We start from the raw sequence: 144,179 nt of genomic DNA, 5'->3' as shown, positions 1-144,179 counted from the left end.
GTCCTGGCTTGATCATGTATTACCCATATGGTATTGAAGAAGTTGTCTGCTTTCTAAATCTCAGTTTCCTTATCTGTAAATGGGGATAATAAATGTTTCCACCTTGTTAAATTGTTGCAAAAATTAAAAGAGATAATCCACTTAAAGCAATTAGTGTTTGTAATTCATTAAGGCATTCTACAAAAGCTAATCAAAACCACTGTGACAACCTTGCCTCTACTTACAACTCAGTTGTAAGCAATTTGAAGACAGAGATGGAATCTTATATCATTAAACACTTCTCCCATTCCAGAATGTGACACAGGATAGTACCATTCAAGGGATGTCTGTGGACAGACATTTATGACACTCTAAAATAAACATAAGTGAGTATAGCAGAAATTAATCTTAATATACATACGGGTATTTCAGAATGATCACATGCCCACATTTTCTTTAAATCACTCAAAATGTGACTTCAGCTTCATTCTGCTATACTGAAGAAAATTCAGCGTCAGCCATGATTACTTGTCCAAAGAGGAAAAGTCCCAGAGTTTCACTTATTAGCAGAACGTTGGGGGATTTTCACACTGCTCCACACTGGGTGCGACTGAAATACCCAGCGATACAGCCCACAGCATTCTGTAGGTCACAAGCAGTTAGCTGCTTCCTTTCTTTGTATGGAATGTGGACAACTGGACTAGGTTTGGAATTCCTGAACTCAGGGTACAGTTCCCAGTGCTTTAGTTGGCCATCACTTCTGAGATTTTGTCATCTCCCCACAACTTTGCCAAAAATGAGATACGAGCCCCACTCCAGGATGACCAAATCATTCCCTTTTCCCTTCTCAGCCAAAGGGGTTAACTCCCTGAACTCCTTGCATTGGAAGACAATTCCTTCTCTTATTCTCTGGGGCACCAAATAATGACTTTAATGGGGTGCCTACATAATGACTTTAATAAGTTTAGGATTTTTCTCTCAGTTCTGAGGCAGGAAATTATTAAGGGTCTGACTAACAATGTAAAGTAAGGAAGAAAAAATAAATGAAACCATGACAAACACAAATTAATATTTTAATACACTATATCTTCCCAATAAATCAAGAGGAATTGAATTGCCCAAGCACAGAAGGATCAAAGTACAAAATAAAGGGATGCTGGACTATTGGCAGCATATTTTTTTTCTGGAATCAAACAAGCTTTCTATAGTTTTGGAATTCGGAAAAAGAATGGCCCTTTGGTCAAAGTTAGTATTCACTCTGTCTCCTTTCTAAATTTTGAAAATTTTCTAATTGTTACAATGAGAGTATCATCCATGCAAGCAAAGCACAGCTTGCCTCTTGAAAGAACAAAGACTCAGAGAGGTCATAAAAATTGCTCATAAGTCTTCTTCGACATCAAAGGACTCTTACCAACAACATACAGATGACTTAGTGAAAGTAAATCAGGAACATATGGATTAAGATTCTCTTGAAAAACACATGGGTTTAGAAACTAGGTGAGGAGGGAACTGCTTAGGGCCAAATGCATTTTGGATTTTCTAAACACATGTGTGTGGCTATCAGCACTAACACCCCCCCCCTCACCGACCCCAACATACACACATAAAAACATTCGCTCATTGCATGACCTAGAGACCTAAAGATGGTAAAACTCCTAGAGACCACACACCCACACCATGGGAGATTTGTAGCTATTTACCTAAGGTTAGATTAATTCAACAAATGATTTTCTAATGTTCCCAGAAAATGGAAAAAAAAAAAAAAAGGAAAAGTCAATTGGTGGTTCAAAATAAATAATAACAGACTTTTGATTTTGATTTCTGATTTCAAGAATAAACATATCTACTTTGTTGGCCTCAGATGTCTCATCTATAAAATGGATTGATTGATCTCAGAAATGCTCAAAACTGCCTTTACATGTTGACCCATTTTTTTGATCTGCTACCCCTGCTCCTTCTTTCCCTTTCTAATTCAGTAATATGCAAATTTTTACAGCAATAATAACAAGACCTGAAAGTTGAGCTTTAAAACATCCCACATGCAAGCCTGGCCCCAGGGAAAATACAAAGCAGATGAAAACAAGTGTCCAGTATCCACCCACTCACTTTTCCTGCCCCTCCTTTCCCCCCCGGATACACCACCACAAAGCACCTTTGCCCTGTTGCTCACCTAGGTATCTTAAAGCAGCCTGTTAGAGAACTTAACACTAAGGTTTAACTTACAGCATATGATAATCTCTTTCATAAATAGGAAGTAGTGTTTCTTTTAACAAATACTGATTAATCACAACCAGAAAACCTCAAGAGTTAAGTCTAAAATTACAAGACTAGAAATCATAAGACGTGAAGTAAGACATTTTATTACATATTTAAATCCTTATTAATAACATGTGAGAAAAGTTACTTTCAGTATTGTCAATATCAGGCCGGTTAAATATCTACTAAAGATTTCTTTCCAAAGCAGTTTTCTCATTCACAATATCCCTGCTATCCTGAACCTGAAACTCATTCTTTGAAAGCCAAGTTGTCTTCTAATAGAAGTAGATATTTACGTGATAAAACTATTATTCAGTTGCTCATTATCTCTATTTGACTACTGTGGTATGGTCACAGTTATTTCACAATCATTGTTTCCAGTGTGTGAAGTAGATAAATGATTGGGATCTGCATTTGAAATAGATGTCTAAGTTCTCTCTGAGAGCCACTGATACCACGGGTCCTTAATGTAGGATTTTGTTTCGAATAAGTAACAAATGAACCCAGACACAGTGCTGACATCAAAACCATGGACTCCATCAATATGCATGGCCTATAATGATTCTTCCCTTACACCTGAGAAAATCGCTTCTAACATATGGATCCCAATTGCTGTGGATGAAATTTAATGGTATAAATATCCTAATGTGCTTGAAATAAGCTCTGTCACCTTGACCAGCAGGACCATGTTAGTTTCTCCCACTATATGCTCCCTTATTACCTGGTACTTGCTCATCATAACATTGAAGATTGTAGTATATTAAAGGGGAGAAAGTTTAACTATCTCGTTCTCAATTTTCAGGGCCTATAAAGTGCATGACATAAATAATTATTTGCTAAATACACACATAAATTAATTAATTTTATTTCAGAACTCTGTTACCTAAATCAGTACTGAATAACTTTTGCTGGTTCTCTACTCAACTTACCCATATCTGTCCTCCTAGTTTAAAAACATCATAGTTGTGCCTCTTATGGCTTCAAAGGGCATTTTAAGGCATATATTTGTTCCTCTCTATATTTTATTTGAGAGTAGCATCAATTTGATTTCACAAATGAAAAGCATGAGGCAAATCTTCGATATCTGGCCCCCCAAAACAAACTTAATTCCTGAATAATGAGTGAAGATGAACACTCAGGAAATCCCCACTTTTATTCCATTTGTAATTCCTTATAAGTAAAAGATCTGAAAATGATCCTAAGAAACCAAGGACTTTATAGGTGTATTTTGTAGAGGTGCCTTTGTAGGCACACAAGCAAAATTAAAATCTAACAATGAAAACGAATTTAAAGAATCACTCAAAGTAAGAAACCACATTGTACATGAAGAAGCATGCAGCAGTGAGGTGATTCAGGTGGAGTTTATTAAAACCTGCTCTGTTGGCATTCCAATGCATGTGATGTCAGGGGCATAAAGCTGAATAATAAAACTAGTATGCTTATGTGAAAAATGTAATCCAGATAAAAATTCCAAAATGTACATCAAGAATTATTTTGAAGTACCTATTAACATACTTCTTTACAAATCAATTGGCTAAGTATAAAGATATTGCATAGCTATTCTTGTTCTTTTTTTTTTTAAGTATGTTCATAGAGGAAGAAACAAGACAGGCTTGTTACTTTGCCAAAAAATTGCACAGAGACACAATAGGAAAAGAAAAATTTAAGCATTAGACCCATTTTTGCCATTGCATCAAGATGAAAAATAATGTAACATCTACACTGAGAGTGCAAAAGAAATGCACAAACAAAACACACAGGAGCTAAGGTTTCTACCAAAAAAGTTGCTAAAATATGTTCAAATGCGTATTGTATAAATGAGCCCCAATGCTGAAAATTTGCCAGAGTATTTCAAAACAGACTTGGACAAGCCACACAAATTGGTATGTGCTCTATATTTACAGTTAGGGAATTATTTGTAATTAATAGTAGCAGAGAGTAGCATAATTTACTTTCATACCTAACTTTATTAACAATTTTGATCCACAACAAGAATATTTATTGTATGAATATTTCAAATGAGAATACATATTTGTTTACAAAATAAACCTCACTAAATATATTTCAAACATAATATGATTCCACTACTTTACAGCTTTTAAAAGTGGAACATGTTTGGATGTTAAGGTTACAGTGTCACAGTGCTTACAGCTATAGATATACTGCCATTAATGAAACAAACAAAAGCTTTGAACTTAATATGCTAAGCAAAATAAACTTGTAAATTGGAATGATGAAAATTTTGTGAATTTCTGGCAGACACTGGAACTGAATTACGTAAAATGTGTTAAATTATAATTGTAAACATCTTTTGATGACATAAAAAACATTGAAAATGTATTTTCCTATTAAAAAAGTGAATACTTAGGTTCATGGATATGAACGTCCTCTTAATTTGGATGTTTACCAATGATGGTGTGTGAGTTTTATACATTGGCATTGATTTGCTCCGTGAAGTTGGAAGGCCTGGAAATACATGCAATATACCAGGTGTAGCTACTACAAGAACATAGTGTTTCCCAAACATATTTGACCACAGAACTTCTTTTTTTATGGAGCATTAAAATAACTTCCAGTAGAATTTTATTGTTTGGGAAACACACAGTCATATAGTGCTCTAATAAATACCATAACATAAACAGTGCTTTCATATACATTATCTAATTTCAGTCAAAAAACTATATATTATCTGCATTGTACAGATGACGAAAAACTGAGATCTGTATAGGTTAATGATTACTTGAGGACCCAGAAAGCAAACTCAAGCTTCTGGCCTTAAGACCCAAAGCTTAAGACCAAGTTTCTTAAGTATATAAAATTGCTTCTTTCAGAAAATGTATTTTCAACCAACACATAAAAATTTAGAATCTAGAGTAGCTTTCGGCTTTTCATCCATGAAGGCCCTTAGAAAGACCTTTTGTTCTATTAAAATGATCCATGCTACTTCTTCAGTTTAATGAAAAACTGGTCCATTTCTTAAAATTTTAGACAACTTTGAATTCTATGGTCTCTATAGAGATAGTGAAGCTTGCTGTCACTTTAATATACTGCACTGTCTACAGTATTACTGATAGGTACCCTAGATAGCCTAACAAATTTTAAGCTTTTATGTGCCTTCTATATTTCACAGTATAGGATCACAATTTATAATGATATGATGTATTGTTATAGAAATTGTCAACTAGCAAAGTTTAACTATATTTTAAAGATTTGCAGTTACTATACTGCAGAAAAAACAAAGAGTCTTCAAAAGCATATAGATCTATAATTTGGGCTTTTAAGCTAATATTTATTGAGTATTTACTATATACCTAGCACTACATTAAGTTAATTCAGATATTATTTTATGACTATTCATAACAGCCCTCTGAGATGAGTACCTTATTTCTTACCCTATTTGAGAAGTAGGGGCAGAAAAAATTTTAATTTACATAGCTTTTGAGGTTGTTCTTTTTTTTTTTTTTTTGGTTTTTCAATTACAGTTGTCCCCTTTTCTCCCAATTTCTCTCCCTCACCCAACCCACCCCCTCTCCCGCAATCATATCCCTCCCCGTTGTCCATGTCCATGAGTCATTTATATATGTTCTTTGACTAAACCCTTCCCTTACTTATCCCCCTTCTCTCCCTCCGCCCTCCCTCCTATTGACTGCTATTCTGCTCTTTGTTCTATTTAGTTCTTTCATTTGTGTTGCTCTTTAGTTTCCTGTATTAGGTGATACCATATGGTACTTTTCTTTCTTTGCCTGGCTTATTTCACTAATCATAATTCTCTCTAGTTCCATCCATGTTGTTGCAAATGGCAGGAGTTCCTTCTTTATTTCTGCTACATAGTATTCCATTGTGTAAATGTACCACAGTTTTTTGATCCACTCATCTACAGATGGGCACTTAGGTTGTTTCCAGCACTTAGCTATTGTAAACAGTGCTGCAATGAACATAGGGGTGCATAAGTTCTTTTGAATTGGTGTTTCAAGATTCTTCGGGTATAATCCTAGCAGTGGAGTCACTGGTTCAAAAGGCAGTTCTATTTTTAATCTTTTGAGGTAATTCCATACTGTTTTCCATAGTGGCTGCACCAGTCTGCATTCCCACCAACAGTGCAGTAGGGTTCCCGTTTCTCCACATCCTCGCCAGCACTTGTTGTTTGTTGATTTGTTGACGATGGCCATTCTGACTGGTGTAAAATGGTATCTCATTGTGGTTTTTATTTGCATCTCCCTGATGGCTAATGATGTTGAGCATTTTTTCATGTGCCTATGGACCTTCTGTATGTCCTCTTCAGAGAAGTGTTTGTTCAGGTCCTTTGCCCATTTTTTAATTGGGTTGTTTGTTTTCTTGATGTCGAGTCGTATCAGCTCTTTATATATTTTGGAAATCAGTCCCCTGTCTGTGATGTCATTAGCAAATATGTTTTCCCATATGGTTGGTTTCCTTTTCATCTTGCTGATGTTTTCTTTTGCTGAGCAGAAACTCTTTAGTTTGATGTAATCCCATTTATTTATTTTTTCCTTTATTTCTCTTGCTTTAGGAGATGTATCCGTGAAGAAATTGTTACGTGAGATATCTGATATTTTCTTGCCTATGTTTTCCTCTAGGACTTTTATGGTGTCACGGCTTACATTTAAGTCTTTGATCCATCTTGAGTTTATTCTCGTGTGTGGTGTAAGTTGGTGGTCTAGTTTCATTTTTTTGCAGGTCCCTATCCAGTTCTCCCAGCACCATTTGTTAAAGAGGCTCTTCTCACTCCATTTGATGTTCCTACCTCCTTTATCAAATATTAGTTGACCATAGAGGCCTGGGTTTATTTCTGGACTCTCTATTTTGTTCCACTGATCTATATGTCTATTCTTATGCCAGTAACAGACTGTTTTGATTACAGTCGTCGTCGTCGGCAGCCATCCGTCTCGAGAGACGATGGTGTAGCTTCTCAAGAGTCTATCTGCACCGCCGAGAATGGTTGTGCAGTCCGACTCGGGAGTGACACGGTATCTGTCTCCTCCCGTGTTGAATCGACATCTTGCGATGACGCTGGAGTGTCCTCTCCAGTGAAGCTGAAGCTACAGAGCCTGGGCGGGGTGATATGGAGGGTCTGCTGTTGCCCATGCAGCAGACCCCCCCTCTCTTCGCAGCTGAAGGGTCCAAGGGAAAGACGGAGTCAATACAGCTTGGCTTCAGGTGCGCCGCAGGAGTTGCCGGTGTTGACTACAACGTCAAACCGCCTTAGGGACTCCGGCTCCGGATTTTCTGTCGGGGTTTACTCCCTTAGCCTTTCCCCTGAAGAGGTATGCCGCAAGGCAGCGGAGGTTTTTTGGAGTCAGAGTTTTCCTTCTCTGATGTGCCCTGACTGGAAGATCGAACCAGCGACACTTAGCTCGCAGGCCGACGCTCAATCCACTGAGCCAAACCAGCCAGGACTTTGATTACAGTGGCTTTGTAGTATTGTTTGATATCTGGTGTTGTGATTCCTCCTACTGTGTTCTTCCATCTCAAGATTGCTTTTGCTATTCCGGGTCTTTTTTGGTTCCATATGAATTTATGGAGTATTTGTTCTAGGTCTGTGAAATATGTCATTGGTATTTTAAAAGGGATTGCATTGAATCTGTAAATTGCTTTGGGTAGTATGGCCATTTTGATGATGTTGATTCTTCCCATCCAAGAACATAGTATTTGCTTCCATTTATTTGTATCTTCCTTAATTTCTTTCTTCAGTGTTATGTAATTTTCAGAGTACAGGTCTTTTATCTCTTTGGTTAAGTTTACTCCTAGGTACTTTATTTTTCTTGTTGCTATAGTAAATGGTATTTTCTTTTTTGTCTCTGTCTCTGATATTTTATTGTTGGTGTACAGAAATGCCTTAGATTTCTGTATATTTATTTTGTACCCTGCGATTTTGCCAGATTCACTTATTATATCGAGTAGTCTTTTAGTGTAGTTTATAGGATTTTCTAGGTATACTATCATGTCATCTGCATATAATGAAAGTTTTACTTCCTCTTTCCCAATTTGGATGCCTTTTATTTCTTTTTCTTGTCTGATTGCTGTGGCTAGGACTTCCAACTCTATGTTGAATAGGAGTGGAGAGAGTGAACAATCTTGTCTAGTTCCTGAATTCAGGGGGAATGCTTTTAGTTTTTGTCCATTGAGTATGATGTTGGCCTCAGGCTTCTCATATATAGCCTTAATTATGTTAAGGTATGCTCCCTCTATTCCCATTTTGCTGAGTGTTTTCATCATAAATGGGTGTTGTACTTTATCAAATGCTTTTTCTGCATCTATTGATATGATCATGTGATTTTTGTCTTTCATTCTGTTTAGGTGATGTATTATATTTATTGATTTGCAAATATTAAACCATCCTTGCATCCCTGGAATGAAGCCCACTTGATTGTGATGTGTGATCTTTTTGATGTATTGCTGGATCCTGTTTGCCAATATTTTATTGAGGATTTTAGCATCTATGTTCATCAGTGATATTGGCCTATAGTTTTCTTTCTTTGTTGTGTCTTGATCTGGTTTGGGGATTAAAATAATACTGGCTTCATAGAAAGAGTTTGGGATTTTTCCCTCTTCTTGGATTTTTCGGAAGAGTTTGTGGAGGATAGGAGTTAGTTCTTCCCTGAACGTTTTGTAGAATTCGCCTGTGAAGCCATCCAGTCCAGGGCTTTTGTGTGCAGGGAGATTTTGGATTACTGTTTCAATTTCTTTCTTTGTTATTGGTCTGTTGATTTCCACTTCTTCTTGATTCAGTTCTGGAAGGTTGTATGTTTCTAGAAATTTGTCCATTTGTTCTAGATTGTCAAATTTCTTGCCATACAGTTGTCTGTAGTAATTTCTAACTATCATTTGTATTTCTGTGGTATCAGTCATGATTTCTCCTCTTTCATTTCTGATTTTGTTTATTTGGGTCTTCTCTCTTTTTTTCTTGATTAGACTGGCTAGAGGCTTGTCAATTTTGTTTATTTTTTCGAAGAACCAGCTCCTAGTTTTGTTGATCTTTTGGATTGTTTGTTTAGTCTCTGTCATTTAGTTCTGCCCTGATCTTGATGATTTCATTCCTTCTTCTTGCCCTAGGCTTTGTTTGTTGTTGTTCTAGTTCTTGTAGCTTTATGGTTAGGTTTTTTATTTGAGATTCTTCTAGTCTTTTCAGATATGCCTGTATTGCTATGAACTTCCCTCTCATGACTGCTTTTGCTGTGTCCCACAGGTTTTGGGCTGTTGTGTGCTCATTATCATTAGTTTCTAGAAATTTCTTGATTTCTTTTTTGATGTCATTGTCAATCCATTCATTATTTAATAGCATGTTATTCATTCTCCATGAGTTTGGGTGTCTTTGATTTTTTCCTCTGAGGTTGATTTCTAGTTTCAAAGCATTGTGATCTGAAAAGATGCTTGATATGATTTCAATTTTCTTGAATTTGTTGAGACTTGTTTTGTGTCGTATCATGTGGTCTATCTTTGAAAATGTCCCATGTGCCTTTGAAAAGAATGTATATTTTGCTTCTTTGGGGTGGGAAGTTCTATATATATCAGTTAGGTCCATGTGGTTTAGTGTGTTGTTCAATGCCTGTATATCCTTGGTGTTTCTTTGCTTTGATGATCTGTCTATTGTTGATAATGGAGTGTTGAAGTCCCCTACTATGAGTGTGTTGTTGTTGATATCCTTTTTGTGGTCTTCTAGTATTTGCTTTATGTATTTGGGTGCTCCTATGTTGGGTGCATATATGTTTATCAATGTCATATCTTCTTGATGGATTGTTCCTTTAAGTATTATGAAATGTCCTTCTTTGTCTCTTTTTATTGCCCTTGCTTTGAAATCCGTTTTGTCTGATATGAGGACTGCTACCCCAGCTTTCTTTTTTGGTCCGTTTGCTTGGAAGATTTTTTTATATCCCTTTACTTTCAGTCTGTGTAAATCTTTTGTTTTGAGGTGTGTTTCTTGTAGACAGCAAATATGTGGGTCCTGTTTTCTTATCCATTCCATTACCCTATGTCTTTTAATTGGAGCATTTAATCCATTTACATTTAAGGTTATTATTGACGCGTATTTATTCATTGCCCTTTGTACCTCTGTTCCTCTCCTCTCTTGTTCTTTCCTTCTTTTTTCTTAGAACACACCCTTTAGCATCTCTTGCAATGCTGGCTTGGTGGAGATGTATTCTTTCAGTCTTCCTTTGTCTGAGAAACTCCTTATTTCACCTATTTTGAATCAGAGCCTTGCTGGGTAGAGTAATCTTGGTTGTAGGCATTTGTTTTTCATTGCTTGAAATATTTTTGACCATTCCCTTCTGGCTTGTAATGTTTCTGTTGAGAAATCAGTTGATAGCCTTATCGGAACTCCCTTGTATGTTATTTGCTGTTTTTCTCTTGATGCTTTTAGGATTCTCTCTTTGTCTTGAAATGTTGCCATTTTAATTATGATATGCCTTGGAGTGGGTTTTTGGGGGTTCCTCTTCATTGGAACTCTCTGTGCTTCCTGAACTTGTATAACTTTTTCTCTCATCATGTTCGGAAAATTTTCTGTCACTATTTCTCCTATCAGTTTTTCAATTCCATGCTCCTTTTCTTCTCCCTCTCTAATTCCGATGATCCTGATATTATTTCTTATCATGCTATCCTGTAATTCCCTTACATCTTGTTCATATTTTTTTAATCTTTTTTCATTTTGCTGTATTGTCTGGGAGTTTTTCTCTACATTATCTTCTAACTCACTAATCTGATCCTCTGCTTCGTTTAGTCTGCTTTTGACTGATTCTACTGTGTTTTTCAGTTCAGAGATTGCATTGTTCATTTCTTCCTGGTTCTTGTTAACAGTTTCTATGTCTTTTTTTATGCTGGTGTAGTTCTCTGCAAGTTCCCTGTAATTTTCTTGGAGCTGCTGGTAACTTCCTTGGAGGTTGTCATAGTTGTTTTTAAGGATATAGAGTATATCGAGCTTCTTTACCACCATTGTTTTGAACTCCATGTCTGACATTTGGGCTATGTCTATTTCATCTATCTCTCTTTCTGAGGATTCCTCTTTTCTTTTCATTGAGGGATTATTTTTGCATCTTACCATGCTGGATTCTTTTTGTTTTTATTTATTTATTTGTTTTGGGGGGGTGGTCTGCTTTGACTTCCCTCCTTTGTGGTATGAGATTCTTTATGGGAGATCTGGGGGTTTCAGTGGTGCAGTCTCTTTGACATCCTGAGCCTGATGTTCTTGAGTTACCCTTTATGTCGTTTGTTTATGCTGTCTGGTTATATTTCAGATGTTCTTTGGTAGGATCTTCCTTCTGGCTAGTTGGTTGGGAGTCACTCTATCCACTTTGTCTTGAGTTCTTTTGTGGAGATGTTGTTAAAAACATAAACACACAGCCCAGGCAGGAGACCCACACCCTCAAAAAATATCCCCCACCCTCTATCCTGCTATCATTAGCCAACGAGTCCATATTAATATAAATGTAAAGAGATTAGAGCTTTTATACTATAAGAAGAATAGATAAGAGTTGTTTTTAGGGAGGAAAAATATAATTTTTGATAGAGGCGGTGATAGATTAATAATAGTTGAGACTATGCAAGCCAGTAGGTAATATTTACATTTTATGTTAATAAAAATAGAAGAAAAGGATGGAATAATGCATAATATAGTAAGAAAGTGGGATTGTATTGTATTGGGTTTATATAGTAATTATATTCTATTATTTAGAGTGATAGGGGGGCTAAACTAGACACACAAACAAACAACGACTGAAGAGAAAGGATGACAAGGAGAGGTTATATGCAACATGTTTGAGATAAAGTTTGTTTTTCTTTTGGAAGGGAAAAAAAAACAACAAAAAAAGAAGAAAGAAAAGAAGAAAGAAAGAAGAAAAAAATAAGATAAAAATTAAAAAATAAAAATAATTAAAAAAAGAATAAAATCCCAAGAGAAAAGAAGAAAGAAAGAAGAAAGAAGAAAGAAAGAAAGAAGAAAGAGAGAAAAAAAATGAAAAAAAAAAAAAGGGATGTTTTTACTCCGTTTTAGCCTTGGTGTATCGCCTTCTTTTTCTGCGTCCGCAGCTGGTCTAGTGTGGCAGTTCAGAGGTTCTTGTTTCTTGCAGCACTGGTGTGCGCCCGTGGTTGCCGGCAGGGCGCCTTCCCTTGCTGCCAGCTGGAGCCAGCTGAGGTGTCCTTGTGAGCGCGCCCGTGCACGGGCCGGGTGGCCCAAGAGTTTGCCCCGCGATTGGTGCCTATTGTTGCCAGGCCGAGGTGTTTCTGCGTTCTCGCCAAGGTGTCCCTGCGCGCGCATCCCTGTACGCGCGGGCGGCCGAGCGCTTGCCAGGCCGAGGTGTTTCTGCGTTCTCGCCAAGGTGTCCCTGCGCGCGCATCCCTGTACGCGCAGGCGGCCGAGCGCTTGCCCCGTGATTGGTGCATATTGTTGCCGGGCCGGGGTGTTTTCGAGTTCGCTCTGAGGTGTACCCACGCGCGCGTCCCTGCACACACGGGCGGCCTGATAGCTTGCCCCACAATTGGCGCCTATTGTCCCCGGGCTGAGGTGTTTTCGCGCTCTCTCGCCCGTGCCCTTAGTCCTGCTGAACCAAGCTCCGGGAGTTGGTCTCTTGCCTCTTAGGGCGGGGCCCCGGACACTTGTGCTCAGTGGAAGTGAGCATCTGTGAGTCGCTGCTGCCCGCTGTTCATGTGCTGCAGCCGCCCGCCTTCCCTCACCCGTCTAGGTGAGCACGAACAGAGCCTGCGCTAGTGGTCTGCTTTCTGGCCTGGGGCCCAGCGCCCACGGGAGCTGTCTAGAGGTGTCTGTGCACGGTCCTCTGCATGTTCAGTGGGCCCTCCCTGTGCCCTTTGGGGCACTGATCTTATGTCCGTTGGGGAGTGTCCGAGGGACGCCAGGACTCACGGCCCCGCGCACCTGGGCCAGTGAGTGAGAGCACTTCCCTATGCGCACCCCCAGGACCCAAGGGTAGGGTTGGGGAGTGGATGAGCGCGCCTCTGCGCCTGGGCTCCTCCAGAACGGCCTACCACCCCCAAACTTTCCTCCCCTCTCCACCCTCCACTAGAGAAAAATATAAAGGAGAATTATGTTCTCACTTGCCCGGCAGCACACTGTCTCCTGTCCTTCAGCGCCAATGCCACTTGGTCGAGTCCCATCTCTGCCAGCGGGCAGAGATCAGCTCTCCTCCCAACTCCTCTCCGGGGTAGCCTGTGGTCGCCAAAAAGCCTTTGTGTACTTCCAGCTGCAGCTCGGGCCGCCGCCCCTGTCAGGAATCCCGTTTCGTCCCCTTTTCCTCTGCTATCCTCACTAAGCAGGTTGTTCCCAGATGGATTTTCTCTAATCCAGCAGTGCCATGGCTCGACTCCTGCCAGTGTCCAGCTGCTCACTGAGATGTTCTGTCTGCAATTAGCCCAAACTGCAGACGGGTATCAGGAGCCTGAAAGTGCAGCTTCCCCTCACTCCTCCGTCATCTTCATTAGCTTTTGAGTTTTAATGACAAGATTTGAACCAATGGAATCTGGCTTCATTGACTATTCTCGTAGACATCATGCAGGCACACTCAAAGACAACATGTCATACTAGACTTACAACAGATTTGTTCCATGTATTAGTGCATTAAGAATTACTGAGGTTTTAATTCTAATTTAGTCATGGTTAAGAAAAGTATTTCCAAAACTTAAACAATCATTGTCAGATATAAGATCACTTAAACTTGTGCCTACATTTTGCATAATTCTTTCCAACACACCTAACCCAAACTATCTTAGGTGGAATTTTAATTTTCTGTGTTCTCTCTGACATTTTATTTTAAGGGCTTCTTAAAATTTTCATTTACTGAAATAATATCTTCATGTGAATAATTAGAGGTTGCATATGGAAAGTGAGGGGGTAAAGCAAGTAAGAGAAAGAGGGAAAAAAGGAGAGGATATAGATATCCAGACTGAAAAAAAAAATGTTAGTAAGTTGAAAGCTATTTTGCTGAACTAAAGCAATGGACATTACTCTGAACAGAGATACATCTTAATTTGTTTAACAGATATTTTCCTGAAAGAGTTGTATGTTGATTTAAGATACGTAAAACCAATATTAATTGACATCAATTTTTTGTTTTCCCATTGACCCAAACTTTAAAGGTGTTTATTTCCTTTTTTATTGATCAGTAAACCTTAAACCTGAAAATACAGTAGTAAAAACAATTTTTGTAACCAAAGCATCCTTTAAGAATAATGATAATGTCTTTAGTGGGACAGAGCAGGGAAGAAGCTAGAAACTTCTTGATGAGAATCCTATGGCCTTGTAACCCTGCATGTGAGGGAAAGGAGGCTACTAATGGAGGTGTTTAAGGAAAAAATGAAGTCTTCAAGAATGTGGAAGAAAATACAGATTGAAAGATTTTAGACACCAATGCACGAGAAAGGTCCATGACTTCAAGACCTCTCTATTAGACCATGTAAACAGAGAGGAAATATGCACAACTGCTATAGAAAAGTCACTAAAGAGGAAGGCTAGGTGGTGAGGTCAACACCTGTGCAGTGATATAATGCCAATAAATAACTTTAACTTTAGCATCAGCGATCACACTGGTGTTCTAACAACTGCCTATGTCCCATCCTACAACTGCCCATAGGGCTAATGAATTATGCACCACAATCATCAAAAGCCAAAGAGAGACTTCTGGCCAAGGTGGAGGGGTAGACAGACATGTTGCATCACCCTCCACAACTAAGAAGGAACACAACTACTTCAAAACTAGAAACAACCAGAAGTTCCAGAAAATCAAACTGCATGGAAGTCCAGCAAACAAAGATAGAAAGAAGAAATACCCGTCCAGACAGGTAGGAGGTGTGGAGCCGGGGCGGAGAGGACGCGGTGTGGTGGTGGCAGGAGCAGCGGCAGTGGCAGGCAGGCAGAAAGCTCAGCCACATGTTTTAAAAAGTCAGGAGGGACACCTGGGAAGCATTCCCAGCTCCTCACTGGACCTCACAGCACCAGGAAAAATCAGGCCTCATTGCTTCTGACTGTGCAGACCAGTGGAGGTTGGGGTGGAGAAAGAAACTGCTGGTCTCAGCAGAGTCCACTTGTTTAAAGGGCCCCATGGTCCTAAAACGTCTGCAGACCCACCCACTCTGGGAACAACAGCCAGGGCAGCAGCTAGAGGGGCGCCAGTCCTGTGTGGAAGTGGGAGAGGTGCCTGGAAAAGGGACGAGTGCTGGGAAGGCAGCATTGTTCCCTCTAGGACTCCCTCCCGCACATAAAGCACCACAACATGGTAAAACAGGTCACCCTGTACTGATGAATCCCTAAGGCTCCGCCCCTTACAACATAACAGGAGCGACAGCTCTACCTGGGCTGCAGAGGCAAACAAACACAGGAGCCTGTCAGAATGAAGAGACAGAGAAGTATGGTCCCAAAGTGGGAATTGATCAAGGTTCCAGTGGAAGAACTAAGTAACGAGGAGATAGCCAACCTAACAGGTGAGGAGATAGCCAACATAACAGATGCAGAATTCAACACACTGGTGATAAAGATGCTCACAGGCTTGACAGATATGCTTGAGTATGGCAAATGCATAGGAGAAGTGAAGTCTATGCTAAGTGAAATGAAGGAAAATCTCCACAAAACCAATTGTGAAGGGAAAGAAACTGGGGTTCAAATCAATAATTTGCGACATAAGGAACAAAAAAACAGTCAACCAGTGCAAAATGAGGAAGCAAGAATTGAAAAAAACAAAAAAAACTTCCCAAATTTTGCAAAGGAGATGGACATACAGGTCTGGGAAGCACGGAGGGTCCCAGAGGGGACCACACCAGGACGCATCATGATTGAGATGCCAAAGGTGAAAGATAAAGACAGAGTCCTGGGGGCAGCAAGAGAGATGTAGAGAGTTGCCTACGGGGGGTGAGGGTGGGGGGACCTATAGGACTATCAGCCAATTTCTCAGAGGACACTTTGTAGGCAGGAAGGGACTGGCAAACAGTATTCAATGTGATGAAAAGCAACCTACAACCAAGATTACTCTATCCAGCAAAGCTATCATTTGGAATGGAAGGGCAGATGAAGTGCTTCCCAGACCAGGTGAAGCTAAAGGAATTCATCATCACCAAGCCATTATTATATGAAATGTCAAAGGGACTTACTTAAGAAAAGGAAGATCAAAACTATGAACACTAAAATGACGACAAACTCACAACTATCAACAATTGAATCTAAAAAATAGAAACAAATCCAACTAAGCAAACCAGAATAGGAATAGAATCATAGGTATGGGGATCATTTGGAGGGTGATCAGCTGGGAGGAGGGAGGGGGAGAAATGGGGAAATGGTGCAGGGACTAAGAAGCATAATTGGTTGGTACAAAATAGACAGGGGGATGTCACGAATAATATAGGAAAGGGTGAAGCCAAAAAACTTATATGCATGACCCATGGACATGAACTAAGGGGAGTGGGATTGCTGGAGGGAAAGGGGGTACTGGGCAGGGGGGAGCAAAGGGGAAAAACATTGGAACTACTGTAATAACATAATCAATAAAATATACTTTAAAAAAAAGACAAAGAGAGACAGTTTGAGATACTATGTACTTCTGAGAATGACTGTAGAGATGAAAAAGGTAGTTCAGTGTTTACTTACATGGTTGATTTTCATTCTGCTTCTCTTTAAGCAAAAAAAAAAAAAAAAAACCAAATATTCAAATAGTCGTCTAAATATGTATTTAATAAAAAGTGATTAGAAATATGAACAATTTTTCAGTGTGTGTGTATGTCTGTGACTTAATGTGAGATGTCAAGCCTAAAAACTACTCTGTATATGAGGGCACTTGAATATCTGTCTTCTTCCCATGTGGCCACAGATGGGTATTTTTGTAGCCTTGAGAGAATTTTAAATCTTTCAACTGACATCAAGGAAACATCATTCTCTGGAAGAAGTTTTTAATCCTTTGCCAACTGTCCAAAGGAAAGCAATTTATATTTACAAATATTAATTCAAGTGCTTGTAAGCACATGGTTGTGTTTGGAAGCCATTTATTAGCTGACACTGTTTTGTTTTGTTTTTTAAATCCTTGTAATTTTTAAATTTCAACTCGCCTAATGGCAGACAAGTATCTGAAAAGTGAGATATATACATATATCGTGACTCATTTGGTTGAGGTCTCTGTGTCTGACCTTAGTCATGGAAGAAGAATGAGACAACTCATGCTCATTTTATGACATTGGTGGTACGCCTTGTATATATGTGAACAAATAAATGGTGGTTCTCAAACCTGAGGAGCTTCCACTCCATCTACAGGAATAAAAACAACTTAGGTGAATTATTTTAGGAGGCAGACCTTGACCTGGGCCTTGAAGCTTGAGTTGCAATAAGTAACTCAGAAGAAAAAAACATATTCATGCTGAGGGAACAGCATTAGCTGGTGGGAATGGACATGGCAATAAGTAAATATGAACTATTATTATTGGCCCTTTTTGAAAGTAGAAATTAAATTTGGAGCCACATTTGGAACTGTACTCATATGAGATCAAATAAAAGCAAGCTAGAAACAAAACAGGGAGGGTGAGGTCCTGCCTGAGTACCTCCACACATATGACAAATGTTCTCAGCTCACTTTTATTAACTGGTAGAAATATGGAGCAAGGGAGTTATATTGACCCAGAAACAAAAGTCAGGCCAACAATGCCCAGAAAGGATAAATGACCCATCCCATGTCACACAGGAATTCAAAGACGGCCAGAAGAATTTGAGCATCCTAATTCTCATTCTACCACATCAAAATACCTCCATGACATAACAATTACTTATATTTATGGCTTTTTATTTGACAGTTTCCAAAACATTATGACACACAATATCTCATTTTCAGCGATAATTAATGAATAAACAGATGCACTAGCCTTCAGAGAAGCAAAAAGCAGAAAACAGTTGGATTTCAAATCCACTTTAGGGTGATCCAAATTTAAAGAATGTGTTGCTTTAATACTACAGTTCAAAAACTGGTCAAGTTTAATACATATCAATGCAAATATGTTAGATGCAATGCAGATAGTTGCCATGGTAATCTCCATATGATGGATGGGTGAATAGATTAAATTTTTGTTCCGAGCTTCTGAAAACAAAAATACTACACAAAGCAAAAATTGCTTAAAATCATGTCTCAAAAGAATAATCCTTTTCCTAGTAATACTCAAGACTCATCACAAAGGGCCTTCCTTATGTAGCCATTGATTCATCAATTAAAACTTTGATTTAGTTTTCTTCTTTTATGAATGGAAAATGTAAATCAGAAAATATAGTGGTTAAAAGCTTAAACTCTGGAACCTGGCTCTATGCCCTCCTAGCTGTGGGCCCTCAGGCAATTTGCCTGACCTCCCTATGCCTCTGTTTCACTTATAAAGTGGGTATATAACAAAACAGTCTTGCTAAGGTCACTGTGAGAATTGAATGAGTTAGTACCTGTAAAAGTCTTACAAAAGTGCTTTGTGCACTTTATATCCTCAATAAATGTTCATCTTGTTATTGTATTCCTCTCTCTCTCTTGTCCCTTCTTCATGTGACTTTTAAGATAATTCTTTTTAATTTGTGTTTTGTTTTAATGCTGTAGCTATAGCAAGGGCTTTTCAGATTGGGTCCATAGATAGGAATGTGGTCATTGTCAAGTACCCAAACAAAACATGACCAGTGGTGACTTAAAGAGAAAAAAAAAAGAGGGTCCTTTTTCTCAAGTAAGAAAAACCCAGAGGTGGATGACTGTTGGCATTGATTTGTGGCTTGCTAAGGTCTAGGTCTGCATATTAGCATCTCATAATCTGTACTTGGAGCTGCTTTAGCTCCAGACATTCAAGGCAGGCAGAAGGTGGAAAACAGAAGGGTGGCTCCAGCAATGTCTTCCCCTTTTCCTAAGAAAATAAAGATATTTCCAGAAATCCCCAAAAGTCTTCCACTCATATCTTATTGGCCAGAACTCTGCCACTTGCCCCACTTCACCCTCCTCCCCAGCTATAAGGAAGGCTGAGGAAGCTAGTGTTTAGCCAGGCATTCTGCCATCCTGTTTAAAATTGAGATTCAGTTGGCAAGGAAGAGGAGGAATGGAGTGTTTGACACAGGTGCATGGGGGATCTTGCAGCAGCTGATAAAAAGAATTCATTAGATTGCACTCTTTTGAACACTTCAAGAATAAAATGAGCTGTGTAATGTCTAGGTTGTTTTAGCTGCCAGTTAAAGCACATATTTTGCCTTCTCTTCCTTTCTGAATGTATTCCCTCTGCACTGGGAGCTCTCATTCTGCCTATAATCAAAATTAGGAATTACTGAATGTGGGTTAATACAGCTGCATTGTCATGGAAGGCAATCACTACTACGTTGCTGTGGTACCTCTACAGGTGTAGGTAAAGGTATCAGGAACAAAAATCTAATACCCTCAGTCTCCCATTGCTTTGCTCCAGAATCTCCATGTACCCTCTCCCTGCCATGTACATAATCAAAAGAGTGCAGGTGCTTAGCCTACATGAACCGGGCCCACTTGCCTCCAGACTACTGCAATTCTCATTCAGAGGAGCTGCATCTCAGATATGATGGAAGAGACCTCTCCCTAACTATGGAAATTTGTCATTGGTGTTGGAGGTTATTTTTCGTATTATTTACATTATTCTGTCTGGCAATAATATATCTGTCTAATGGTGATGATTACATTGCTCATGACTGGTGCAGATCAGCAGTTTGTAAAAGCTCTGAAAAGCCAGTGTGCAGCACATGTCACCGGCAGACATATTAATGTTGGCAACGAGGAGTGCATGTGATGTAACACGATTAGATGGCGCTAAGATAAAGGACTGTCTTGAAGCCCATGAATAACCAAGAAGCAGCCAGGTGACAACTATCAATTATTTATTGCCCTTGTCCAGTGTATTATTAACAGCTCCAGGAAAGCACACAGTCTTCCTTTCCTGCTCTCTCTCCCTCATGTTAATGCTTGGCTCCTCAGCTTATGGGAGGTTATATCTTAAGGGGGACATTTCGCTCTCAGCTACCATTAGACAATCCAGAGAAAAAAGTGAAATATCCTCAAGGCAGACTACATTCAGCTTTTTTAGCTACCAGGAAAGATACATCACTCTCCATTCTCCACTGGTGATTCCTCTTATCACCTTCGGGTGCAGAGACCCCTCTTCACTCTTCCCCCAAGTCTACTGGACTGCTACCCTGACGAGTGTGGCTCAGCTGATTGGGCATCTTCCACAAACTGAAAGGTCACCAGTTTGATTCCCAGTCTGGGCGCATGCATGGGTTGCAGGTTAGGTCCCTGGCTGAGGTCATGGGAGGGGGAGCTCACTGATGTTTCTCTCACATTGATGTTTCTCTCCTGCTCTTTCTCCCTCCCTTCCCCTCTCTCTAAAAATAAATAAATAAAATCTTTATTAAAAAAGTCCAATGAGCTGCTGATTTCACAACAGTTTTTCCTTTAAGGGTAGAGGGTGATGTTCTATGATTAAATCTCATGCATGTACCTGCAAGACCCTCGTTTCCCACAGAGATGGTAATAGGTTTTTGTATTCATTTCACTGCTGAGTCAGAAAGAGACTATTTTATATCTTAGTTTATATGAAGCAAAAAAAAAAGTTACAAAGAGATTCTAGTCAGGCTGCTTTTAGTTGCAAGTAACAGGCACTCCATCTCAGAATGATTTTAACCAGGGTTCTAACATCAAGCAATACTCTTAATTCTTATTTCTGTCCCACAAGCAAGAAAGAGAGACCATCTCCTCAACCAAGGAGAAAAAGGACCTACCTCCAGACTGACTGAGCTCATTGGGTTCTTGGGTTCATCTATGATAGTCCCCAGGGAATTATCATATGCTGCTTGGCTTAAGCTTGGTTTTCAGGACCAACCACGGTAAAAAGATGTTGAGAATGCATTCACTAGTTTAGAGTCATCTGGACCTACCTTGGGAGCTAGAGATAATATCAGGGCAGGGAGCCCTGAACGACATAAGCTTATAGGGAGTGGACACCTTTAAAAAATCTGAATTATATGAAGAGGAAGGACCTAAATCAACTAACAGAAACACTTTAGAGTTCGTTCCAAAACAAATTTATTTACATAAAACATATAACCTAATCCTAAAAATAGTATTAATTCTAAAAATTTTACTGAACATACAGTTACTACCCATAACTCAAAATTTGTATAGGCATACAATTAGTATATATGTTTATTATGTCTTATGTCTAATGTTAAAGCTGCTATTACATTGATATTATGTGAATATTTTATATAAAAACAGAGTTGTGAAAACCTTGAGGGGTCATTTACATCCTGTCCTCCTTCAAGAAGTTCACAGTCCTAGGAAGAGGACCTGCAAAGAAGTGAAGGGTGCTATAGAAAAACAGAAAACTTACACCAGCCTGGTAGTAAGAAGGATGTGCTCAGGATCTTTCTAAAAGAGATGATAACTAAACTTAGCCTCAAAGAAGTAGCCAAGTATAAAGCAGGAAAAAATGGAACACAGAATGTAGAAGTTATGGGCCCTTCATAGTATTAAAATGAGTCGAAGAAGCAGAAATTAAGGTCATATTGGAAGAAGGAAGCTGAAGCCTCCAATGGGGAGCTAAGAAGCTTTGACTCTCTTATCCAATGGCAGGAAGCCATTGAAGTCGAGAAGCAGCTTGGCCTGGTTGGGACTTTAGGTAGCCCATGCTGACAATTATGTAGAAGAGGGAGTATAAGGGAGAATTTTATGAATGTTTTTAAAGTACACTCACTGTGAAAAAAAACCAAAATGTAGTATTTATTGAACAACGACAAAATCTGAGACACAGCTACTTTCACACAATAATCTTTATTATTTCACAGACAGTCTTTGCTATAAACCCTTACAACAATTTTGAGAAATCGTTTCAATAAGTTTTTAATAGGAGAAAACAGAGGATATAGAGAGAAGAATGAAAGGGGGAACACAGCTTTCCCAGGATGAAAGAGCTAGTAAATGTGATCACTAAATTGAAAAAACTCAAGCAGTTATGAAAGCTGGATCCAATTTGGAAGAACAAAGACAATATCAAGATTTGAAATGTGGTGTTCTGGGATTCTTAGTTCAGAGGTCACAAAGTATTTTCCTAGTTGCATCTTCATTATAACTAACCTAATTTACTCATATTCTAGTTAGTCTACTTTATTTATAGAAAGAATAATATAATAATAATAACAACATAGAGCACAAGTCATGTGCCAGAATGAATGCTAAGATCCTTACACACATTTATGACCTGTTTATACCTACATCAACCATATTAGGTAGATATTATTATTATCCCTCTACTTATAGACAAACATACTTAAGTCAAGGAGGTTTGGTAACTTATTTGCCAAAGATCATACAGGTACCAGTCACAGAGGTGAAATAAAAACCTTGTAAATATGACTTCAAAACTCAAGCCCTTGACAATTTCACTTTGCAGCTTCCTGATTCCAGGCATTTTTTGAGAATCTATTCTGGGTCTAATCCACACTAAGTTTGCTGGTTGTTCTAAAGGATGTGTAATTTTTAACTCTCTCACCTGAAAGATATGATTAACACATGGAAATAATTTTCAGAATAGCTGTAAACAGAATATAATACACTAACAAACAATGTAGTATGTATGAATTACCACAGCTTTAGGAGTTCAAAGACAGATGAGATTAAAGTGGTCTGATGTAGTCAGGGCAAGTTTTGAGGGAAGTGAGTATTGAATTAACTTTAAAAAATGATTAAGATTTCTCTTGGTAAGTAAAGACAAAAGGGGGAAAAGGCATTGTGTGATGAGAAGAAATCATTAAGGAAAATAAAGTTTTGTACTGCTACAAGAATAATTTCTGTAAAATCTGGTAAGAAACTTCTAGGAGATACATGAAAGTAAATCTAGGTGACCAGCTTGGCGATGACATTTTTGATACAACATCAAAAGCATGAACTATAAAAGAATAAAACTGATAAGATGGACTTTTTAAAATTAAAAACTTCTGCTCTACAAGAGACACTGTTAACCAAATGAAAAGACAAGCCACAGACTGGAAGAAAATGTTTTCAAAACACACATCTGACAAAAGACTTGTATCCAAAATATACAAAAGAAACCAAAAACAAAAAAACACCTCTTAAAACTCAACAGCCAATTTTTTAAAAAATGCAAAAGATTGGAACAGGCATCTGAATCTTATAAACACTTTACACAGGCTAACAAATTTAATCCTACAACAACATCAACATCATATCAAAGAAAACTCCATACCAAACTTTAAAGATGTTAACCATTAAACTTTCAAGATTAATAAAATAGTCATAGGATGAAGGTCACATTTAAAGTATGTGTTCTGCTTTCCTGGTTTATGTTGACTCTTGATTATTGAACAGTACCTCAAGATGTTGACATTAGCCCAGCATTGAATATCAACCTATATATACATAGTGTTAAGCAAATTAAGAGTTGCTCAAGACTCAGGGCATTATAGATATTAGGCTGAATCAGGTATTTGAAGTAACATTCAAAGAAAAATTTAAACAAAATATAAAGATCATACATTATAAAACAAGATTTTTTTTTTCATAGACTACCATCAGATGCATATTTGTCAGGATGGTAGTAAGCATCAAGAAGAGCTGGGGACATGTTCATAGCCTGGTAGCAGTATGTGATTATAGATTTATCTATAAAGTTAGATTTATCTATTTATGTATCTATAAATCTAGAGATTTATCTATCTACTTATCTGTGTGCTTAAAGAATTCCATACTATTATATATATATATATATAGAAATAAATAATACTGTATATTATATATTATATACTACTATATTAAATTTTTATATTATACTTGCTATATTTGCATGTGACATTATTTCTCTTGCATGTAAAATATCTCTGAATGGAACTAAAAACACACACAAAAAATAAAAAAACTAGTTATGCAAATACTTATATATATACACATATATAAATATATATGTAAATATATATATAGATATATATTACCTTTTCTACCAGCTCTACATTATTGTAATTTATAATCCATTGAGATTATTTGGTATTGTTTATTATCTTCAATTATGTTTTGTGTAGGTCTGTAAGCATTGCACAACTCTTCAAATTGGGGTGTCAGAGGAAAGTATTGATTCTCTCATGAATTGACTTGCTATGTCAGTCAATAAGATTTAAAACATGCGACTTCTGGCCAAGATGGAGGCTTAGACTGACACACTCCGTCTCCCTCCACAACTAAGAAGGACTACAACTACTGCAAAACCAGAAATAACCAGAAGTTCCAGAAAATAAAGCTACATGGAAGTCCAACGTATGAAGTTATAAACAAGTGGTGCTCGTACGGACGGGTAGGAGGGGCAAAGCCGGGGTGGAGAGATCAAGTTGTGCTGCCAGTGGCGATGGGCAGCAGGACTGTGATAAGCGCAGACACCCGTATTTAAGGTGAGATGAGACCTGTCTGGAGAGCACCCCCGGCTACAGTTCAGACCCATCAGCTCACAATTCCAAAGCCATGGAAGGCAGACCCCCATTGCCTCAGACTGTGAGGCCCAGAGGGCATGGGAATGGAGGAGGAGGGTCCTGGTCTCTCAGTGGAGAGTGTATGGCAGGAATCCATCTTGGACCCCCGCCCCCACACACAAAGTGCCACAGCATGGTGAGAAGGGTCACCTGGTAGTGACAAGTGCACAGGGCTCTGCCTCCCGATAGCGTAGGAGGTGTGACAACCCCGTCCAAGAAGGAAAGATAAATGAAACAGTCAGGATGGCAGAAATCAGGACTAAAATACCAATCACGCAGCTGACCAAAAAGCAAATACATGAATTAACCAATGAACAAATAGATAATCTTTCTGAGGCTCAGTTCAGAGATATAGTCATAAGGCAGCTTACAGAATTAACAAAAGATATTGAACAAGACGGGAATGGAATGAAGACTAGTCATGTTGAAATGAATGAAAACACATACAAAACTAGTGGTGAGGGCAAGAAAATCAGAGATCAAATTAACAAATTGGAACATAGGGAAGGAACAGTCAACCAGTGCAGAAAGAGGAAACAAAAAGTGAGGAATATGAGGAGAGGCTCAGAAATCTCTGAGACAGCTATAAGCAAATGAACATCTGAAATATAGGGTTGCCAGAAGGTGAAGAAGAAGAACAAGAAATTGAAAAATTATGTGAAAAAATAATGAAGCAGAGCTTCCTTAATTTTGGGAAGGAAATAGACTTACAGGTCTGGGAAGCACAGAGAGTTCCAGAAAAAATGAACGCAGGGAGAACCACACCAAGACACATAATCAAAATGTCAAAAATTAAAGATAAAAAGAGAATCTTAAAAGTAGCAAGAGAGAAGAAGAGAATTATGTACAAATGGGTCCCAATTAGACTATCAGCTGATTTCTCAAAGGAGACTCTGCAGGCAAGAAAGGACAGGCAAGAAATATTCAAAGTAATGAAAATCAAAAACCTACAGCCACGATTACTCTATCCAGCAAAGCTGTCATTCAGAATAGAAGGGCAGAGAAAGTGCTTCCAGGACAAAGTAAAACTGAAGGAGTTCATTAGATCCAAACCACTGTTATATAAGATGTTAAAGGGACTTGTTTAGAAGAAGGAGGATCAAAACTATGGACATTAAAATAAAAAACTGCATCACAAGAACCAACAATAGAAGCTAGGGAATTGAAACAAAGGCTAACTAAGTAGGCAATGAGAGTGGAAAAAGAATTATAGGTATGGGGAACATATTGGGGGGAGGTCAGCAGAGAGAGGGAAGGGGGAAAAGGGAGGGAGATGATGCAGGAATTAAGAAGCATAGTAGGAGGGAATGGAGTAGACAGGAAGATGTTGAAAAGAACTATATGCACAACCAGTGGACACAGGAGGGAGGGGACAACTGGACAGACAGGGGGGTCACTGGGTGGAGGGAGCAGAGGGAAAAGAAATTGGGACAACTGTAACAGCATAATCAATAAAACAGTTTTTTAAAGATTTAAAACATGCATACATATACACACTCACATTCACACACAGGGAAAGGATTAGTTCCCTTTATTACTATTCCACAGCCTATCTTGGTAGTACCTTTTTACATGATATTCACCCTAGGGAAATGACCACTGTTTCAGGCACTGGCTGGGAATATAGCTTTTCTCGTCCTAATTTTTGACTCCCCAAAAGACACTGCAAGTTTAACTTCTGAAATTCAGTTCGATTTATAAAAGTACTCTTGTTGCTTTACAATTTAGAAATGGTAAAGGGTCATGTGACTTGCATGACCAATGAGATATCAGCAAACATGATGTAAGCAGAAGTTATATAAAGGCTTGTACATTGGGGCTTACCTGCTCTGCTTGCTCTTCTCCCACTGTGCAGAAAAGGCTGGGCTAGCCTCCCAGAGGATGAGAAAGTATACAGAGAGCAGCCTGAGCTGCCCCAGCTATGGGCCAAATACAAGTGAGCCTTGCTTAACATCTGCTGGTGCAGAGCCAAGCCATCTCAGCTGAGCCCAGCCCTAGTTGCCAACCCACAGAATCATGAGCAGAAAATGGTTGTTGTTTTAAACCATTATATTTTGGGATAAACTGGTGGACAGCCATAGGTAAATGACATAAATGAAAAATTCCCAGACACTCACTCTCAATCATAATTGCTGTGTCAGTGTAACCAAAGCAAGAAATGAATGAACTATGTGTTTAATTTGTGAATCTGTGGTTTTCTAAACAGTCACTTCAGATGACTTTAAATTTCTGGGCTGTTGTAATAGATAATTGGACTATGCTGATATTTCTCTGAATATTCAGAATCGCTATGAGAAACAGTTCAGATTCACTGTGTAATTGATAACATACCTCCACTTTCCTTGATTAAAAAGGCTCTGTGATGATGATTCATAGAATAACTAATAGAAATAGCTAGTTCATAGACTGCCCTGACTGAGGTTCCTACAAACAATTTTCCCTTGGAAAAATACCAAAATCCAAATACCAAATCCAAAATTCAAGTGGAGCTTTATTTAACAAGCTAATTGTCATAGTAAGTGATTAATGCATGAATCATCAGATTAATATATATCATATACAAAGTTTAATAAAGTCCTGGATTCTAGCTTTTTTGATGTCATTCTCAATAGTGTCATGCTTTTAATAAGCTCAATATTGTCAATATGTCTTTCTTGAGACAACAAAAAAATCCAATTTCATGACTATTGATGACATAATTTTGAAAAATGTCTTTATAAGAAGTTTTAGAATATATACAAGGTCAGTCCAGAAATTATCCAGCCAAGTGATATTTAAAAAAAGAGACATTTATTGAAAAAACATTGTACATAGGACAATGATGCCTCAGTCCCCTTCAAAGTAGGCACCATGGGACCTCACACAGTTCTCCCAGGGTCTCTTCCACTATTCAAAACACTCTGCAAAATCCTTTGTTGGAACTGCCATCAGCTGCCCTATTGTATTTTCCTGAATCTCTTCAACAGTCTGAAATCCCTTCCCTTTCAAAGGTGATTTTAGTTTGGGAAAAGCCAGAAGTCGCAGGGTGCCAAATCTGGGCTGTAGGTGGGCAGAGCCACCTGCATGATTTGATGTTTCCTCAAAAACCTCCACACAGGATGTAATTCATGAGCGGGTGTGTTGTCATGATGAAGTTGCCAATAACCAGTTGCCCATAGCTGCAGCCATTTTTGTCATGTTGCACCTCTCAATGAAGGAAGAACATTGAGGTAGTATTCCTTATTAATTGTTTAGCCTCGAGGAGTGTACTCATGATAGACAACGCCTTCCCAATCAAAAAACACAGTTCACACGGTCTTGATCTTGCTGCAATTTTGTCGCTCCTTCTTCAGCCATGGAGAACCAGATGACTTCCACTGGAATGACTGAGCCTTCATTTCCAGATCATAGCCATAGGCCCATGATTCATCTCCTGTTTTGACATTTTTGAAGAAAACTGGTTCATTGGTAGAAGTTTGAAACAAGTCATTAGCAACGATAGCACAACATTCCTTCTGCTCTGGTAGTAGAAGCCACAGAACAAATTTTGCCACAACCTATTTCATGCCAATATCCTGCATCAAAATCTCAGACACAGTGATTTTTGAAATCCCCAGATCACCTTCTAGTTCTTGCACTGTCATCCCGTATACTTCTCAGGTGTTCTGCTTGGTGCAGGCCTCAAGAACATGAATCACTTTCAACAGATTCTCAACCATCTTTGAAGTGTTTGTGGCACACTTTCATTTGCACTGCACTCATTGAATCATACCCAAAAGCCTTCTGAATCATCTGAATAATTTCTGCAGAGGAATGTTCAAGCTTAACACAAAATTTTATGCAGATTCGTTGCTCTGATGCTCAGTTATTTTTAATGTGACAGCCATACAGTACACATGCTCACTCAACGGCATCTATTGCCCCCACTGACTAGTGCAATGAAGTCGCCATTGTTCTCGCATGTGCATTCCAGTCCCCTCTCCTTGGCTGCCAGGTTACATTGATGTCATACAAACTGGACTTTTTTGGACAGACTTATTGTAATTCTAATGTGTTAACTGTTCTTTTAAATTTTAGAAATTATTAACTGTATAGAAATTTGCAAACCAATTTTGTGGTTGATGAGGTCCAGTGACCACATTCTCACAGAACTTATATATAGCGTTTTGAGTATTTTATATCTTCCTCCCCCAACCACTACTCAGAGTTGCTTTGCCAGTTAATTAATTCTCTCTGGAAAAGACAGATAAACTGTTATCAGCCTTCTGACCATTTTAGCAGGGGGAAATTGAGCTGAGTATTTACCTCAGATTCCTGAAGTAGGTAATGTTAGAACCAGGTTTAGCAAACAGAGGTCCCCCAGTCCCCAAGCCTGTCTCACTCCACTCTTCTAACCAATGCTGGGATTTCTTCTGGTGCCAAATTATGAACAGCAGTGCTTTCATTTTTTATTATTTAAAGATTTCATAGATGTGAGGAACGACTATATATAAGTTCTAAGAAATATAAAAGGATATGGAAAAGACTCAAAGGGACTTCAGTGAAAAATATATGCTGCCATTATTCAAGTTACTATTCTTATTGTAGAGAAAAATACATGTTAAATTTGGGAGTAATAATGCTGTGGAACTGAAGTACTACAATTGAATAATAAAAAGAGAGTATAAATTAGACACCACTGCTACAGGATGATGCATATTCTGACTATTTGTGAAGAGCCATGCCTCATCATGGGGCAATCTGCTTTCCAGTTACTGAGCTTATGACTTAATTCTTATCGACTTTCCTAATTACTTCATGGATTTCAGACAGTCTAAAAATAATCAGTTAGCATCTGTTGGACATGGGATTGATTTTGGCCAACCTCACATCCATTTGTAGTCACATTTTAGACTGAAGACTTCCTGTCATGTCTGTGCTCACGCAGAAGCAGAGAGAGAGCCTAAGGTACCGGAGAGTTGGAAAATGTAAATCCCTCCCAGAGGTCTTTTTTTTTTTTTTTTTCACCCTGGTCAATGAAAGTTATTCATCATGGAATCATTAGCCTACCTACATAAAGTCCTAAGCCATGAAGGACTTAGTTCAGTCCTGCAGCTTGGGAAAGCATCGATATTACTTGGAAGCTTTCAGATAAACTGAATTTCAGACACCACCCAGAACCTACTGAATCAGCACTTGAATTTTGAACAAAACCCTAAAGATTATTTTACTTGTTAAAGCTTGAGAAGCACTGTTTTAAAAAATTTCTCAGTCAACACTATGCTCTCTTTCACAAAGACATATCTCTAACACATTTGGGTGGGGGAGAGGACTAGGTATTACTCAGTGAAGTATATGGAAGTATCACAAATCACAGTCCTGCAAAGGAATAAATTTTGCTCTGTTACTGAGAGCAATAATAACTTATCTATAAAGTGATTTTTTTTTAGGGTTCTGACTTTCATGGTCATTCTTAAGAGGCTTTTAAGGAACAGCTATGCTTTTCCTCATTCAAATACTCCTTTCTGGGACTTCCGGCCAAGATGGAGGCGTAAACAGACACGCTGTGTCTTCCTCCTCAACTAAGAAGGAACACAACTACCTCAAAACTAGAAACAGCCAGAAGTTCCAGAAAATCAAACTACATGGAAGTCCAGCAAACAAAAATATAAAGAAGAAATACTCATCCAGACAGGTAGGAGGGGCGGAGCCAGGGCAGAAAAGATGCATTGTGGTGGTGGCAGGAGTGGTGGCAGCAGCAGGCCAGTAGAAACAACAGCCACATGTTTTAAAAAGTCAGGAGGGACACCTGGGGAGTGTTCCAAGCTCCTCACCGGACCTCACAGGTCACGGTCCCAGCACTGGGAAAAATCAAGCCTCATTGCTTCTGACTGTGCAGACCAGTGGAGGTTGGGGTGGAGGCAGAAACTGCTGGTCTCAGCAGAGTCTGCTTGTTTAAAGGACCCCCATGGTTCTAGAATGTCCACAGACCCACCCACTCTGGGAACGATGGCCAGGGCAGCAGCTAGAGGGGTGCCAGTCTGGTGCAGAAGTGGGAGAGGTGCCTGGAAAAGGGGCGGGTGCTGGGCAGATGGCACTGTTCCCTCTCAGACCCCTCCCCCACGTACAGCACCACAATGTGGTGAATGGGTCGCCCTGTACTGATGACATCCTAAGGCTCCACTACTTACGACATAACAGGAGTGACAGCTCTACCTGGGATGCAGAGGCAAATAAACAAAGGAGCCTGTCAGAATGAGGAGAGAGAGAAGTATGGCCCAAAGGGGGAAACAGATCAAGGTTCCAGTGGGAGAACCAAGCGACGAGGAGATAGCCAAACAAAAAGATGAGGAGATAGATAACCTAACAGATGAAGAATTCAAAACACAGGTGATAAAGATGCTCACAGGCTTGACAAATATGCCTGAGTACAGCAAACGCAAAAGAGAAGAAGTGAAGGCTATTCTAAGTGAAACGAAGGAAAATCCCCACAAAACCAATGGTGAAGGTAAGAAAACCTGGGTTCAAATCAATTATTTGGAACATAATGAAGAAAGAAAAGTCAACCAGTGCAGAATGTGGAAGAAAGAATTTTTTAAAATGAGGAAAACTTCCCAAATTTTGCAAAGGAGATGGACATACAGGTCTGGGAAGCACGGAGGGTCCAGGGTAAGCTGGACCCAGAGGGGACCACACCAGGATGCATCATGACCGAAATGCGAAAGGTGAAAGATAAAGACAGAATCCTGGGGGCAGCAAGAGAGATGTAGATAGTTGCTTACAGGGGGGTGCCTATAGGACTATCAGCTGATTTCTCAGAGGACACTTTGCAGGCAGGAAGGGACTGGCAAGCAGTATTCAATGTGATGAAAAGCAACCTACAATCAAGATTACTCTATCCAGCAAGGCTATCATTTGGAATGGAAGGGCAGATGAGGTGCTTCCCAAACCAGGTGAAGCTAAAGGAGTTCATCATCACCAAGCCATTATTATATGAAACATCAAAAGGACTTACTTAAGAAAAAGAAGATCAAAACTATGATCACTAAAATGACAACAAACTCACAACTATCAACAACTGAATCTAAAAAATAGAAACAAAATCCAACTAAGCAAACCAGAATAGGAACAGAATCATAGGTATGAGGATCATTTGGAGGGTTATCAGCTGGGAGGGGGGAGGGGGAGAAATGGGGAAATGATGCAGGAACTAAGAAGCATAATAGGTTGGTACAAAATAGACAGGAGGATGTTAAGAATCATATAGGAAAGGGTGAAGACAAAGAACTTATATGCACGACCCATAGACATAACTACGGGGGGTGGGATTGCTGGATGGAAGGGGGGTCCTCGACAGAGGGGAGCAAAGGGGGAAAAATTGGAACTACTATAACAACATAATAAATAAAATATATTTTTTAAAAAAGGAAAAAATATACTCCTTTTCCTTACAACTTCTTTTGATAAAGGAATTCCTCTATCCCTCTATTCTTTCACTTATTCCATGTGGGAGAAGGAGTTGACCACATCACAAGATAAAGTCAGTGTGGGTACTTGGGGACACAGAAGTTGAGCTGAAAAGGAGAAGGGAGGAGGATTGTCCTAAGCACAAGAGAATGTCCAGCTTTCGAGCTGAGCAGTCTCTCCCCCTGCGGGGAGCCTCCACTATTTGTAGACAAAGGAACCCCTAATTTTTGTGCTTTTTCTCCCTTCTGCACTCGCCAATTGTTTTTATGTTTTGTGCACCTGCCCTGGGGAAGGGGAAGTAGGGAAGGAAGAATGGGAGGGAGGGAGGAAGGAAAATGTGACAATATTTTATCAGCTCCTGAATCCAGCCACTTCTGAAGACTACTTTGTGCTTTATGGTTGTTTAGGACAAGAGATTTCTCTTTTTTCTTATCTAGTTTAAACTGAGTTTCTGTAAATCACAAATGAAAAATTCTGACAAATATAATATCCCATCAATTTTACTTTTCTGATGCTTGCATTCACTGATACCTATGAGTCACTAGGCATTTGAGAAGGAGCTCCAATATGACAGTGAGATTTTTATGAGAAACTTCTAAAGCCTTTCAAAATATTCAAAGTAATTAAAGGAAATGTTATATCTATAAAATAATAATCATATGCTATGTAAAACAGAAAAACAGAAATACTGAGAGAACAAAAAAGAGTAATTAAAAATATATTAATCAAAATAAACATCTCAATGTTATGTGTTGGAAGACAAAGTTGAGAAAAATCTCTCAGTAAAATAAAAAGGTAAAGTTAGGAAAATTGGAGAATTTTAAGAAATTGGAGAATTAATTCAAGAGTTTACCTTCTTACTAAGAGTAGTTCCAAAGAGAGAAAAAAAGGACAAAGAAAGGGCTAAAAACTATAATATCAAATAATATAAGAAAATTCCCCAAATCTTTGACATATCATACATTTCAAATCATACAAATCCACTCAAAGCCCAGAACAATGAGTGAAAAAAAAAAAAGTATCAAAGTGCATAACAAAATTTCAGAACTTCGTGGATAAAGAGAAAATAATAAGAGGTTTCATGTAGAAAAAGAAATTGAGACCAGAATCTCATAAAAATTAGTAACAACAATAAAATCTAGAAGGTGATAAAGCTGTTCTATCAAGATTCTAAGCCAAAATTATTTTCAACCCAGAATTCTCTACCTAGCCATATTAACAATCAACAGTTTTAGACGTGCAAGGAATAACGACAATAATTTCAACACACCTTTTCCTAGAAAGCTCCTAAAGGATATGCCACAGAATATAGGAAAGCTATCTATATGAAATCCAAGATACAGGGATTGCAACTTGGTAAAGTAGAAAACAATGTCCCTGAATAACAGATGACTTGATGGAAGGAAAAGGTAAAATATTATACCACATTAAAATAAATTGGAGACATGTCAAAGGAGGATTCTTGGAGAAAAAAATATAACCAATATGTTATTTTATGTTTTTTTTTATGCAGAAATATTTTCAGTGTTGCAACTGCACTATTTGACAACTTGGAAAAATACAGATAGATTCATAGAAAAGTAAACAAATGAATATTTGAGAAAATGTTTCACTACAGAAAAAAAGGAACTCTAAAATAAAAGAACTCACGATACATTACTTGGCTCTGCAATGTATAATTTTTACAAAGTAATAATATTATAACTACTAACTAATTTAACCAAAAAAAAAAAAAATGTCATAAAGGACTGTAATGGGACAATGGGAGCAGGAAAATTACAATAATGAAAAGAATACTAAACTATTATATCAAAAGGCTAATACATAATACCCAAATGTTGATAATTCAACAAATAGCCATGGATTTTAAATTTTAAATATATTTCAAAGGTTAGGCAGCCTGGAGGGAGAATAGGGAGAAATTCCTTTTTAAAGCAGCCAGGCAGAGGAAAATTCTGTTTTATATTAGAAATAGGAGAGACCTGTTGTAAGCAGTGTGGCCTCTGCGCACGTCCCCAGCAGAATCCTAAAAGCATTTTCTTCTTAAGAGGAAGCCACCTAGAGATGTTGTGCCAGGAGTAGAAGCTACCCCCATGGTACAAAAGCAAAAAAAAAAAAAACATTGGATTTCATGGAACCTAAGTAGTCTTCAGCAATGAGGATTTCAGCAAGGGCAAAACAAAAAGCAGTGTATTTGACTCAACTCTTAGATTTACTCTTAAAACTATACAGAAACTGCGGAAGCCAAACTACCAGGGTGGAGAAATGTAAGTGATAGTAGTGTTTGTTTAATGAGAATCAGAAGAAGCAATAAATAAAAATGTGACAGTCTTTTGCATATGGGTATGCAAAAGCTGAGGATTCAAAGAAACTGGCAAAAAAAGAAAGGGAAAAATTAACAAAGGAACAAAGATTATATTGTTGCCTGAAAATTGTGTATGTCTACACTACATGCAGCATTCCAAGTAAGTCAGTATCATGTCTGAAGAATTAAGTCCCAAGATTATCATTTACAGTGACCCTGTGTAATTCAATTAACCTTTCACATCTCAGTTTACAACATGTAAAATGAGGATAATATCTACTTCACAGTGTTGATAAGAACACAACTTTAAAATGATTTTAATAGATAAGAGCACTTAGGAAATGGTAAATTTCCAAGGCAAAAATTCCAATGTAACAGGGAAACCTGCCCAAGAGAATCCTAAAAGAAGAAGAAAGTTTAGTGAGGTGAGAGTAGACAAATAAAGCAGCAGCTCACGGTTTTGCTATTGTTTTTCTCTGGGAAGAATATGTCATCATCGTTTTTCTCTGGGAAGAATATGTCATCATCTGTTTGAACATCCCACGTTTGAGCCATTCTGATTTGATTCTGGCATGTGTGATTCACATGAAAAACACCCTTTTACCATGATGTAAAAAATTTTTTTAATTTCTCCTCAAGATTTAAAATTAATGGCACAACAATTTATGGAAAGGTGAGTACTTACATAACAGAAAAATCTAGGAACAAAATAGTAGAAATACAATTTTAGAGAAAATGGCAAATATATATCAAAGAGGCCTTTATGTAACTGTGGCAAAAAGCCTCTTTCCCCTTAAGAATTTTATTTTGTTTTGCTACAACTTGATTTTCCTTACTCTGACTTTCATCACTATGGCTGTGTATTTGAAACTTCTCATTTTCTGCTTTATTAGCCCCTCACTGCATTGTACTAAAGTGGGTTAGAATGTGAAAATAAGAAACAAATACTTAATATGGTAATGCAACTAAATATTGACATCTAATTCCCCCTACTGTAAAGGGGATCAGGAACAGTAATCCCTCTGCATCTTGATGGCCATTTTTACCTAGTTTGAAGGATAATAGTTATTAAAAACTGTTTTAGCTTTTCAGACAGTTATTAAAATTTTTTTGAAAGACCTTAAATTGAATTCATTTGAGGTAATTTTTCAAAGAGAAAACCAAAAAAAAAAAAAATCCTTTTTTGGTTCTTTTTGATTGTTTGTTTGTTTTTGTCAATCCTTAGGTCATCATTGAAATATATCCCCACCTCCCTCAAATTCTAGACTCTTGGGTTTTTTTGTTTGTTTGTTTTTTAATGATTCTACAGCTTCACACAACACTGGTAAAATCAGGTAAGCTGAACCTAGGCTATTACCAAGCTGTCATTTATATATATATAAAAGTAAAATGATATGCTGAAAGACACTACATGCAATAGTTTGAATGGATATTTAAATTGTATAGCCACATTTTGTTCTTACCTTTGGGGATTTTTTTTTTTTTTTAATTCTAAGGAGAAGAAAAAATCTGACACTATCTAAAGGGCTTTGTAGGACATAATGAATAGGCTACATTTAGGGAAAAACTGCCATTCGTTGTCTTGAATTTCTCATGAAACAACAGATTCCCCACCAGAAAGCACCCTTTAATGCTATCCCCATTTACTTGTTCTGCCAAAGGTTTCAAGTTCATTTTCAGTCTGAAATTCTAGATTAAGGCTGCCTCCTACAGTATTATATTTACAAATGAAATTCAATTAACATAAGTTCTTTAAAAAACAATTGAAAAAACTAACAATAAGGGACCCTACACTACTTCTCAAATTGCATAAAATCTAGGATTTGGAAACATCTAACAAATGCAATAAAGACAAACACCTAAGGACATTCTACACATCAAATTTATCATTGAAACAATCCACTCTGACTGCTGTGTAACATGTGATATACATGGCATTAAATATGAACGATATTTCTAGTGAACTTTTTACTTTTAAAGTGGCTTCTGCAATGAATGAAAAATAATCATCCAAGTTCCCACCAGAAATATAATTGCTTTTTGGTAGAGGACTTAACAGATATTCTTGTCAAATAGGCAGTTGAGTTGACAGACCAGAACGCTGAGTTCTATTTTTGATGCTTCCTGTGCTCCCTCCAAACCTTGCTTATTAAATACCTGATGGTTCTGTTGATTAACTGTTGAGGGGGGAAAAGAAAAACCAGAATTCTTTAAGTTAATTTTGAATTTAAAAAAAGCTAAAAGCAAATATGCTTCCAGTTTGTAATGTGACAAATTTTTAACAAAAATGCAGATCGAAATTTAAACACCTCCAATTAAGCTTTGTGTGATTTCCCACCTGCCTTGCTGTGCTTTCAATAGAAAAATCTGAAAGTTAGAAACAGCAATTACTTGGAAAGACATTCACTGGGCGTTTTTCAATCACTTTTTATGCTATACCCCTTGAACAGGGAGATTTCAGAAATGCCATGACTGTCATTAAATTTTTTAAAAACCATAATATGCAGTGCCCTTGCACTCTCTTCTAACATCACACACTGACAGGACACATCTTCAGTGTGCTGGACACAGTGCACCGTGCCACACAGAACAACACTATTAACACACTGTTTCACAGCAGTCAATTTCAGTGAGAACTCTTCACAAAAAGATTGGAATCCATATTTTGATCTAGACAGGTATTGGCTAGTGGCTTCAGGCTATGCCGAAAGTCGGTTGTGTCTTCAAAGTGTTTTTGTTTTTGTTGTTGTTATTGAAATACAATTCACATGCCATAAAATTCACCCTGTTAAAGTTTAAAGTTCAGTAGGTTTTATTATTTTTATACAGTTGTTCAATCACCACTAATATATCACTCCAGAACATTTTCATCACCCTAAAAAGAAACCTCTGTAAACACCAGTGGGCTTTGCCACCAGCAGCCCCTGGAAACCACTAATCTACTTTGTCTCTGTGAACATGTGTGTGTATGTTGGACATTTCATGTAAAAGAAATCACATAATATGTAGCCTTTTGATTGGTTTCTTTCACTTAGCATAATGTTTTCAAGATTCATCTATGTTGTAACATGTATCAGTACTTTATTTGTTTTCATGGCTAAATAATATTTCATTATATGGATAAACCACATTTTACTTACCCATTCTTCAGTTAATGAATAATTGGGTCATTTTCCCTTTTTAACTATTATGAATACTACCATAAACATTTGTGTACAGGTTTTTGTGTAGACATATGAGGTCTGATCAGAAGGTATCTGGCCATGTAATGTGAAAAATAGAGATATTTATTGAAGAAGATACAGATAAAAGAAACATTGTACATAAGACAATGACACCTCAGTCCCCTTCAAAGTAGGCTCCCTGGGACTTCACATAGTTCTTCCAGTCATCATCAGCTGCCCTGTCATATTTTTCTGAATCTCATCAATGGTTTGAAATCTCTTCCCTTTCAAAGGTGATATCAGTTTTGAGAAAAGCCGGAAGTCAAAAGGTTCTAAATCTGGGCTGTAGGGGGACTGAGTCACCTGAGTGATTTGATATTTCACCAAAAAACTCGCACCAGATGTGATACATGAGCAGAAGTGTTGTCATGTTGGAGCTGCCAATCACCAGTTACCTATAACTGTGGTCTTCTGAATCATCCAAACAGTTTCTGTGGAGGATTGTTCAAGCTTGATGCAATATTTGATGCAGATTTGTTGCTCTACTTGCAATGGCCACCCAGTACACATGCTCACTCAATGGTGTCTACCACTCCCACTGACTAGTACAGTGAAGTCATCATTATTCATGCATATGCATTCCAGTTTACTCTCCTTTGCTGCCAGTTTCCATCAATGTCGCACAAACCGTTCTTGTTATATTAACAATGGCTGGACTTTTTCCAGACAGACTTCATATATTTTCATCTATCTATGGTATATATCTGAAAATGAAATTATATATATTATATATATAATATTACATATTATATGTTATGTGTTATATATAATAACTTTATGTTTAACATTTTCTTGAATTGCCAGGCTGTTTTACAAAGCAAGTGCAACATTTAACATTCTCAGCAGCAACATATAAGGGCTTCAGTTTGTCCATATTCTTGCCAACACCTGTTATTATGTTGAGTATCTTTTTATGTGATAAATGGCCATTCGTAATCTTCATTGAAAATATGTCTATTCATTAATTTTAGCCATTTTTAACTGGGTTATTTTTTTATTGTTGAGTTATAAGAATTCTTTATTCTAGATACAAGGTCCCTTATCAGACATATGATTTGTAATTATTTCCTCCCATTCTGTAGTCATCTTTTGACTTTCTTAATAGTCCCTGAGGCACAAACTAATTTTGATAAAATCCAATTGACCTATTTTTTCTTTTGCTGCTTGTGTATTTGTTGTCACATCTAAGAAACCATCAGTTTTTTCCTAAAAGTTTTATGATTTTTTTTTCTCTTATTTAGGTCTTTGAACAATTTTAGAATAAATTTTTATATATGGTATAAGATAAAGGTCCAGCTTCATAGTTTGTGGAAGTATCATTTGTTGAAAAGAGTATTTCTTCATTGGATTGTCTTGGCATCCTTGTCAAAAATCAATTGATCATAATAAATATGACTTTATTTCTGAAATGTGAATTCTAATCTACTTATCTCTATGTGTATCATTATGCCAGTGCTACCTACACTTAATTACTGTAGCTTTACAATGAGTTTTGAAATCAAGAAGTATATCTTCCAGCTTTGTACATATTTTGCAGGATTGTGTTAGCTATGCTTAATCCTTTGCATTTTTGTGTAAAGTTCAAAATCTGCTTGTAAACTTCTAATAAGTAAAAGGCAGCTAGGATTTTGACATGGATTGCATTGAATCTACAGAAGAATTCCAGGATTATTTTCACCTTATAAGTATTAAGTTGTCTAAAGCATGAACATGGATCTTTTTCATTTATTTAGGTCTTTTTAAATTTCTTAAAATATTGTGTTACAGATTCTTGATGTATGTTTTACACTTTATTAGATTTATTCCAAAATATTTTATTTCTGATGCTATTGTAAGTAAAATTGTTTTGTAATTTTTATTTTCAGATCATTCACAAAGTATATAAAATATTAATAACTTTTTCATTTAATCTTTCATCCTACAAATTTCTTGCCCTCATTTATTAGCATGAATAGTTTTCTTGTGGATTCCTTATGATTTCATAGATACCAGATATGTCATCTGTGAAGAAAGATAGCTTTAGTTCTTTTCTAATCAGAATGTTTTATTCATTTTCCTTAATTTATCTGGCTAGAAACTCAGGTAGTTTCGTAAAAGTGGTAAAAGTAAATATTATTATTTTGTTTTTGACTTTAGGAGAAAAACCTTCAGTCTTTCACCATTAAGAATAATGTTAACTATGTACCTTTTATAGATGCCCTTTATTAATTGAGGAAAGTCCCTTCTAGTCCTAGTTTTTAAATTGTTTTATCATGAAAAGATCCTGAATTTTGTCAAATGTTTTTCTGCATCTATTGAGATGATCATGTGGATTTTGTCCTTTATTCTGTTATTATGATGTACTACTTAGGGTGATTTTCATAAATTCAACCAAATTTGTATTTCTGGGATCAATGTCACTTGATAAAGAGTATATAACTTCTAAAACATGTTGTTGGATTCAGTGCTTAGTATTTTGTTGAGAATTTTTTGCATTTATATTCATAAAAGATATTGTTCTGTAGTTTTCTGGACAAGTGTTTTTCTCCTTTTGGTATAAAAAATAATACTGGCTTCACAGAATGAATACGAAACTGTTACCTCTTCTATTTGTTGGAAGTTTGATAGAATTCACCAGTGAAGTCACCTGAGCCAGGACTTTCCATTGTGGGAAGGTTTTTGGTTTATTTTTTAACTTTTGATTACTAATAAAATAAATCTTTTCATACTTTTTATGTCAGTTTTGGTAGTTTGTGTCTTCCTAGAAATTGGTTCATTTTTTAAAATATCCAGTTTTTGGTACATACTTGTTCATGATATTAGTATTCCCTTACTTTTTTTTTTTCATTACTTATTTTAGTAATTTGAATCTTTTCTCTTTTTCTTGGCAGTATTAACAAAGGTTTGTCCACATTTTAGAATCTCAAAAAAATCAATTTTATGTTATTTTTGCATGTTTTTCTATTACTTATTTTATTTTTCTTTATTAGTTCCTTCCTTATGCTTACTTTGGGTTACATTGATCATCTTTTTTAGCTTCATAAGGTGAGAGTTTAGGTTTTCGAAATGAGAGCTTTCTTTTCCTAATATAGGCATTTATAGCTATAAACTTATCTCTGAACACTGCTTTCTCTGCATTATCTAAGTTTAGTATATTGTTTTCATTCTCATTAATTTTTAAATTTTCCAATGACCCACTGATTATTTAGACAGCAGATTCCCTTGTCATATACAGTGTGGGGAAAAAGTAGGTTTATAGTTTTGAGTATGTGAATCAAAGTTTATTCTTGTATTATTTATTAATTATTGTGTTGTTTTCTAGACAAACTATAAACTTACTTCTTCCCCACCCAGTGTGTGTGTGTGTGTGTGTGTGTGTGTGTGTGTGTGTGTGTGTATCTGGAGCTTAATCTAGTTGGAGCTTGTTGAACTTCTTGGATGGATGTACTAAATCTTTTTCACAAATTTGGAAACTTTTTCAACTATTACTTAAAATATATATATATACTTCTTTGTCTCTCTCTTCTTCTTCCATGACTTCCATATTCATATGTAAATACATTTGATTGTGTCTCAAAGGTATCTGAGGCTGTGTTCATTTCCCTACATTCTGTTTCCTTCTGTCTCTTCAGACAGATAATTACAGCTGTTCTGTCCTCAAGTTGACTGTTTATTCTGTTTGATCAAAAAAATTGGTTAAGTGGCTATAGTGAATTTTTTAGATTTCAGTTATTGTACATCATAATTTCTATTTAGTTCTTTTGCATAATCTCTCTCTCTCTCTCTCTCTCTCTCTCTCTCTCTCTCTCTCTCTCTCTCTCTCTCTCTCTCTCCCTCTCTCCCTCTCTCTCTCTCTCTCTCTCTCTCTCTCTCTCTCTCTCTCTCTCTCTCTCTCTCTCTCTCTCTCTCTCTCTCTCTCCCTCTCTCTCTCTCTCTCTTTCCAGCACCAAAGCAAGGCATTTATTCACAAGTCTACAGAGAGAGTCAGGTGCATAGCCAGCCAAGTACTTGTGCATGCGAGGTAGACAAAGAAAATTGGTTTATACTAATGCAAATAGCTCTCCCTCCCTAATGCAACTAGCTCCCCTCCCTTCCCTTCTGTCTCCATTACTGGTTAATCCAGACTCACAATCTAACATGATTACTTAACTCAGGGTGTGATTAACTAAGGATAATCTAGTTATAGGTCTATCTCCAACTTATTTGCAAAGTTATCTAGCTACATCTTCCCATTTGTCTGTGTTTGATGATAACAATCTTCCTCCTTTTGATCCCAGAGATATGTATGAGGAACTGCAGAATGTCATCTCCTTGCCCCTTTTCCATGATTCATGTTAATTATCTCCTACTGGTTTGAGAGTCACTGGCTTCTTTATCCCTTACAATCCCCCCTGTCTATTTTTGAAAATTGAGTACTCAAACCTCTAATTTGTCCCTTCAAACCTCATGAGGATCTCTCAACTTTCTGCCTCATAGCAAAGATTTTCTTCAGCCTCCAGGAGGAGGAGATTATTGTGTTGATAAGTTATTGGCATCTCTTTAGTTAATGTAGTCTCAATTAATCTTTGAACTAAACCTCTGATACAGCGAATAATACAGCAACCTAAAGCAGTACGAATGCCTGCTACTACTAGAGGGAGACAAGAGCTGATGTGACTATTCCTTTCCAGTTGCCAAACCAGTTTTCTAACCATCCTGTTATAGGATTGTCAATGCCTAAGTTTTCTGCTAGTTCATTTGTTGGGATGGTCAGTCCCTGTAGAGCTTTAGTGATAGTACCTTCAGGAGCTGTATTATTGGGGATAAAAGTGCAACACTGTCCCCTGAGGATTACACATACATCTCCTTTTTCTGCTAGCATCATATCCAGTGCCACCCTATTCTCCCAGGTCATTTTGTTACAGAACCCCTGGGCTGCTCCAATTGAAAACAAACCCACGGGCTCTTTAGTTAGGGGCCCGATTGCCCGCCGCCAAAATTATAACTCTCAATACCAGAGTTTGGTGAAAAGAAAAAGAATTGTTTATTTAACAGTTATATAGATTTAGTTATTTGTGGATTTCTGTTGTTAAGTCTTATGCTCTTTAAAATACCCACAAACACATATCCTTGCCTCCCCCCCTTCCAAACCAGGCTAGTTTTAGGGAAGTCAGAGAAACCGTTTCCCTACTTTCCAAACACAGTTCAGCTTTACCAGCAGCTGCCAATCATTCGATCTGATTGGGGAGGTCCTTTCTGTGCTGTGGTGCCCTCCAGCTCTCAATGCAGGACCGCCTGGATTCTCAGCCTCCTTGCAAACTGCCTTCTTCCTGCAAACCGCGCAGATCTCCTCTCCTCCTCAAAACCGCATGGCGAGAGCCTCTTAAAGCAGCCCGGAGACCCCTTCTCCAAGCCACATGGAGAAGGCCCCTTCACCAAGCCACGTGGAGGGAGCACACGGGAGAGCGAGAGAGCGAGAGCCCGAGAGCGCGAGCGCGAGTGAGAGCCCGAGTCAGAGCGCCAGAGCGAGAGCCAGAGTGCCAGTGAGAGCCAGAGCCCGAACGAGAGCTTGAGAGAGTCCCAGAGTGAGAGCACAAGCGAGAGTCAGAGCGCCAGAGCCAGAGCCAGAGTGCCAGTGAGAGCCAGAGCCGGAACGAGAGCTTGAGAGACTCTCGCTAAAATGTCTGCAGCTGCTTATATATCCCTGACTGCGTCATCTGACGCAGTGGGCGTTGCAAACAGTTCTGACCATTCACAGACCCTTACGTAGGCTCTGTGTGCTTTCCATACCATCCCCTGGTTCAAGACTCCTCCCATCTGCCTGAGGCTTTGGATGCATTAAAGCCATTTGCATAAGAAAGACAGTAGCCACCAGCCTCAGGCATGTGGAAGCATTTGAAAAGCTGCTTACTTCTCCCCATCCCCCAGCAGCAAACTCTGGGGATTTTTGGACTCCCCTGTTTCTGTAACAGTTTCCCCCCTTTCAGACTAAGACCCTTTATAATCTTATAAAGGACAATGGGCGAAGGTCTCATGCTCCTCTAACTGCTTCCTGCTGAACGTGGTCGTCGTCCTACCTACCCTTGGGTCTAGAAATCCCTAATAAGAGTGGGGATGTAGGGGAGGGTGCTCTTCCCACATGGGGAAGAATCTTGCAGAGTCCAGGTCAGTTGGCTATTCCTGGGTAGCAGCATGCTTGGTTTCCAAGGGCTGGTACTGCTGGACAAGCTGGCATTCTTGTCATATTCTGAGGGCAACAGACTTGGCAACAAGGTTAAAAAAACACAATTCAACCTATAACCTCTATATACAAAAGGCAGGGATTAATTTTTCAATGTCCCACGTTAGGAAAAAAAATGGCTTCTCTGGAGGAAGGTGTGCAGGGCATGTCACACCTGTACAAAGCCCTTTGCCCACCATACTTAGTTTGGGCTGAGGGGTATAAATTTTGGATTTCCCCCCTCTCAGACCTCTGGGCCCTTTCTGTCCAAGCCATTAGGACAGAAAAGAAACCAGTTTTAAAGTGAAGCCTGCAGACCACCCCATAGTTCACCAACTCAGCCACTTAGTTCAGCCAAACCGTTGAGTCTCAGGAGGTGGCAATGCAGATGGGCTTCTTAAGTGAGGCCTATATGTACAGATAATTACTCAGGTAGAGATCATAGGCTTATTCCCTATGAAAACAGAAAGAACATGCATGTTAATTTACACAACACAGTTCACAAACCAGTCTCTTAATCTGAGAGACTGTCTTATTGGGAAACCTCCAGTTGCAAGGCATTTGACATTCTTCTTGCCTGTAAATAAAGCATCCTTGATAATGTCACAGACTTGGTTTAACTTTCAAATGAAAAACAAACTTTATAGACAGTTAGCTGCACTGAGCATTGCAATTTTCCTTAAGTCACGATTTTTCTCCTTAAGATTACCCTCCTTGCCAGTAAAGGGACTGCATTAAGTCCAGTTTTAATTTACCCTGTTCATTTGCATAAACACAACAAGAGCAGTGATTGATCACATATGATCTTTAAGTCTACTATGCTGGAACTTACACAAGGAACCTTCATGTTGACTTTAGTCTGCCCATCAGGGCAACAGAAGCTGAGCTACACACCTGCCATTCAGCCTTGCCTGCAAACACCTGCTTTCCCAAGTCCTTTGGGTTTTCCATTGTGCCTTAAGGTTCTTTCTATCCATCCTTCAGGAAAGCAACCTTCGTTCCTTCCCTGGAAAGACTGCCATGAACCGCACAACCAACCAAGGTGTCAGGCCTTTTTCCTTCTGGGCTTTCCTTAGCTTCAAAAGTCAAGTCCAGTTCCTCAGGGCTTTCTGGTAACAACCAGAGCCTAAGCATGCCTCCTTCAGGCATGTCATTCCAGTCAAAGTCTTGGTTAACAATACCTTTATTAACAACTGGTCTTTTTAGTTTTATGCAAAGAAACCTAATGTAATTACTTACTCCTTTAAATTGCCAAATTCTGGAGGGATCAGGTAAGGAGAAAAATACACAGTGTGAAGGAAAATCCTTGTCCTTCTAATATTCCCAAAATTGCATTTCCATGCCTTATACTTTCTTTTGTTCACTTTCCTACATGTGAAGTTTTCTTAACTTTCTCTGGGAAACCTCAATTTTCCTTTCAGATTATATGGCCAGTACCAATACAGAGAATTCCAGACCCTTCCTAGGCCTCAGGGAATTCTAGACCTTACATAGGTCTCTAATGGCTAATGCCAAACCAATACAGGGAATTCCAAATGACCTTTCATAGGTCCCAAGGCTAATGCCAATCCAGGGAATTCCAGATGACCTTTCCTAGGTCACCAATGGCTAATGCCAATCCCAACACAGGGAATTCCAAATGACCTTTCATAGGTCCCCAATGGCTAAATGCCAATACAGAGGTACAGTAACCATACAATTAGACCACAAGTAGTTGAGGTTTCCCTTTTCCAAGGTTTAAAAACTTTCACAACCTTTCTATATATTTACCCATTCAGATTTAACCATAACCCATTTCCAATTCTTTTCCACACTGCAAAGGACTCTACTCAAACTCAGTATTTGGCAGCTAAAATTCCCTAGATTTGCAAGCACATGCCTAAAGCAAAAGAAACACTTTTAATCTGTGTTTCAGTTCACTGTCCTTTTTTTCAAAAGAGTAATTTCAAATCTTCTTCCGGAGTGCAGGTTCAACTTTCCCTTTCGGTGTCAGTCACAGCAGCAGGGTCTGTGTCCTCCTCAGGCGGTGCTCGTTTTACCCGTGTGTGGTGTATCCAGGACTTGATTCCTACCAGCTTCAGCGAAGCATGTGTTGTTAGCAAAACATCATAGGGACCAGTCCATTGTTCAGCCAGCTGCTGTTCAGGACCTTGCGTCTTCCAGGTCTTCAGTAAGACTCTGTCCCCAGGTCCGAATGGGTGCAAGGGTTTTCATTTCTACTTCCCTTCTTACGATTTGGACACTCATTTTTCCAAAGGCCCTTCTTTCTGCAATAGGGACACTGGTCCTTGCCCAATGGTTCTTTCCTCCTCTCTTTAGGGTCCTGTTTCTTCCTTTGGCCTCTCCAGCCTGTTTTAAAGAACATCAGGTCCTGTCTTCTCTTTTCTACTCCCCTTGCATGGTAAACTTTAAATGCGATGTCCACTAACTGAGAGGGGCTCATTCCTAATACTCCATCTATACGCTGGAGTTTCCGTCTAATATCTGGGGCACTCTGCCCAATAAATGTCATGTTCACCATTCTTATGTTCTCTTGTGCCTGTGGATCAACATCAGTGTACTTTCTATAGGCTTGATAGATCCTCTCTAAGAACTCAGAAGGATCCTCATCTGGTTTTTGCTGAATAGTCTGTACCATATTCAGGCTTTTTGGCTTAGGTACCCCTTTTCTAAGTCCTTCCAATATACACTTCCTGTAGTGTTTCAAAGGAACTAGGCCTCCACCATTTGGGTCCCAGTTAGGCTCTGTCCAAGGAATTGCCACAGTTGGGTCGGGGGTCCCATGGGGATCCTCTCCATGGAGACGCTGAGCCTCTTCATTAGCCTTACTTGTAACCAGTCGCCTCTCATCCCCAGTTAGAAGAATATTTAGGAGAGCCTGTACATCTGCCCAGTTCGGGTTATGAGTGGCAAAAATGGAGGCAACAAGCTCTGCCATTTTCTGAGGATCTTCCCTATATGAGGGGTTAGAATTCTTCCAATTTAGCAAATCTGAAGTGGAAAATGGAGTATGGGCCCAATAGTAGCCAGAGGGCTGGCCTTGCTGATTTATTCCACCTATTGGGTACTGCCGTAGAGGGAATTGGCTTGCTCCAAATTGGGAGGCCCCCTGACTATACTGAGTTCCTTGGCGGGTTCTGGCGGGGGAGACCCACTCCTCGTCCTGTAAGGGTGGAGTCATTGACTTTGCAGTCACTTCAGAGGCTGGCTCCAAAAAGGGTGGTGCGAGAGAAGTCCCTTGAGTTTGCAAAAGGGCGGGCACCACGGAAGCCACTTCCATCTCTGGAGGTGGTATGGTGGAAGCAACCTCCACCTGCAGAGGGCGCTGCGCCACAGGAACCGCCGCCCCGGAAGCCTGGGCCTCCTGCAGAGGAGGTGGAGCCACTGCTGCGGAAGCTATGGCCTCCTGAACCGCCCCCACCTGTGCCTGGCTTGGTACCAAATTAGGGCCTTTGTCTCCCGGATTTAGAGAATTAAAGAGGGCTACGTCCTCATTTTCCCTTTCTTCCGGCGTTTGACTCTCAGGAAAAGGCTTTGAGACCTCTTTTTTCCTCTGCACCATTATTTGGGCCTCCATTTCTGCTAAGGTCTTATTATGCAACTCTACAAATGCATTTAGATAATAAACATCTTCCCAATTTCCTGATTGCAGGCAGTACCTTTTCAATTGCTTAATGACATGATAATTCAGGGTACCATTCACAGGCCACCTTTTCTTACCACCCAGAACATACTCAGGCCAAACGGTGTTACAATAATAAATTAATATTTTTCTAGTCATAGGATAACGACAGTATATATCCCAATTTTCCAAAATTCTCTCCAGTGGGCTGCCATCAGGGACTTGCCCAGAACTGCTCTTATTAACCCAGACATACATGCTAATGGCTATAACCAAAACAATCCCAAGGACTAGAAAACATATATACCACTCCGGCATCCATAATTCTTTTACGTCCAGGAATTCTCCTAATCGGACAAACAAATCTAGTATCCACGATGCCATTATTTTAGAAATACTTCAGAAATACGTTTTAGCAAACAATCTTACTTCTCTAATCCCTTCTCAGTTCTATTTTCTTTTCACCACACTGGCGTGCTTAGGCGGTCGGCGCCCTCAGAAGGTGTCTCTCAAGGGGGTCGACCTGCCACGGGCAATTATTAATGTCCCATCTGGGTCGCCAAATTGTTACAGAACCCCTGGGCTGCTCCAGTTGAAAACAAACCCATGGGCTCTTTAGTTAGGGGCCCGATTGCCCGCCGCCAAAATTATAACTCTCAATACCAGAGTTTGGTGAAAAGAAAAAGAATTGTTTATTTAACAGTTATATAGATTTAGTTATTTGTGGATTTCTGTTATTAAGTCTTATGCTCTTTAAAATAACCACAAACGCATATCCTTGCCTCCCCCCCTTCCAAACCAGGCTAGTTTTAGGGAAGTCAGAGAAACCATTTCCCTACTTTCCCAACACAGTTCAGCTTTACCAGCAGCTGCCAATCATTCAATCCTGATTGGGGAGGTCCTTTCTGTGCTGTGGTGCCCTCCAGCTCTCAATGCAGAACCACCTGGATTCTCAGCCTCCTTGCAAAACTGCCTTCTTCTTGCAAACCGTGTGGATCTTCTCTCCTTCTCAAAACTGCATGGCGAGAGCCTCTTAACGCAGCCTGGAGACCCCTTCTCCAAGCCACATGGAGAAGGCCCCTTCACCAAGCCATGTGGAGGGAGCACACACGAGAGAGCGAGAGAGCCCGAGAGCTAGAGTGAGAGCCCGAGTCAGAGCGCGAGAGTCTCAGAGTGAGAGCACGAGCGAGAGCCAGAGAGAGTCCGAGTCCGAGCGCCAGAGCGAGAGCCAGAGTGCCAGTGAGAGCCAGAGCCCGAACGAGAGCTTGAGAGAGTCCCAGAGTGAGAGCACAAGCGAGAGTCAGAGCGCCAGAGCCAGAGCCAGAGTGCCAGTGAGAGCCAGAGCCGGAACGAGAGCTTGAGAGACTCTCGCTAAAATGTCTGCAGCTGCTTATATATCCCTGACTGCGTCATCTGACGCAGTGGGCGTTGCAAACAGTTCTGACCATTCACAGACCCTTACGTAGGCTCTGTGTGCTTTCCATACCATCCCCTGGTTCAAGACTCCTCCCATCTGCCTGAGGCTTTGGATGCATTAAAGCCATTTGCATAAGAAAGACAGTAGCCACCAGCCTCAGGCATGTGGAAGCATTTGAAAAGCTGCTTACTTCTCCCCATCCCCCAGCAGCAAACTCTGGGGATTTTTGGACTCCCCTGTTTCTGTAACAATTTGAGTGGTAGCATCTAACTGTGGAGCTATTTCTTCTATAGCATCCCTGGTATAATTAATAAATATCTGCTGATTACAATAAATATAGTTTATCCAATCAACATTCTTAGTAACTGTTGACCACCAGAAGAGGACTGACTCAAACCCTGCTGCTATTTGATTCCCAGCCTTAAACTCATGTGGAACTCCTTTAGGGACCCCAATGGCATCGAAATAGATGTGACGATTGAATGATCCACCAGGGACTGTTAACCTCTTTTTCATCACCATTTTATAGTCAAAATCCCTCCCATCTCCTTGGGGCCTTGGAAGAACCAAAGACATTTATATAACTACGATACTAGCTACCAGCCATAGCTAGGCAAAGGCATCTTGAAAGTTGTTCTCTTCCCCCATCCCACAACCGCAGGCTCTGGAGAATTTGGGGGGACGTTACTCTGTAACAATTCTCTCTCTCAGACTTAAGACCCTTTATAATCTTATAAAGGACAATGGGCAAAGGTCTCATGCTTCTCTAGCTGCTTCAAGCTGGACATGGCCATCATCCTACCTACTCTTGGGTCTAGAAATCCCTAATAGAGTGGGAGTGAGGAAGGGAAGGTGGTCTTCCCACATGGGAAAGGATTTTGTAAAGGTCAGGTCAGTTGGCTGTCCGCAGGTAGCCACATGCTCAGTTTCCAAAGGCTGGCACTGTTGAACAAACTGGCATCCTTGTTGTATTCTGGGGGCAACAGATTTGGCAACAGGGTTAAAAGGCATAATTAAAACTATAACCACTAGATGAAAACAAGAAGGGATTAATGTTTAATGACTCACATTAGGAAAAAAAATTGGCTTCTTTGGCAGGTGTGCAAGGTATGTCACACCTATTCAAAACCCTTTTGCCCACTAAACTTAGTTTGGGCTAAGGGGAATATTTTAGGATTTCCCCCTTCTCAGACCTCTGGGCCCTTTCTGTCCAAGCTATGGTACAGAAAAAGAGAAACCAATTTTAAAGTGCAGCCCACAGATTGTCCCACACTTTACCAACCCAACCACTTAGTTCAACCAAACCATTGAGTCTCAGGAGGCAGTGATGCAGGTGGACTTCTTAAGTGAGGCCTATATGTACAGACAATTACTCAGGTAATGAGAATATAGGCTTATGCCTTATGCAAACAGAAGGAAGAAGACACATGTTAATTCACACAACATAACCCACAAACAAGTCTCTGAATTTGTAAGACTATGGAGACATCCAGTCACAGGACCTTTGCTGGAATGATATTTAACAGTGGTAATTTGACAAGACCTCCTTGCCTGTAGATTGAACATTTCTGATGATGTTACAAACCCAGTTTTAACTTCTAAATGAAAACAAACTTTTAAAGACAGTTAGCTGTGCTAGTTTATAGTCTACCATTGAGCATTGTGAATTTCCTCAAATCATGACTTTTCTCCTTAAGATTACCCTCCTTGTCATTAAAGGGACTGCATTAAGTCCAGTTTTAATTTAGCTTGCTCATTTGTATAAACACAACATGAGCAGCAATTGATTACATATAATCTTTAAGCCTGCTTTTCTGGAACTCACACAAGGAACCTTCAGGTTGACCTTCAGTCTTCCCTTCTGGGCAGAAAAGCTGAGCCACACACCTACCATCTGGTCTTACCTGGAAAACCCATGCTTTTTACAAGTCCTTCAGGTTTTTTATTGTGCCTTAAGGTTCCTCCTAGCCATCTTTCAGGAAAGCAACCTTCATTTCTTGTGTAGAAAGATTGCCATGAATCGCACAACTAACCAGGGTATCAGGCTTTTTCCTCCTTGGCTTTCATTAGCCTTGAAAGTTAATTCCTGTTTTTCAGGGCTTTCTGGTGCAACCAGAGCCTAGGCATACCTTCTTCAGGCATGAAATCCCAGTCAGCCTCAGTTGACAAAACCACCATTGCAACAGGTCTTACTAGTTTTATGCAAAGGAACCTTATGTTATTACTTCTTTAGATGCCTAATACTGGAGGGATCAGGTAGGGAGAAAAATATAAAGGCATGAAGGAAAATCCTTGTCCTTCAAAATTGCACTTCCATGGATTATATCTTTCATTACTGAAACCATACAATTTCTTTTCAAAACTTTTAACAAACCTTTTTCATTTTCATGCCTTACACTTCCCCTGGTTCCCTTTCTTTAGTGTGAGGTTTTAACTTTCCCTGGGAAACCTCAATTTTTCCTTTCAGAACATAAACAGAGCAATAACTCAAACACACAGACAGCTAGGCCCTCTCTCTCCAGTATGTCCACTGGCCTCCTAGAGAGACATGCCCTTGGCAAAGACATGCTCACTTGCCCAGGCTGGAACATTCATCAGCCCTGAATGACCCTTCCTGGGTCCCAGGTGGCAAAAAGGCATTCTCCCCAACTAGTTTACAGATGACCTTTCCTAGGTCTCATTGGTCAAAAACAGATACAGAGAATTCCACAGCTGAACAGACCAAAGTACACTTTTATAAAATCAGAACACAAGTGACTGAGGTTTCCTTTCCCCAGGTTTAAAACTTCCATAACCATTTCCTTTTTATTATTATGACTTTCCACAGACTTTCTGCAACATTTACAAACTTTCTAAATACCTTTCACTTCTTTAGATTTAACCATTACATGCTTCAAATTCCTGTTCTTTTCCATACTGTGAAGGGCTATACTCAAACTCAGTATCTGGCAATTAAAAGTTCCTAATTTGCAGAGATATCCTGCAGCTTTAAACAAACTTCTGCTTCTCTTCCTCTCTTCTAACATACACTTTCTAAGCTTTCCTGAGGAGTTTTTCAGTTGTTTTATCTGGCCCATACACCTACCTTCTGCAATTTCTTACAAATATCTGGCCAGCTTCTGTTACAATGGTGACTTTTAAGAGTCCCTGCCTTACAGATTTCTCTGGATTTAGACCAGAATAATTTCTCATCTGGTCCCTGAGCTTCTGTAGGAATATTGATGGAGTTTCACCTCTTTCTTGCTGTATTTTGAATGCCTTGGAGACATTCTGTGCCCGGGGAATAGACTCCTTGATTCCCCTGATGATGAGGCTCCTAAGGTCTCTCATCTGAGCCCTATCCTCCAGCCTGTTATTATCCCATTTAGGATCTAATTGGGATACTTTTGTTCAGCCAGGACAATTCCCTGACCAGGATGATGTTCCCTTTCCCATATCCTTATGGCAGCCCATCTGATCATTCCCTTCTCTTCCTCACTGAAGAGGATGTCTAGTATAGACATTAACTCCATCCACATATATATGCTTGGTCCAAGGAACTCATCTAACTGTTCTGCCAATCCAAAGGGGTCCTCTACCAAGCACTTCATGTTGCACTTTAAGTTTGTAACTTCAGTGCTTGTTAAAGGGATGACATATCCAATTTGCCCTAGGCCCATTGGGACCTCCCTAAGGGGAAACATCGGCTACTCTGAGGGAATGGGAAAGTTCTTCAGGTCGTGCTTACATTGTTATAATTCTTTTCTTAATCTAGAGTAAGTTCCCATCAGTGCTGTGGGTGTTGTGGGCACAGCTTCTGGTAGGGCACCGGTTAGGTGTCCCTGGCCTGATTCATCTGTACTGTCTATCTATGGTGCCTCTTCCCAGTTGGCCGCCAGCTGGCCAGGGCCATGAGGTGGCAGGAGATAGGACAGAGGGTCCCAGGCTTTATCTTCTTTTTCTTTTTTAGGGAAGAGACCTGTAGATCTGCTGATAGGTTGTAACTAGCAGAGAGCATATTCCCTCTCTTCCTTAAAAGCTGATGCCTGATCACTCACATATAAGATCAGGGCTTGACAAACCCAGGTTTCATCAGACTCAAATTGGGGCCAGAAAACAGATTGCTCCTTAATGGGTTCCTTTGGCCAAAGGAGACAGCAATATTTTACCATTTTCTGTTTTTCCTTATTCTAGGTCCAGGGATGTTCTCCCCAATGCTCTCATATTTTCCCTAATGGACTATTGGGTGGAATGTCTATGGGGTGTTTCTTTGCCCCATTTTCTTTAGTTTCCCTAGGCTTAGAATTTTTATTTCCCATCCTTAGTCAATTCCTGTGGCTGTAGCTGAATCTGATTGTGTCCTCATCCTCCCTTACTGGAGATTTCTTGTATATGGAAACGCTGTGAGCTCAACCCCCCATACTGGAGGTTTCTTGACTATGGCCCATGAACTCAACTCCCCTTATTGGAGGTTTCTTGTCCACGCCGTGTGTGCTCAATCCCCCATACTGGAGATTTCTTGCACAGAAACCTATGAGCTCAATCTCCTGTACTGGAAGTTTCTTGCTCATACCCTGTATACTCAACCCCCATACTGGAAGTTTCTTGTATACAGACCCTGTATACTCAACCCCCTTTACCAGATTTCTTATATACAGAGATGCTGTGTGCTCAATCCCTCATACTGGAGATTTCTTGCCCACGGCCCGAGATTCGCTTCATCCGTCTCCAGCCGTTTCTCTCACGGGAGAACAGAACCACGGATTAGGACTCCACATTTGCTTTATATCTTGAGATATGTCTCAGCCACAAACACACATTCAATCTCCAAGAATGCCCATCCACCAAGGCAGTAATAAACACAATTTTCTTACCTTGGCCCATGCATGACGTTGCCTGGTTACTGCAATGTTTGCTTTTGTTTCCCCCCCGCATTGGTTCTACTGTTGTCCCCAAAAGAAATCTCAGGTCTGTTTCTGGACACTGTGAGGCGGATGGGCCCTGGGTCGAGTGGGCAACCAAAAAGTGGATAGTACGTGTATACCCACCCCAACTCAGAGCCTCTTCCCGCACATAGGCAGAGAATCCTGGAGGAGCCACCTAATTGTAAGAAACGCTCACAATAAAACACCGGGACACAGGACTTCAGCAGCAAAGTGAGGCATTTATTCATGAGTCTGCAGAATTGGGCACACAGCCAGCCAGGGGCATGTGTACTGCATAATTTCTCTCTATTCATATTCTCTAATTGGAGAAAAATCATTCTCATACTTCAAAAAAATTTTTTAGATATGGTTTTCCTTAGTTCTTTGGATATATTTTAAATAGCTTGGTTAAAATCTTTATCTAGGTACTTCCAATGTCTGTGCTCCTTCAGTGAAAATTTAAATTGACTGTTTTTCCTTGTGTCTGAGTCATACATTTTTTATTTGTCTCTCTAATTAGATATGTTAAATGATATAATAATATAATAACTGTGGACATCAGATTCCAGTCTCTCTATGAAGTTTGTTGTGACTGTTCTTGCTGCTACTTTCAGCCTGTTTAGTGACTTTCTTGAATTAATTTTGTATAGTCAATATTCCTTGATGTGGGTGGCAATTGAAGTCTGTTCAGTTAGCTTCGTGGTTAGTTAATCACTGGAAAGGTACTTCTCTAAATTCCTTAAAATCAGTAGCCTTTGCTGAGTAGCTGTGTGTGTATGTTGTAGCATGCCTTCAATCCACAGACAGGCAGTTTACTACTTTGCTTTAGCCTTCACTTCACATCTTCACGAGTCCTCAAGGTCAAGTAAACATGAGTACGTAAGGGTTTCTCAAGCCTTTCCTCAGTATGCACTTAACCTTACACGTGGATATGGCCTTCTATTCTAGACTCCCAGGAATATGTCAGAGCTTTTAAAACTCTCTGGGACATCTCATTCCTCAGCTTTACAATTTTTTGATCTGTTAGTTTTTCCCCAACTGTTATCACCAATTTAGGCAGCTGTGATATAACACAGTTGGAACTGACTCTTTCTGATAAATGCTCAATAGAAAAAGGATGTTTGTCTTAGCTCAAATAAAAACAAATCCTCTAGAAGATGGCGGAGGAGTGAGGGGAGGCTGCGCTCTCGGGCTCCAGAAACCCATCTGTGGTTTGGACTAATTGCAGACAGATCATCTCAGTAAGTGGCTGGACACTGGCAGGAGTCAAGCCTTGGCACTGCTGGATTAGAGAAAAACCATCTGGGAGTGACCTGTTTGGTGAGGATAGCGGAAGAAAAAGGGACGAAACAGGACTTCTGACTGGGGTGGCTGCCCGAGCTGTGGCTGGAAGGACACAAAGGCTTTTTGGTGACCACAGGCTTCCCCAGGGGGGAGTCGGGAGGAGAACGGATCTCTGCCTGCTGGCAGAGACAGGACTCGACCAGGTGGCATTGACGCTGGAAGACGGGGGACAGCGTGCTACTGTACAAGTGAAAACGTAATTTTTCCTCTGTATTTTTCTCTTGTGAACTGCGGAAAGGAGGGAAAAGTTTGGGGGTGATAGGACATTCTTATGGAGCGCAGGCGCAGAAGTGTGCTTCCCCACTCCCCAACCCTCCCCTTGGGTCACGGGGGCGCACATAGGGAAGTGCCCTCATTCACTGGCCCAGGTGCACAGGGCTGTGCGTCCAGGTGCCCCTCGGACACATGCCAACAGACATAAAACCAGTGACCCAACGGGCGCAGGAAGGGCCCACTGGACACGCAGAAGACTGTACACAGCCACCCCTGGCCAGCCCAGTGGGCACCAGGCCGAAGTACCAGGCCGGAATCCGGAGCACAGAGCACTTGCCCAGGCTCTGCTCATGCCCGCTCAGGAGGTGCGGGAACGGTGGGCGGCTGCGGCGTGGGAACAGCGGGCAGCAGCGACTCACAGACACTCACGTCTACTGAGTACAAGTGTCCGCGGCCCCGCCCTAAGAGGCGAAAGACCAACTCCCGGAACACAGCGCTGCAAGCCTGAGGCTAGCTCCCCAGCTGCTTAGGTGCACACTGGCACTCGAGCGAAAAACAAACAAACAAAAAAACACCTCGCCGGCTTTCCCGGAGTGGGGCGCGGCCCGCTTTCTCGGAGCATGGTGTGGCAGGCCTGAGCTTAGTTCCCCGGCCGCCTTGGGTGCGCACTGATGCTTGAGTGAAGAAAACACCTCGCCAGCTTACCCAGAGCGCGATGTGGCCTGCTTTCCCGGAGCGCGGCGTGGCAGACCTGAGGTGGGCTCTTGGCTGCTTTGCATTGCGCCCTGCCGGCCACCTCGCGCACACCACTGCTGCAAGGAATAGGAATCTCTGACCCATCACATTAGACCAGCTGTGGACGCAGAAAAAGAAGACGACACAAGAAGGCTGAACTGAGTAAAAACATTCCTTTTTTTTTTTTTCTTTTTCCCTTTTTCCTTTTTCTTTTCTTCCTAAAAGAGGAGGGGAGGAGGGAGGAGGGGAAGGAAGGAGGAAAAGACAAACTATATCTCTAATCTGTTTTATATAATCTTTCCTTCTTACCCCTCTTCTTCAATTGTTGTTTATTTGTTTGTGGGCCTAGTTTAGTCTCCCTTTCACTCTAAATAAATAGACTATAACTACTATATAAATCCAATACTATATAATTCCACTTTCCTACTATATTCTGCACTCTTCTCCCTTTTTTTTCTCTATAGTTATTAACATACAACGTAAATATTACCTACTGTCTTGCACAGTCTCAACTATTATTAACCTATTATCCCCTCTCTCAAAAATCATATTTTTCCTTCACTAAAACAACTCTTATCTATTCTTCCTATAGTGTAAAAGCTCTAATCTCTCTACATTTATATTAATACTGGCCCGTTGGCTGACGATAGCAGGATAGAGGATGGGGAATATTTTTGAGGGTGCGGGTCTCCTGCTGGGGCTGTGTGTTTATGTTTTTAACAGCATCTCCACAAAAGAATTCGAGATAAAGTGGATAGAGTGACTCTCAATCAACAACCCAGAAGGAAGATCCTAACAAAAAAATCTGAAATATAACCAGACAGCATAAACAAACGATATAAAAGGTACACCAAGAACATCAGGCTCAGGAGATCAAAGAGACTGCACCACTAAAACCCCCAGATCTACCATAAAAAATCTCATACCACAAAGGTGGGAAGGCAAAGCAGACAAATCCAAATAACAAAAACAAACAAGAAGAATCCAACATGGTAAGACGCAGAAACAATCTCTCAATGAAAAGAAAAGAGGAATCCCCAGAAAGAGAGGTAGATGGAATAGACATAGCCCAAATGTCAGACATGGAATTCAAAACTATGGTGATGAAGAAGCTCAATATGCTCAAAAACCTCAAAAACAACTATGACAATCTCCAAGGGAGTTACCAACAGCTCCAAGAAAATTACAGGGAACTTGCAGAGAACTACACCAGCATAAAAAAAGACATAGAAACTATCAACAAGAACCAGGAAGAAATGAACAATGCAATCTCTGAACTGAAAAACACAGTAGAATCAGTCAAAAGCAGACTAAACGAAGCAGAAGATCAGATTAGTGAGTTAGAGGATAATGTAGGTAATAATTCTCAAATGATACAGCAAAATGAAAAAAGATTGAAAAAATATGAACAAGATGTAAGGGAATTACAGGATAGCATTAAAAGAAATAATATCAGAATCATCGGAATAAGAGAGGGAGAAGAAAAGGAGCATGGAATTGAAAAAATGATAGGAGAAATAGTGACAGAAAATTTTCCAAATCTGATGAGAGAAAAAGTTATGCAAGTCCAAGAAGCACTGAGAGTTCCAATAAAGAGGAACCCCCAAAAACCCACTCCAAGGCACATCATAGTTAAAATGGCAACATTCCAAGACAAAGAGAGAATCCTAAAAGCATCAAGAGAAAAACAGCAAATAACTTACAAGGGAGTTCCAATAAGGCTATCGACCGATTTCTCAACAGAAACATTACAAGCCAGAAGGGAATGGTCAAAAATATTTCAAGCAATGAAAAACAAAGGCCTACAACCAAGATTACTCTACCCAGCAAGGCTCTCATTCAAAATAGAAGGTGAAATAAGGAGTTTCTCAGACAAAGGAAGACTAAAAGAATACATCTCCACAAAACTAGCATTACAAGAGATGCTAAAGGGAATATTCTAAGAAAAAGGAAGAGAAAAAACAAAAAAAAGAGTAGAGCAACAGAGATACAAAAGGGAAATGAATAAATACATGTTAATAATAACCTTAAATGTAAATGGATTAAATGCTACAGTTAAAAGACATAGGGTAACGGAATGGATAAGAAAACAGGACCCACATATTTGCTGTCTACAAGAAACACACCTCAAAACAAAAGATTTACACAGACTGAAAGTAAAGGGATATAAAAAATTAGTCCAAGCAAATGGACCTGAAAAAAAAGCTGGGGTAGCAGTCCTCATATCAGACAAAACAGATTTCAAAGCAAGGGCAATAAAAAGAGACAAAGAAGGATATTTCATAATACTTAAAGGAACAATCCATCAAGAAGATATAAAACTGATAAACATATATGCACCCAACATAGGAGCACCCAAATACATAAAGCAAATACTAGAAGACCACAAGAAGGATATTAACAACAACACACTCATAGTAGGGGACTTCAACACTCCATTATCAATAATAGACAGATCATCCAAGCAAAGAAACACCAAAGATATACAGGCATTGAACAACACACTAAACCACATGGACTTAACTGATATATATAGAACTTTTCACCCCAAAGAAGCAAAATGTACATTCTTTTCAAATGCACATGGGACATTTTCAAAGATAGACCACATAATAGGACACAAAACAAGCCTCAACAAATTCAAGGAAATTGAAATTATATCAAGCATTTTTTCAGACCACAATGCCTTGAAACTAAAAATGAACCTCAGGGAAAAAAATCAAAGACACCCAAACTCATGGAGAATGAATAACACGTTATTAAATAACGAATAGGTTAACAATGACATCAAAGAGGAAATCAAGAAATTTCTAGAAACTAATGACAATGAACACACAACAGCCCAAAACCTATGGGACACAGCAAAAGCAGTCCTAAAAGGGAAGTTCATAGCAATACAGGCATATCTGAAAAGACTAGAAGAATCTCAAATAAAAAAACCTAACCATAAAGCTACAAGAACTAGAACAACAACAACAAACAAAGCCTAGGGCAAAAAGAAGAAAGGAAATCATCAAGATCAAAGCAGAAATAAATGACATAGAAACTAAATGAACAATCCAAAAAATCAACAAAACTAGGAGCTGGTTCTTTGAAAAAATAAACAAAATTGACAAGCCTCTAGCCAGGCTCATTAAGAAAAAAAGAGAGAAGACCCAAATAAACAAAATCAGAAATGAAAGAGGAGAAATCACGACTGATACTTCAGAAATACAAACAATTATAAGAAATTACTACAGACAACCGTATGGCAAGAAATTTGACAACCTAGTAGAAATGGACAGATTTCTAGAAACATATAACCTTCCAAAACTGAATCAAGAAGAAGTAGAAAGTCTCAACAGACCAATAACAAAGAAGGAAATTGAAACAGTAATCCAAAATCTCCCTGCACACTAAAGCCCTGGACCGGATGGCTTCACAGGCAAATTTTACAAAACATTTAGGGAAGAACTAACTCCTACCCTCCTCAAACTATTCCAAAAAATCCAAGAAGAGGGAAAAATCCCAAACTCTTTCTATGAAGCCACTATTACCCTAATCCCAAAACCAGGTCAAGACACAGCAAAGAAAGAAAACTACAGGCCAATATCACTGATGAACATAGATGCTAAAATCCTCAATAAAATATTGGCAAACAGGATCCAACAATACATCAAAAAGATCATACACCATGATCACGTGGGATTCATCCCAGGGATGCAAGGATGGTTTAATATTCGCAAATCGATAAATATAATACATCACCTAAACAAAATGAAAGACAAAAATCACATGATCATATCTATAGATGCAGAAAAAGCATTTGATAAAGTACAACACCCATTTATGTTGAAAACACTCAGCAAAATGGGAATAGAGGGAGCATACCTTAACATAATTAGGGCTATATATGAGAAACCTGAAGCCAACATCATACTCAATGGACAAAAACTGAAAGCATTCCCCCTGAAATCAGGAACTAGACAAGGCTGTCCACTCTCCCCACTTCTATTCAACATAGTGTTGGAAGTCCTAGCCACAGCAATCAGACAAGACAAAGAAATAAAAGGCATCCAAATTGGGAAAGAAGAAGTAAAACTATCACTATTTGCAGACGACATGATAGTATACCTAGAACACCCTATAAACTCCACTAAAAGACTACTCGATATAATAAGTGAATTTGGCAAAATAGCAGGGTACAAAATAAATATACAGAAATCTAAGGCATTTCTGTACACCAACAATAAAATATCAGAGACAGAGGCAAAAAAGAAAATACCATTTACTATAGCAACAAGAAAAATAAAGTACCTAGGAGTAAACTTAACCAAAGAAATAAAAGACCTGTACACTGAAAATTATACAACATTGAAGAAAGAAATTAAGGAAGATGCAAATAAATGGAGGCAAATACCATGTTCTTGGATGGGAAGAATCAACATCATCAAAATGGCCATACTACCCAAAATAATTTACAAATTCAATGCAATCCCTATTAAAATACCAATGACATATTTCACTGACCTAGAACAAATCCTCCAAAAATTCATATGGAACAAAAAAAGACCCCGAATAGCAAAAGCAATTTTGAAACAGAAGAACACAGCAGGAGGAATCATGATACCAGACATCAAACAATACTACAAAGCCACTGTGATCAAAACAGTCTGGTACTGGCATAAGAACAGACATATAGATCAGTGGAACAGAATTGAAAGCCCAGAAATAAACCCAGGCCTCTATGGTCAACTAATCTTTGATAAAGGAGGAAGGAACATAAAATGGAATGAGAAGAGCCTCTTTAACAAATGGTGCTGGGAGAACTGGACAGGGACATGCAAAAAATGAAACTAGACCACCAACTTACACCACACACGAGAATAAACTCAAGATGGATCAAAGACTTAAATGTAAGCCGTGACACCATAAAAGTCCTGGAGGAAAACATAGGCAAGAAAATATCAGATATCTCACGTAACAATCTCTTCACGGATACATCTCCTAAGGCAAGAGAAATAAAGGAAAAAATAAACAAATGGGACTACATCAAACTAAAAAGTTTCTGCTCATCAAAAGAAAACATCAGCAAGATGAAAAGGAAACCAACCATATGGGAAAACATATTTGCCAATGATATCACAGACAGGAGACTGATCTCCAAAATATATAAAGAGCTTATACGACTCAACCTCAAGAAAATAAACAACCCAATTAAAAAATGGGCAAAGGACCTGAACAAACACTTCTCCGAAGAGGACATACAGAAGGTCCATAGGCACATGAAAAAATGCTCAACATCATTGGCCATCAGAGAGATGCAAGTAAAAACCACAATGAGATACCACCTTACACCTGTCAGAATGGCCATCATCAACAAATCAACAAACAACAAATGCTGGCGAGGATGTGGTGAAATAGGAACCCTGGTGCACTGTTGGTGGAAATGCAGACTGGTGCAGCCACTGTGGAGAACAGTATGGAATTTCCTCAAAAAACTAAAAATGGAACTGCCATTTGAACCAGTGATTCCACTGCTAGGATTATACCCGAAAAATCCTAAAACCCTAATTCAAAAAAACCTATGCACCCCTATGTTCATTGCAGCACTGTTTACAATAGCTAAGTGCTGGAAACAGCCTAAGTGCCCATCTGTAGATGAGTGGATCAAAAAACTGTGGTACATCTACACAATGGAATACTATGCAGCAGAAAGAAAGAAGGAACTCCTGCCATTTGCGACAACATGGAAGGAACTAGAGAGAATTATGCTTAGTGAAATAAGCCAGGCAAAGAAAGCAAAATACCATATGATATCACCTAATACAGGAAACTAAAGAGCAACACAAACAAACAAACTAAATAGGCAAAGACTAGAATAGTAGTCAGTAGGGGGGAGGGGGGAGGGAGAGAAGGGGGATAAGTAAGGGAAGGGTCTAGTCAAGGAACGTGTATGAATGACTCATGGACATGGACAACAGGGAGGGATATAATTGTGGGAGAAGGGATGGGCTGGGAGGGGGGAGCAATGGGGGAAAAAATGGGGCAACTGTAATTGAATAACCAAAAAATAAAATTAAAAAAACAAAACAAAACAAATCCTAAAAGTGGAAATTTTTTAGGGAACTATAATACTAGACAGGTCAAATAATGACAGTTATATGGGAATTGAGCTTTGGAAGATCTCCAACCCATCCTTCAGAACTCTGCTTCTTCCACCGGCTTCTAGGCTGAGAGTTTTCACCATGATTGTAAGACTACTGGTTTTTAAGGCTACCACATGGCTAAGAAAAAGGAAATAAACCTAAGGCAATTTAAAGTGCTGCAGAGTTCGCTGTTCTTATTGAGATTCATCCAATTATCTTAAACACTCCTGAGATTGTTGCAAGCCTTTGGTTAATTTCCATTGTTCTGAAAAAGTTAACCATGACAATTTTTTAACCATGTTCTCATAACTTTTATATAGGAGAGGATTTTTATAGGTTCTTACTTTGCCATTCCTGGTGGTATCACTCTAAAGTATCTTTATTAGGGATTGGCTTACCAAATATAACCATCATAGAGTAAAATATATTTAAGAATTATGGATATATACACCATTTAGTCGTCGTCGTCGTCGTCGGCAGCCGTCCGTCTCGAGAGACGATGGCGTAGCTTCCTGAGAGTCTATCTGCACCACCGAGAATGGCTGTGCAGTCCGACTCGGGAGTGACAATCCCTGCCACACTTGTTACAGGTGAAGGCAGATGGCCGTTGTTGCTGCTGTTGACGCTGCTTCCGCCTCGATCTTTTCTGGACCGCCTCCTCGTTGCGCGCAGCCTCTGCACGTGACGTACCTTGCCTGACCGCGAGCCTCCAGGCTAGGCGGTCGTCTGCTTGAACTTCCCATGTGTTGAGATTGATGGAGCATTGTGTCATGTCCTTTTTGCAGATGTCTTTGAACCGCAGTTTTGGGCGCCCTCCCATCCTCTTGCCTTCCGCCAGCTCGCCGCAGAGGAGGTCCCTGGGGATACGGCCTGCATCCATTCCCTTGACATGGCCGAGCCACCTGAGGCGTCTCTCGCCAATATGAGCAATATACACCATTTAGTACATGAACAAAAACTGCAAAAGAGTATGGGAAAAATAAAATGTATTAGAAATTTAGGATTCTGTAAGATTTTTTTAGTATTTTGTTAAAGATATAATTTATATAAAATAGTGTATAAATCTTAGTGTACAGCTTAATGAATTTTTATACACATACAGCTTAATGAATTTTTATACACATACAGCTATCTAATCATCACTTAAATCAAGATATATAATATTTCCATCACCCCAAAAGGTTACTTTAACTTCATTCTCTGTTTATATTCTTCCCCTAGAGGTAACCATGCTTGTTACACAACTATCACAACTATCACCATTGATTGCTTGGTCTATTCTTGAACTTTATAATATAAAATCCTATAGATTTTTATGTCTGGCTTCTTGCATTCAACATAATATATTTAAGAGCAATCCATGTTGTTGCATATATAAGGAGTTCATTTTCTTCTATCAGTGTTAGAATATACCTTTGTTTGGTTATTCATCCTTTTATTGATGAATACTTGTGGGGATTCCAGTGGGGACTGTTATGAATAAATATGCCATGAACATCCTTGTGCTGTCTTTTGTTGGGTATTAGGAAATCTCAGGCATATACCTAAACGTGGAATTGCTGGATCATAAGGTAGACATGTGTTTAGCTTTAATAGGACCAACCAAACAGTTGTCCCAAGTGGTTAAACCTGTATACACTTCCACCAGCAGTGTATTAAAACTTCAGTTGCTCGACATCCTATCTAAAACTTGGTAGAGTCAGTCTTTTTCATCTCAGCCATTCTGGTGGAGGTACATGAATATCTCATCAGGATTTTAATTTGTATTTCCTTGATGAGAAATAATCCTGAGTATTTTTTCATATGCTTATTGGCTTTTTGATTTCTGCTTAGAAATTTTGCATTTTCACTATGAAATTCTTTAATTCTTCATTTATTGAGACTCTGCTATCTAAACAAGATATAAGTATTATATCTGCCCTCAAAGAATTCACGACTTAAAGAGAGGGGTCTACAAATGAATACATAGTTAAAATCTAGGCTGGTAAGTGTAATGATATGGGCAAACAGAAAAGGGACATGTAATCCAATTGTGTAAACTGAGAAAGGCTTCTTAAAGAAGTAACTCTTAAACTAAGACTTAAAAGGTAGAAAGGAGTTAGCTAGATGGACAAATTGTGGAAGAACAGAGTAGGAAAGGAAGTTTCAGGATAAGAGAACCAGAATTGTTCTTTTAAATATTTTACCCTTTATCTCAAACTGAATTTATTGGGGTGACACTGGTTAATAAAATTATATAGGTTTCGGGTATACAATTCTATAATACATCTAGTTTTTAAATTGTTTTTAACTAAAAATGGAAAAATAAAATGTCCCCAAAATGAGGGCATGAAAAATAAACCTGTATATTCATTCAATGTCAGAAATTTATTAAAGCGCACCAAAATAGGAATTGATAGTGAACTAATGTAGCCATATCCCAAGAGGATCCCCATTCAACTCCATCATGGTTAATTATGATAGAACTATCCTGTCTCTGCAAAGGACTCCAGTAGATTACAGTTCCACAGAAACAGAATTTAAAAAGCAACTTGATGCACTTAAAGAAAGAAAAGGAATAATCTCTTGCTTTAGGAGTTTTAATAATGTTATATATTACCATTATTGTAATTGCTATTATTATTAACACTGTTATTATTATAGCCATTTCCTATGGTGTGTTTGCCACATACCAGGAAGTATGTGAAGCATTCTACATAAAGTGGGTATTATTTTAATCCCCATTTTACAGATTATGAAACTGAAGTCATAAGAAACTTGTTCGATGTCACACAACTAGGAAGGAGAGATGGAATTTGAAAGCCAGTCTGATTCGAGAGCCCGTATTTTAAAATTAAAATCTTTTGAATTACAGCTGGATGTCCTTCATTAAAAGCACATTGTTTTTCTCATTCCAGTGCTCTGACTCCTGGAACAAGAGTTACTTATGTATGTGTGGCAGAGACTTTGCATTTCTTGTCAGATTCCTTATTGCACATATTTCACATTCCCATTCTGATCCTAGGATATAATTATCACCTTATAAATTCCACCTAAATGATGTCTCTACCTGGCCTAATCTAAATTTCTTCTTCAATCTCTTACTAGTTTTAGTTGATGTGATGATTATATTCTTCAAATATGCTCTTAGGCCCACTGTTATATTAATAAGGATGATATAAATAATTAATATGATCTGTTGTTTTGGTTGCTTGTATTTCTTTTGATATTTTAATAGCCTAGGCAAATGATAAAGGAGGTGTTTGGCAAAAATGAATACATAACACTTTAAGAATAAAAGAAAAATAAGAACATTAATAGTTATAATATTAAGCTTATGGTTCTTTGTTCCATGTCCCACTTCCAGTAAAAAACAAGGGAAAAGAAAAGAAGACAAAATACATTTTTTGCATTATTTTTGCAACTGCATTTAAATAAATAAGAGCATTTTTATATTAGAATGTCTATCTGTACAATTAGTCAAATGTCCCAATTAGGTTGTTATTTCTGTATCTATTAAGAAGAGGAAGAGAGGGAGAAAAACTGAGTTTAGATGAATTTAACTCCTATGAGATTAAAAAACTTATCAGGAATTTGGGAAAAGTTCACCTTACACTGAAATCTTAAAATAAGAATGTTCAGAGAACATGTGAGACCTTTAAATGAATTTTAATTTAATCTCTTTAGATGTTAATGGGTTTTGTGGGCAACACTGTTTCCTAAATGTCAGGGAATATGGGTTTCTGTAAGCACTAGTACTAGGAAAAAAACATATTAAATTTGGGTCTTAAGGTTAGCTTGGATGAGAACAAATGGGAAGTTTAAGGTCACAAATCATGTTTAGATAAACGACACAGCACAGTGACTAATCTAGCCTTAATATGTATTAGAAGGCAATGTGACCAAAGTGCACACACTTGGTAAATATAAACTGAGCATGCTTAGCACCTTAATTCTCTTAGCATTTATTCATTTTAAAAGGTAACATATGAATACAGCTTACTTGTACCATTTTCTTCATTAGATCACATTATTTTTACACGTTATATTGTAAACATGAATTATATCACACCTAAACATTTGCATTAGCAATATATTCTAAAAACTGATTCAACCAAAGTATGTGATACATAAGAAATGGGAGTGATATAAGGGAAAGATAGATAATGGTGGGTAAGAAAATGAGGAATTAGTTTATTGGTATCAGAATTGAGAAAACTGAATGTGTGGTGCGGTTTAACAATTTTTCTTCAAATGTGATATTTAAGTTCCCTAGGAAATATCTAAGATCTAAAGATTTTAATTACATAGTTACATTTTTACCTTTTATACACATGGAAAGGGAAAAAAGTCCTTTCTTACTTTGGAAAAAACACTATAATATATATTTACTTAAATTCTACTTAGTTTGAAGCTTTATGGTATTAAAGATGTAGAGAACTGATTTCTATTAAAAAACAAACAAACAAAAACCCAACTATAAAAAAAAGGAAAAGAAAAAACTCCTGGGTCAGAGCAAAGTCAGAAAGAAGTGAGATTCAGAGGGTGGACTTAGGGAATTGATTATTCGGGTGATGTATAAAAACGAAGTGTTGAGAGCAAAAGTGACTAATGGGCCAGGGACATCTGTATTGGAAAGCATGGCCAATAGTTTTCTTTCATGGGGAAGATACTCAGGTCAAGCAGCCTTCAAGAAAAACTGGGAAATGCTAGGCAGGTAATTAGTACTTTAGATATTTAACATTTAGGTTAAATGCCTGGCCTCTGGAGCCAATTTTGATTCAAACCACTGCTCTACTATATTAACACTGAGAACCTTAACCTCTCTTCACTTCCATTGTCCTAATCTATAAACAGAGAGGATGTTAACTGATCTCTTTCATAGGATTGTGGTGAGGAGTAAATGGGCTGTGTGCTACCTACATGTTTGCTATTATTATTTTGCACATAAATATGGAGACCTGGGGGGAAAATGTCTAAAGCAGATGGGTATGTGTTAAAAAAAAAAAAAAAAAAAAAAAAAAAAAAAAAAAAGATAGAACTAAACACAAGCAAACTTTCAGATCAGTTGAATTTATTAACAGGTAGTGATAAACGTCTTCAATGGAAAATCCAAGTTTTGTGTTGTTTTCCAACTTTCAGAGGTAAAATTAAAGGTATATGTATTTTAAGATTTCTAAATGAAATCTAAGTCAACAAGCTTGAATTAACTGACTTTGCAACACATTTTAGATGGTATCTTATGACAGTAATAATCTAGGTACTTAAGTGGGGTTAGGTGGCCGGACTCCCCATGGTTTGTCTGGGTCCACTGACTTGCATGTGAACTAAGGAGGCTGCTGGGAAAATTACTTGACTTTAGAACACAGTTGCAATGCAAACTAATACAGATGTGTTCCATGTGTATATATGAAACACAGATGTGTATATCCATTTGTCTGATTGACTACAGGAAACCTGAAGAAAGCCAAATTTCAGTCAAGTGTGATGGGGCCCCTGAGAAAGAATCTGTGTTAAGGGCAGAAACATCACAATGCACCTAATGTTATAAGAAGTTAGTAAATTCAAGAGCAGTGGTTCAGCAATACTGTAAATCCATTCTGTTGTGCCCACACCCTGAGGGCATATGGGTGACCAGAGAGAAAGAACTGTTATGTTGATCAAATGAAAAACCATTTCATTACATTGTTTCACAAGCATAGCTCAGAGGGAGGTGAGTAGGGTTTAGCTCTCTCATTTCAAGGGACTGTGGTGTTGTCATTAAGATCTACAGCAGAGCCGTTCAACAGAACTTTCTGAAGTGATGGAGATGTTCTAACGTGTGCTGTCCAAGATAGTTACCACTAGAACATGTGGCCAATTAACATTTGAAATACAACCAGTGTGACTGAGGAAACAATTTTTAATTTTATTTAATTTTAATTAACTTAAGTTTAAATAGTCATATGTGGCCACTGTGTACTGTACTAGACAGCACAGATTAAAAGCATCACTAGTCAGCAGCACAGTGCCTGTGAAGCTTCAGTGTCACCAAGATAAAGCAGCTCATTTACTCAGTGGTTGGGAATATGGGGTGTAGAATCAACTGTCTGATTTACACCCTAGTTCTACCTCTTATTAACAAGGTAAAAATTTACCCTGGGAGACATAAGGAACTTCTGCTTATGCTTGGGATGTAGAAAGCTAGAAAAAAAATGTTTCCACCATTATCAAAACAAAACAAAAAATACTGGACAATCTGAAAATTCATAACTTTTATCGAACTCATCAGAGAGCTGAGAATTCAGGACAACAACCAGAAATTTAAGGAAAGAGTCAGTATACCAACACTTGCTTACCTAAGGCAGATGCAACCAGAAACTGCAAAGAATTCAAGAAAACCTTTAACATATTGGTAAAGACCAAGTATGGTCTTTGACAGAACATAGACACCCTAAGGTGTCCAGTTATAAGGAAATTTCCCAGCCAATTACAGGCTCTTTGCCAGAAACCTCACTAAAAGATTGGAGAGAATCCTGAGAACAAATCCCCACTGTGCGGACTAGAGGAGGGGAACAGCAGTCACCCAGATTCTTTTCCCCAGTCTCCCCTACAGCACCAAAGCCTTAGATTGCTCTGGGAAGAGCAATAAGCACTGTTATCCTTAGGAACCTGGTGAAAACCTGTTTCCACTAAGTGAAGAAAACAAACAAACAAAAAACACTCTTTACCTATAGGGACAGGGATACATACTGGGCCCCAGGTCTAGTTAGGAGTGGGGCAGGAATCTTAAGAAAGCCACAAGTCTGAGATTGAGAGACACAGTACCTGCCTAGGACCAGGGCTTAATCACAAGATAATGCCCCTCTGACACCCTCACTCCAAACCAGGCTAACAAGTGGTTAAATAACAAATAACCCTGGTGTTCTACTAGAAGAGAGGCAAGAACATGCAAAGAGGACCCCTCTGAGATGAAGGGAACACCTAAAACTAGGAATGAAGCAAATATTAAGAAAAAGCTGTAGCGATCTATATTCTTTCCAAAGTTCCCTACCATAGAAGTAACCTGTCCGCTAATGCATTTGTGTTGGCTTCCTTACCTTGCATATATCACTCACATTGCCAATGCTTTCTAGGATCACATCCCAATGAATTACCTGTACTAAAATCTTGTCATAGGGTTGGCTTCTGGAGGAACTCTAACTGTGTCACACTGTAATTAGTGCCTGAGCAAATTTCATACAGAATTTTCAACCTGGCCCCATACTATAATAATCTGGGGAAAAAAATTTAAATCCTGAAGTTTGGACCTCACCCACAAAGATTTTTGTTTCAGTGGTCTGTGTGGGGCCAGGTATCAGTATATTTAAAATGCTCTCTAGGTGATTCTGTGTAGCAAAGGTTGACACTAAAGTGCATGTAATATGATGATATGTGGCTAAGTCTTCAAGTGGGCCATGAGTATCTTAATGGTAGGGATTTGGTCTTATTCATCCTTTTATCTCAGAATCTTAGTCTGTTACCTAGTTTGTATCTTTAAATATCTGTTGCATGAAAAGAATCCATTCAAGTAATAATTGCTTTGGGGAACAGCTCATGTGGTAATTTGAAAAGTGCATCCACACATTTTCTGATATTCCTCCCTTCCAGAAGTAGAGTTTAATCCATGCCCCTACCCCCGCCCCTGCCTTGAGTATGAACTTAGTAACTCATTTCTAATGAATAGACTATGGTATAAGTAATGGTATATCATTTCTGATATTAGGCTATGAAAGACTGAGGCTCTCATCTGGGGTGCTTGTGAACAGGTGCTCTCTATCTCTCTCCTTTCGCTCTGGAGGAAGTCACGTGGTGGACAGCCCTGTGAGAGTCTCACATGGTAAGGAACTGAAGCCTCCTGCCAGCAGCCATGTGAGTGAGCTTGGAAGTGAATCCTTCAGCTCCAATCAGTCATTAGAGACTACAGCCCTGGCTGACAGCTTAAATGCAACCTCATGAAAGATCCTGAGCCAGAATCGCCAGCTATATCAACTCTCAGGTTACTGCCCATCAAAAAATGTGTGAAATAATAAATGTTTGTTGTCTTAAGCTGCTAAATTTGGGAGTAATTTGCTATGCAGAAATTGATAATGAACACAGCTCTTCACCACAATATATCCAGCCAAGATTCCCTTAGCTATAAATTAGATGGCAATTCAGGTTCAATGAGGGAACAAGATGACCCAACCACATTTCACAGATCTTTCCAGATAAAAAAAAGTAACACTAAAGTGGGTGTTTGTAGAAATATCATACCAGAATGAAGTTCTCTATCAGACTGCATTTCCCATCTTCAGTAGAGCCCATACCATAGCCTCATTAAGTTAACCCAATGCCATTTTTGCTGTAGTTCGGAGTTTGCCATGACAGAGTTTCTGTAGGTCACTGTGTTTTTATCACAGCCTATTCAGCAAGGGAAATTCTGCAGCTACTCCTTAGGACCACATGCTGTAAACATAGAACTTGCCTATTATTTAAATCTTAGTAAAAAATGAAAGACTTATTTAAACTAGGAAAACTTTTAAACATCTAGGTTGCCTGTTTCTTGGTGGCAGGCCTTCTTTCTACACAGAGATAAATAGTCTCAGAAATTGTCTTACATTAGGTCTCCTAGAAGCAGATCCTGAGCTTGCAGTTGATTCATCAAGGAAGTATTCTGAGCAAAAGTCAGTAAGTGAGTGGGAGAAGCAGGGCAGGGAAGAGGAAGAAGCCAAGCAAGGCTGAAGAGTCCTTTCTGATCAAGACTGCTGCTCACCCTGATCCGGGGAGAAGAGTTGACCTAATGATCAAAGAGGCTCCAGTGCCCAAAGGCAATCCCCAGGGCTAAGTAGAAGGTGCTGGCAGTTAGTATCAAACGCTGGAAACACTGGGGAATGAGTGCAGAGTGCTTCAAAGGGGACCTGGGTAGGGCCCCAACAGAGTTTTCTATAGAAACTATCTTTGGACAGTAGCAACATCTTTCTTTGGAGCAGTGCCAGAATCAGCAGATAGAAACACAGGATGCCTAGCTAAATCTGAATTGCAGATCAACAATAAATACTTTTTTGTAGAAGCATGTTCCTTACATCCTGTCTTTTATTTGGAACCCTATTCTACGGTGTTTGTTTGCTTGTTTTGAAAATTAAAGAGACTTCAGTAGTCAGGAGCGTTGTTTCTTAGGTTAGCAGGCATTCCATACTACCAACTAATCAGTTTGAAACCATACTCCTGTTGTGTTTATACAATGCCAAATATCAGAAATAAAAGTAGGGATATTCAAATATTCCACTCATCCATGCATCCATGGACCTATCTGTCCCATAAACATTTACTGAAAGCTAACCACCAGGAAAAGTGTTGCATTCCAGGAATAAAATAGTGAGCAAGGTCGACCTAACTCTATGTCTGTCTTTATGGGGATAATAATTTTAAATGTCCAAAACATGACCCCATTTTAAATTTTCATATAGGCCTGGCATCCTATAAGCATATTCTAGATCTAAAAGATACACTGCTCATGTAATCTACATTATTTTTCTTGAAATGCTTATTTGCATTCATTTGGAATTAATGGGCAGATGAGAATATCACTGTTTATATATTCAATTCATTTGATTCTATGTGGTATTTGACCTATATGACTTAATCTTATTTTACCAGTTAAATATAGAAGTTAATTCCCAAGTGTGTGACAGAAAGAGTTCTCTATGTGTAATTTTTTTAATAGACTCCTCAAGAGTATTACTCAAGTGTATTACATTTTAATAACACAATAAGTAATTTGTTCAGAGAATAACAGCCTTATCAAAGACAGTTTTCAACTAAAGTAAAGAAAGGATCACAGGTGTTTTCATAGTATTATACTCTATTATTTCATATCATGAATAAATCTACACCACCAGCTCTACCATCCCAATGACTTTTAAACTGTTCTCCTATATCCCAGAGTGCATTGTTTTTAGTTTTCGTTGGAATCAATAGCACAAATTTCCTCAGAGATAAAAGACTTTTGTTATGTTGCCAGTTTGAGTCTTCAATTCCCTAATTTCATTCAAAAGTGGAATACTGTTTAATCTGCTATTGTAGAAGGACTCTGCAATCATTGCAGGCCTATTTAGCAACAACTGGGGAAAGAAAATATTTTAAGTATATTTGCAAATATAGATGAACCTCACCATGTCCCTCTATTTTAATTAATTGAAAAATGGCTCCACAGTTACTTAGCTTTTCTAGATATAAAGAAAAAAAATCAGAAGAATAAACAACCGAGTCAACTTTAGCAAAAGAATAACCACAAACACTTTTGCCTATATAAGAATACCTAATGCAGATTTTTTAAAAATGTAGTCCTTCTATTTCTGCATAGGATTTCTAAACCTCATTTTGTCCCTCAAAATATTTAAGGAGACAAAGTTTGGTAAAGAACAGTGTCACAATGTCAGTGCTCCAATGGAATATATATTCTGATGAAAGCTTAGCAAAGGTTTTTCTATGTAACATTTGTCAAAGAGTATAAGCAAAACTAAAAATGTCAATCAACTTCTTGATTACTGACCTAAGATCCTTCATAAACCAGTACCTCCAATATTGACCCCTTTGTAGTGAAACAGATAATTCTATGATCCTTGGCTGGCCACAGTCTATCAGGAGCCAGAACTAGGAAGAATACCAAGGAAATTATCCTCTTGTGTAGCTAAAATGAATATCCTTGAGCAATCAGTGAACAACTTCAAAATACTATCCAGAAAATTGCTTAACATCCCAAAATGTATTCCAGGCATTACTAGTTCCAAGGACTCTCTCTAATAGGTATTACATCAAATGTTTAAAACAGCTGGAAAAAATGTTAGAAGGACCCCCCCAGCCCAATAGAATTAGGGTCTTTTAATACACTAATGTGTACTGTGACCATCCAAAGGTGTACACTTTGCAGTTTCCTAATCTTTTTTTAATGCCCAGAACTTTTTTAACCTGGAGCATGTGAGGTAAGCACTATGGTTCAGAAAGCACTCATCTCTGAGCTCCCTCATTTACCCACGAAGAATATTTGAATATTAAACAAAGGGTCCAAACCTGAACCAAAGGAGTGAAATACTGGAGGCTGGATTTCACTAAGTAGACAAACAATAGGTGAGGAAGATTTTGATGAATCATTTCAATTTCACAGGGCTTCTGGAAACACAGTCAACACCAAGAATCAGGGACAGCTCAGCTGGCAAATAAAGAAAAACAGTATTTCTTAGCCTGAGCTTTCCAAAGTAAAAGCTACTTTTCGGACTTTGCCCTTATCTTCAAATTATACTTTTCTCAAATTGTAAGGAGCCACCTTTAATTTATTTTCTTCTAGGACTGACTTAATATTCTAGGAGCAAAAAGGAAAAGCTGTTAAACTACCATACGCAAATATTCTCTTTAGAAAAGAGACCAGCTATTCCGCTACAACAGTACATGGTAAAATTCAAAATTTGCAAAGTGTTCATTGCATCCAAAGCATATGCAAATGAATACTCCTGTGGGGTCACTCCCAAAAGTGTCCTATGAAACAGATCACTTTATTCTCAATGCTCACTATAATATCCTGCTACTCACACAGTGTCTTGAACAAATTTGCTACATGGAACATTCATTTCCAAGGAGAAAACTGTTTCCTACACAGTTAACAAAAACAGTAACATTTGTAAACTCTGTTTAGAAAAAAAGAAATTAGATATATTCAGTAATTGTTGCTGATTTGGGGGGATATCTTCTCATCTAGTATGTGTTCAGTTTTCTTTTTTTTAATTCATTATTCATCTGTCAGTTTCTGTAGTTTTTTTATACTGAAGAGGAGAGAAAAGAGCACTGTCGATTTCAAAACAGTCTGCTATTGACACATTAGAAGAGGATTTAATTATTCCGGCATAAAGAGCTAGGAAAGCAAAATAAATATATTTGATACAGACAGACTCTCAGCTACTCTAATTGCTTAGGCAGTATAAGGGCTTTCAAATAATAAGTCCTTGAATAATAAATTGATATGGGAAAGAATAACGATACCCAGGTGCAAAACCTTAATCTGAGAGCTGGACTGTGTACTCAATGGCATAATTACCTCTATTACCATATTCTAGCCTAACATAAGAGCTTAAGTCATGGCAACTGGATAGAAATAAAAGACAAACTATGTTCACATCACACAATAAAGACTAGGTCTCTAAACAGCCACTTGAAATGTAAAAGCAAGCTTCAGTTTTACATGAGACATTCCATTTAAACATGTACCACACTTGCTCTAACCACAAAAGCATGAGTTATGAAAATTCTCCATTGAGAGTTTCCGTGTTCTTAGCCAAAAATCCTCAGAGAAGGAACTGCTTTTATTTCCATATAATAGCTCCAGCTACTCCATCAGAATTAGATCCTATTGCTTAAAAAAAAGACCCTCCTCTGTGCTACTCCAAGCTCTCTACCAGGAGGCTTACTCACTATGAGTTTCTGAATTCACCCATTGTGTTTATCCTCTGTTTTGTATATTCATACAGTAATTTACCTGAAAGACTAACATGTGATCTGTGCTAGAGGTTGATAATTCTGGAGTTCACATTTCTTAATGCCAAAAGAGCACACACTATTTGAAAAAAAGATTCAATCTAATGCCAACATCTCTTGGATGCATCCTTTTTTAAAAATTTTATTATTATCAGGATTAAAGAATGGGATATCTCACCAGTCCACAATTCTGAAATATGAAAGTTTCTGACACTTTAAAGATTTTTTCATAATTTATTTGGCAGCAAAAACTGACTCTGTTCCTATATATCACTCTAGAAATATTAATGTATGTGATTAGATAATATTGCCTCAACTCCTTGGTGGTTACTACAAAATATATGATGTGTATAATGTATTACTTTCTAAAATCTTAATTATAGTACAAAACTGACCTAAGAATGTCAGAAGAGGGATTGCAACCCTGCTATATATATTGACTGAGTTGCAATTTGATTTACCTACGAACACACATAAATGACTGAAAAGTGTGGCAGCTCATGTACTACAGGCAAGGTTGCTAGAGTTGCAGTAACCATCCGTCCTGTGATACATACCACGTGATCTGCATCTCACAGCTGGGGGTCTCTGGTATCACTGATGGGTCATTTAGGTCCAGTAGATTACTCCATTACAAGGTAACATTAACAAACATGAGGTTAACATTCTTCCATCATTCAATTACAGAATTTTTCTAAAAAATTAAGCCCTTTATCAATTTCATTGTTGAATATTCCTGCTAGACTCTCAGGTAAGAGTTACTATATAATCTAAACATAGCCAAACACAGAAATTCTAGACTGTTACCTAGGCTATGAGCCTAGAGTCAGAATTTTTAAAATTTTTCCCTACATTTATCTAATAGTTGAATCTTTTCACCTTGAACATGTATAACTTTTATAATTTAAAAAAACTGCTCTCATTTTAAATTTAAAAACTTGAATGCTACTATATTATTTCATCTTCTTTTATTATCTAGACATAGATACTATGCTTTCCTGACCTGTAGGAGCCCTTTTCATGTATGTCTTATTAATACTGGCTCTTTTTCATTTCTCTATTTTCACTACATTTTGAAGTTCCTCCTCTTTGAAACCTGTATGATTTCCTTTGCAGCCTCCATAGAATGTGCAACACACACCCTCTAGAACCACAAAGGGAAGAAAGGAAGCTTTCCCCACCTCACTCAAATTCCGTTTCAATATAACCAGTGCTAGAATAGAGTGAACAAATGCTCAAATAGTCAGAAATCTCTATCGTTGATGGCCAAGACCAACTCACATTTTTCAGAGCCAATTCAAAATAAGTCAAGATTAAATTTAACAGCTCTACCTCTCTTCAAAGTGTAATTTTGGCTGAGATCTACATGAAGCATGTCAGTGTTCAATACAGTCAGTTGAGTGCCCTTTCTTAGCCTCAAAAATTCTCTCTACATGGATTTATGTCAGCCTGCACTGGAGAATATGCTCTGAGAATTTGTCCTATTGTTCTGTAGAGCCTAGAGCAACTTTATATCCCTATTATTCACAGAAATGTATAGCAAACATAATAAAATATTGTCACATTTTTCTATTACTTTTTGCATTATAATGCAATAATGAAGGTCATAGGTGATGAACCCAGATTCTCTGAGTTAAATTCCACTAAAATTTTAGGCACTTCCTAACTTAATAGAGATCAGAATTATTGCAGTCCTATTTAGATCATGGACTATAAAGAATCAACCTGTATTCCTCCCAAATGTTCATAAAGAAGCCTATCTCCTTCTCAATATCATCTCAGATTATATAAGTCTTCATAGAATTTTCACTTATTCAATCTAATCTTTAAGTGAGTTTTTCTCGGATAACTACTTTGGAACACGCTGCCACTATATATGGATGTCTGAAACAAGGTTCTTGCTACAAGAAACTTAAAATCTAGTTAAAGTTACATTATAAATCCCCAAATGTAGCTACAACTATGTACACATGCAATAAAACTTTCAAGAAAATATGCATGTCTACGATGAAACACCAACTTTAAAAACACCTACACCATGACATAACATTCCTATTTGAAAGTTTCAGGCTGGCTACTTTTATATTCTACATTAGTCCCTCATTTATGCCTGGATTCATTTAGTTTACTTATCATGTCCCCTTATTGAACAAAAGCCTCTTTGAAGACAAGGGACAGGAACTTGAGAATAGCCTATCCTACTCGTGACCAAAACCAGGAATGCCAACAAGAGAGGGACTAAACTCAACTATTTCTGGTCTCTTTGCCTTGTCCCGCCTTCTCCATCAGTGTGATTGACACTACCCTTTATCCACCCATGCACATCAGGAATATACCAGTTCTCTCCAGTGTGGTCCTCCTGCCATTCCTACCCGTCCTTCGTGGATTTTATTTCCTAAAATAACACTCAACACCACTGCTATTGTTCTCTTTCTCCACAATACATGATCAAGATAAGACCTTCAAAATTCCAAAATATAGAGAGCGTATGATAAAAAAATTTTTAAAGCCTCCTTTCCATTCCTCAACCCCAAATCCCACTAACCAGAGATAACTGTTGCTGACCATTTCTCATATATTGTTCCAGAAAACTTCAGTGTGCATAAAAGCATTTTAATATTGGTTGGGAACTTAGGTGACCTAAGAAAGGAAAGTATTCATATCCAAGGAAGTAATAAGCTATTAAAAAGTAATTCTAATCTTATTTTCATTATTAGATGAATATGGAAGACTACCAAAGCTTAGACAACTATATGGCACTGTTTAAACTCACCCTCCTTCTCTGCTCTCATTGTCTAATATCCCCAAAGGTATCCAGAGCCTCTTTCTTGAGAATTTCAACTCTGAGTTTTCTTGCCCCACTCATTCCTCAAATCTCAGCTGCAACATCTTGAAAGGGCCACTTTGACCCACAGAGCAGGTCAGGACCCCACTATGCAAACTCATGGCACTCTGCTCCTCTTTCATGGTACCTATTACCATTGTTATCAAATTAGTTAGCATGTAATTAGTTACTTGGTTGATGTCTTACTGTTCTAAGGTTCCACAAAGGCAGGGACCATATCTCTCTTGCCCACCTCTGCTTCACCAGTACCTAGCACAACACTAAAGGAGAGGAAACCTCGAAACGTGTTAAGTGAAAGAATTAATAAATGGGAAAGATAATTGTTGACCAACAGTTAGTAAATTTTAAACAGCAAACTCCAAAATTATAGCACTGTTTCTATAAAAAGGGGAATTATAGGTTTAAAAAAAATGACTTACATTGACTTTTTAAAAAGTTGTTGTTGGCAAGCTGCCCATATTTTAACATAAAAAATTCTATGGTTGGTAAGTAAAAAAGGTATTTTTAAATTCTTATTCTTTTTACAATGAAACCAAAACCAAGAAAGAATTAAATGAACTCTAAGATGACAAAATTTGGGGGAAAAAGCCAAGATTGAGAAGTAGGGCTATAGTCACATAAGGGTTAGAAGGGAGTCAATAAGGAACAGGGGGGAAATTCTATCAATGCGACAGAAAACACAACCAACACACTGCTTTCTAGAGACAATCCCAGTAAAACTTGTATCTTAGTGCAGATTTATATACCTATATAAATTACAAAAGAGTGGATAGTAAATAAAGGTAGTTAAACATGTATAATTCAACCTCTCTGGACATAATAATTTAAGAAATATAAGAACAAGAACACACCCAATCATGTTCAGATATACTAATGTTGCTGCAAACACTAAATCAATATACAACTAACCCTTGAACAACACGGGGTTCAGGGGCACCAACTCCCTGTGCAGTTGAAAATCCACATATAGCCTTTGACTCCCCCAAAACTTAATTACTAATAGCCTACTGTTACCTACCATTGGCCTTACCAATAACATGAAGAGTTGACTAACATAGAAGGAATGACCAATGAGGCAAGAGGCAATGTTATATGTATTATATATTATATTCTCCCAATAAAGCTAAAAAGAAGAAAATGTCATTAAGAAAATCCTAACAGAAAATACATTCATAGTATTTATTGTTTAAAATCCTCATATAAGAGGACCCATGCAGTTCAAATATGTTTTTCAAGGGTCAACGGTATACATATAAGTTGTTTCTTTACTTATTGCTGCATTCCCAAAATCCACAAGTTGATGGCTTAAAACAACAATCACTGTAATTGCTGAAAATTTTGTGGGATAACTGGAGCTTGGCCAGTAGATTCTTCAGCAGGTCTTTCTGGAGTTTTCCATACAGTTCCGATCAAAAGCAGCTAGAGATGGAACATCCAAAATGGCTTCATTCACTTATGTAGTGCCTTGGCTGGAATATCTTTACACGGAAGCTGGATTCCAGACTCAAGTTTCCAAAAGAATAAACCTCAATCTAAAAGTGTTTATTAAGGTTCTGCATGAATAATACTTGCTAATGTTAGATTATCCAACCCCAGAGTCTATGTGGGAGAGACTATACAAGGTCTTGATTATGAGGAGACATGGTTCATTGGGGACCATTAAGTTAACAATTAAATACAAGATGATATTTACAGCAAAGGAAAGACTACATCAATGGTGCCAAAGGTCACTAAGACATAATAGAGAAGCTTACAGAGTTCACTTGACTTATGGAGGATAGCCCCTCTCCTAGTTTCCCTACTTCACTGACCATTCTTTCTTTTGTCTCTTTGCTGTCTCCTTTTAATCACTTCACCTCAGAATACTGGAGTGCCACAGCCCAGTCATTGCACAGTTTCTCCTCCTTATCCACACTCATTTCTTACATGATCTCATTCAGTTTCATGACTTTACTTCAATACTCTGAATATTTCCAAATATGTATCTCCACTATGACCTCTTGCCTGAACTCCAAAATTCTGTAGCCAAATGCTTTTTAAAAATCTCCAGTTGAGGGGCTGATTTTTGTCTCAAGCTTAACATGTTAAGAACTGACTTTTCATTTTACTCATCTCAATCAATTCACCTAGTAGTTCATACAAAACACTCTGTGGCTATCCTGATTCCTCTCTTTCTCTAACAACCCATATTCAAAATATAAGCAACACACCCTGACTGGTGTGGCTCAGTTGGTTGGACATGAGCCCACAAAGCTCAAGGTCGTGGGTTTGATTCCCAGCCGGGGTACATGCCTGGGTTGTAGATGTGGTCCCCAGTTGGGGCGTGTAGGAGAGGAAACCAATAGATGTTTCCTTTCCTCTCTTTCTACACCCGTTTCCCTTTCTCTAAAAATAAATAGAATCTTTAAAGAACAAAAAAACAAAATATTAGCAATGGTATTGGCTTTACTTTTAAAATGCATCCCAAATATAGAACTTCTTCTTTATGACCTAGCCAACCCGCCATAATCTGCCAGCATTCTAAGTCTTTTCATAGAAGCTGGAGATACTTTTAAAAGTAAATCTGATCATGTCATTGTTATACTCACACCTTACAATGCCCCCTTAAGGTGGGGGAGGGGGGGTCTCTGAAGACCTTACTTTAGCCTTCGAAGCCCATCATGAGCTTTACCCCTGGCATAGCTCTTACCACTCTTCCTTTTGTCCATTCCACCACAGTTTCTTTGCATTTAGTCAAAAAAGATCAAAGCACATTCCTATTTCCGGGTCTTTGCACTTATTATTCTTATTGCTTAGAACCCTCTTCCTCCAGATACAGTATTCCCTCACTTATCATGGGTATTACGTTCTAGACCACCCCCTGTGACAGGTGAAAATCCATGAAGTAGGAACCTTACATTTATTTTAGTATTTATATATATTTTAAGGCTTTATAAACCCTTCCCACATACTTATAAACCGTTCCCAGTCCCTTATTAATTTTTCCCACTCCCTTATTAATCTTTTCCACACTTTTATAAACTCTATTATGTTCTTAAACATAGTCTACACTCTTAAACCTACATAACTTTAACAACATACGTATACAGTACCGCAAAATCCCACGATATAGCGAAAAATTCGCGATAAATAATTAAATATAATATTTTTTTAAACCCCGCTATACAGTGAGACTGTGATAACTGAACCGCGATAGAGAAAGGGATTACTGTATATGCATGGCTCATCCTCTCTTCTCATTAAACTCTCTGCTTAAATTTCACTTCATTAGAATGACCTTGTCTATCCACCTTATTTAAAAAAACTAGTCACATTCAGCAATATCATACAGGTACTAAATAAATTTAATCAAAGTCCACTTTTATGGAAACTGTCTAGCATATCCATTACTATCCATTCTCTTATCCTGACTTATTTTTCTTCATAAATATTATAAATTCACATCATTACACTACATATTAATTTGTATGTTTATTCATAGTATTTCTCTATTACCCATTCCCCAGAACACAAACTCTTTGAAGGTAGAATATTATTTTTGTTAATCGCTATAATACCAGAACCCAGAAGACTGCCTAATTTGACAAATACATTTTAATGAAGAAATTAATAAATGCACAATTAAAGTACCTTTAATCTCCAGATTACTGGAAAATATAGAGCTTAAAGCAGTAGACTCATCCTAACACTCAACTGAAGTTAAAACTAAGAGGAGTCTATAATGCTTGAATAAATTGGGCAAATGTGTTTTAATTTACTAGGAATTTAAGAAATACAAAAAAGCAATATAAGGTAGAGAAAGAAAATTGGACTGAGATTTAGGAAACTTGGGTGAACATCCTGAGTGGGAGTCAAACATGTTTTATGAGCCTGATGTAATAAAGACAGCCTCAGGAAAACCTCTTTCAATATAAAACTTACACCCACAATACATCCAAAAAATAATATTCCTTCTTAAGAGAAACACATGGAATTAATAGATAATGACTATTGTTCTTAAGCAAAGTATGCCAAGATCTTTGTGTCTCTTCCAAGAAAAAGATTACATGTAATGCCTGCAAATCCCCCCATCAAATGGCTCCTCATTCCCATAAAAATCTTACTTGATTGCTTTAAAGTTTCTGTAAAAGATTGTGGAGAAATTTTTCTATCAGTTTCCTAAATAAAGGCGGAGGAGAAAGACAGAAGGACACAGGGAGGAGGAGGTTGGGGAGAAAAGGAGAGAAAGAGGAGGAGGAGGAAGAGGGGAAGACAGTGGGAAAGGAAGGAGGAGGAAAAGGGAGGGAGGAAGAGGAAGAAGAATACAACTGATAATGACAGGTAGAAATACTCTCCCAAACCACCATAAACAGCTATTTGATGGCCCTGCTGGGACTAGAAGGAAAGCCTCAGGTAGAATCTCTTGCTACCTGCCCACTTGCCAAGTAAGCTCACTCTACAGAAGCTCCAGGGCTGTGAGATTGTTTGAATAATCCCACCTTCAGGCAGAGAGCTGAATTAATGAATAGGTATTAACAGGCTCTGTATCACAGTGTCCTACGGTTTAGGGATCACTGAATTCAAGTAAAGCATGGTCTTGTTCAGAAAGACATAACACTCCTATTTGGCAGAATAAAGTAAGTCACTATATGGGGCAAGTCCCTAAACTTTATAAAACTTAGTTTTCTCATCTTATAGAAAGGAGAACAATGGTGGGTAGGGTGTTTTCTATAATCCCTTTTAGTCCTAAAATTATTTTTTCTATTTACATTATTCTTTCCTTATTGCTAATCTAATTGGTTAACTAGAGCATTATTTCTTAAAATATAATTTGTGGAATGCTGCATTTAGCAAGGTTTTAATAAGTTTTTGTCATACAAAGCCCTTCATGGTAAAAATAAGTCATGGTTAAACATGTTTACTTTTGACAGGACTTCTCCTCCCTACTAATATGCTAATGTATCTTATGACTATCTAAAAGAGGAACACTCCACAGTATACAGCACTTCCAAATTTCATCATCAAGCAAATTTACATTGAAACTCTGTCATTCTAGTTAAAGTTAGCTATACAACAGGTTTATTTCCTCTCCTTTCTGAAAGTTCACTTAAATTATTGTAAATAAAATTAAGTCTAAGTCCTCAGTGATAAATAAAATAAAAGAACCAAGAGCTACTAAGAGTTATCAACAAATTTGTAGGACATAATCAAAGCAGTTGCAGGAACAGGAGAAGAAGATATAAGTTAGACAATGTATGAAGAGAAATTCAGTGAAGAATTCTATCCATGATCTGAGAGGACCACAAACAGGCTCTAGACTCATATACATACACACCATGTTGTGGGGAAGAGATGAGTAAGCTCAGAAGTAAGATACAGGGATGAAAACAGAACATTAATTGAAAGTTTCTAAATGAAATAATCAATAGCCACATCCCTCTCAGTACCACAATACAACATAAATTGAGGTTCATGATGTTGTGATTTATAATAAGATACATATATTTGGTCTTCATCCCTGTTTCAGACACAAAACTCCCAAAACTCTTGGAATTTCCTAATTGATTAGAGCAGCCATAAGGTGTCTTTTGTTATTGATAATAAGTCCCTTTTGAAAAGCTCCAGGGATGGAGGCTGGTTGCCAGGAGAACCAACCAAGAAGAGTTGAAACTTTCAGTTCTACCCAAACTTCTTCCTCCCCCAGTCTCCAGGGAGGGGAGCCAAAGTTCAAATCAATCACAAATGGCCAATGATTAAATCAACTGTGCCTAAATAAAACTCTCTGAACTACAGGGTTGAGAGCTTCCAGCTGGTGAACAGGAACACGTCTATGTGCTGGGAGGGTGGCACACCCCAAGCTCCATGGAGACAAACAGAAGCTCCTGTGCTTGGGACCCTTCCAGACCTCACCCCAGGCATCTTCTTCTGGCTGTTCATTTACATCCTTTAATATCCTTTGTAATAACCAAATGATCTAGTAAGTAAACTGTTTTTCCTGAGTTTTGTGAGCTTCTCTAGCAAATTAATTGAACCTGAGGAGGGGATCATAGGAACTTCTGACTTATAGCCTGGATAATTGGTGGGTTAGAAGCACAAGTAACAACCTGGACTTGTGATTTTTCGTCTGAGGTAGGGAAGAAGGGAGTTTTAGGGGACTAAAGGCTTAAACTGTGGGATGTGATACTACCTCCAAGTAGACAGCATAAGAATTAAGTTAAATTATAGGACACCCAGCTGGTGTGGCAGTATTACTTCATGTGTGGAAACCCCAAACATCTGGTGTCAGAAGTAAGGTGGTGTTGTAGTAGAGCAGCGATTTTCAAACCAGTGTGCTGCAAGAAGTGTTGAAACATTCAATGCCTGACTATTTAGTCAGAAGCACTGATTTCTTTTTCTCTTAGATAGTCAAATTAAAAAATGACAACAACCAACACAGCAATACCTGCCCCACATGAATGAATCAAAATTATACTTATTTTGTTTGTCAGATCAGCAAAAAATATATTTTCTGGTGTGCCACAGAATTTTAGTAATTAGTTTATGTGTGCCATAAGGTGAAAAAGGTTTAAATTGCTATAGTAGAGTATTGAGAATAGAAGAGATACACAGCAGTGGTTATTTTCTAAATAGAGTTCAACATCAAAAAGTTGGAGATTTTCTCTAAACGTACTGAATGACTCAAGAAGAGATTTCAACATTCATTCACATAGAGTATTCTCAATGTATCAATCTCCTCACCAATGACCTCAAATCCTGATCATCTTCACTGCCACACTTTCTTCTAGTAGTGGGGAGGGAGGAAAATGGACCAGAAACAGAGTACTCAGGGAATTAAGAATAGTTTGTTGGTGTTGTTTGTAAAAAGATTGATTTAACATCCTCAAAGTTATTTGAAAAACTGCATCAATAATACATAACTTGAAAAAGAAACAGCCAAAAAGAAAGAATGAACTCTTAAAAAATAAAGAATATGGTTGCCAAAAATATTAGTTGAGTAAAATAAATCACTCAGAATGTAGATCCAAAAGATTTTAGTATTAGAGAAAATATAAACACATTAGAGTTGATAGTGCAAGACTCAAGTTCAAATGGTAGGGGTCACAGAACGAGAGTACAGAGAAAATGAAAGTGAGGAAATCAAGTAAGAATTCAATCAAAATGCTTTTCCAGAAATTAAGGACTCAAAATCACACAACAGTGGCCAACACAGCAAAAGATGTCCACCTGGACATTTCCAAACATTAAGAATAGGGAGAAGAACTTTAAAGTTTTCAGAGAGAAAAGGCAACCTACAGAGGAATGAAAATTACATTGCTATCAGACTTTTCATCCCAAACAACATATATTTCAATAATTTTATATTTCTGAGGAAATATTATTTGGAGTTTAATATCTACCATCAGCCACCATGGCCAGGCGGCTCAGTTGGTTGGTACATTGTCCTGTGCACCAAAAAATATTGTGGGTTTGATTCCCAGTCAGGGCACATATCTAGGTTGTAGGTTCAACTCCCAAGTGGGGCTTGTATAAGAGGCAGCCAATCCATATTTCTCTGTCCCATCAATGTCTGTCTGTCTCTCTCTTTTTCTCCTCCTTCTTGCCTCTCTCTCTCAAATCAATAATAAAAAATATCCTCAGGTGAGGATTTTTTAAAAACCTACCACCAGCCAAATCAGCATCCAGTATGACAGAAAATCATGTCACATTGAGAAAATTTCTCTTTTATACAATGATTTGTTTCTCCTAGAAATTCAGACCCTTTAGCTATTCTCAGCTTTCAAAATATAGGTTTTTGAAAATTCTTAATTTGTTTCAATTTGGAGAAACTTCTTGTTGTCAACCTAATCTTTTTTCCCTTCACATCTTATATTCTGTTCCCTAAACTTATTTTATGTTCATTTTTCCATATGCTCATAGATTCATTTATCCACCAATGAAGAATTATTGACTATCTATTGCATGCTCTATGCTCAGCCTTAAGTCTTCCCTTTGTGCTATGCCTTAGATCTGTCTTTTGCATGTTACCTGTGATTCAATGCTTATTAGTTGTTTAGCTTGAGTGTGGGGTCTGGAGGTGGGGGTGGGGGTGGGTATTCTCCACTGTTTTATTTAAGCCTCAGTCTTAGGTAGTCACTGTGTCCTGAATCTTGGGGATGTTGCCTCACCAGTGATCCTGTCCTTCTCTAGGAATGTTCTGGACTTTGCATGTACTTGCTGCCCCTCCTTCAGGGTCCAAGTTTATTTCCTGTTATCTTCCCTCAGCTGCAATGGGATTTTATTAATGTGCTAAGTGAGACGACATTTTTTTATCCTTTTACCCAAAGAGTAAAGCCTGCTTTTCTCTCTCTTTTTTTTTTTTTTTTTTCTATAGGTAAGAAGGGAAAGAAGGGTCTGGGCAAATGTCTTGCCCCTTCTTTAGTAACTGCTGTTCTCCTACTTCAATTTTACAGCAGAAGGGAGACTTTTTCAGGATTCTTCCAACCATTTCTGTAAGTGTCTGGCGCAGCTTGTCGGGGAAACGAAAGTCCTTCATAAGCCTTCACCCTCAAAGCAACGTACACTGGCCTCCAGAAATTTGCCTGTCTCCCTAGCCGAACTCTTCTTACTGGTGTTTGACTTCTAGTTTAATCTAATCGAGTTAGATTAACTTATTACATTTGAACTAGGTAATTTACTGCTCATAACTTGTCTCTCCCGGTAGGTGCCTCTTTCTAAGTTCTGGGCCATTTCGTTGACAATAGTAGCTGACTGATTTAAGAAAAGTCATAAGTTTGCTCTCCTCAGATTTTTTTTAACCAATATTTTGGGAGTGATGCTTTTTCCATCTTTCCATGTCTCCAAGCAGAGATTAGATGTCTATTATTTTTACAAAAATTATGATAATGGATTTACATTTTCAAAAAGAAACATAGGACAAATTGTTCATATCTCAAAGGCAACTTTCCATTTTCAGTAGGAGCTGAAGTAGAGAATGAGAAAAGCAGATAGTGGGAAAAGTATAGTCACATTCACATAGGGTAACGAAGGTTGGATAGTGTGTTCTAAAGTACCAGATAAAAAATATATTTAGCACTAATTCTTCTTGTGAGGACTGTTTGTAAAACTTCTTAGAAATTGGTGTTTTGCAACTATGTAGATGGATGCCAGAAAGGAGGCAGGATGTCTTCACTGGCTTCCCAGTCTACATCATTTATGATTTCAATACTTTCCTGCATTATATTATTTTATTTATTTATTTATTTATTTATTTATTTATTTATAATCCTCACTTGAGGGTATGTTTATTAATTTTAGAGAAAGAGGAAGAGAGAGAGAGAGGGAGAGGAACATCAGTGTGAGTGAGAAGCATCCATCAGTTGTCTCTCACAAGGTCTAGCATGCAGAATGTGTGTTTTTTACACATTACAAACCAAAGTATTTTTAAGGTGTTAAAGGCCTGGCCTCAAGAAAAAGTTCCTTTCCGACCTATTTACTCTTAGAGGAAAAACTTGAGATTGTAAGCACCTTTTTCGCCCTGAGTATTTGAATGTTCAAATTCAAAGATGAACAGCAGAGTTCAACTTTGAAATTGCTTATAACTGAGATCAGAATGCCCCCAGCCTATTTCCTTTCTTACTGTATTCAGCCTCAGGCTTTTACAGAGGGATAAATAAGTGGCTCTTCTTATTCATGACCAGTACCTGACAACCTGACACCATCCTATATTACTTACTTAGAAATATGGCTACACACACACACATACAGGGTGGGGCAAAAGTAGGTTTACAGTTGTGAGTATATAAAACATGGAGTTTATTCATGTATTACTATGTATTAATTATTGTATTACTTTCCACAACTGTAAACCTACTTTTGCCTCACCACTTATATGCCTGATACTAATTCATCAGTTCTGATGTTTCAGGGTTACATCCAGCAAAGGAAGTTTTCCTTACATGAGGTACTTTTCAAAGGATTAGCTCAGCTAGTTAAGGCCTATAGCCATGCCCCAAAACCCTCTACAGCGTTGCATCTCAAATTTAAAAGTGCCTGTGAGTCACCTAGGGTTCTTATTAAAATGCATATTCTGACTTAGTAGGTCTGTAGAGAGGCCCTTGAGTCAATTCTAACAAATCATCATGTTATTGATGCTATGGTTATGGACCATCACGTTGAGTAGTGACTCTGTAAAGAATTGAGAATAGGTGGGGATGGGACATCGGCCTGAGTTCTTCTTGGCTTACTTTTTATTTTTCAAAAAAATCTAGGTATGTCATCCCTGCTTTTATCAACCTAGCAGTCCTCAGGGTTACTTGAGGGCAGACACTGTATCACTTTCCACTCTTCCAGTCTGGACTGAGACTATCACCTCAGAAATTTTAGTCATTTGGTATTTTCAGTTAACAGGCATAATATTTTTAAAAATGAAGAAGTGTAGGCTTAACTAGTTGTCCATCTGATAGGAAAAAAAATTTATAGTCACTGTTGAGATAGTAGTCTAGTGAAAAAAAATAAGACATGTCACGGACCTAACCTATGGTGAAGCTCCAGCCCAAGCCATGTCCCAAACTGTTTTAAGAATAGTTGCTTAGGAGACACTTTTCTATAATATGTGCTCATCTGTGTGGCCTCTGTGTGAAGCAAGTGTCACATGTATGACTTATGACAGCAACCGCTGTCTTCGTTTCTGTCTCTGAGCCCCTCAAGGAGAGAAGCACTGTCTGCTTCAGAATCTACTTCCATATCCCCATTATACCTGTGAGAGACAAACATTTTAGGACTTACGGTTAATTGTCCCTTGCAAAAAGAAAATGCACAAAGAGGTACAGGGAAACTTGTGGAATCTATAGAATATCAATCATAATGTAAAAATAATTAATCCCTCAAGATAAGTGACTTTGCAGGAAATAGCCCGGATTTTATTAAAGACTAAAGACCCTGTTGCATTCTCTGACTGGTTTAAAAAGAAAAGTCTGTTGACATCAAACATGTAGCCCACATGGATTAAATTAGGCCACTCTTCGTGTTACAGTTTAAGATTTCATAAAGTACAGCTTGTGGTTAAATCATGTGTTTCAGCTCTGAAGGGCTGGTTGATGACTTCCCAATCTTTTCAATATTGTACCATTAGCAATATTTACCCAAGCACCACCGCAGCCCTTTTCAATCTGGTCTTAATAATCCGGCCCCCAGATTTGTAGCCCACTCCACATTTTGATTCCCAATAAACAAATATTTGTGGTGTGTTCATGGGCTGTTTAACTGCTAGCATATTTGGTTTAGGACAGCGTTCCATGAAGAAAGGGGACACATCTGTGAACCCTGGATTAAATGTTGGGAATGAGGTTTCATTGAAAGCACCAGGTCTTTTTTTTTTTTTTTTAAGTTCAGTGACAGCTAATGGAGACTAAACTGGGACAGCTGTTCAAGGAGGACAGTTCTTCAAAAGTGTCTAATGAGAAATTTGTCTTCTCCACCCCACCCTCCCCCAACCCGCCCTTACTCTCTTTGTGGGCCCAAAAGCTAGAGCATTAACGGGTTTTTGGATAAGCAGGAAACAGAGAAGACAACGCAAGGGAGAGATTTCCTTTATACATATGCAAGGTCTCCAGATGCTTCGGTTTCTGAACTTCTTAGCACGAATCTGGGCATAGACTTAACCACTTGGGAGCTCACATAGGCAAGGAATGTTTATTCATCTCAATATCTTCCTGTTTCCAGGATTAGAGGCTGTCAAAAACAAAGACATCAGCAAGTCCACGCTGTCTGTCTTGTTTCACTTAATTCATTTTGTTTGCAGTCATAACAAGCATGTTATTTATTTAGTAGTAAGTACATACCAAAGTAAGGATGCATTCACTTTAATCCTTTAATTTAACAAGATCACATACTTTAGGAAGCCAAAGGCTTTACAGCAAGATTAGAATAAAGAGTTCTGTTTCCTCTTAGATTAAAATAGATATCCTGAATATTTGATTTGTGGTATATCATTATGTTTGATATTTAGGTGCTCTCTTGCTGAGGTCTAAATTAGTATGTTTATTAAATTCCCTCTAAGTGGCATTTTACCCACTGTGTTTACATTTAGAATCATCTCTCATGACATCGTCGTTGGCAGCCGTCCGTCTCGAGAGACGATGGTGTAGCTTCTTAAGATTCTATCTGCACCGCCGAGAATGGCTGTGCAGTCCGACTCGGGAGTGACATCGTATCTGTCTCCTCCCGTGTTGAATCGACATCTTGCGATGACGCTGAAGCTACAGAGCCTGGGCAGGGTGATATGGAGGGTCTGCTGTTGCCCATGCAGCAGACCCCCCCTCTCTTCGCAGCTGAAGGGTCCAAGGGAAAGACGGAGTCAATACAGCTTGGCTTCAGGTGCGCCGCAGGAGTTGCCGGTGTTGACTACAACGTGACAAAGACTGTCATAAAATGGTAAAACTGATTTACTGCCTACATTTCTTCCAAGTATGGAAGCTAAGACCCACCTGTCAACAGAAATAAAGCACAAGTGTGCATGTGCGCTTGCACACTTCCTTTCCTTAAAATACCTGTGGCCCTTTAGCCCACTCCCCTTCTTGGTTCAATTTTTAGCAGCAGGTATTAGGTCAGTTTGTTTCTTTTCTGCCTTCTGCCAACATTTTTCTGTTCAATGCACTCTCTTTGTTCCATTAGAAGGTGAGGCTGGGTTTTCATTCAAAACTTTCTCTAACCTGGTAAGGTTTGGGTAGGAACAACTTTTTTGAATAAGGAATTTTTTCCTTGGTGATCCACAATTCAAGCATCTACTGAAAAATAAGTTGAGATACATAAATTTTAAAATAAATTTAAAATAAATAATCAGTTTGGCTTGAGAAAACCACCCCCAAGAAATATGAATCTATGAATGGAAATCTTGAGTTGTTAAAGTAACAAAAGACTGTGGGAATAGTAAATCAATTTCTACAAAGATTCATAAAGTGGCTAGATGTTATTTAGATGACGCTTCCACCCCACCCCCTCCAACCCCTCCACCCCAATCTGTCTGGCCTGTGTACAAGTAAAGGTCTCTAACAAATGGCAAGACTTGTAAACAAAGACCTGGTGGCACAAAGATCTGTCTTTCAGAGTAATGGCTGCACTTCCCAAACCAGTCTTCCCTCCGTAGAGAAGTAGATCCAACCTTTCTCCAACTGTGTCAGCCCTTCTATAGGGACTGTCCAAGCTCTGCTTTATAAGACAGCCCACTCCAAGGCTGCACAACTCAAACTGCCACCACACAAAAAGCACGGCATCAAGGCAGAAGCACTTATTAGCACTTCAGCCTACAGAAACTTGTCAGGTTAACGAATCCAAATACCTGATAGTTCCTGAGGAACTGAAGTTCAGAGGAGGTAAGTTGTGGTGAGAAGGGAAGGAGAAGAAGGTCTGAGGAAGGATCAAGTGTCATAAGAGCAGCTGGAAGCAGAGAGGAGCAGCTTGTGCACAGCGGAAAGAACACTGATCTTGGATTAAAAAAGGCCAGGGTCCACGCTCCTCCTTCATTATCCTCATATATTGGATGAAGTTCCAAATACTACACATAGTGATCCATTTAATTCTCTCAACAACTCTAGGATATACGAACGATAGTATTATTACCCCCATTTTACAAATGAGGAAACTGAGGTACAGAAAATGTAAGTAATTGCCCAAGGTCCCAGAGCTTCATAAGGGATGAAGCTGGAATCTGAATCCAAACAGCCTTGCTCAAAGAGGACACATCCTAAACAAACTTGATGCTAACTTTATTATGTCCCATAAATTGACTTAACCTCTGAGCTCCAAGGGCCTTTTCAGGAAACTAGAAGTTAAAATACTTATGTCAAGTTGTGTTATGAGAACTCAATAATAATATACATGACAATCATTAAAACTTACTTTCTTTTTAAAGGGATAAGGTACCTGCAGAAAAGGGAACTTCACCTGCCTCACACTTCTGTTGCCATATTCCTAGGCTTCCCACAAATGTCCCATGTCTCCCTGCCCTTCAGTCTAAACACCACATGGTCACTCTTCCAGCCCTGTCTACGGATTAATAAACGGCTGCTTGAGTAGGACTACAGGACACTTTCATCTCCAGCACAACAGAAAGGAGCAATTAAGCAGAGAATATTAATAACAAGCCAAATCCTCCTCTTCTAGAACTGCAATGGAAAACTTGGGTTATTTGTTTGAGTATGTTTTCATTCTCACTACATGAGCAAAATTCCTCAGCGCTAACTGGGTAAAAATTCAGCCTGCTGAGAATTACTTCCATTTACCAGAAACTGCCTTTTTCCCTTCACTTTACATTTTCCAAAGCAAGACACTGTTTTGATGTTTTCACATCAACAAATAGGCATTCACTGCCTACAAAGGTCAGGGAGGAAGCTGCAGATGAACTAGCAGGATCTGTGTGCAATTGCGGGTTAGAAGAAGCAGGTTCCACTCTACATTTTCCTGCTCTGTGGGTGGCACTTGATTTAACTCCTCCATGTTTCTTGACCTTCCCCTAAATTGTGATACTTCCCTGTGCTCTCAACTCCCAGCTCTAACTCACAGGCCATGCTGGGGCTGGTCTACAAACTCACAAAGTGGGTGGCTTAAACAACAAACATTTATTTTCTCACAGTTTTGGAGGCTAGAAGTCTGAGATCAAGGTGTCTTCAAAGTTGGTTCCTTCTGAAGGCTCTGAGGAAAAAACCTGTCCCATGCCCTCTTCCTAGTTTCTGGAAGCTTGTTGGCAATCTTTGGCATCCCTTCCTTGCCTTGTAGAAGCATCACACTGATCTCTGCCTTCATCTTCACATGAGGTACTCCTTTGTGTATGTCTTTGTCCAAATCTTGCTTTTTATAAGGACACCAGTTACATTGGATTAGGGGCCCACCTTACTCCAGTCTACTCCAATATAAGCTCATCCTTTTTTTTTTTTTTTTTTTAGGATGATAACTGTAGCTTTAATTTTTGATGTTCTTTACCCTGTTAGGAAAATTCCTTTCTATCCCTAGTTTTTTTATTGTTGACACTATTGCAGGTATTTACATTCCTCCCCCACCCTCAGTTTTCTCCCTCCTCTGAGCCCAAGCTCCCCTTCCCTCTGGTTATCACCACACTGTTGTCTGTGTCCGTGAGTTATATATACATGTTCTTTGGCTAATCTCCTCACCTTCTTTCATCCAGTCCCCCTCCCCACTTCTGTCTGTTCCATGTATCCTTGCCTCTGTATCTATTTTGTCCATCAGTTTATTTTGTTCATTATATTCCACATATAAGTAAGATCATATGGTATTTGTCTTTCTCCGACTGGCTTATTTCACTTAGCACAGTAATCTCCAGGTTTATCCATGCTACAACAAAAGGTAAGATTCCTTTCTTTTTTACTGCTGCATAATATTCCATTGCATAAACATACGAGAGTTTTTCGTTCACTCATCTGTTGATGGGCACTTTGGCTGCTTTCAAATATTGGCTATTGTAAACAATGCTGCAATGAATATAGGGCATATATTCTCTCGAGTTGGTGTTTCAGAATTCTTAAGATAAATTCCCACAAGTGGAATAATTGGGTCCAAAGGCAATTCCATTTTTAGTTTTTTGAGGAAACTCCATACTGTTTTCCACAGTGGCTGCTCCATCCACTTTTCCACCAACAGTGCACAAGGGTTCCCTTTTCCCCACATCCTCCCTAGCACTTGTTGTTTGTTGACTTATTGATGGTAGCCATTCTGGCAGGTATGACATGACATTTTATTGTGATTTTTAATTTGCATCTCTCTGAAAATTAATAACTTTGAGAATTCTTCCATATGTCTTTTGGTCCTCAGTATGTCCTCTTTGGAGAAGTATTTATTCAGGTCCTTTACCCATATTTTAATTGGATTATTTGTCTTCCTGGTGTTGAGTTGTATAAGTTCTTTATATATTATAGATATTAACCCCTTATCAAATGCATCATTGGCAAATATGTTCTTCCATACTGTGGGTTCCCTTTTCATTTTGTTAATGGTTTCTTTCACTGTGCAGATAGAAGCTTATTATTTATTTTTTCTTTATTTCTATTGACCTAGGAAACACATTGGCAAAAATATTTCTCCAAGAGATGTCTTAGATTTTACAGCCTGTGTTTTCTTTTACAATTTTTATGGTTTTGTGACTTACATTTAAGTATTTTATCCATTTGGAGTTTATTCTTGTGCATGGTGTAAGTTGTTGGTCTAGTTTCTTTTTTTATTTTTTTTTCTTTTTTGCATATATTTGTCCAATTTATGAATACCATTTATTGAAGAGATTATCTTTACCCCATTGTATTTTCTTGCCTCTTTTGTCAAATATTAATTGATTATATAGGCATGGGTTGATTTCTGGGATCTCTTTTTTGTTCCAAGTATCTATATGTCTGTTCTTATGCCAGTACCAGGCTGTTTTGATTACAATGGACTTGTAGTATGCTTTGATATCAGGTAGTGTGATGCCTCCACCTTTGTTCTTTCTCAAGATTGCTGAGCCTATTTTGTCTCTTTTTTGGTTCTATATAAAATTTTGGGATATTTGTAATAGACCTGTGAAATATGTCATTGGTATCTTGATAGGAATTGCGTTGAATCTATGGATTGCTTTGGGTAGTATGGACATTTTAATTATGTTAATTCTTTCTATCCATGAACACTAAATATGCTTCTACTTATTTGTATCTTCCTCAATTTCTTTCTTCAAGTGCTATAGATTTCTGAGTACAGGCTTTTTACCTCCTTTGTTGAATATATTCTTAGGTACCTTATTATTATTTGTTGTTGCAATAGTAAAAGGGATTGTTTTCTCAGTTCTACCTTCTGATAGTTCATTGTTGGTGTATTTTTTATAAGGACAATGATCATATTGCATTAGGGGCTCACCCTACTCCAGTGTGAGCTAATCTTAACCTACCTAATTATATCTATAATGACCCTGTTTCCAAATAAGATTACACTTCGAAGTAGTGGAAATAAGGATTTCAACATATAAATTGGGAGGAGGGGGCACAATTTAACCCATAACAATTACCCTTTCACATTTTATTCGTAGGAGATATCCCAATCTGATTTTTAATTTTTTTTCTTTTTTTTTGTATGTTTTATTGATGATGTTGTTACAGTTGTCCCAATTTCTTTTTCCTTTGCTCCTCTCCACCCAGCACCCCCTCTACCTCCCACAGTCTCACCCCCCTTAGGCCATGTCCATGGGTCGTGCATATACGTGCTTCTCTGCATCCCCCTGTCTATTCTGCACCCTCCTGCTATGTTTCTTAATTCCTGCACCATTCCCCCTCCCAGCTGATACCCCTCCACATGTTCCCCAGACCTATGATTCTGTTCCCACTCTGGTTGTTTGCTTAGTTTGCCTTTGTTTCCATTCCCTAGCTTCTATTGTTGATAGTTGTGAGTTTGTTGTCATTTTAATGTTCATAGTTTTGATCTTCTTTTTCTTAAATGAGTCCCTTTAACATTTCACATAATAATGGCTTGGTGATGATGAACTCCTTCAGCTTTACCTTGTCTGAGAAGCACTTTCTCTGCCTTTCCATTCTGAATGATAGCTTTGCCTGGTAGAAACTCTGACTCCAAAAAACCTCCGCTGCCTTGCAGCATACCTCTTCAGGGGAAAGGCTAAGGGAGTAAACCCCGACAGAAAATCCGGAGCCGGAGTCCCTAAGGCGGTTCGACGTTGTAGTCAACACTGGCAACTCCTGCGGCACACCTGAAGCCAAGCTGTATTGACTCCGTCTTTCCCTTGGACCCTTCAGCTGCGAAGAGAGGGGGGGTCGTCTGCTGCATGGGCAACAGCAGACCGTCCATATCACCCTGCCCAGGCTCTGTAGCTTCAGCTTCACTGGAGAGGACACTCCAGCGTCATCGTAAGATGTCAATTCAACACGGGAGGAGACAGATACCGTGTCACTCCCGAGTCGGACTGCACAACCATTCTCGGCGGTGCAGATAGACTCTTAAGAAGCTACACCATCGTCTCTCGAGACGGACGGCTGCCGATGAATAATGGCTTGGTGATGATGAACTCCTTCAGCTTTACCTTGTCTGAGAAGCACTTTCTCTGCCTTTCCATTCTGAATGATAGCTTTGCCTGGTAGAGTAATCTTGGTTGGAGGTCCTTGCCTCTTATTACTTTGAATATTTCCTGCTAGTCCCTTCTTGCTTGAAAAGTTTCTTTTGAGAAATCAGCTGACAGTCTTATAGGTACCCCTTTGTAGATAATTCTCTTCTTCTCTCTTGCCGCTTTTAAGATTCTCTCTTTATCCTTATTAACCTTTGGCATTTTGATTATGATATGTCTTGGTGTGGTCCTTTCTGGGTATAGTTTGTTTGGGACTCTCTGTGCTTCCTGGACCTGTATGTCCATTTTCTTCCCCAAATTAAGGAAGTTTTCCTTCATTATTTTTTCACATAATTTTTCAATTTCTTGCTCTTCCTCTTCTTTTGGCAACCCTATGATTCAGATGTTGACACTTTTAAAGCTATCCCAGAGGTTTCTAAGCCTCTCCACATTTTTTTCAATTCTTGTTTCCTCCTTCTGTACTGATTGACTGTTTATTTCTTCCTTATGTTCCAATTTGTGGATTTGAACCCCAGTTTCCTTTCCTTCACCACTAGTTTCACATGAATTTTCCTTCCTTTCACTTAGTATAGCCTTCATTTCTTCCCTGTCATGCTTAATCTTTTCTGTCAAGTCTGTATCTTTATCACCAGTACTTTGAACTGTGCATCTGTTAAGTTGGCTATGCCTTCATATGTTAGGTTTGCTATCTCTTCATCTGTTAGGTTCCCTATCTCTTTGTTGCTCAGTTCTCCCACTGGAACCTTGATCTGCCCCCTCTTCTGGGCTGTATTTCTCTGTCTCCTCATCTTGACAGCCTTCTGTGTTTGCCTCGGTGTCTTAGGTAGAGCTGTCACTCCTATTAAGTTGTAAAGGGGCAGAGCCTTAGGCATGCGTCAGTGCTGGAGACCCATTTCACCGTGTTGTGATGTTGTATGGAGGAGGGGTTGGAGAGGGAACAATGCCACTTGCTCAGCATTTGCCCCTTTTCCAGGCACTTCCCCCCCTTCCCGTTCTAAACAAGCTGCCTCCTTTGAGAGACCAGCTGTTTCTTCCTCCGCCCCAACCCCCACGGGTTTTCATAGTCAGAAGTAATGTGGCTCTATTTCCCCGGATGCTGGAACCGCAAGTTGCATGGTCTGGTCTGGGGCTGGGATCGCTTCCCAGATTTAAAATGTATGACTGCACTTTTTGCTGCAGCTACAGTCCTGGCACCGCTGCTGCCGCCACCAGCCCCACTGCCACTGCCAAGGTCTGCCCCACAACTGCTGCCACTGCTCTGTACCTCGTTCTCTCCATTCCAGCTCCACACCTCCTACCTTTCTGGCTGAATATTTCTTCTTTATTTCTTTGCTGAACTTCCCTGTAGTTTCAATTTTCTGGATTTTCTGGGGTGTTTTAGTTTTGAAGTGGTTGTAAGTTCCTTCTTAGCTGTGAGGGAAATGCAGTGTGTCTATTTATGCCTCCATCTTGGCCAGAAGTCTCTTAAATTTTTTTCTAATTATCTATGTATTAAATTGCTAAATTGTAAATTTCCATTGGGGCACCAAAATGTGATAGATATTTGATGTCAACATGAAGTATGAGGAAGATTATCAGCAGAAACTTTAAAATAAGAAGCTAAAATATTTAGATTAGATCAGCACTCCTCAAACTCGAATGTGCACATAAACCACTGGGGAATCTTGTTAAAATGCAAATCTGATTCAGCAGGTCTGGGATGGGCACAAGATCTACACTTCTAATAATTACCCAGGTTATACTGATACTGTTGGCCCACAGACCATATTTTGAGCGCCAAGAATTAGATGATAAATTTGTAACAACTAAATAAAAGAGAGGAAAGCATGGAGAAAGAGGGCTTTTGTGAGGAGGAGTACTTTGTTGAGAGGTAAGCTGTTTGGACCACTTCTCCTGGGCCCTCCTACAGAAGAGATATGTGTGTGGAGGAATGCTGCCTCCTGAATCACAAGCCTGGGACACAAGGCTCCAGCTGGACTTTTTGGAGTTTGCTAGGAGGCCCTCAGATTTTGAGTGGAGAGTGGACTGAGTCTGACTCAAAACAAAGGACAGGCAATCATCTTAAGATCAGCCCAAACTCCCTGAATTTGTCAGCAAAATGGATGTGTGAGAAATGGGCCACAGGCTAAAAAGAAGCTGTCTCACAACTTCACTCACAAGGAATGAAAGAGAAGGTCGGTAACAAAAAGAGAAGCCAACCACACTCTTTCTCAGACTGCAGTCTTTCAACTATGGAAGGAAGGAAGATGTAAGCCAAATTAAGTTTCAGTAACTAAAATACTTTGAGAATGACAAGAAAGGTTACAGGACTGCCTGAGTGTTCTTGCAGAAGTTAGGGGAAGGAAGACTTCCACTAAGTAGATTCAAAGAGACTGCAGGCGACAAAAATAAAGATGATTTCAGGAATACACTCTATGAGCCTTGTGTGTTCATTGTGCTGGCAAAAATCTCTCACCTTGGCAGAAGGTAAGCCCAGAGAGAGCAGAATCGTTGACTATCTGATTCACTGCTGTTTCCACAGCTGCTGTATTTGCATGTGCAGGTTATGCACTGCACAGTGGCCCCACATTCAAGAGGATGGGAAACAATTTGTAGACATCACTGATTTGCAGGTTTATTCCAAACTTATCCAACAAAGGCAATGTAACACCTTTTATAAATAAAATAAGGATATTATGACAATTTTCCAATCAACAGAAATAAAAATGTCTTGTGGAAGCTAATTCTCACAAAACACTTCCTGGGCTATTAATGATTCCGATATATAGGGCTTTGACACTTTCCTGGTACATAGTGGACATTCAATAAGTATTTGTGAATGAATAAACTGAGATCTCCTATTAATATTTTTAGTTGTCTATATTGAAATGATGACTAATATTTTAAAGAAAAGTCCCAGAATGATTACTTAACGAGAGAATTTGTAAAATGGCTAGCTATAGAATAAACATACAGAAATCAGTAGTCTACATTTATAGAACCACATTAAAGTACAAAAGAAAAAAGCCTATTTACAAGAACAAAAAAAGGTGAAATATCTAAGGATAAACATAAAAAAATATGCACAATCTATGTGAAAAAAAATACTTTACAATGCCACTAAAAAGACTTGAACAAATGGAGGAAAGAAAACATGCCAAACAGTAGCTCTTATTGTTGAGCACATCTGAGAGCCTGGGGGCCCCATAATTGGGAGGAGGTAAGAGTGCTTAAAATCTTATTAATTGGTGGTTGATAAAAGAACAAGTGAATTTTTTTATTTCTATCATTATGCCACTTATTTTAAGTTGTGTCCTGGACTAATCAAAGGATTATCAATAATATTAACCTTTTCCCTTCTGTATTTGGGTTTGTCTAGGTTCACTCAAAAGTTACATACGTAAAGGCCCCTCAACAGAGTCTTCAGGGGACATAGTCAAGAGAACTCAGTAATCTAAAAAGGCACAAAAACAAAATGGAATCCCAGGAGTCCCCCTTTCCCTTGCTCTTCCCCCCTAGCACACTCATGAGTAAGAAAGGGTCATTTCTGGCAAAAAAAAAAAAAAAAAAGAAGAAGAAGAAGAAGAAGGCCTTGGGATAGTACCAAGGGAACTCTAGGACCCTTGGCTTGTTCTTCCTAGTACAAAGAAATCTCATCCCCTTAATGGTCACCTGGCTGGAACTTTATCACTCAGGTCTCAGCTCAATTATAATCTCCTTAGAGAAGTAACTACCCCATCTAATGACCCACCCTTCACTCCCATTGCTTTCTACTACTTTGAAATTTTTAAGATTTTCTTCATAGACCTATCCCTCTAAAATCATCATACTTGAGTATTTATTGGCTGTGTCTTTCCAAGAGAATGAGAGCAGGACACTGTTCTCACCATCTAGAATTTGTATCCTCTCAACCCTTTAAGAGCTATGGCTATTACTTCCTCTGGTTCCTCTGTGTCACTGGTATTTCTCTCAGCTTACTTAACACTTATTGAGCAACTGGTATGTATCAGGCACTGTCCTAGGTGCTTGGATACAGCAGAGTAAAAAGATTATTTTCCTTCATGGAGTTATATTTTATTGGAAAGAGATGGATGATAAACAAATAAATAAATATATACCATGTCAGTCATATAAGCAATATGAGAAAATAATAAAGCAAGATAAAGGAACAGAAAGTTATGGACTAGTGAGCATGAATATTTGGTCAGGGACCAGGGAGTATTTTTCTGGGGAGGAGACCTGAAGAACTGAGGAAGGGAGCGACACAGCTAACTGGAAAAGAATGCCCCAAGCAGAGAAAATGTCACATGCTAAGGCCCTGAGAAGGAATGAGTTTATTGTGTTAAAGAAGCAAGAAAGCACGTGTGGTAGGCAGTGAGGGAATATGGCAAGGACTGGGAGGAAATGAGGTAAGAAGGTAACTGAAGACCAAATTCTGTGGGGTTCTATAAACCATGATGAGGACTTGGGCTTTCATTCATAGTGAGGTGATGAACCATCCAGAGAGTAAATGATCTTATTACTTTTTGAAAGTAAACTAAGGCTACTTAGCAGACTACATGTGGCTTGGTCAGTGGGAATGGGTGTAAGAATGAAAGAAAGAAGGCCAGATGGGACGTATTGCAATAGCCCAGGTGAGAACTGATGTTGGCTTAAACCAGATGGTAGGAGAGACAGTGTTTGGGGATATATTTTGAAGAAAAAGCTGATGGGATTTAAAGGGTTCAAATGGGATATGAGAGCAAATGTCAAGGTCTTGATTTCAGGTTTTTCCTCTAACCTCTCTGCTTGAAGTTTTCCTGGTGAAATCCTAATCATTTCTTCTCAAAAAATTACTGACCTCACCTGGATCCTCCTCCACAGGTTAGGTCCTGGTCCCTACCTTGTACCTCTTCTGGAACCATGTAACTAGTCCCATCTGTTCTATAAAGCTCACTTAGTCTAAACTGATCTCTAGGTCCTTTAAAATTTATAGAAACTGTAAAAGTCAACAATTATGTTTTGCATTAGGACATCTCTTCTTATAAATTTAAATATTTTATTATTATTTGTTTTATATGATCTTACGTAATTAACTAAAATATAAATTCTTCATGGGCAAAAAATCTACCTTATATTCTTTTACATGCTCTTATCACATAGTATCTACTAGCACATATTCCCTTATACTTAGTAGATGATAATGAAAATGTGCTCATGTGATATATATGAACTTGATTATACTCTAGCTCTAGCCACTGCCTCCATTTCCTGACAAACCATCTCCTTGTTCGCACATAATCAATGTCCCAACCATTCCAAAGAGTCCATTTAACTGAAATACAGATGTATATAGAGAAGAAATGTAAGATATAACTAAATGGATGAGTTGCAATTTTATTTTTGAGGTCTAAAATGCAAGATTAGGGAAGTAATACTTAATTTGATAGGCAATTGTGTCATTAAATGCTTTTTAACAAGGGGATAGTATAACCATAGCCATATTTTAGTAAAGAAGATTAATCTGCCTATTTGTATATTATGAAATGGAAGGGAAATAGGCAGGTGAGGATTGATATCCCTTATCTAACTACTGAAAGGGCCCATATGAGAAGTATTAAAGGCTGGCAGGGGAAATGTGAGTCATGCAATGGGAAGAATATTGTAAGAGAATCTTTAGGACTTTCAATAGATTAGATATGGTGATTGAAAAAGAAGGAGAAGTTACATGCAACAAGTTTTAATCTTCAGTATGTGTAAAAATGATTTTATCACTTATAGAAACAAAGAACTCAAGGAAAAGTTAACTGAGGAGAGAACATGGTGGGTTATTGTCAATATGTTGAGTTTGTGATGGCAGTTATCCATGCAGAGATGCCCAGGAGGCAGCTGGGAAAAAGGATTATAAATTAAAAGACATGCCAGTTCCAAGCATAGAGGTTTGTGAGATAATAGTTTTAAAAAGCACAGTCCTCATTTTCCCACAATTGTCTGTTGCCTCCCCACCCCACACCCCCAGACTAGTTTAGCTGCCACAGAGCCCAAACTGTCTCCAACAGCAGTTAGCTTTCGACGGGATTATTCAAAAGAGGAACTAGTAAAGAATTAATTAGAGAGAAAGTACTGATATGGCTGGAGCTAGAATGACAGCCAGGCTCCTTCTCTAGTGTAATTGCCACCCCCACCCTAACCTACTCAAATTATTCTTATATTATTGGACCATCCAGTACAGGCTTGTGAATTTCTCTCAAACACGTCCTGTGCCAGTGAATTTCACAGTAATGATATAGTAAATATAACTGACAAGGATTGCAGTCATAATGCCTTCTCAAACCCCATGCTGCACTTTGTTTTATTTGTGATATTACTGACTTGCCTCAATCAACCACACACCCACACACAATTTCTAGAAACTGCACTCTCCAGAAGGCTTGGTGCAATTCCACACAGAGCAGGCACAACATTCACAATCAGCTCTCCCAGCATCTCTCCCAGTTGATAAAAGCATGAATCTAAAATTGAACTCAGCAAAGCTAAGAGAATGGTTTTGCTGAATTGGATAACTATCAATTGGGAGCAATGGCGAATGAATCATAACACACCCAAGCAGTGTAGATATATTCAAAGAATTGTGATTTTTTTTCCCTGAGTCTCAAGAGGTAAGTAAACCTGTAACTTAGAGCCAAGAAAACCAAGAAGCAAAATACTACCTACACCTCTAGACAAATGGAAAAAGTAATAACAGAAATTATGACATAAAAGACTAAACCAATCATTACGAGAACAACTGAAGTTAGTTTACGAGAGAAGGTTATATAGCAAATTGACACTAGGAAAGTACAAGGAGAAAGATACTCTGAGTGGGTTTTAAGTACTGAGAACTGACCAAGACTGACAATAAAGCGTTTCATGTGCTCTATGAGCACTTTAGTTCTATATTTCTTAACTGCACATACAATAAATAAATTACCCAATGTAGACACAAAAATTCCTAACTTGGAGGAAAACGTATTATGTAATAAATAGAGATGCACTAATATGGAGAATCTTTAGAAACCACTATTTTTAAGAGAAACTCTAGGTGAAATGTCATATGCTAATTTGGGGAGCTGTGACTGAAAATGCTAGGAATGTAGGCATATTGACTGGAGAAAGGTTAGGTGTGGGTTAATAGTTCTTAAATTCTATTTTCTATTATTTTATTTGTTTAATAACACAGTGATTTCAAATCAATATTTAGCTATTAAGTTGCCATAAAATTCTTAGACACCGAGAGAGAGAGAAATAATGGGAGGAAGAAAACAAAACAATTCCATGTGAATGAAGTACTGCTTTAAATGTTAACACTTGCTATAGAAACACTAACACTGCTTTTGGTGTACGTCTGTGTTGTAGGCAAAGGGTACTTTCACTGCCTAAGGCATTGTGTGAAAAACTGAAATCAGACCATTTATAACTAATGAAGCAATGGGGATGCAAATAATCAGCTAGTGTTTAATAATACTAAATAATAGGACTGTGAATCTCTGAATAAAAGAAGGCATAGGAAACTAAGCAGATAGGAATGAAATAACATATAAGATGAAAACCCTGTAAAACCCACTGGACAGACTTGCAAAGTGTGAACACTGGGCAGCAGTGAGCAACTCCAAGGGATGCCATTCCCAGTCTGTGTGAACAGCTCCCCTGGAGTTTTTCACTGAAAAACTTGTGCAGTCATAGTGGCTGCCCAGCTTGGTACATACAAGATTTTTTTCCCTGTCAATAATGAGTCAAGTCTCAAACTCTTCAGGTGCCAACTGTGGTTTAGATAATGGCTAACACATGAAAAGGCCAAGTACTTGGTATCTGTTGCACACTCATACACCCTTAGGCTCTAAATTCCAAAGAGAATAGAATGAAATCATAACATTTTCCAAAGTAATTTTTGATGTATTTTCCTCTTCTAAAGATAGATATTTTCTATTTTTTTAAGTATACTTTATTGATTATGTTGTTGCAGTAGTTCCAATTTTTTTCCCTTTGCTCCCCTCTGCCCAGAACCGCCCTTCCCTCCAGCAATCCCACCCCCCTTAGTTCATGTCCATGGGTTGTGCATATAAGTTCTTTGGCTTCACCCTTTCCTATATGATTCTTAACATCCCCCTGTCTATTTTGTACCAACCGATTATGCTTCTTAATCCCTGACCATTTCCCCATTTCTCCCCCTCCCACCTCCCAGCTGATAACCCTCCAAATGATCCCCATACCTATGATTCTGTTCCTATTCTGGTTTGCTTAGTTAGATTTTGCTTTTATTTTTTAGATTCAGTTGTTGATAGTTGTGAGTTTGTTGTCATTTTAGTGTTCATAGTTTTGATCTTTTTCTTAAGTAAGTCCCTTTGACATTTCATATAGCAATGGCTTGGTGATGATGAACTCGTTTAGCTTCACCTTGTCTGGGAAGCACTTCATCTGCCCTTCCATTCCAAATGGTAGCTTTGCTAGATAGAGTAATCCTGGTTGCATGTTGCCTTTCATCACATTGAATACTGCTTGCCAGTCCCTTCCTGCCTGCAAAGTGTCCTCTGAGAAATCAGCTGATAGTCCTATAAACACTCCCCGGTAGGCAACTCTCTGCCTCTCTCTTGCTGCCCCCTAGGACTCTCCCTTTATCTTTCACCTTTGGCATCTCAATCACGATGTGTCATGGTGTGGTCCCCTCTGGGTCCAGCTCACCTGGGACCCTTTGTGCTTCCCAGACCTGTATGTCCATCTTCTTCTCAAAATTTGGGAAGTTTTCCTCATTTTTTTCAATTCTTGCTTCCTCATTCTGCACTGGTTGACTGGTTTTTTCTTCCTTATGTTCCAAATCACTGATTTGAACCCCAGTTTCCCTCCCTTCATCATTGGTTTTGTGTGGATTTTCCTTCATTTCACTTAGCATAGCCTTCACTTCTCTTATGTGTTTTCCGGACTCAAGCATATCTGTCAAGCCTGTGAGCATCTTTATCACCCATGTTTTGAATTCCATGTTGTTAGGTTGGCTATCTCCTCATTCGTTAGGTTGGCTGTCTCCTTGTGGCTTAGTTCTCCCACAGGAACCTTGATTCGTTTCCCCTTTTGGGCCATACTTCTCTCTCTCCTCATTCTGACAGCCTCCTGTGTTTGTTTGCCTCCGTGTCCCAGGTAAAGCTGTCGCTCCTGTTATGTTGTAAGGGGCGGAGCTTTAGGGATTCATCAGTGCAGGGTGGCACTGTATGTGGGGAAGGGGTCCAAAAGGGAACAATGCTACCTGCCCAGCACTTGCCCCTTTTCCAGGCACCTCTCCCACTTGTGCACTGGAGTGGTGCCCCTCTAGCTGCTGCCCTGGCCGTCGTTCCCAGAGAGGGTGGATCTGTGGACATTCTAGGACTGTGGGCCCCTTAAACAAGCAGACTCTGCTGAGACCAGCAGTTTCTGCCTCCACCCCAACCCCCACTGGTCTGCACAGTCAGAAGCAATGAGGCTTGATTTTCCCTGGTGCTGGGACCATGAGCTGCGAGGTCCAGTGAGGAGCTGGGAATGCTCCCCAGGTGCCCCTCCTGACTTTTTAAAATATGTGACTGCACTGTCTGCTGGCCTGCCGCTGCCGCCACTGCTGCTGCCACCACACCGTGTCCTCTCCACCCCGGTCCGCCCCTCCTACCTGTCCAGATGAGTATTTCTTCTTTATATCTTTGTTTGCTGGATCTCCATGAAGTTTGATTTTCTGGAACTTCTGGTTGTTTCTAGTTTTGAGGAAGTTGTATTCCTTCTTACTTGTGGAGGGAGATGCAGCATGTCTGTCTATGCCTCCATCTTGGCTGGAAGTCTAAAGATAGATTTTATTGATAAGGTCTCTCCCTCTTACTAAAAGACAAGAAAAAAAGACAACAAAACCCTTAAAACTTTAAAAGTTGGACCTAAGTAATTGTAGTCTTTAAAATTCTTTCTCAAGTAAATGCAAATAAATATATATTCTATCTTTCTCCAAGTTAAAGTTGTGATCTTTAAACATTAAAAAAAATTGTCATTTTAACACTTTCAGACCCATTTTTACTAAGAAAAAAAATGATAAGAAATATGTCATTGGAAAGGTTACTTTGTGACCATCTAATCATTTCAAACAAGTAGATCTCAGACGGTAATAAACATTGGTCATGATGAAATTGACCTTCGCTTGAACTTGTGACCTAAACCTCAAAACGTATACTACGGGCATACTCTCAGATGCATACATCTTTATGATACTCTCACTGCTGCCAAATATCCCTGGGGTTTTCAAGTATTCAAATTCTGCCACAAAATCTCATTTATTTAAGTGTCTTTAAATTCAGAATAGCTTTAAAAAGTGTCAACAAATTCAAAGATAACATAAATATTTCAACATTTGGAGTGGCCTGACTGACTCATGATAATTGTATGTCATTCTTAAAGCAACCAAAACATGTTTGAAATAATTAGTTAGCACTTAATAAACAAAACCTGTTTTATGTAACTTAAATGTTAGATGAAACCTATTTAAAGCAACTTAATAGTTTAAATTAAATTACTGAGTAAAAAATGTGCAAAAGTAATGTTGTAATAATTGCTCCTGTGCTATTAAATCTACCAAGGGAGCAATGAGTGTTACATTACTTAAAATAATGACACCACCTTTCTTTCTCCAATATAAGAAGCTTAGGCAAATGTTTAATAAATGAAATTCAAGAAGATCTTAGGAAAAAGGCACTTTAGAACTGTCTCACAAATTCAAACTGTTTTTCTAGCACAAGTTTAACATAGATACCATTCACACCAAACATATATAGAGTCAGTAATGTAGAGGGAAATCTTATTGCAGAGATGAGAGAACACCACATCCATTCTGCCTTTCAATGAACTGTCACTGAAATTGCTGTAACTATAGCCTGGTTTTGTGGTAGCACTTACGCTATAATTTGAAAAGACTGAATGTACCCAGAACTTCCACATACTCTGCCCTGCCTTCTATAATTAGGAAATCTAGGGATATTCCTGCGTTTAATGGAGCAAGGCCTGAGGCTGAGTGAAGCAGAATCAGAGCTGTCGCATGCCTCAGTGAGTTAGATCCCTGACCACATGAAGCATCTCAATTCTGTATTCCTGAATCTCGCCCCCAGACCACTCGTCTCCATCTGTAACAGTGCCTGCAGAGAGAATGGCTGAAATGTTCCATTTTGACATGCAGAATAATGCCTCTGCAATTTCCAGGTCCCCAAGAAAAGGGCCCATGAAGGTAGCAACATTGTCTATCTTGCTCATTATTCTGAATTTGACACTATTTCTGGCATAGAGAAAGTCTCAATAAATATATGCTAACTCACTGATTACTAAAGCCCCCAGAGAGTTCATTCTGGAGATCAATCTCCATTATTGCTACAGACGAGACCTACCATTTTCAGGATCTGGCAAAACATCCTTTTTATACATAAAGTCATTTTTAAATGAAGGAACAAAGAGCTGAAACACCAATGCCTATATTTTTTCTCAAATACATAATGCAAAAGAAAATCCCTGTTATTCTTAAATGCAAAATCATCTCTTTCCTCTCTCCAACCTCCTGCTCTGATAATCCCTGTCTCACCTCATGACAACATACCTACCCAGTCATCAAAACCAGAGATCTCAGAAACCTTTTGACTTCTCTTTAACCTCCAGAACCATAGTTAATCACTATGCCATGAAAATTCATTTTATTCCAAACCTCTTTAACCTATTGCCAAACTTGATCACCACAGTTGGTACTCTTTCCTGAAACATACTGCAATAGGCCAGCCCTTCCCTCTTCCTCTATATGTTATTCTGTGATAAAAGAAAATTAGGCAAGTCTGAGTTTATTTTTCATAATGCAAATGAAGTTACATAATATAGTCTTTTCAAATTATATTTTGTGATATTTTTCAACATATTCCTAGATTTCAAAGCTAAAGTTACCAGGATATATACTGTAACTATTCTTTTGCATTTTTCAAGTTATTTATTCTCCAAATATTTTTCAAAATTACTTCCAAATTATGGAAAACTATTCCATAAGGAGAATTCCAAGTTAACATGAGTTACTTTTATAACATCTGCCTCCCAAATCATGTATTGTGCATGTTTGTGCATGTGTGTTTTAAGTTTATAGATCCATGATTTGAAGATAGTAATATATTGCATATATTTAAACACTAAGTTTGACATTTATACATGCAAGAGAAACCATCACCAACATCAGAATAAATAGAGGCATTTCCCTCAAAATTGTCCTCATACTACTTTGTAATTTCTCCTTTCTGGTGTTCAGTGTCTTGAAAACCGTTGTTTCATACATTTTAACTTGGTGGGTTTTTTCCTTGGTTATTTTAGATGACGAGGTAAATCTGGTTCCTTTTTCTCTATCTTTTACAGGAGTAGAAGTCTCTCAGTTGATATTTTACTATATATTTTTAGTTCTTAGTAATTGACCTAAGGATTACAATATGCATCTTAGCTCATCACAGTCTATTTCAAAGTAATACTAGCTAAATTCTAGTAAAATATAGAAATTTTACTGCATCCTCCTTTTGTGCTATTGCTATAATATATATTACATCTATATATGTCATAAACCCAAAAATAGAGTTAAAACTACTGTTTTATACTCTAATGCCTTTTAAGGAATTAAAAGGGAAAGATATTTATGCAGTCTTTTATATTTATCTACATAACCATATATAGTGCTCTTAATTCATTCTTGTGGATTTTAGTTACCATTAATGGCATTCCTTTTAGTCTAAAAAACTTCCTTTAGGCGACTTCCGGCCAAGATGGAGGCTTAGACGGACGCGCTAGGTCTCCCTCTACAACTAGAGAGGAATACAACTACTTCAAAACAAAGGATAACTAGAAATTTCAGAAAATAAAACTACACGGAAGCCCAACATATGAAGTTATAAACCAGCGGCGCCCTTTGGGCAGGTAAGAGCGAAAGGGGGTGGTGCTGTTTGCGGTCGCACCGGGGACAGCGGCGGGGAGAACAACCCCGGCTGTAGTCGAACCCCCGGCAGCTCGCGACCCCAACGCTGGGGAAAGCAGACACCACATCGCCTTGAACAGTGAGGCCCAGGGGGGCGGGAGGACGGATCCCAGTCTCCTAGCGGAATAACTGTGTGAATCCATCTTGGACCCCCGCCCCCAAAGAAAGCGCCACAGGGCTGCGAAATAGGTCGCGGACAGGCACCGGTCGCTGGATTGTGACGACAAAGCACCACGGCACAGCAAGAAAGGCTGCCGAACGGCGGCCGGTCTCTGGGTCATTACGAGTACACAGGCACTGCCCCCTACAGCGGGCCCAAGAAAACAAAACGCATCTGTCAAAATGAGGCAGACAACTATAGAAATCCCGGTGGCACAGCTCACCAGGCAACAGATGGAGAACCTGACAGATGAACAGATAAGAAACCTGTCAGATGCTCAGTTCTGGGCCATTGTTATCAGGTGGCTTACAGAATTCACAAAAGATCTGGAAAAAGATGAGAAAGAAGCGAAAAACACTCATAACGAAAGGAACAAAACCACATACGAGACAGATGGTGAGGAAAAAAAATCCAGAGTTCATTTCAACAAACTGGAATATGGAGAAGGAACAAGCAGTCAACCAATGCAGGGAGAGGAAATGGGAAGCAACGATGAGAGGATCAGAAACCTCTGGGACAGCTATAAAAGACCCAACATAAGAATCATTGGTTTGCCAGAGAGCGAGGAAGATGAACTAGAACTTGAAAAATTGAGTGAAAATATAATAAAGGAGAACTTCCCAGACTTGGGGAAGGGAATAGACTTACAGGTTCAGGAAGCACAGAGAGTTCCAAAAAAACTGGACCCAGGGAGAACCACTCCAAGACACATTATAATCAAAATGTCAAAAATTAAAGATAAAGAGAGAATCTTAAAAGCAGCAAGAGAGAAGAAAAGAATCATGTACAAAGGGGTCCCAATTAGACTATCAGCTGACTTCTCAAGGGAGACCCTGCAGGCAAGAAGGGACTGGCAAGAAATATTCAAAGTAATGAAAATCCAAAACCTACAACCACGAATACTCTATCCAGCGAAATTGTCATTCAGAATAGAAGGACAGAGAAAGTGTTTCCAGGACAAAATAAAACTGAAAGAGTTCATTAGATCCAAACCACTGTTATATGAGATGTTAAAGGGACTGGTTTAGAAAAAGGAGGATCAAGACAATGAAATCTAAAATGAAAACTGCATCACAAGAAACAACAGAAGCTAGGGAATTGAAACAAAGGCAAACTAAACAGGCAACGAGAGTGGAAAAAGAACTATAAGTACGGGGAACATATTGGGGGGAGGTCAACAGGGAGAGGGAATGGGGAGAGGGAGGGAGATGATATAGGAATTAAGGATCATGGTAGGAGGGAATGGAATAGACGGAGAGAGGTTGAGAAGAACTGTATGCACAACTAATGGACATGATCTAAAAGGGGGGGACAACTGGAGGGAGGGGGGCCACCGGGTGGAGGGGAGCAGAGGGAAGGGAAATTGGCACAAATGTAATATTATAATCAATAAAACACATTAAAAAAATAAAATAAAAAATAAAAAACTTCCTTTAGTATCTCTTGTAAGGCAAGTCTGCTAGTAACAAATTCTTTCAGCCTTTGTTTATGAGAGAATGTCTTTTTTTTTTCCCACTTTCATTTCTGAAGGTTAGTTTTACTAGATATAGAATTCTTGTGTGACAGTTTTCTTTCCTTCAGCACTTTGAATGCATTGTTTTACTCCCTTCTGGCCTCCATTATATCTGCTGAGAAGTCAGTTGTTAATCTTATTGGGGGATTCCCTTGTACTTGATGAGTCTTTTTGTTCTTGCTACTTTCAAGATTTCCTCTTTGTCTTTCAGGTTGACTATGATGTAACTAAGTATTCATCACTTTGTGCTTGTTCTATTCAGTATTTGTTGAGTTTCGTGGATTTCTAGAGTCATTTTTTAAAAATCAAATTTCTAATGTTTTCTGGCATTATTTCTAAAAATACTCTTCTACATCTTTCTCTTTGTTTCTTCTCCCTCTGGAGTTCCATCAGATTTATGTTGGTGAACTTGCTATTGACTCGCAGGTCTCTGAAACTTTGTTCATTTTTCATCAATCTCTGTTTTCTCTGTTCTTCAGTTTTGATAACTGCCACTGATCTACTTGAAGTTCACTAAATCTCAAATCTACTGAGCCCCTCTAGTGAGCTTTTTCAGTTATTGTATTTTTCAACCCCAACCTTTCTGTGTAGTTCTTTTTTATACTTTATATCTCTTTATTGATATTCTCTAATTATTAAGTCATTGTCATCATACTTTTCTTCTAATCTTAAGTGTTACTTACTTTAACTCTTAGAATATATTTGTAATAGATGCTTTGAAGCCTTTCTCTACTAAATCTAACATCTGGACCCACTCAGTTTCTCTGGATCCACCCAGTTTCTGTTGACTGCTTTATTCCCCTGGGTATGGGCCATCCCTTCCTGTTTCTGTGAATGCTTTATTATTTTTTTGAAAACTGAAAATTTTAGATAATGTATTATAGTAATTCAAGACTCTGATATTTTCCCTGAGAGTTGCTGCTGTTGCTGGGTTTTTCTGTTTATTTTAGAAACTTATCTGCTATAAATCTATGGAGTTGGTTTCCTCTGCATGTGTAGTCCCTTCTGTCTCTTCCCAGTGATTTTTAAGTCATGTTTTATTTTTAATCTTGGCTTTCTTTAAGTCACCTCTGTGTCTAAATAGCTTACCAGTCTGTGGGATTATTCAAAGTTCAACAACTTTCTATCCTACACCAGCATTTATTTTCTGCTGGGATCTTTTTCATATACTCTACATAGCTCTGTGGTCTCTCAATTATCCAGGGATCTGAGGATAGTTTAGAGTCTCTTTGGTCTCCCATGTGTATGCACAATAAAGATAGCCAGGGATGTATAGAGATATTATCAACCCCCTCAATGGCTGTCATATCTAGGATCTCTGTTTAATTTCTGGTCTGTCCATTGGTCCATAGCTTTTCCCAAATGGGACTACTCTTCAAATAAGCAAGCTGCTGGCTTTCCTCATTTGCTTGCTTCCAAGATCATTACTCTTACAGAGAATACTGATAATGCTGGGAGTGGGTTTTTCACCTTCCACACAAAATCAAGTGAGTACCTTCTGGCAGCAAAGCTGCTGGCTTTCCTGGCCTGTCCCACATGCCAGTAGAACTATCATACCAACCGAAATGGGAAGAGTGAAAGCAACTCCAGGCTTCGATTCCCAATGTTCTCACCTGATATTTAGGAAGTTTTCATAAATAATTGCTTTTCAACTTTTTTTTAACTTTAATTAATTTCAAGGGCCACAAATATTTGTTTTGGCAATATTGGCCAGTTTGATAGTTGTTTTTCAGAGGGGGGATTTGCCTCTTTCCTCACAATGCAAAAGGAAATTAAGCTTCTCAACTGAGTGATCTTTCTGTTTATTATGGGTCACATTTTCCTGCTTCTTTTCATGCTTAATCATTTTAAATTGGATAACAAAAATGTGATTTTACCTTTTTAGGTACTAAATATTTTTGTATCCCTATATCTATTCTTGAGCTTTGTTCTTGGACACAGGTGAGTTGACTGGAAACAAAATGACAATGTGTTGGCCCTCAGAATTGATAGTTGATATTCTAACTCCCAATGTTTGAGGAGATGAATCCTGTGGGAGGTAGGTCATGAGGGTGGAGCCCCATGAATGAGATTAGTGCCCTTATTAAAGAGATCCAGGGAGCTCTCTTACTCTGCCATATGAGAAGACAAGAAGACAGCCATCTAAGAACCAGAAAGAGAGCTTTCGCCAGACACTGAATCTGATTGCACTTTGATCTTGAACTTCCCAGCCTCCAGAACTGTGAGAAATAAATATTAGTTGTTTAAGTCACCCAGTCTTTGGTATTTTTGTAACAGCAGTCTGAACTAAGACACGATCCTCTTGATTTTTCTTTTAAGCTTTATTAGGTGGGAACAGAGCAATGCTTAGTCTATAGCTAATTTTCCCACATTACCTTGTTAAAACCCTTCTGAATATTTTATCCAATGACCTGATAGTCTCACCTTTTCTAGAGTAATAGCAAGAACTATTCTAGCTAGCAAGAACTATTCCCAGCCCTATGTGTGTCCTGGTAACCCCTTTAATTCTCAGATAGTACATTCCTTGGCCTCAGGATATTTCCTCAATTGCCTGTGCTGATAATTATTCTGATGTACACTTAAAGGAAATTTATAGATCTCAATTGGACCCTGGCTGGTTTGGCTCAGTGGATTGAGCGTCGGCCTGCGAACTAAGTGTCGCTGGTTCGATCTTCCAGTCAGGGCACATCAGAGAAGGAAAACTCTGATTCCAAAAAACCTCCGCTGCCTTGCGGCATACCTCTTCAGGGGAAAGGCTAAGGGAGTAAACCCCGACAGAAAATCCGGAGCCGGAGTCCCTAAGGCGGTTTGACGTTGTAGTCAACACCGGCAACTCCTGCGGTGCACCTGAAGCCAAGCTGTATTGACTCCGTCTTTCCCTTGGATCCTTCAGCTGCGAAGAGAGGGGGGGGTCTGCTGCATGGGCAACAGCAGACCCTCCATATCACCCTGCCCAGGCTCTGTAGCTTCAGCTTCACTGGAGAGGACACTCCAGCGTCATCGCAAGATGTCGATTCAACACGGGAGGAGACAGATACCGTGTCACTCCCGAGTCGGACTGCACAGCCATTCTCGGCAGTGCAGATAGACTCTTGAGAAGCTACACCATCGTCTCTCAAGACGGACAGCTGCCGACGATAGATCTCAATTTCTTTCTCCATACAAACCTCTCCTCTCTGGTCCCCTGCCCTGCAAACTCTAGCTGCCTTGGTCTCTCCCAGATTCCCAGCTCTGTCTACTTAGAGAAATTACCCAGCTCTACCTGAGCTCTCCCTCACTGTGCCAAAATGTGGAAACTCTCCAGTCATAAACTGAACAATCATATGGCCCTCCTCATCTGCTTCCCCTATCTCAGGAAATTGTCCTTTATTGCCTGTGTTCAGTGTCTTGAAACCATTTTTTCATATATTTTTTCTGTTACTTTTTCAGGTTGATTAAGGTGGGAGAGTAAATCAAATACCTGCTGATCCATCTTGCCCAAAAGCAGAGGTCAGGAATGCTTATTTGGACAAAGGAACACATTTAGTTGTCTGTTGATTTTTTTCCCTTTATTTTTGTTCCCATCACCTCCCTGTGAACCATGCACATTTACTATCATACAAGACAGGCTTGACCCAGTCTTAGTCATGTAATATTAAAATTTTTAAACTACATACTATAGCTAGTCACTACCTTGAGTGCTGAGGAGCCAGTGATAAATTAAAACAGCAATCACATGGTGAAGGGGTGTGTGACTAACCTGATTTCTCAATGTCCAGTCTTTTAGATCAGCAATCTCTTTGTTCCTCATCCAGATGCACATAATTTTAGCCCACCTATTAATTCTATTACTTCTCACTGTGTGTTGAATGTGCCTAATTCATTCAGGTAAACAGGATATTTTTAAAGCCTCATATACAATTTTCTTATGAAAATAATTTTTTTCTCTTCATGCCATCCTTCTCCAATAAAGGGGAAATGTTTTCTTCTCTCTGTTATCCAGCCCTATATTTATTCTGTTTTCCCTCTCATTACATTAATTTTATTTGGGCAAAAGAACAACAATCATGTTTAAGCTCAGGATGCAAAATACACAGCAGTGTTCCAAAAATAGAGTTTAATTGCAGTAATTACTTACGTTAATTATATGTCAACTGATTATTTTTAAGACATATTTATTGAACACCATCAACTTTCAGAGGTACCCATCATTCTCCCACTATCTTTTTCGAATTCTGTATCCATGCTCAGAATAATCAACTATCATTTGACACATGGTATAATAAGTACCTAATGAAATTCCAATTAAAATTGTATTTGAGATGCTTAATTTTAGAGATAAATTAGAAATAATTATATGATTCAAGAATCCACATCAGACAGGAGACACACAACTATATCTTGACTAACTGGAAAGGACAAGCACAGATGAAGCCTTTTAATGTGCTTTCCAAAACCTGTTACAAAACATTATTGTACCTCAGCAGATGGCACCGAAAGATGTCTTTTTATTTTTTTTAAATAGACAGTTTCCTTTCATATGCTGACTTGAGTGATTTTAGTTCTCATTATTACTGTCATCTGTTAGAGACAGGGAAGAAAAGTGGGGAGAAAGCACGTTATTTTCCATAAGGCTAGAACATCAGCATAGAGCCAGCCTTGGAGCATACAAAGTTTAATTTACTGAGCTGTAATAAGCAGGAGAATGCACTGACTGTCTCCTAGCTCTTCATTTCAAACAACTTATCTTCATTTGGAGCTGAGACACTTGGTGCTTCCTGGGTACAGAGCTTCTTCTCTCTCCTCCTCCCCAACCCCTAGCTAATTTTTTCCTTTTAAGATTTAATGAATTCTGGAATCAATCAAATGCTAGTTGTTAGTAGACACTAGCCAGGTAAAAGCTTTAATATCTTCCCTTTCATAGTTCAAAAGGTCACTTCCCTACACTAGGATCACAAAAAGATATTTATTCTCTTCTGAGAAAGCTGTTTAGCCTCCAAGGGGGGGGGGGCAGAAAACTGCCCCATTAAGTCCACCAACACTTTGCTCAGAGCTTCCTCTCCTTCCTGCAATATCTTTGTTCAGAGGACAACAGGCTCATTTACAACCTCACTTGGGGAAACTGTTAACCGTAAGTTTCTGATCTATGTAATTGCTATTAAAGAACACAATAGCATCTAATAGAAAACAGCTGTTACAAAACCCACTCTTTCTGGCTGGAGTGGTTCCTAATGTAAGATTTTAATTTTATCTCCTGATTGATAACACCCCATTAGCCATATCCAGATTCCTAACTGCAAAATGACGCATGGGCACTATTTTAAGCTCACTCCCAGATGGATATCATTAGGCTTGCTTGTCCCTCTGAGCATAAAAGTCCACAGTTTGGGTGGTGGAGTAAGAAACAGGCACTTATTGCTACCCTGGCACATGAAATGGGAAGTACTGGCCACAGCCGATCCAGAATGTTTAAAATGCATAGATAAAGCAAGGAAAGAAATCTGAACAGAAAAAGGTAACAGGTGTTAATGTAAAAAAAAAAAAAAAAAAAAAAAAAATTTCCAGGAACATAACACCAAAAGTAGTTTGCATTTCATAAAAACATGGAATGTTTTTCTTTGATACTTTAGACTTTTAATTTTTGTAGAAGAGACACGGGAAGTGTCTTTCACTAGTCACATAGGATTTCATTCAAGAATAGCGAGGTTCATAGAGAAGATGTCAACTTGGGAGACCAGGATTAATAATTACTAAATCAGCTTTCCCGAAGTCCATGGCAGAAACTAAACAATTACTCTAAAGGGAGGGGGCATTTTGCCATAAAAACCTTGCCATAATAGTACCTCAAATGGACAAACTGTAGAATCTTCCTTAATTTTCAGCAGCAAGATATTCAAGAAAAAATAAATTACACTGGAGTGGCAGCAGAAAGAAGGCAAATGAAGGCTTGTGGTCAAGTTCTTGAAATTCTAATAAAATTGGTGACTGATTCATTGTGCTTTCTGAACTTACTTTAATTACACATCTAAAACCATCCTTTACTACCACAAGCATGGCAGAAAGGCACAGAGCCATAGACCAACCTTAATGAGACCTACAGAAAACATCTCAACAATTATTTTGTAATGGCTTCAAAGTTCAAAATCAAAGTACATTTCTATATGGAGTTCCAAGAGAACCTCATGGCTGAAGTGCTGTGGGACTGTGGTTCAGTAAAAGAGACAGAAGCTGGAGAAAATTACCAGGTCATATGAGATATCCAAGTCCCTGAACAGTTGTGCAGCATTTCTTCACCAGCAACAAACCTCCCTCTAACAACCTTATTTCTTTGAAGTTAAAACTAGGACATTGATATAGAAATATCCATTCTCTGGATATGTTGATCTTTGTCATGCCCGCAACTGATTTTTTCCTAAACATAATGACACACTCAGTTTTGGTTTGCACCTTTTGCTTAAGTATCACTTCCTCAAGGAGGCCTTCCCAGCCCCTGGAATAGGTTGAGACTCCCATGGTGTGTTTACATGGCACGCCCCACTTCCCCTGTATCATTCATCATCACATTTAAAGTATAATATTCATATATAAGAATTTGCCTCTTTAGTTAATTTATGAATCCATGTGTAATTAGTGAACTGACTTCTGCATAAATATCTACCCCCCAATTCTATATTGAGGAATTCTTGGAATTTGCAGATTCTATGTTTGGACTCACTGATCTAATATAAATTCTTTGGTTTATGAATTAAGAAATAAGTACTGTATATGGTAATGTAGCCAATCTGAGGCAGGCTTAGATGAAGATTCAGGTTTCATGATTCAACACAAGGGACTTATACTAAGTGTTGGGATCATTTTTTAACCCTTTATAAGAATCTGACCCACGTTTTCTCCATTATTTTAGCCCCAGTCAATCCTCCTACCTTGCCCTCAGCCTGGCCATAGATTGGCATTTATCAAACTGAAGGAGAGATATACCCTGATTCTATGTCCTCCCTATCCCCTTAAATTATACAGCATCCTTTACATACTCTGCCAAATCCAGATCCCTCAGAATACTCCCTGCCTGTTTCCCCAACCTGTCTAGTATTTCATTCTCCCCTGCTTTATCACACTTCTCACCTTGCCAAGACTCTCCTCCACGTGCAGGAGCATCTTGTCTTAGATAATCCCAAGATAGTAGCCCCAGATCTCAACTAATAATCTTGTGGCCTGAAAATTCCCTAGATATTGAGTTTAAAGCCAGAGCCACACCCACACTCCTCCCTATCAATGTCAATAAAGTTATGGATAAAAGGTGTGATAAACATCTGTTCCCTTTCCTACCCAGGGAGCATCCACTATTATGTGAATCTTCTGCCTTGCCTCCCACCAAAGAAAGAAAGGCAGTAATTCCCCTCCCTGTGGCAGTCGAGGCATTTGCTCATTACATAGGTTCCACCAATTTTGCCTTCTACTTTGAATCTCAAGGGAGTGAAGTAAATATGAAAGGTCTGTCAAAAAATATTCATAATCCAGGATTGAAAGTCCAGGGTAAGGTGCCAGATGCAGATAGAAGTATAGCCTCTAATATATCTTCCTTCCTCTTTGTTTTGTCACATTCACACTTACACATTTTAATTCATTTTCTTTTTCTTTCTTCTCCCTTTCCCTTAACTATTGTGTAAGGACTGTGTTAGAAGTGGTTAGCTTTACACTTTATTCATTAGATTATAGAGAATGGAAACAGGATCAGACAGAACTGAGAGAAGCGTGGACAGTCCCTAGAGATTCTAAGTTTGGAGTGGCATGAAGCAACTAACAAGATTCAGAGCCATATATCTAAGAAAGGGCTATACAGTACCACTAGATCTACAAGGAAGAGGTGGGCACACTTTTAGATGGATGCATGCCTTTTTAGGATATGAGTACAGTAAGAAGAGTGTATGTGAATGTTGGAAAGCCAACAGAGGGCAGAAGTAGGCACTTTTAAATTTTTTGGACTCCCACAATCTGAATCCCCTTCCTAGTTTTGGAGAATACTCCATTGTGTGGGTCTTGGCCATAGAATGACCAGATAATTTATTATCCACATTGAACATCTATTAAGAATAAAGGGGGCATTGTTAATAATCGTGCTATAACAATCAACATAAACCAGGACGGTTGAAGGCAAGCCAGGCCATGTGGCCACTCAAGACTTCAAAAAGGCAGCCTCTGCCTTCTACAACAGAGACCATCGAGAAAGATGCAATCCCTCCCCCTGCTCCCTGACAGGTAGGGCACAGGCATGCATCCTGGCTCAAACAGAGCTCCTTGAAGGACTAATGTAAAAATATTGTGGTTGTTTTAAAGTATTGCTGGCAGTAGCAGATTACTAGCAGTAGCAAATTAAGGTCAAGAGTCTTGTCACTACCAGAGATGTGAGACTTTACAGTGGCTATCCAAGTAAGTTGAGCAAAACCGTCCTAGCCATACTGGGTTTGTTTGTTTGTTGTTGTTGGCTTTTGATATGACCATCACTGGGTATGGTATCTAGTCTTCAAAATGACTCCTCATGAACCTTGCCTCTAGGTATTACCCTCTCTTATATAGTCCTCCCCAACAACGAATCCAGATTGAACTGTGACTTGCTTTAACCAACCAGGAGGAAGTGATGCTGTGCCAGTTCTAGACCTAAACTTCAGGAATACCTAGAAGCTTCCACTTTTGTTTTTGGAAACCCTGAGTCACCATATAAGAAGTCTGGTTATGCTACTGGAGACAGTACATGCAAAGGGAGAAGCTCTGCGAGAACAGAATAAGGGAGGCCAGCCGTTCAGCTGTCCCTGCCAAAGTGTCAGACATGTCGGGGAGCCATCTTAGACATTCAGCCCAGTTAAGCACTCAATGAGGGGAGCCCAGACAACATCAAACGAAGCAGAACAGCCACGCTCTACCCAGTCAACCCACAGAATTTAAGGAGATGGTGTTGCTTACAGACATTAAATAGTCTAGTAATTTGTTACATAATAGTAGATAACTAAAACTATAAGTAATCAGTTTACTAGCTACTGTGGTTATGTATTCTCATTTCATGAGTCTGGTTCTCTAATTTTCCTGTTTCAGTTCATTAGTCTTCACACAAACCTTTTTTCTCTCCTGATTTACTGATGGCTTTTCTAAACATAATTATCTCCACTTGTTTTCATTCTAGGTCAGGGGCTTGCCAACATTTCAAACACGAGGGCTCCATTTTTTACTTTAAAAATGCATGTATTAGGTGTGCTTTTAGTTACCACTGATTGGGAAACCATAAACTGGCAAAGATAGAACTCAGGTGTTAAAGTGTTTAGCCTTAATTGATATGTTTAAGTGATTAAAGCTGTAACTGAAGAGTTAAAGATTTTAGTCTTAATTGATAGACTTAAGTGACTAATACATGTGGAAAGCTGTTATTCCAAAATTGTGAAGCTTTTAAATTTAAGACTCCTCTCTTTTATCACCCAGGGGAAAAAAAGAATTCAGCAATAACCTTAAATGAATTTGTATATTATTCAGAATAATCACATATATACATTCAAAAACAAGGGCAGAAACATCAATGTGGAAGCATACTACTTAGTCCTTCAAAAGTTTACAAACCTTTGGACTCTTTCCATAGCATTTCACCATCAAAGTCCACGTCCCACCGGGTGGAAGCCACTAAGCTGGCACACATGTTTCTCCTTTACATTCTCTTAAGATGAAGTAGTCTCAAAATACACTATTCCCTGGGAAAGAAAAACAATCTGGAAAACACTGCAGCTCTTGACAGATAATATCACAGAGAGTAGACAGAATAAATACATAAAATTTTAAAACAATTTCCAAGAAACTAACTATCTTCGGAGGACGGGGCGGAGGTGGAAGAAATCAACATTTTGGAAAGGGATGGCTCACAGATACAAGTTTTGCTAACAAGGCACCTGAATTATAGAGGTAAAGCTATTCATGAATTCTATTAATGGTCAACCATGTATGTATACCACCTCAATCTGGGCACTTCCTCTTCCCACATCCTTTCTGTAAATAGAAAGCTACCTACCTTTTTCTATTTGGACAAGTAGCCCACCAATGAGAAAAAAAAAAATGGTTCTTTTTGGTTTGAGGGTATGCTAAAATTTTAAAGGTGGAGTTTGTTTTTTTAATTTGAAGGGGTTTTGTTTTGCATCCCACAAACATTTCTGATAGAAGAAACATATTAGGATAGAGAGGGGAATAGCTTCCTTCTTGAAAACACATCCAATTCACTATTCCTTCTTATTAAAATAGAAAAATGATACCCAAATAAGGTTAGGAACAATTTCTCCTACTGTATTTTTAATGTGAATCCAGTAATTACTTCAAATATGGTCATTTTTCAGTTGCACAGGTATGTCTCAGGGGATAACCCCAGGAATTTCTTAGACATATTTGTATCTAAAAGTAGACACATAACATTTTAGAGGAATCTAAAGAGCACCTCTTGGTGACAGATAGATAGTCCAGAGCTAAGCTCAAGTAATGTGCATTTATAAGAGAAACATCTTAAATTGATACAAATCTTTATAGATGGCATTTTAACCTTAATAGAAATACAAAGTTATAGCATTAGTGGGAGGTAAGACAAGTGGGAAAGGTTCAGAATTTGCTCTCTGGCTTAAAAATGGCCAGCATAACTTTGCCCCCTGTAGACAGCAATACTCAGATATTGCACTTTCACCACTTCTGTGATCATCAGCTCTTATAATTCCTATGAAAATAAATCTATAAGGCAACATCTCTCCCAGGCTGTCTGTCTAGATTTACTGTCACTATCCAGTCATCCAATTTCAATAAGTCCCAAACTAATAATTGCAGATATCCATCAGGATATAATAATCATTTTCTTAAATTAAAAAAAAAATTATCTTCTTTGAACAGAGCTGTTTTTCTCTCTCAGCTGAGGCCCCAGGCCTGGCCAGGAATCATTAGCCACCGAATGGATATAAGAAATTCAAACATATTATAAAAATCTTTGAATAATTCAGTTACCAAGTCAGTCAGTCGTAAGAGGCAAATGTCCAAGAAATCAGGCTTCATTAGCTAGCTGCAGGCTTCATATAGAGCAGCCCGAAGGACTCTGAATACTAAAAAATATCCCATACTCCCAGTCCTCTCTGTCATAGCATATGTGAGCTTCTTTAAAAGTTAGAATACAGGGGAAAACAGCAGCAAGATGGGGGATGAATATTTATCAAGTGCCTACACTGTTCCAGACCCCACCTCAGACACACATATATTATTTTATTTAATCCTTGTAACAATCCATATTAGCTATTATCTTTCTATTTTACTATGTTACAAATGAAATTCTTGAAACACAGAGCTATCCAAGGTCATGTGGCTAATGAATGGTGAATAGTAAATTCAAACACGGGTCTTGCTAAGTCTATACCTCGCCTACCAGTTCTGTGTGCACACAACCCCATAGGTCTTTCTTCCCAGCCAATACCATCATGTCAGCAAGTTGCAAGTTGAGAGAATGGAAGAGGAAAGTATGCACAATGAAGCAGTATGAAATACCAGTTAACAACTTGGAGGTAAGAAAAAATAAAGAGAGTTCAATCAGACAACACAAGACTTACATTTTGTAGACGTGTGCTCCAAAACAAGTCTGTAGGCCATTCTTTTCTCCTTGGCCTGCCCATGAATGGCATTTAGCAACCAACCAACAGCCAAAGGCCCAGGTACCTTTCATACTCAGCTTCTGGAGCACTTTAATTGTTTTACTAGGAAATGCTAAACTTCCTGTATTTGTACTTACTGGAAGAATAGACACACTTACCATGATTTCCAGTTGCCTTTGTCTAGGCTGGGGTTCTCCACCAGACTCAGATAATAATACACAACAATTTGGTCTTGAATAATGAATTTATTATACTTTCTCAAACATCCTAAATTTACATCTTCATCAAAGTTGGTCATTCTAATGAAGCTTAATCCCTCATTATTGTCCTTAATGCCCCATACAGAAGTCCTTAACTTCAACAATTGATTGGTAAATGTAAACTATATGGGGATAGATTTAGGAACAAATTATGAGGCAAATAATAAAAACCCTCTGTAGTCAGAAGTAAATTTTTAGTGTATAAATCTGGTGCTTTGGCACCTTTGAATCATGTTGACAGGAGATATTTTGTCCTCATTCTGAAGAGTAGTATATTTCCTGGCAATAATTGGAGCTGTTGACAAAGAATTTTAAGATGTACTGTCAAGAGACCTCCAGTCAAGATGGTGTCAGAGGTAAACATGGCTCGCCTCCTCACACAACCACATCAAAATAACAACTATAGAACAAACATCACTCAGAACCAGCAGAAATCAAGTTGAATGGAAGTCTGACAACTATGTATGGAATTAAAGAAACAATATCTTTCCAGATTGGTAGGAGAGACAGAGACACAGAATGGGCAGGTCCCACATCCATATGTGGTGGATAAAAATTTGGGAGGGGTACCTCAGGATCAAGGAGTACTAGCCCCAAACCAGGCCCCCCCACCCAGGATTCCAGTGACAGGAAGATATGTCCCCATAACTTCTGGCTGAAAAAACCAGAAATGATTAAGTCAATGGAAGAAACTTCTGGAGTCCCAAGCAATTCCCTTAAAGAACCCACACAAGGACTTACTCAGGCTCACTCCGTCTGAGCTCTAGCAGAGTTGTAGCAGCTTGAAAGGCACCAGTTGAATACCAGAAGAAACTGAAATATCTGGCCTTAGGCGAGAGATGGGGAATAGTTTTGTCCCAGACAGAAGGGCAAACAGAGGCCACTGTCCCTTTTCTGAGCCCTTTCCCTACAGAATGACTGAGCCAGCAGGCAGGTGCCATGTCTGAGATTCCATCAACCTGGCTAACATTGTTTGCTCCACCCTAGAGATCCCCTGAGACTCCATCTCACCCAACTTACAGGTCCACACAAGCTATTAAACCATGACTTTTCCATATGATTGGGTCATCCCGGCTCATGTTCCACAACTTCCAAAATCCTCTCAAACAAGCAACATCTAGCCTCAGTAAGGCCCCAGCCACAGTACCTCTTGCTAAGTGGCCCAAGGGCCAGCACTAGCAGCAGCCACACTAGATTTACAGCCTGGCTTTACCTGGGAATCTACAAGCCTGGCACAAGTAGAAGCTTTCTCAGATTGCTTTACAGCTCACGCAGGGTGGCCTCAGCAGAACACAGGAGGAAGCTGATCTTGGCTTGCACCACTCAAGAAATGCCAAAAACAGCACACCCAGTGGACAGCTAGACCACATCGTAGCACCACTACCCTACCCCTGCACAGCTGATCCTCCACAGAGGGTGAAGATTGGTGGCCAGTGGCCACAGATAATCCTTGCAGCTGACTAGTTTGGGTCAACTGCTCCAATTGACCTGCCAAAAAGAATCAAGGCTCAACCATAAGTGGAGGGTATACTTAGCCCACAGGAAGGCTACAATAGTACCTCAAGTACCCAGCTTGGGTGATAGGGGAGGCTGTGCCACAAGACCCTATAGGACACCTACTACATTAGGTTGCTACCAAGACAGGGAGTCATAACAGCTCTACCTAATACATAGAAACAAACACAGGGAGGCTGCCAAAATGGGGAGACAAAGAAACATGGTTCAAATGAAAGAACAGAACAAAACTCCAGAAAAAAAAATAAACAAAATGGAGACAGGCAATCTATCAGATGCAGAGTTCATAACACTGGTTATACGGATACTCAGAAAACTTACTGAGAACCTCAACAGCATAAAAAAGATCCAGTCAGAAACAAAGGATACCTTAACTGAAATAAAGAACAATTTATAGGGGAACAACAATAGAGTGGATGAAGATGAAAATCAAATCAATGATTTGGAACATAAGGAAGAAAAAAACAACCAATCAGAACAATAAGAAGAAAAAAGAATTTAAAAAACAAAAAGAAACAAAAAAAAAAAACAAGATAGTGTAAGCAGCCTCTGGAACAACTTCAAGTGCTCCAACATTCATATCACAGGGTGCCAGGAGGAGAAGAGAAAGTGCAATAAATTGAAAAAATCTATTTGAAAGAATAATGAAAGAGAACTTTTCTAAATTGTTGGAAGAAACAGACGTGCAAGTCCAGGAAGCACAGAAAGTCCCAAACAAGATGGCTGCAAAGAAGCCTACACCAAGACACATCATAATTAAAATGCCAAAGGTTAAATATAAAGAGAGAATCTTAAAAGTAGCAAGAGAAAAGCAGTTAATCAGCTACAGGGGAGTTTCCATAAGACTATCAGCTGATTTCTCAAAAGAAATTTTTCAGACTAGAAGGGATTGGCAAGAAATATTCAAAGTCATGAAAAGCAGGCACCTACAGCTAAGATTGCTCTACCCAGCAAAGCTATCCTTTAGAATAGAAGGGCAGATAAAGAACTTCCCAGACAAAAAACAAACAAACAAATAAACAAAAACCCTAAAGGAGTTCATCATCACCAAACCATTATTATATGAAGTGTTAAAGGGACTTATTTAAGAAAATGGAGATCAAAACTATGAACAATAAAATGGAAAAATACGTATCTATCAACAATTGAATCTAAAAAACAAACTAAGCAAAGAAGAAGAACAGAGATCATATCATGGGTACAGAGGGCATTTTAATGATTGCCAGATGGGAGGGGAATGGGGAAGAATGAGTGAAGAGGTAAGGGGATTAAGAAGTACAAATAGGTAGTTACAGAATAGCCATGGAAATATAAATTACAGTATAGGAAATGGCGTAGCCAAATAACTTACATGCATAACCCATGGACATGAACAATGGTGTGGGGATTATCTGAGGAAGTGAGGGGTGCTGGGTGGAGGTGTGCTAAGGGGGGAAATTGTGACAACCATAATAGCATAATCAATAAAATATAATTTAAAAAATGTACTGTCAAGCAAAAGGCTGTTTTTTACAAGGCTTTCTTCCCTACTGGTGTATGTAAGGAAACGTGTCTTTGTTTAACACATATTTATATTTATTTTTAATTTGTTAATGTTTTTTGAATTTATGGGGATGACATTGGCTAATAAAATTACATAGGTTTCAAGTGTACAATTATATAATAAATCATCTGTATATTTAATAATGTGTTCACCATCCAAAATCAAATCTCTTTCCAGAATAACAAGTGCTAGCAAGGATGTGGTGTGGAGGAAAAATGCAGATTGGTGCAGTCACTGAGGAAAACAGTATGTAGTTTCTTCAAAAACTAAAAATGGGACTGCCTTATGACTCAGCAATTCTACTTCTGACAATATATCCAAAGAAACATGAAACACTAAGCCAAAAGAATATATGCACCTGTATCAGCACAGGAGTTCAACTCCAGCTAAGTTTAGTTTAGATTCGCAGAGACTGAAAAATGACAGTGGAGCATTGGAGGGGGAATCATACCAGTTTAATCTCACTTCTGAGGGCAAGGACAGGAACAACAGGATTTGTCTTACAATTCTCATGGACGCAAGCAAGAACAGGGGAGTCATGGGGTCCAAGGGATCATCTGCCTTCACTCTTGTCCTACAGCAGCCGGCAAGGACTTAGGGAGCCAATATCATCCACCTTTAGTCTTGTCCTGTGGCGGCTAGCAAGGACTTAGGCAGCCAAGTTCATCTGTACCCTTTGAACAGCAGGGACCTGTATATATACATGAAGTAAACAAAGGTGGCACCCAGCTAGTCTGAGCTATGTGATGGCATAAGACTTAAGCGCTAAGAAATTATCTTTAGATAAGGATGACCTAAGCAAATGAAAATACATGCATGTGGAGGCGAGGATCCTGACTATGGTCACCTTGACACAATAGCACCCCTATGTTCATTGCAGCATTATTTACAACAGCCAAGATTTGGAAGAAGCCCAAGTGCCCATCAGTAGATGTGTGAATAAAAACGTGGAACATTTACACAATGGAATAGTACACAACTACAAAAAAGAAGGAAATCTTACCTTTGCAACAACACGGTGGACCTGGAAACTATGCTAAGTGAAATAAGCCAATCAGAGAAAGACAAATGCCTTTAATGGATGGGAAACTGAATATCTTATTCATGAGATCATCTAAGACTCATAGAGCTTCTCCTTTCCCTAGCCAAGTCTCAAATAATGAAGAAGATGGAAATGGAAGTTTGGGTTGGGGGGACAGATGGTGGGAGCATGAGCTCCTGCAAGATTTTTTTTTAATTGAGAGAGCGAGACACCAATTTGCTGTCCCACTTATTTATGCATTCGTTGGTGATTCTTGTATGTGCTCTGGTGAATGTTCAAACCTACAACTCCGGCATAGGAAGTCAATGCTCCAACCAACTGAGCAATTCTGCCAGGGCTCCAACTAGGTATTTTTGAATGGCAATTCTGTCTCCATGAAACAGTAGAAACACAATGGAGTGATACAACATATGACCAGGGATGTGGAACAGCAGTGTAAGGGATTAATGACAGAAGTTTTGATTCCATTTTGATTCCACCATATGAGGTTCATGGCTCAAAGAAATTGCTTTAAGGAAGTGAATGAGGTCTATTCCTCAATTCATTTTCCCATGTTAGCAAGTTTATGGGAGGTATATCAGTTATCTATTGTCACAATAATGTTGTGTTCCAAATGTGTCAAAACTACATCACTTAAAACAATATTACCTTATTATTTGTTTTGAGCCTAAAGGTTGATTGGATGGTTCTGCTGACCTACACTAGGCTTGGGTGATCTTGGCCAGCCTTATTCATGTGCATACAGTCAGCCTGTATGTGGGCTAGGAGGTTGGTTTGTCTAGGATGGCCTTGGACAGGATGATTGGTTCTCTTTTATAACTTCAGAAGGCTAGCCCAGGCATGTCCTCAAGAGAACAGATGGAAAATTTCAAATGCCGTTCAAGCCTCCACTAACATCACATTAGCTAAAGCATATCATTGGCCAAAGTAAGTTACATGATCAAGCCCACTGTCAGTGAGGAGCTGCCAAATCAGAAGACAAAGAAGAAGGGCACATTAACTGGGGCCCTTAACGCATTCAGTCAACCAGAGGGGTCTTTTACAAACTAATTCTAAGCAAAATTTTTAATATAGGTTAATTCATGGCTCCTTATAACTATCTTCTAGGTAAAAATACTCCTTTATTATTGTCAGAACATGGAGGCAGCTGGACTGCCCACCTGAACTTTTGACAAATGCAAATGAACCATATGCAAATTAACCTGGTCCTAGCCCCTCCCCTAGGAAATAAAAAAGGTCTTTGCTCCTTCCCAGAAGAAATGTTGATTGACCTAGCATGATATAGTGACTGGACTAGTGGGGGGAAAGCAGGGAGATGTAAATAACCTGCTGAATGTGTTGATGGGTTAAGTCACCCTAACCGAAATGTGTGTTGAAAAAGTGTGGATACAGCCCCTCAAAAGCACAGGTACTTGATTCCTACAGGTCTGCATGGGTGACCAGGAGTCTCCACTCCGCCCTCCTACCCCCACCCTTACCCCTTCTCCATTCCCCCTCTCTTGTTCCTATGGGCCTTCAAGATGGACTGGGAGTCATCCCCCCCCCCCCCCCGCCCCCTGCTTCCTTTGCTTCTGTGGGCTCCTGATTTGGTCGGGGAGTTTCCTCTTCCCTCCAGTCCCCCTCCCCCCTTTTCCCTCAATAAACCTGTTGTTTAATCCTAGAGTGGTCTCCAGGCGACCCCTGGCTGGTTTAGCTCAGTGGATTGAGCGTCGGCCTGCGAGCTAAGTGTCGCTGGTTCGATCTTCCAGTCAGGGTACATCAGAGAAGGAAAACTCTGACTCCAAAAAACCTCCGCTGCCTTGCGGCATACCTCTTCAGGGGAAAGGCTAAGGGAGTAAACCCCGACAGAAAATCCGGAGCCGGAGTCCCTAAGGCGGTTTGACGTTGTAGTCAACACCGGCAACTCCTGCGGCGCACCTGAACCCAAGCTGTATTGACTCCGTCTTTCCCTTGGATCCTTCAGCTGCGAAGAGAGGGGGGGTCTGCTGCATGGGCAACAGCAGACCCTCCATATTACCCTGCCCAGGCTCTGTAGCTTCAGCGTCATCGCAAGATGTCGATTCAACACGGGAGGAGACAGATACTACCATGTCACTCCCGAGTCGGACTGCACAGCCATTCTCGGCGGTGCAGATTGACTCTTGAGAAGCTACACCATCGTCTCTCGAGACGGACGGCTGCCGACGACGACGGTCTCCAGGTGATTTCTCAGAGCAAGGCTACCTGACAATTGTATCAAACAAATCAGTTAAACAGATAGGAATAGTACAATTGGGGTTATTTAATCTTATCTTTATGGACTATATCTAGAAGGGTATAGAGCTGAGAAGCGTGTGGATAATAAGTAATTCAATTGGCCAATGATCTAGACTGCTAAATGCTAAAAATAGATGTTTCTGAATCACCAATCAAGTCAGGAAAACTGAAGCCAAAGTTTGACATAGCAAAATTTCCTATGGTATTTGTGATTACAAATTAGGCTACTAAATAAATAGCTTATCATAATGATACAAAAGCAGCAAAATTAACATTCCCCCTAAGGACTTTTAGTTCTGCAGTTCCTGACTTTTGTGGGTTTGAATTTGTAACCTGTCATTGCACTCAAGTAGCTTTTGCATTAAATTGGGGATGGGGGGGGTGTTATTAAAAGAGAGAGACAGAAAAAGAAAGAAAAAGACAGGGAAGGGCAGGGAGGAGTGGGGTGGGCATATCCCTCTTCAAAGCTCACTTTCTTACAGTTAATGTTGCCTGTTTCATCCCCCAATCACAGGAAGCAATGGGATCAGTCTCCTTTCTGCTTCTCCAGGTTTCCAGCTGAAAGGACAGGTAGAGAATATTATCATCACTCCTGACTCTGGGTCAATATATCAAGAGGTCATTTCACCCCCTCAAATAGTTAGCCATCCATCTGGGGCTCACATGGCATTTTGCATAACAGTTCTAAAATATGATACATTCTTGAACAGTGTCTTCGATAGTTGTGCTCTTGATTTTCCCTGTCTTCTCTTCCGTGGCCAAAGTATCAAGGCCAAAGCCTGAAAACACCTGTTTGAGACAGTCTCCTACTCTTAGAATTGTTAACTGTCCTATAGGAGCAGCAGGTGGAATCACAGTGGAAAATGTGAATGACATTGTTTCCTGGCAAGTGATTTCTTTCTGGGATCCCAACTTCCCTCTGCTTCTTATAATTCCAAGAACTAAAGAGATTTGGAGTAATTTTTTAGAACACAGAAGGAAAAACATATGGAAATAGAGTTTGCCTTAAAATATCATCCCATTCAGAACGTTTCATATGAACTGGACAATTTTCCAGTCCCTGAGGTTAGAGATAACTAAACACAAAACTTGCCTCAAGCATTTCACTGTCAAGTGACAATTCTGAATTTCTAAAAGGCAACTAGAAAACCACTGTAGGTATTGTTTACCAGGTGCTTAGCAGAAGCCCGGGTGGAAAGAGAGCAGTCAACCCTGAGAAAGATTCCTAAAAAGATCGAGGAGGGTCTACCATCCTTGCTGAACCCTGTGGTGGAAAAAGCACCTTCCCACGTGTGTAACCTTGGTGAACCAAGGTATGCAATATGGGGCAAGTGAGTTCACCTCTCTAACTTTAGTTTCTTAGCAGGTAGAGTGGGAATAATCAGAGACACAATCTCACAGGGCTTTTGTGGGGATTAAATGAGCTGATCTATATAAAGTATCTGGCACAGCACCTATAACAGATATTATTTAGTAAACATTAGGTGTTATTATTGTTATTGCTAACATATATTAGTGTTCAGTACTGCCATGTATCAACCTAGCGTGTTGCAAGCAGCATTTCATAACCTTTGATGTATATACTATTAATATCCCCATTTAGCAGATGAGGATGCTGAAGCATACAGGAGATATGGTACAAAAAGATTTGAACCTGTCTTACCTCAACTCCCTCACCATACACTTGAGCATAATGATGAAATGGGTCTGTAACTGTTTTACTTTAGACATAGGCCTCTCTCTCTTCAGCCCATGCCTTACAGTCAGCAAGTTGAAAATTGTGAGACTAAAAAGGGGGGGTGAGGGGGGCATGTAATGAAGCAGTACAAAGTACCAATTAACAACGTGGTAGAAAGAAAAATACATGAAGTCACACATGGGAACTGGAAATTCTAGCAGTCTGGAAGCATTTAGTATTGGAGCAAATAAACTGAATAATCCAATGGCACTCAGAGTTAATACTATATAAGACAGTGCAATAGGGAATTATAAATTAATGATCCTTAGACATCGAGAAAGTCAAATTTTCTGTTTAAGTAGTGAGGAAAGTGTGATATATTTTAAGCAAATTTTCCTGTCAAAAATAAGAAAATTTCTAAAATTTATGATAATTAAAGGAATAAACTCCACTTATATGTAAAAAAAATTCTTATATCTAAATAGTGATAAAGTAACAAATTTTAGGCATGTTAATCTCTTTCAAAATCTCCTAGCCCTAGTCCTATATTGTGAGGTTAAGTTAACAGAAACTCAGAAAAGTTAAGTGACTTGTCCAAAGTCACACAATTAGTAAAAGGGCTGGGACTTGAACTTTGAATTGTTACTAATAATGCTAATTGTTTGATTGATTGGTTGAGATCAATAATGATAGAGTTCAATTTGGATCTCAACTTTGAAATCGTGAGGGGCTTTTAAAAGTTCTGATGCTTAATCCACACAAGACCTTAATATTTCTTAAAGCTCCCCAAGTGATTCTGATGTGCAGGCAAGATTAAGAAATGCTGATTTAGATCAATAGTAATTGGTAATGCATCCACTAAGAGCCACGTAATGTCCTAAGTATTGGGGACACAGAAAAGAACAACATAGCTCTTGTCCTCTGGATGCTTACACCTGGCAGACAAACATATGAGCTGATGATTGTAAATCAGAGTAATGGATGCTAGAATCAAGGTATCACAATGTACTCACCTGTGTACCTTTCAGAATAACAAATTATCTAAGAGTGGAGCCTAAGCAGTAGGTATTTTTTAAAGCTCCCCAGGCCAAGTTTTGGGAACCACTACAGTTGGCAAAAATGTCCTTCTAGAACATTTTTCTCCTGACCAAATGTGATGTGCCTTAAAAGACACTTCACATTCGGTCAGGAGAAAAATGAGGAAGGTGTAATCAGGCAGAGGGAAAATCCCAGACGTGGAGACATAAGACAGCACGCAGTCTCTCAGAAACAAGTAATTCAGGACATCTGGCATCCAGGAAATCCAGCAAGATGAAGGAGCAGAAAGAAGATGAATTAGATTGGAAATAGAGGCTGGGGTGTGAGAGTTTGGCATGTCTCATTGATGAGTATGAACTTTATCCTGAGAGCTAGCTTTTTATTGTGCATCTCATCAGCTTTAAAAAACTGTATATACAAACACAATCTGTATTTATTCTATATCTACCACTATCATTAGCTAATATCTCAAGGCAGAGATTACACTGTGGGAGTCGTTTTTTTAATTAACAATTCAAATAATATTCTTGATAATTTTCATTTCTTTTTAGCTGACTCTGTCAGACCTAATTAGGTCATGATTGTTTTTGCCCCTTAATGTGGCTGATAAAGAGCTTGTATTAAGTCAATGCAAGCGCCGGTTCTGCCATCGTCTTATACTTCTTTGCAAGTACCTTGCCCATTTTTCTGGAAGTCCATTTTGGTTAAAATTAGATGGCATAATCTGTAATCAAGTTAAGCAGTCACGGGGCATTTTCACTTTACCATTCTGTGTTGTAGAATTTCCTCTTTCTTTTGGTTACCTCAACTGCAAACGTGACACAGGGACAGAGAATGGGTGCCAGTGGTACCCCCTATATGAAATGGTAATGCCTCTTAATTTCTTAATTCTTTAGAAACATGCATGTGTGTGTCCTCGCATTTCTTCCTGTAACTCATTAGGTCATCTTGAACACTCTCTTTGGAGAATTCTGCCACAGTGATGGATGGTGCATTGTGGAAGAGTTTATGGTTCAAAGGGTAAAAAGATCAACAATGGCAACTACAATAAAGGACATCCAATACAGGAGGTGGGAGACCAACCAGATAGCTTTGGTGAAGGACAAAGTGGGTGAGAATTAGACTAAGGATGATCAAAGCAGTGAGAGCAAGAATGAAAAGAAAAGAAAGTATTCTAGAAACATTAAGAAAAGGTGGCAGGTCCCATGAATTTGGATGTGAGAGAAAAGGGAAAAATCAAGTATGACTCCAAGTTTTCTTCCATAAAAGTTCAAGTTATCAAATAAACAGTGACAGCAATGCTGGTAAAGGTATCTGTCTGTAACTGGCTGTGCATGAACCTTGCAAGCCTTTTACATTTCCTCTCCTTCTTTAAAATTCACCCATTTATTATCCCTGATAATAAAGTCAATGCAACTCAAAGAAGCCTATCCCTTATGTGTATACATGAGGAGCAGACCAAACCCGCTCTTTGCACCATCAATCAGAGCAAACTAACTCTCTCCACGACCCTCCACCCTTGACAGAGATTCATACCACGAGACACAATCAAATGAAGAGATGAGCCTCTCAGTCAGTATTTGTATCTTAACTGCCACAGACACAACTGGCCATGGTGATGCATTATACATTTTTCCTTGTAGTGAGTGTCTGCCTGGTTTGTCAGAACTCAAATTTCTTTTACACCTAAACTGCTATCATCCCAATAATGTTATTCATTGTTAGCAATGACTCCCTGTGCTATATCACAAACACAGGACATGATGCATCCAGTTCCAGAAAGGAATTGGCAGGATAATATCTTCCTCTATCATGTGAGCAATCACCTATTTTCCCTTCATTTCCTTCCATTTCTTTCCCCATGATACACAGTGTGTACGGTTAGCATACAGTTGTGATGAGTTATGACAATTTAGATATCTTCATCATAGGGATGTTAAGTGCTAATACCAAACCTTATAAACTCAATTCTACTACAGCAGTCCCTCTCTATATCACAGTTCACTTATTGCAGCCTCACTGTATCGCGGGATTTTTTAAAATATTATATTTATTTATCGCAGATTTTTCACTGTATCGTGGGATTTTCACCTATCGCGGGGGGTGGGGGCGGCTCTAGAATATAATACCTGCGATAAGTGAGGGAATACTATATCTCAAAATAAGAAAGAGGAAGCAGTACTTTTTAGGTGTCATTCATTATATCATATAACCTATCACTGTTTTATATTATATTTTCAATATACAATAGTTATGTTAATTGCTAAGTGGAAACAAGATGTGAAATATCTCAGAAGAGTCATACTACTACCACAAAGATTGACACAGTCTCAGAGAGGATCGAGGATCACCTGACAACAGGGAGCAACACTTTCCTACCTCTCCAGTAATTTTGCAAGCATATAAAATATGACTTTCACTCTATTAGAAGTATTGGGAAGCAGTCTTTCATCCTCTTCACCTCTAGCTGTGAAGTTAAATGTAATTAGTGAGATAGCACAAATGTGATGTCTACTGACATGTTTATCTATTGGGCAGAGTTAAAAGTTAAGATTTTCATATGCCTGTGATCTCCTATTCCTGTGTTTCTGTTTCACAGGAAGCCTCAGTGTGCCAGCTGGGTAGTAGCCTGTTCAATTGCTTTCCACAGATGCTAGCCTTCTCGAAGTCCAGACCTGCAATGGAATAGAAGTATCAGGAAGCATATTTGGGCCTCAGGTACAGACAGAAGGCTGCTACTTTGGAATATTACCTCTAATCCTGAAACCTCCAACAGCTGGCTAAGGTATATCAATAATGGCAATTCAGTAAAGCAAGAGAAGGCAAGGTTACATAGAGATGAGGCTACTAGAAATACAATGGCAAAAATTTGATTTGATATACCCCAGTGTTTCTCAAGCATTAAAGAGTATAAAATATAATGAAGGAGCTTGTCATAGCCAGATTCCTTGGCCCCATCACCAGAGTTTCTGATTCAATATACAATATTCCCTCACTTACCACGGGTATTACATTCTAGACACGCCCCCTCCCCACCCCACCCCATCCCCGCGATGGTTGAAAATCCACGAAGTAGGAACCTTACATTTATTTTAGTATTTATATATATGCTAAGGCTTTATAAACCCTTCCCACACACTTATAAACTGTTCCCAGTCCCTTATTAACCTTTTCCACACTTTTATAAACACTACTTATGTTTTTAAATATATTCTACACTCTTAAACCTACATAACTTTAACAACACATGTATAAAGTACTGCAAAATCCCACGATAGTGAAAAATCTGCAATAAATAATTAAATATAATATTTTTTAAAATCCCACGATACAGTGAGGCCATGATAAGTGAACCGAAATATAGAGGACTACTGTATTGATGGGGGCCAACAAGCTCCCAGGTGTTGCTTATTCTGGCAGCCCTCGAACTACACTTTGAGTAGAACTGATTTAAGCAATCCTAGATTCCTGAGACTCAAGGAAGGTAGACCCAAATTTTCCATTGCCCAAGAGACAGGTATCAAATGCAGAAAAATCTCTTCCTGAGACCAACCAGTGCAAATGTGTGTGGAAGGTAATAGTGCAGCTTCACATTTCCAAAAAGAGGATTATATCTAGTAGACTGCATCAGTCGCCCAATTCTTCAGCCCTCCCTGTGCCCACCTCCTTTACCATATGCCTTTGCAATTTGCAGAATATATTTTCCTACCCTTTTGCTTTGGCCAACGGAATGTTAGCAAGTCTGACCAAAGGCTTGAAAAGTCCTTGCCTGGTTTGTCTTCTCCTTCATGCCTCTGTTGTCATGTATCCCTGCTAGGCACCAGCAAAAGGATGAGAGACTTGGGGAGCAGCATGTAACTACTCCAGCTGAGTCCAACTTAACTTCAGCCAACCAACCTCCAGATACTTGAGTGAGTTTGGCCAACAGCAATGGAGTCACCCAGCCAAGATAAGCTTCTTTCAGTCAATTGACCTGCAGATCTTAAGAATAATACTTGTAGTATTAGCCACTGACTTTGATATGATTTTCATGCAGCATATTTTGTGACAATCGCAAACTGATATAGTGTGCAAGAGGTTGCCTTTGGTAGCTAGGACTTGGAAAAAAACAGGAGGCATCTAACAGCCACACAGAAGTGAAATCTGAACAGGCCTATGAGGTTGATTAGTACTATTTTTTAGAGTCACACATCAGGAGACTTTAGGGAATTAAGAATCAACCTTAAGGAAATCCTAGACCCAATTCTGTAATTTTTAGATTGGAACACTGAGGCTCAAAGAAAATAAGCATCGTATCTATTGTAATGGAGTATCAATAACAAGCTGGAACCAGGTTTCCAACTACAAGACCTGAGCTTCATTTGCAATCTTTGTGGTTTTTCCTTTGTAGCCTGAATGTTTGACTTAAAAAAAAAGATTGCCACGTTAGCATCCAGTCCCATTGCCCCTCATTCCCTCAAGTCTATGAAACAGCCACTAATAATTAGGATTAGCAGAAGTTGAAACCTATAGTTTTAGGATTCTGAATTGTATCTACAGCTGATAGTAACTGTGACCAAGAAAATGACAATAACAATGATTCCCTACAAAGAAAACAAATGAAATGTACCATTAGGTGTACATTATTTGTTTAAAGGAATAGAAACATATGTGATATATTTTGCTAATTCTTCCTTATTTACACGGTTGTTTCAAAAACATTTTAAATAAACTATGTTATTTTTAAAAGAATAACTTAAAGAAACTTTTGGGTTCGGTTGGTTCGTTTTTGCTTTTGTTTTCCTTTCAGGCTGACCTATGGCCCATTGTCACTCCCTTCAGTAACAGGGGAATGCAGCTTTCCCAGCAGGTCCTGACACACACAAGACCTTCTTGGCCATAAATAGACACTTTTTAGAGAAACTGATCTCCAGACATTAATGTGATCAAGATCATAAAAATGTCTCTGCTGCCCATAGATGCTGAATATAGTAGAAATATAATGGCTCAGAAGGCCTGGAGCCTCCATTTAATAATAAAGTAATAACTCTAGCTATTATTTTTAAGAATTTAGTCCATGGATGATATTGTACAATGAATTTTTCATACATTATATAAAAACACTCCTTTGCCCTCCTCTACACATTACATTAAAACATTCCTTTGAGTACTATGATCTCCATATATAAATGCCGAAACTGAGATTAAGTAATTTGCCCAAGATTACAGAAAGAATAAATGGCAGAGTCAGGATTCAAATCCAGGTCTCTATTCCTAAAGCTAGATTTAACTACCAGTGCATGGGATGACTTTACATGCTTTGGACAAGCACACTTTGTCTCTCTGAAAGTTTCCTCACTTGTAAGTTCTGAACAATAACAGTACAAAATGTTAACCCATGGAGGACTAGAGACAAGAGTCAGGATTCTCCTATGGACTGTGTGTTCTGCTGTAGAGGGCAGACAGAGGAGAGTTAATAGCTTTTGTAAACTCCTGTCACTAAATTGATAGAAAAGGCTAGGGAAGATTCTTCAAAGGAAGGCATCCAAAGCTGACTCCTCGTGTCTCAGTTCATTTTCACAGTACTATAAGTAGTTAGAACCAGCAGGAACGAACACTGGTGACCATAGGGTAACCCTACTCACTTTCCTCTCTTCCCAGATTTCACAAGAGGCATCAGAGGCCGTGAAATTTAAGTGTCCCACTCAGTTCAGATTCCCCTGGCTGGTTTGGCTCAGTGGATTGAGCGTCGGCCTGCGAACTAAGTGTCGCTGTTTCGATCTTCCAGTCAGGGCACATCAGAGAAGGAAAACTCTGACTCCAAAAAACCTCCACCGCCTTGCGGCATACCTCCTCAGGGGAAAGGCTAAGGGAGTAAACCCCGACAGAAAATCCGGAGCCGGAGTCCCTAAGGCGGTTTGACGTTGTAGTCAACACCGGCAACTCATGCGGCGCACCTGAAGCCAAGCTGTATTGACTCCGTCTTTCCCTTGGACCCTTCAGCTGCGAAGAGAGGGGGGGTCTGCTGCATGGGCAACAGCAGACCCTCCATATCACCCTGCCCAGGCTCTGTAGCTTCAGCTTCACTGGAGAGGACACTCCAGTGTCATCGCAAGATGTCGATTCAACATGGGAGGAGACAGATACGATGTCACTCCCGAGTCGGACTGCACAACCATTCTCCGCGGTGCAGATAGACTCTTAAGAAGCTACACCATCATCTCTCGAGACGGACGGCTGCCGACGACGACGACGACTCAGTTCAGAACACTAATTAGCAGCAGAACAAGAGACAGCACCCAGGTCTCCAGTCGCCACTACACTTTCCATAACACAAGACTCTCTCTCAGGTCACTCCCACACTGTTGTTACCAATTAACTGTAACTTACAAAGTTGCACATCCTTCTCTAATTCCATGGGAAAACCTCTAATACAGAAGGAAGTAGCATATCCAATGTGGAATTTAATCTTCAAGAACCTCTTAGCACTTTCCAACTGAATAAAATTGGAATAGTAAACTTTAATGAGAAATAAATTTTACTTTCCACATCTGTCTCTGTGGAGAAGACAGAAGTCTCCTTTTTATGTACTGTCTGAATATCTTGATTTCAAAATTGTTGGGTTTTTTTCTTCAATCAGCAATACATCTAGCTATTTCAAATCAACTCTAGCAGTTATACTGGAAAACCAGAGATTAATTTTTCAGGAGAAAACATGAAAAGTCTCAGGCAATTGCCATTTTCTAATGCTATTAGGCAATTGCAGCCAAGTACCCAGCCCAACTGCCCCAGAGGTCTCTGAACAACCCTAACATCCAGCTCAATTTATACTTTGCCAAACAGCTTTGGCACATCTGTGTTGAGAGTGTGATCCAAGAATTTCAGACAATACACTCTCTCGAGCTCCATCATATCCCACATTTTATTTTAGTTATAAATGGACAAACGATTTATGGATGCACTGTTAAATTCAAAGAAGGACTGTGAACTTAGTATTTAACATCAGGACAGGCAGCAGCACACCACAACAAACAGTAATGCAAACAGGAAACAAAGGGTCAGGCTTGTGTAGAGAATTTTGCCTTGTTTCCTATTTTACATAGAATTAATAATAAACTCAGTGAGGCTTTTCTATAATGTTCAAAGTCAGTATGACCTGGTAGTAATCTGCCTACCCACAACCATGGTAGGAAAGAGGGCACTAACAATACATTTCAACTGAGGCAGTTTAATGTAGTGAGTGTTTTTTGTTTGTTTGTTTTTAAGTGTTTTTCTCCTTGGTTGAAGGTTTTTTTCCCTTAGTTTCTTCTCTTGATATCCACCTGAAGTTGTAAAGGAGTTCAAACTAAATGGAGGCAGTAGCAGAGCCAATGATACCTAGACCTCAACTGAATAAAATATTACCCCCCAATGTGAATCAAAAGAAAACACTGGAACTGGGGCCAGTTGCTTGCTAAGCTAGCCTCAATTTAATCTTGATCAATCTGAACAAAACAGTTAACGGTATTTGTTTTAATAGACTATTTTTCTGAGCAGTTGTAGGTTCACAGAAAAATTGAATAAAAAGTACAGAGTTCCCATACACCCCCTGCCTGCACACCAATACTATTAACATCCTCCACCAGAGTGGTGCACTTGCTGCAATTATCACCCACAGTTCATGTTAGGTTTCACTCCTGCTATTGGGTATTCTATGGGCTTTGGCAAGTGTGAAATGACATGTGGCCACCATTTTAGTATCATACAGAACAGTTTCGCTCTCCTAAAGATCCTGTTCTCTGTTTGTTCATCCCTCCCTCCCGACCATCCCATCAACTACTGATATTTTTACTGTCTCCATGGTTTTACTTTTTCTAGAATATTATAGAGTTTGAATCATACAGTAGGTAGCCCTCTCAGGTTGACTTCTTTAGCTTGGTAATATGCACTTAAGGTTTTTTCCATGTCTTTTCATGGTTTGATAGATCATTTCTGTTCAGTGCTGAGTAATATTCTACTCTCTGGAGGCACCACAGTTTATCCACTCACCTACTACAGGACATCTTGGTTGCTTCCAATTTTTAGCAGTTATTAATAAAGTGGCTATAAACATCCATGTGCAGGTTTTCTCATGAACATAAGTTTTCTACTTCTTGGGTAAATATCAAGAAGCATGATTGCTGTACTGTATTGTAAAAACGTTTATTTTTGTCAAAAGTTGCCAAATTGTCTTCCAAAGTGGTTGTATCATTTTGCATCCCCACTAGAAATCAACGAGAATTCCTGTTGCTCCACATCTTCACCAACATTTAGTGTTGTCAGTGTTTTTGGATTTGGGCCATTCTAGTAAGTGTATAGTGGTATCTTATTGTTTTAATTTGCAACTCACTAAGGACATATTATATTGAGCATGTTGTCATATAGTTGCCATCTGTATATCTTCTTTGGTGAGGTGTCTTTCTGATATTTTGTTCATTTTTTCATTAGATTATTCATTTTCCTAATGAGTTTGAAGAGTTCCTTGTATATTTTAGATAATAGTCCTTTATATCAGGTGTGTCTTTTGCAAATATTTTCTCCAGGCCTACAGCTTGTCTTCCCATTCTCTTGACAGTATTTGTTTTGTTTTGTTTTGTTTTGGGGAGTGAAGCAGCCACATTCTTTTATTTTAGTATGTTGTACAACAAAACATGTGCAGACAAGAGGCTTACTTTCCTTAGCCTAGTTTACTTATCCATAAAACAGGGTGAGTAACAGCACCTCCCTTAAAGGACCTTTCTGAGGAATAAATAATCATGCATATCAGTGTTGGCTGGTGACTACAGAGGCAGAAGTACTTACAGCAGTAGGTCCTTAGAAGATTAAATAAAATGATAAAAATCACTTTAGGAAAATCTATTCCACCCCTAGCACTCAGTACTAAAACTTCTCTTCAAGAGCTCTCACACGGTATAATCAGCTCCTGGGAGACAGGTACTATTTCTACTTTGCAGAGTCAAGGGTAATGTCTAGGTGAGTAGTAAGTACTTGAGTGAGTTGAGCTGGCACTCCCTTGGTCTATGGCGTTAAGAGAATCCATTGCACTTTCCTGGGCTTCAGTTTCTCCATATGTCAGATGAAGTTGGTGGACTACAGATCCTCCAAGATTCTTTATTCATTCAATGAATGAATCTCCCCCATATCTCAAATTGCACACAGGAGACATGTTTAACGAATTTTAACACTCTTTAGGTGCCCAACCTCTGAACCTCAGAAAGTTACACTCCCTATATTTTAAAAAAGGATTTTATAATCTGGAGCATAGTTGGGTCATTTCTAAACTTAGAAGTGCAACCCTGATTTTGCACACATAAAATCGGAGTGTGTGATTTTTCTTTTCATACTTCAGACTTTCCTGTCTCCGTACATCTGATCTCTGTTCCTTCTGACTACACGAACCTGTCTTAGTTTGTAAAGGAGATAAGAAATGGCCACCAATTAAACTTTAACAAGAAACCACAGAAGAATGAAACTTCAACCAAAATAAAAAGTCAGAGAACAGGAATGACCACTTCTGGAATTCCTTTCCAGAGCTGCCAAAAGTTGATTCATGCTGGTGAAAAAAAAGATAATAATAATAATGTGGGCACCCCTCCCAGCAAAAACTGAACAGCTAAGGGTCTTTACACAGGACTTCTGTTAAAATGCAATATAATCATCTTAGATCATTTTCTGGGCCACTGGCCCCAGTAATTTATACCAGCTTTTTATAGCACACACACACCACCTTGCTTCAAGGTCTACAAGATCTGAAACCAGGAAGAGTGATCCTCTCTAACTCTTTCCCAAGTCAAAACAAGCAGATCCATGTGGGCTACCATTTTTATCTTGGCTACAAAAAAAAAGAATATGAGTAATGAGTTTAGGAGAAAAACCATGAAAGCTTGGGGCAATGTTTTTTGATAGATGTTACACTGACATAAATATTTGCAATCACCATGGACTATGAGACTTGACAGTGAGGCTACAAAGTATGTCAAACTGTATTCAGTAGTGTTTTATGGGTTATTTGGTTCATATAGATTTTAACTCACATTTTAATAATTTAAACTGTTTTAAAAAGATAAAGAATTTTAAATGCAATTGTCAGGTAATATGACACTGAAGATCACAACAATTTAACACATTTTTTACTTATTATAAATATCAGAAGAAAGCCTCCCTTACTAGCTTTATGCATTTTGTGAACTTATAAATGTATCATTATTCAGAAAAGTTATAGGTCTACATCAACTTTTTAAAAAATTCACTCATGTGGGAAAGCAGCTACTGTGGAAAACAGTATGAAATTTCCTAAAAAAGCTAAAACTGGAACTGCCTCTTTATCCAGCAATTCTGCTGCTAGGATTATACCCAAAGAATCTTGAAATACCAATTCAAAAGAACCTCTGCACTTCTATGTTCATGGCAGTGTTATTTACAATAGCCAAGTGCTGGTAACAGCCTAAGTGCCCATCTGTAAATGAGTGGATCAAAAAACTGAGGTACATTTACACAATGGAATACTATGCAGCAGAAAGAAAGAAGTAACTCCTTCCCTTCTCAACAGTATGGCTGGAACTGGACAGCATTATGCTAAGTGAAGCCAGAGGGAGAAAGATAAATACCATATGATCTCACCTAAAGAGGAACCTAATGAACAAAACAAACAAACAAACAAGAAATAGAGAATCAGAAGCATGGAAACAAGGAAGAGACTAAGAGTGAGCAGAGGGGAGAAGGGGATAAGAGGGGAAAAAAGTGAGGCAGGGGTGGGGGGAGGTCTAGTCAAGGAACAGGTATAAATGACCCATGGGCATGGACAACAGGGTGGGGACTGACTGGGGGAGCAGGGGGTGGGCAGGGCAGGGGAGAGCAACAGGGGAACATTGGGACAACTGTAACAGAACAAAAAATAAAAAATAAATAAAATTTAAAAATTCACTCACATAAAAGCACCCATGTAAATATCTACTACGTCATGAGATGTTCTTCTCAGTCAAGTACCAGGAAAGACTTACACATGGCTACTTGGCCCAAGCCCTTAACATAGCTCAGTAGTCAGTCAGTTACAATTGAACCAGTGACATATAACATACTATATATACCTTTGATGTTTACTGTAAGTTTGGGGCTGACCTTTCTATTGAAGTTAAGAAATGCAAGCACTTATTAGATGTGGTTATGAGTCGACTTTAAAACCAAACTTTTTCTACTACCCTTCTTTTAAGTTTCTGTATATGTTTAGTTGAGGAATGTCCTGAGCTGAACACATGCCATTAAGAAAGGAGTGGCCATTACAACTATGTATCTGCATGAGTGATGAATTGCATGACACGGTAAACCAAACAAGACAGAAATAGGTTGGATGCTGAATAACTGTGAGTCATGAGCTTGGATTTCAAATGTTGGTCTTTATTAAAAGAGTGTAACCATTTGCATAAATTGGTTCTGTAATAGTTAATGTTTTAAATTTGAAATTTAAAACAGAATTAAAAGCAACCTTATTTTATTTATTATTTTAGAATGCTGGCTTATTATTTTATAGAAAAAAATGTCTTCAGAAAACTGACCATTCATATCCTTTGATCACTGCCTTCTCTGTCAGAATACTAACTACCTATTTGGTTGTTTAATGAGCCCAGAATCAGAAGAAGAGTTGTTGATTAACAATAAATGATTCCAGCATGGGTAATGGCACTGGGCTAAGACAATCTCCCTCATGTCCCAATTAATTTATAGATTCATACGGGGCAATCCCAATCAAAATACCAGAATTGGCAAGCACATTCTTTTCTTCTAATAGCCCCCTTCCCCCAGCAATTACCACACTGTAGTCCATTTCCATGAGTCCTTTTTTTTTTTTTTTTGCTCAATGCTTCCACCCCCTAACTGCTCCCATACCAAGTTAGCTGTCATCTGCTCTCCATTTATGAGTTTCCTCCCCATCTATAAATACTTATATTTTACAATTTTATACATGATTTCACTTTTAGGAAAGAACTTTTACTGGTAAAAAAATTAAATAACTGGAATGATGAAAAAGCAAGTCCTATTTCTGCCATTTACTGCCTGTGAAATATTAGAAAAATTAACTTCTATAAATTAATGTATGCTTTGTGAAACTGGAATAATAACAACTACCTTGCAGATATAATAACCTTTCCATGTTGATGTATCCATGTGGACATACAACCTTGTTATTTGTATTGGTTGATAAATATAAAATTAGCTAAAATATCATAATCTTGCCCATTATGACAACTCTAGACTGCCTCCTCCACCTGGCCCTGGGATCTTTCAAAATGTAAAACATGGTCATATAAGAAATAAAAATTTGGAAAACTCCCTGGTTTTTTCACAGCAACACTCAATGCCTACAGAATTCAAAAAGAAATTGTTTTCCAGGATTTTATACATTTAAAATATAAAAATAGAAGCAGATCTGGTAAAGATGGTGGCATAGGCAGACATGGCTGGCCTCTGCACAACCACATCAAAATTACAGCTAAAATATAAAATTGAGTTGAATGGAAGTCTGACAACTACAGAATTATAGAAACTACATCCATCAAGATGGGTAGGAGGGGCACAGAAGTGGAACAGCCTGGTCTCTCACTCATGTGTGGTGCATAAAAATTTGGGAGGCATATCTCAGAAGCAAGAGGTCCCAACCCCACACCAGGAACTCCATCCCAGGGTTCCAGTGCCAGGAAGATAAGTCCCCACAACTTCTAGTTGCAAAAACCAGCAGGGATTGAGTCAGTAGAAGAAATTTTTAGAGCTCCAAGCAGTTCATCTTAAAGAACCCACACATGGACTCACCTATTCAGGCTCACTCCCTCTGAGCTCCAACACCAGGGTAGCAGCTTGAAAAGCACCAATGGTATACAGGGAGAAATGGAAGTATCTGGCATCAAGGCCAGCAGAGGCCATTGTCTCCTTTTTAAACCCTCC

This window comes from Furipterus horrens, unplaced genomic scaffold, assembly GCF_987537825.1.
Source record: "Furipterus horrens unplaced genomic scaffold, mFurHor1.1.pri manual_scaffold_4, whole genome shotgun sequence".
Lineage (NCBI taxonomy): Eukaryota > Metazoa > Chordata > Mammalia > Chiroptera > Furipteridae > Furipterus > Furipterus horrens.
This window is presented reverse-complemented; position numbering follows the sequence as displayed.